The 111,802-nt window shown below is 40.6% G+C and overlaps 4 protein-coding genes across 4 annotated transcripts; 2 read left to right on the top strand and 2 right to left on the bottom strand.

Annotated features, from left to right (window-relative positions):
- Window positions 1–1,622: 1,622 nt before the first annotated feature.
- On the bottom strand, window positions 1,623–3,004 carry LOC119726464 (protein ATP6V1FNB-like). The gene has a single exon (XM_038198167.1). The coding sequence runs from the start codon at window positions 2,815–2,817 to the stop codon at window positions 2,278–2,280; it is 540 nt and encodes a 179-aa protein (XP_038054095.1). The 5' UTR covers window positions 2,818–3,004; the 3' UTR covers window positions 1,623–2,277.
- A 131-nt stretch (window positions 3,005–3,135) lies between these two features.
- Window positions 3,136–25,952, top strand: LOC119726463 (F-box/LRR-repeat protein 5-like). Its single transcript, XM_038198166.1, has 10 exons — window positions 3,136–3,314; window positions 7,918–8,064; window positions 8,939–9,133; window positions 11,279–11,417; window positions 13,568–13,774; window positions 14,941–15,224; window positions 15,936–16,018; window positions 16,688–17,281; window positions 20,559–20,801; window positions 24,400–25,952. Exons 1-9 carry the CDS (start codon window positions 3,231–3,233, stop codon window positions 20,785–20,787), a joined length of 1,962 nt encoding a protein of 653 aa, XP_038054094.1. The 5' UTR covers window positions 3,136–3,230; the 3' UTR covers window positions 20,788–20,801; window positions 24,400–25,952.
- Window positions 25,953–34,603: 8,651 nt separating this feature from the next.
- Window positions 34,604–39,925, bottom strand: LOC119726462 (dual specificity tyrosine-phosphorylation-regulated kinase 2-like). Its single transcript, XM_038198165.1, has one exon. It carries the CDS (start codon window positions 39,725–39,727, stop codon window positions 37,979–37,981), a length of 1,749 nt encoding a protein of 582 aa, XP_038054093.1. The 5' UTR covers window positions 39,728–39,925; the 3' UTR covers window positions 34,604–37,978.
- A 4,629-nt stretch (window positions 39,926–44,554) lies between these two features.
- LOC119726461 (glutamine--tRNA ligase-like) lies at window positions 44,555–68,683 on the top strand (the record flags this gene model as incomplete). Its single annotated transcript, XM_038198163.1, has 20 exons — window positions 44,555–44,719; window positions 46,477–46,627; window positions 47,517–47,626; window positions 48,896–48,971; window positions 50,195–50,319; window positions 51,279–51,414; window positions 51,937–52,022; window positions 53,338–53,424; window positions 54,829–55,007; window positions 55,951–56,059; window positions 57,361–57,491; window positions 58,354–58,446; window positions 60,448–60,585; window positions 60,904–60,991; window positions 62,136–62,273; window positions 63,712–63,816; window positions 64,674–64,894; window positions 65,728–65,794; window positions 66,146–66,271; window positions 67,397–68,683. Coding segments are annotated over 20 exons (2,382 nt in total), but the record flags the coding sequence as incomplete, so codon positions are not given.
- Between the last annotated feature and the right edge of the window lie 43,119 nt (window positions 68,684–111,802).

Here is a 111,802-nt window from a genome sequence, read left to right as displayed (position 1 = left end):
CCAAAAAAGTGGGTCAAGAAAATTACGGCGTGGGGTTCACGGTCCGCTTAAGGACCCCGAACATTTCTTGGATTCTATATGCTCTGTGGTGCGATCTGAAGCAATTTCTGCCCACTTTGACCAATTTTTTTCAGGAAAAGATGGTGGTGTATTGCAATGTCACTTTATCAAAAAATTGGGTTCTTTTTTTTGGGGGGGGGGGCATGGCCCGTTCCCCCCCCCCCTCCCCCCGGATCCGCCCTGGACCTGCTATGATATAGACTTCGTCCCAGATTGGATTTTTGTTTCCCTATAGCCTGGAATTCCCGTGACAAATGAGGTTAAGCTGCGGCGGCAGTGGTCTCTATCACCACGATGAATCATGAATCAGATGCAATACAGCGCGCGTGAGGTATGCTCATAGAGCTATAATATGGGTATGCTCGGAATTCTCTGGGTAGCGTTGCCAATATTGCCAAGACTGTACATGTACATGTATTTGATTCATATCTGATTGATAGCGATCTCGCTTGTCACGGACCGGCTGTAAATGGGGAATAAAATCCAAATCGTCTGGGGAACAAGACATACTGTTTTCATTGAAATACGTGTACAATGTACTGAAGTCCATACAAATTAACTGCAGAGCAGTGCTTACTTCTCAACCCATGAGGACACATTATGCACTCGTATATCACAATTATTTTATTGATCAAAACAGCATACTCAAAAGTTTTTAAAAGAACACCATCTGAGTACATGAACATCTTATATTGGAAAACATTTGGAGAAATTACAGTTGTTATTCAAAATGCATAAATTGGAGGTTCAACCAAAATGTTCCTCCACATACAACACTTATTCAGAGAAGACACTACATGTACTTTAACAAGGCAGAACTTCTAATGCAATCAAATTAAGTGTTTATGCATTTTCTCCTATAGTAAATGTACTACAGTATACTGTAAAAAAAAAAAATTAAATTTCAAATTCTAGTTCAAGTTCACTGAACACATGTATATACAAACAGTTGATAATGAAAAACATATACATTGTGTATCATTCGGATTTTTCCCAATAATTTATAAAGCATAAAAAGAAGGTCGAGCAAAGCACCCATTGACATCGGGCCTACATGTACACCATTAATAATGGCACTGCTATAAAAAGGCACTTCCATTAAATTCAATACATAAGTACAAAATTGCACCACTTAAGAAGAAAGAATTTCATCCATGCCAACTTGAGACTTGACCAGTTATTACATATCTGACTCTATCTGCTGGCATCACCCTTACTCAAACCCCCCCACCCACCCACCCTCCCCACCCCCAAAAAAACCCAATTATTCTACAATTTTTTGCCATGTGAAGCAACTGATATGTGCGTATCATGATCAAGATGATCATCAATCACACGCAGCCATAATTTGTTGGTACATAATAGACTTTGATCTCCCTGTTTGATCCTTTGGTGGGCAAGGTATGCATTTTAGATAGGGCACTACAGTGTTGCCATACATGCAGTGAATGTAAACTAATAACATTGGTGAACTTGTCCACAGCGTAGGCCAGTTAACATTAAAACTACAATGATTATGAAATAAAACTAGACAACCACAGAATTTAGTACATGTGGATGAATACTGTCGAGTTTGTAAGATTTACTTTTGCAGTAACCTTTGTCTGTCTATTGCTTGGTTATGTGAACTAATACTGCTCCTACAGTTTAATACAAAGCTTGTAATAAAATGAAGAACTTTTGCAAAAGTTATAATTATGAATGACCTCATCTTCTCCTTTCTGACAGGAAAACTCCGAAAAGTGCTAAACTTCATCATGTGCCTACTTTTGCATATTCAAAATACAGAAAGAACCCCAAAGTGTTTTGTAGCTTGTGCAATCATGATTATGGTTGTACACTACCTAATCTTGAAAATAAACAATATTCATGTAACACACAATCTTGACATCAATCAAATGGAAGCCACTGATTTTAGGCGGTGGTTTCATTTAAAACATTTGCTCATATCGTTGATTTTGATTAAGTCTGCAAAAAGAAATTACACTCGGAGTGTATTACATGACACATGATTATACAAATATAAATTATGTATAATTGTTCTGAATAATTATGCAAAATGGTAAAAAATCACAAATTGGCTGCACTTTTCTAAAAAGGTAAGCAGCTTTTAACGTTTAGTCTTCGGTGGGTGATGTGGCATTGCATTAGATTGTCCGAGCTGCTGTGAAGATGTGGACAAAGTCTGGTGACATCTTGAATAGGAAGGCATCAGTGTTAGAAGATTCCATTGGTACGGTAAAAGGAGTCCTTGACGATGCGGGACCGGCCAAATGCTGGTGCCCTGAATTCCTTGACCACATCGTCCAAGCGCCAGCCGTACTCCCACGAGCTGGTGATGGGAAAATCATATTTGCTCTCAGGTTTCTTCAACTTCCTGATCTGCAGGTAGGCATACCGGCCAGTGCCCTCCTTGCTGAAGCCCTTGTAAAGCTGGTCCTTGACCACCGGTGTTACAGATCTCATTTCGACCAGCAAGGCGTCAGGGTCCTCTATGGCCGCCAAGTCTTTCTTTCTGGCCTCTTTCTTGGCCGCCAGCTCGGCCAAACTCTGCGACTTCTCGGCGGGTTTGGGGGGCTTCACGGCGGCAGCGACTTTGGGGACCATGTTGGGCCGGTGCTTGCGGGCGATACCCTGGCGTGACTCCCTGGCGAACTCCTTGCTGTATTTCTCGTGCCAGGCCAAGCGCGTGTACGCTTCCTTGTGGATGGACTCGGTCCAGAAGTTCTGGCGTTGCACGTCGAAAAGTTCCCTCATGCTGCCCGATTTATTCAGCAGGGTATATGTCAGAAATGAGGAGTAAACGCCAACAGTTTTATGTCTCAGAAATGGCTTTAAAAAGTACCAGATTATGCGCAGGAGATTTCACACAGACACAGATCAGCTGGGTCGCATGTATCGTTTTGAGGATGTTTATTGTGTGGTTACTATGGACGCACAGCATGAATGTAACCGAGATCGCAAGAGGGCGCGTTTCATTATTTACTGTAGCGGTGACGTAAAGTAAAAGGTCAATAAACTTCACTAAGGATGGTCTGATCTCCGGATTCAGGAGTGACATAGCATTATGTGATGCGGCGATGACTTGACCAAGTTCGCCATGATATCGATGGACGAATGGCGCAAAAGTTGTTACTTTTCCGTGTTTTAATTTCTAGTTATCATTAAAAATGGCACCCGCTCCGCAGGAAGTGGACGTTTTTTCTGGACCACATAGTCGTATGAAAGAGTTGGTCCGTATATATTCGGACAAGGTGGGTTCTATTGACACGGAATTCGTGGTAAATGAGTCGGGGTGGTTTTGTGAACTTGTTTCATTTTTTTGTCGGTATCTGGTCATGTTTGTAAAAATGTGTACACCATGCACGAGTCCTACTTAAAGTGATTTTGGGTCAACTCGTACCCGAGTTAACTCGTACCCGAGTCAACTCGTACTCGAGTCAACTCGTACCCGAGTCAACTCGTACCCAAGTTAACTCGTACCCAGGTTAACTCGTACCCGAGTCAACTCGTACCCAGGTTAACTCGTACCCGAGTCAACTCGTACCCGGGTCAACTCGTACCCGGGTCAACTCGTACTCCCCTCCTTTTTTTAGTTTTGAAGTACGGATGGATGGTTAACAAAACTTCCGATTTTACCCTCAAAAACGGCGACTGAGAAATAGTAGTTACGCCGCCAGAATTACAAATAAAGTTTAAGGATTAGTTGAAGGCGGTGGTATCAAATGTTGATCACAATCTGGATGAAAAGGGAAAATGTACCGTTCATCAGCAAGGGCTTCATCGCGAACGATTGTGTAGTATTTTCTCTTAGAAATTATGTTTTTTCTTTCTTTTTTCAGAGACCCTGGATCACTGAGATTGCGGAGTGACTGTGCGAACTGCTACGTCTTTTTTTTGTTCGGTCGAACATGTTTTAAGGGCATAGTTTTCTTTTTACGAATTTAGTATTTAAGACCTTTTTTTTTTTTAAAGAAAGCTGCTATTAACAAATGAATTTTGTAATGTAAAAGTAATATTTTTCAACGTTCACTCACTCCATTTTTGGCATCATTTGGCATCTGAAGAGAAAATATATTGCAGGAAACTTAAAAGAGTCACACGGACATTGTTATTTAATTTATAATGATTCTTTAATATGTTGGTCATTTTTTGTACAATTAGTTTGGTAAATGTCGTAAAAAAAAATCTTGTGCAGCTTAAATAAAGTTTCTGCGATAAGTTCAACTAGAATATTATTTTGGTAACAGAAATGTAGGATTTTTAATTATTTGTTTACATTTGAGGCATCAAGGAAGTAAACACGATAAAGGAAAATGGTGGCTCGTTTCATTCAGAGATGCTCTTTCTATAAGTTTTAGGGGACCAATTTGTTAGTTGATCCTTGGGTGTAAAAGATTGTTTGACATTAGCAAATTGTAATTCTAGTGCAAGAGAAAGTTTTATTATCTTAAACAAAACTGAGCTAATCGGGTTTCGTCCTCGAAACTTGACATCCGATTCGATTCATCATGAACTGTGTGACAGACCATCCGATCGATCGGTTTGAGTAGCAGAAAATGGTTCATCGGAAAACCACAGGATCATCTGTAATATAAAAATAAAATAAATTGCTAAAAGCATGCATACTTTGGCCGATGAGTGCGCGCACAGGCCCGGCAAAAACGATGTCACCGTGCACGGTACGACCACGTTGGCCGATGAGTGCGCGCACAGGCCCGGCAAAAACGATGTCACCGTGCACGGTACGACCACGTTGGCCGATGAGTGCGCGCACCCCCCCGGCAAAAACGATGTCACCGTGCACGGTTCGACCACGTTGGCCGATGAGTGCGCGCACAGGCCCGGCAAAAACGATGTCACCGTGCACGGACGACCACGTGGACCGGCGAGTGCGCACACGGGCCCGGCAAAAACGATGTCACTGTGCACGGTACGACCACGTTGACCAGCGAGTGCGCGCACAGGCCCGGCACAAACGATATCACCGTGCATGGACAACCGGCCATATCCCTCCGATCTTCCGTTCGTTTCACTGATTTTCTTTTCGAAAATAGGCAACTATTTTGAGCTGCAGGTACGAGTTGACTCGGGTACGAGTCAACTCGGGTACGACTTGACTCGGGTACGAGTTGACTGGGGTACGACTTGACTCGGGTACGACTTAACTCGGGTACGACTTGACTTGGGTGTCAATTTTGGGGTACGAGTTGACTCGGGTACGAGTTAACTCGGGTACGAGTTGACCCATTTCCCTTAAGATTAAGTAGGCCTACTATTATTATTAACATGATTAAATGCGTCAGCGAGCGTCAACGGTCGTCAACAAGCATCAACAAATTTGGTATATGCTTTTGAACATTAAAAGTAGCTTTATAACTTAACGTGGGAATGAGGGAAAGAATGTTGGGAAAAGATTTTGCAACCTGACACCACTTTTTTCTTCATATATCATCTCAATGAAGGTCAGTCATTGCAAAAATGATGATAAGACATGAATCTGGGACTGAGAAACATTTCCAATTTTGTTAGGTAATGACTCTCCATAGTCATAGACAGTCATAGACTTTGTACACAACCGCTGAAGTGGCGTCAGGTTACTCCTAGAACTATGAGGCTCCGCGTGAGCGGACATAGATCTAGAAGCCCGCAAAATTGCCTGCAGCACAAAACACTAATAAAGTACAAAAACGTCCATCAAAATGGAGACATTTCACACAGAACCGCTGCGCAGTTTGCCCCTATACTCCGTACTTTATCTCTTGACATACTCACGTATCATGCGCAGAACTAACATAGGTGGATTCTGTCGGTTTTTAGGCCAAAATGATGAAAAATATGCCCTTTCCGCACTGAGCCAACCTGACACTTGAAACGTGCACGCATATGATCGAGCGATGATTTTCGGTTCGCTCGGAGCGCGCCGCGGGGGGTACGGTACATGCACTTGTACGCATGCACATACTATCATTTCGCCTGTACCGCACCCCCCGCGGCGCGCTCCGAGCGAACCGAAAATCATCGCTCGATCATATGCGTGCACGTTTCAAGTGTCAGGTTGGCTCAGTGCGGAAAGGGCATATTTTTCATCATTTTGGCCTAAAAACCGACAGAATCCACCTATGTTAGTTCTGCGCATGATACGTGAGTATGTCAAGAGATAAAGTACGGAGTATAGGGGCAAACTGCGCAGCGGTTCTGTGTGAAATGTCTCCATTTTGATGGACGTTTTTGTACTTTATTAGTGTTTTGTGCTGCAGGCAATTTTGCGGGCTTCTTGATACATAGTTCTAGGAGTAGCGTCAGGTTGCAATATGTTTTCCGCCATTTGTCATGGTCGTCATTTTACCCCATAGTTTCTCTGTAAATTTAAAACCCTGACCTCTTTACAAGACATTCTTGTTGCTTTTCAACATTGCAAGCTGTTTTGGTTGGTGAGTCCAATGAATACGTGATTTTCATTTTCTCATAGGATTGGAATCCTAAAATCCACTATCACCACTGTTACATGTAGTAGGCCTACTAGTGTCCCAGTTGATTTTATATTGGGCAGTGGTCCCAAAATTTGGGACTCTCAATAATGTGTATTCCCAAAACTTAAGATAGTGAAAACATGCAACACAAGAAAATAGACTGGCACATGAAACAACCAGTCCAGCACCCCTTCAGTACTGCATCAATTAAAGAACTATCTATCTAGTACACATGTACCTAGTCTCTATTTCTACAGTATACATATACATTCTCTCCATAGTCATGCAACCAGACTACTGAAGGGTCAATCCTTTCAAAAGTTGGATATGTACCAGTCTAGTCTTTAATAGGCTTCAAATTGTAATCACTTTGCATCACTCTCAGGTGCAAATTGTTGAAGAAAAGTCTCCTTTAAAAATTGAATTGAGACCTCAAACTTGGCTGTTGAAATACTGAGGACCTTGTCTTTGCCTCATGAAAATTTTGGAGAATTTTGTCAGCTAAAGAGTGAGTAAAGTTGGCCTGAATTTGTGTTGGGCCTAATAAAAAAAAACATGTTTAGCGTCTGCTTTTTTGAAAAAAAAGGAAGGAGGCCCTTTTTTTCCCCCTCCGAAGTGGCCGCGTGACCGGAGTATTTTTTCAAGATGGCCGCCTGACCGGGCTATTTTTCAAGATGGCCACCAGCTTTTTTTTTTTAAATGGCTGCCACTTGGACTCAGGAAATGACATACCAGCTTCATATGGGCTAAATGCAACAGACAAAGAGAACAAAATGATTTCGCTGTTTCAAATGTATAATTTTTTCGGTTTAAAAAAAAAAGGAGGCGGCCTCCAAAAAGGAAGCGGGCAGGGACGCTAAACAAGTTTTTTTACTTGGCCTTGCATGTTTCTGCATTCAAGGTCCCAGTCTGATTGGGGATTATTAATGTGAAAGATCATAATCAAAATGGACACCAACATTTAGGTGCAAAAAGATGAAGACCTTATTAGTACGGCAGATAGGTGATGGGATTGTGCCTTTGATGATACAAAGCATGGAATTTGGCACACAGTCGGAGTATGTCATGAGAATGATATTTGGTTATAGGGCCATCGCAGATTTGTCCTTTGAAAAAAATAAAGGTAGAATAACAAGCAATGGCGGCCATTTTGAAACTTTTGAAAATTGCTTGTTCTACCAATATCTTTTAAAGGACAAATCTGCAAGGCCCTGTAGCCAAATGGCGGTCTTAAGACATACTCTGACTGTGTTCCAAATGCCATGCTTGTATCATCAAAGAGACAATTCCCCCAAATATTTCCCCTATCTGCCCCACTGTGTGATGTAGGCCCTACAGAGCTTGCACTGTTTAAACGCAGTTGGCTTTCTTTTCTTTGATACAGTTGACTGCGACGGATTTCTCCAACTATGCCGAGCTGCGAGGATTGCTGTGGAGTCTGAGATCCACGTTCAGGGAATTCAAAACTCATGAGTGCATCGAGAATGAGTGCATCATGCTGAAACTCAGACACAGGCTTGATTATCTCAAGGTGTGTAGTTGTGTACTAAATATTTTAGTCTTGATCCGAGACTGGAATTGTTTTTTGTTCCCCTAACCCTCCTTTTGTTTGATCAGTCACAGACAGTCAAAAAATCAATCCTGTTCCCCTGCCATTCCTTTTACACAGGCTAGTCACCAACAGTCAGATTATATTTTTTTGAATGCACTGTGACGATCAAATTCCATCAATAGACAAAAGCAGGTCACTGGTAGGCACAGTCGGCTTGCCAGTCTCCTGCAGTCAAAGCGTAGCTTTGTCGGGTTCCATAACAATCACAGCCAGTCAATCCTGCTTTATTAAGGTAAGGAGCCCTCAGCTGTTGAAAATTGGTCACCTGATTTATTTTGACTGCTGGGCTGGCCTTGTTGACATTGGCAGGCAGAGAGGGAGACAGGCACTAATGGAGCCAGGCCTGATCCTTGGCAAGGAAGGTCGAGCAACTGGGCTAGTAGAGGGTGCTGTCAACCAGATGAATCAAATCCAGTTTTGAGAAACTTGTAGAAATGATAGTTTGCCACAAGTGTGTACATGTCGAGTGAAATAATATTTAAGTTTGAAGTGTCTGGAATGATTCTTGGGGAAAATTGAATTGTTACAACTGGGAATCGATTCCTCAAAAAGTGGAATCGTGATTCTGATCCCATCTTTGGAATCGATTATATTCAATTCCGACCTGGAATCGCCCAAGCCTATCATTCCACTAAACGGACTTGTGATTTACGAACTTGAGATTTACGGACTTGAGATTTGCATACTTGTGACTGTACTTGTGACTGGCTTGTGATGGACTCGCCTACAGCATAGGTTCAAAAGACCTTGATCACAAACTCTACAGTTACAGTCTTTGCAATTTTATACACAGATTGAAAACCAAGCCGTGTACAAGATCCACTCTGACAATCGTCTGAGTGAGATGCAAGGCTTGCTGGAGGAAGGATGCAACAAAACGGAGCACTGTCACTCCCCCAGCGAGATGGTGACCATCGGTAGGAATATCAGCGACGCCCTGGAAGTCTTCACTAAGGACTTCTTGCCTCACATGCAGGAAGAGGAGGAGGTATATAATTTATTTTTATTTATTTTGGGTAATGAAACCAAGGATTCTTCAAGATGCCCATGGCACTGTAGTCGCAAGCCTGAAGAAACCTGTTGAGAGAAGACAAAAAAGTAATGTTGAGTTTAGTGGTGGGAGGATAGCCCTAGAACAAATATTTTCTGGGTTAAACCCTTGGAATCAGGCAGGATTGAATACCCAATCTGAGGAGACGGAGGTTGAGGTTACATTTTCAATGTTATTATAGTCATCAATTTGTAATATTGTAATTTGTTGTAAATTGTATTACTATACCTCATACATACTCATGATCGAGAGCCGAACTCTCACTGGTCAATTCACCATCACGTGCCAGATGTTATTCTTGCTGTTTGACAAACGCGCGCGCGGGGGATTCACGCACAGGGTAAATACGCGTGCGTAGTAGACTGTCGCATGGGTTACCCGTGCGACAGTCTACTACGCATGCGCTTTACAGAGCAATCGAGGAACTGTCGCACGGGTGCAGTAGGCACGCGCGAACATCGCCCAGGAGGGAGCGCCATGCATGGTTGCATGGTTCGCGTAAATGTTAATTTCCAGAGCTCAATGATGCCGTACTGGAGAAAGTTTACAAAAGAAAGTTGTACACAAACAACTGTATTTACAACTGTAGTAACTGTATTATATTGCAAACGAACCGAACTAGTAATTGAAGTTGAGCAACCAAAATATTCTTTTTGGTGAGATGTACAAGTTTCCCCGAATTTTGTTTTAGGTGCATATATAAAAAAAAAATCGTCAACTGAATATGTATGAGGTATAGTAAAACAAATATAACATGGTTTATTTCGGGTGGACAGTCGATATTAGCTCCCTCGGTATTGGAAGTTGACAAACTAGTTCCCTCGGCTTCGCCTCGGGAACTAGTTTGTCAACTTCCAATACCTCAGGGAGCGAATATCGACTGTCCACCCTCAAACCATGTTATATTTGTATACTGCTTTCTCTTCTTACACGGTGCCAATTATTACCCTTGCCTGGATAAGCCCAGTCAGGAAATTAAAAAAAATGTAAAATATTGGACATTATTAAGGGTGTTCATTTACGGAGAGTACACAATAATAATAATAATAAAGGATTTCTATAGCGCCAATCCATCTAGATCATGGCGCTAAGAGCAACAGCAACCAATAATAAAGAGAAGTAACCATGAATTAAATTTTAGATAAAAAACACGACCTGTTAAAGAACACAACTCTAAAATGTAAGTCTCTGGCATTGCTGTATAGATTGTTTATAAAGGTCCTCACGACAATACTGCCACATCGATGGGTCAATACAGCAAGATACAAGTGTGTACATTGAGCTCAATACATGTAGCTTTATGGTGTGAATTGCATTTTCGCAAGTGTAACACACGTGAATCTGTTTTGCTTTCCATGTAGCCTGGTTTTCATTTGAAAATTCTGCACAAATGACATTCAAAACCTTTCTTTTTCAGTGTCCGAGAAGTTACGAAGTAATATATTTTAAAATTCATTATACCTAACCCCCTAGGCCCTTGTTGCTTACAACCATCCTCAATCCTCCAAAATCCTCTAAAATTTTGCAATTCCGCCTAAATTTTTCAAAATTGTCAGACAGTCCTGCCTCAAAATGCATTCATCCTCAATCCTCCAAAGTCCTCCTCATCCCAAAATTTTGCACTCGTGTTTAAATGAAGGATAACCAATGCCAAATTCTTCAAAATCATCAGACGGTCCTGCCTCAAAATGCATTCATCCTCAATCCTCCAAAATCCTCTTGTGCTTCAATCACCATTCATCCTCAATCCTCCAAAATCCTCATGTGCTTCAATCACCATTCATCCTCAATCCTCCAGAATCCTCATTTGATTCAATCACCATTCATCCTCAATCCTCTAGAATCCTCCAAAACCGCCAGGAGGATTTTTGAGGAGTGAGGTGGGTTAGGGTTAAGGGTACTCGATTCTATAATCTGGATCGGTTCCTGATATCAGAAGTGCCGGGTACCCGGTTCCGATGCACAGCCCTAGATGATACACGTCGTAGCTCCTATACGATGTGCCTATAAGTACCATATTCTCTTAAAGTCTCGCCAGTTTCTGAGGTAAACTTGCACGCTCAATTCTTCTTCAATTTTCAGTGTTTCCAGCCGTTGCTGATGAAGTACTTCACCTATGAGGAGCTGAAGCGTATTCGCTATGATGTGCTACAGAAGCACGCCCTCCACACCAAATATTGCTCCGAGAATGACAAGGAATCGGATCTGGATGAGACATTTGGTAAGCTGGTTACATAACTTCTAATTCTTGATTGGGTTGTGTTGATGTTTTTTGCTTAAATATAATTGCCTTAATTCCACAGAATTACAAAACCGCACAGTTGATCGTAAGCAGATATATTGGCTGTCCAATGGGTGCCATCACTCACTGTGTGCAAACGTTCCATGGAGGTTACAAATGTTTTAGACATGTTTGGAATTTGTTTGATTTCTTTGAATAAATACAGAAATGCTCTGTAAATTCTCATTTAGTCACAAAAGAAAATAAAAATCATAATTTGTCAACCCTAACAGTCCTGAATTCTCCAAATTTTAATATATTTTTCACACATCCAACAACTAAAAGCAAACAAAAACCTTTTTGTTTTGTTTATATTATGAAGAGATTTTTTTCAAAAACACATACCGTAATTTTCGGAATATAAGCCGCGCGGCGTATAAGCCGCAGCACGCAAAAATCTGCAAATTAAGATTTGAAGTCGGCGTATAAGCCGCACCGGCGTATAAGCCGCACCGACCGCTGCGGTTTCAATTTTGTAAGGCCTCCAAATTCTAGTCAAAATGCTCTGAACCAGTTCCATTCACACTACAGAAGCTATTAAAAGGACCACAAAAGTTATATCAAATCATTTACAATTGATACTTTTACAAACAAATATGGGAATTGATGAGAAATAAACACCGGGAACTGCTGCTGGCTGCCCCGTCATAGCCCGGCAGCCTGCGCCACGCACGCCGGTGAATGACAACATTTTCCCACAGCACGTGAGAGAGTATGAAACCCACCGTGTGTTGTCTGACTGGAGCGCTACAAATCTTGCTTTGTGGCAACAGATGCTGATTTGTTTTGTCCTAAGAATAAACAGGTCCGTTTTTACCTCAAAACTTATCAAATTGTTGCCATTAGTTGCGAGAAAAATTCAAGTTTCGATCGTAACTTTCTTTGGAAGTAGTCAAAACGAAGCCGACATTTTAATAGACGATTCCATTAATTTTGTAAGGGGTGATTTAGTCCCTCTTTTGAGTTTTACATCGTTTCTTGAATACATTTCAAGAAAACAAAATATATTGTGACGTTGAACAACTGATTATGTAATAAAAAAATGTTTCGAACGCCATAAAAATTGTAGTGGTCTTTTTTCTTTTTTTTAAACAGCGAAAATATTGGTAATTATTGTTCCCAAGAAAGAACACCCCTTTGTTACCACAAATGGTGTGGTCCGCTGTTGGGAAAGCATGCCTGCATATCGCTGCTGCACTGTACCAGTATCACGTACGGCTGGTGGCAAGTGTCGAAGACAGCTTTCATCACCGTACTTTTTTACCGCTCGGTACCTTTACGTGAGACGTGGTTTCGGTTTGTTAATGACTTTCTTAATTTATAATTCATTTCAGCAACATATCTCTTCTTATACCAGTACATTAAATACACATGTGAATTTCATTTGTATTCTTCAAGGCTCGGCGTATAAGCCGCCCTGTGTATAAGCCGCAGTAAACATTTTCATGGGCAAAATCAACGTATAAGCCGCGGCTTATATTCCGAAAATTACGGTACATGTAACTACAGCTAAATTAATGTAGCCTTTAAGTTTGTGTAATCCGATATTTTTTTATTTACTTGAATCTGAGGATGAACAAAAGGATTTGCATGTGCAGGATTTGAACCCGTAACCGCTGAAATACCATAATATTGTTTTGCCAACTGAGTTACATGTTAGCAGTGTCTTTGTTTAGTCGGTAGAGCCCTGTTACAGCATACTGGAGATCACAGGTTCCAATCTAACTCTAATCTCACTCCAGTCACTTTCTCTGTTAACTCATTAGCAACTGTGCTACATTGTATTACATAGTGTTACCCACTGGTGAAGAATCATTAAAACATAGAGTGCACGGGCGGTTTCAGGTACTACAGTAAGTAATAGGCAGGGTGGTTTCGGGCGCTACAGTGGCTAAAAAGGTTAAGTGTAATTTTAACAGAAGGTGAACCTTGTCCATTTCTCTGTTGTGTTTCTTTGATGATTGAAACCAAGTGTACTGGAGGTCGCAGGCTCTAATCCCACTTCAATCAATTTCTTTGCTCAACCTGATTCAATTGAAAGTGACCCGATTTTGTTTCACTGTTTGATTTCTTTGATTTGAACCGAGCAGAGAAAGTGGACGAAGTCAAGGCCGAAGAGGTTCAGGACGTGTCACAGGACAAGATAGCAGGCTTGCCCTCGGAGGTCCTGCTGCAAATCTTCTCCTACTTGAACCCCAAGGAGCTGTGCCGCTGTGCCCAGGTCAATTCCCAGTGGAGTCAGCTTGCCATGGATGGGGCTCTGTGGAAGAATATTCTCCCTGTCAGATGGGCACAAGGTAAAATATGGTTAGCAGTCAACCCCTAACCCCCATCAGGTTTTCTTCAGGTACCCTGTTAACCCTTTCCTTGCAGTGGATGACTTTTGTAGACAAGGAACTACCCCCTCAAAAGGCCCTGCTGCTTACCATAGGCGACTTTAGTCGACCAGGAAACCACACACAGAACACCCTCAACACAGATATATTCACTGATGTTCAGAAAGCTGGCATGTTGCTATGTTTGGCCGCCCATATACGTCAACCACATATCAGCTGAAAGAGTGTTTTGGATGGTTCTAACGGTGTAGTTTATTCATAGTGTTACCATTACAAAAATTCAAGAAAAATGTTTCAGAAGTATCCATGCACAATTTGAGGTATGGAGTCCCATTTGTTCATGTGGTGAAATGGCTTTCACTTTGATAACTGGAACCAGATCAACAAGCAGGCATAACATTCTTATTTTTGCACATATAGCCTGGATGTTTACATCACATTCACATACAAGAGTAAAGTTCAAAGAACAAACTTTACACACAACACCTTTGATTTTGATCACTCCTTGGCAGTGAAAATCTAGTTGAAAAGTTGTGGTCCAGTTTTTACGCTCTAGTGATTTCCACATGACTAAGGCAAAAAAAATATATATTTTTGCTTCCAGTTACCTGACCTACCCTTTTTTCTTTTCGTTCTAACCCTAAAGTTTTTATTGGCAACTTGACCAAAACAAAACAAAAGCCTTTCAACAACTTCTTTACCTCAAAAACGCTTGCAACTTTTCCGCTGTCGGTATTTATTTGTTTGCCTACACACATTCGCTATTTTCGAAAAGAAACCACCATTGTTTTGGGAAGTTCCCGTCGCGATTTCATGCATTGCATTGTTGCAGTGCAGTTCAGCAATGCTGTACTGGATTCCACCGTGCACTAAATTTATAAAAGGGCAAAGAAGGTATGTTGAAAAGGCAGTTTTGCCTTGAGATTTTGAGCTGATGGATCTTGCTACACTGAGCAGGCTTGTCATTTTGACAAGTTGTGCATGTTGCTGCCTTTAGCAGGGGTTCTTTACAGAATACGGTAGGGGTTGGCATCATTGTAAAGCTTTTCTTGATTTTTTTTTTTCCTGAGAGATTTAATCGATGCAAACTAACTGTATGTGAGTGAACATGTATCTTTCACTATTAGGTGACTGGAGCTCTGTTCCTACCAACTCCGAAGATGTTGAAGACATTGTTCAGGATGACGACGAAGGGACTTATGTGACCGTGGACGAAGACGCCGACTTTGACGAATCTGAGTCCTCGGGGTACAGCGACGAGAGGGACAGTTACGAAGTCAGCCGGTCGGTGCTGCGCATCCGTCGTGAAGCCAAGATGCTGGACGGGATCTCCAAGTACCTGATTCCGATGGTCGGACGCGGAGTCGAGACACTGATGCTGTCACAGAGCAAAGGGCTCAATAATGCTGTGGTAAGGAGTTCATGGTATCCGTGGCAGTGTGGTCAAGTCATGTCTATCACAAGTCTTCACAAGGCCATCACAAGTCTTCACAAGGCCACCACACGTCCTCACAGGTCCCCACAAGTCTATCACAAGTCCATCACAAGTCTCACAAGTCCCAAAAAGTGTATCACAAGTCCTCACAACGCCATCACAACAAGTTCCCACAAGTCCATCGCAACTACATCGCAAGTATTCCCAAGTCTATCACAAGTCCTCACAAGGCCATCATTAGGCCTTACAAATCCCCATAATTCCCTCACAAGTCGTCACAAGTCCTCACAATTCCATCACAAAACCTTACAAATCTTCATAAGTCCATCACAAGTCCTCACAAGTTCCCACAAGTCCATTGCAAGTCCTCACAAATCCCTAGAAATCCTTCACAAGTCCTCGCAAGTCCATCACAAAGCCTTACAAATCCCCATAAGTCCATCACAAGAAATGTTTTTCGGTCCCAGAATCGTGTTTTTTTTTTTTTAAATTTGCAATGAGTGACCTTCATTGAGATAATATATGACGGAAAAAAGTGGCATCAGGATGCAACATTCTTTACAAAAGGTATTTTCACATCAATTCAAACAAGATCATCACAGTCTCAGGTTACATGCACAGATTGCACTTGTGTTGTCTTAAACCACAATTGTGAATTAAACCTTCTTTTTTCCTCTCCCTGTCTAGGTGTACAGATTGCTGTCCAACACTCCCAACCTGAAACACCTGGACTTGTCACTCACAAAGGTCTCCGATATTGCATTCAAAGGGTAAGAATCCCAACCAAAATGTCAGTGTAATTAGTTGGTGTCATTTAAGGGGTCGGGGGTAGAAACCTTAAAACCCTGATTATCACTTAGCTTAACCCTGCCAGATGCAACACAGCGCATCAGGTGGAAAGTCTGGTGCACTTTGATGCATTCAGCTACCAGCACCAGTGCATAAACGGCCGCTTCTGAGACAATGAGAGCTAGTCCCATTGAAGTATGCCACAGTTGTATCCTACTGCAGTTGGTGACCACGGACTCTGAGGCAGTTTGGCCTTGAGACTTTGGGACTGGGTGGGCTTGTCACGTAGACAAGTGTTGCATGTCGCTGCGTTTGGCGGGGTTTCAAGCCAAAATAGCCTGGAGGGTTAGGGTTAAAGTGTACAGTTAAGGAGCTGAAGTCAGCGTTGGACTCCTTTTGCAAAGTCTTGGGACAGTTTTCAGCATACCTGTGTGTCCAGTCCACAAACAAAATCCTAAATAATCAGACCACTCTATGTAGCCTCTAAGGTTTAATTCCTACTGTACCATGTACATGTAGCTCGATTTTCAATATATTTGTTGGACTTTGAAAAGAGCTCAACTACAAAGGTTCCTAGCCAAAAAAAGGGAGTTACGGTCAATAGGTGTGATATTTATTGACTCATGTATGACTTTTTAAATTGTAAACAGGTTCGGTAAGAATGGCACTGGGAAACATCTCAAGTATCTGAATCTTACTGGATGCACCAGTATGACTGACGCAACGCTCAAACGGCTCTCTCTTGCTATCTCCGCCCCTCTGGTAAACGAAGAGCCAAATGGCGAAACCATTGAAGGACAGTCTTGCTCCAGAGGGGGCTGTGGCAGATACAGCTGTGGAGTCATCTCGATCGACGAGCTCTCAAAGGACAAAAATGGCAAACCCAAATCTCAGTGCGCCATAAGGACAGTGAGCTCCGACTCCTATGCGGTGCACTTAAACCACACGGGTCAAGGTACCAGACCGGGAGCTGGATTGTGCCGAACAGGACGACAGCGTGGCGGTGTGCATGAAAGGCATAGCGTTTGTCAAGGAAGTAGTCGGGCACCCGACACATCCTACAGGACAGAAAGTTGTTGTGGCAGTGTAAATGGGTCTGATGATGCCCATAGGACTAGTTGCTGCGACATCTTGATATCGGACAGATCATGTGAGAGCATTGATCACCAAACTGTTAATCAATCCAGTCGACTGGAATTCCTTAGTCTGGCTGGTTGTTACAAAATCACTGATGCAGGGCTAAGGTAAGGAACTGACAAACGGTGCATTTCTAAAGGCATATAGAATCTTTCATTTACATGTATCCCAAAATTATTATCAAAAAGCTTACTCGGGTTAAAGATAAGACACAGCATTTGTGATGCGATCAGGCTAAATGAGTCGTTCGTCGGGAATTTTCATTTGGAGATACAGGCCAAAATAGGGCCACTTCATCACATCACTTCATCACATCACTTCATCACATTACAGTCGACTCCCGTTATAACAAGCTCGGTCATAACGATAACCCGGATGTAACGAGCACATTCTCCCAGTCCCGATCAATTTGTGTACATTACTATGGGGAAATATTTGGTTATTACGTGCACGGACATAACGAGACTTCGGCTATTACGACGATTTTGGCTGACCCAATGCGAGGAAAAGCATTGTTCTCAACCCATTTACAACGACATCTTTTCAAAACTACAGGCATTGCAGCTTGTCAACGACAGACCTTTTGTCCCGAAACGGGTATCATGCTACCGTCTTCCAATTCAAGCAACACACTTAAGCTTCACCCATCAATGTACCTTTGTAAAGACTTCAACCCAACGTTATTTCATCTCGCCGATCTTTTCAAATAAATTCAATGGGACTGTGATAATCGGCGCAGTGGACCGCTGGTCTAGTCGCTAATCCCCCGCTGTGGTTTCCCTTTATAGCGTGACCAGGTTTGAAGTTTGCTTACGACTGCGGTACCACGTTTCTATATTATTACAAACTAACAATAGGGGGCGCTCAGGAGTTAACTGTTAACATTGTAAGGAATAGCCTTTAGTACTACCGCCCGAACATCGGGTGCGTAATTGCTCCCAATTGTTGGCTTGTGGCTATAAAAAAAAAATACGTAGTAAAGCTAGAACACAGCATCACAAAACAAACGGCTCTTTTCAGAGCCACCACAACTTCCCAAAAGAGATAATTCAGTCTGTCTTCAAAAATAAAGTTTAAAACATACCGTGGTTCCCACCCCCAAAAAAGGTTAATCCGAAGAATAAAAAAATTAAAATTTTAAACAAATTAAGAACCCCTCCGGCCCTGCCGAAAAAAACAATCCCAATAAAAACAGGTTTCCAAGATCTTCAAACGCCCCACCACATATACATTGTACAAATTTTAATCCGAAATTATTACTTTTGTTTATTATTATTAACTTAAAAGAATCCCTCCCGACAAACAATAATCACCAATTGCTGCGAAATTACACATGGAGACACTTAAACCCGGAAGTAATATTAGCGCCCTCTCTTGCCCGATTCCAGCAAATGCAAAACGAAAGCAAAATGTCACTTGGCACGAATGTGCGCTATAGTTAACCGAAATAATTACAATTTCAAAGAATCCCTTCAGAAACAATAATACCCAACTGTTCCAAAAAGTCAACAACCAAAAGGCATCTAAGGATCAGGAGTCATTAAAACCCGGAAGTAATGCATGTATTGGCGCCCTCTCTTGCCCGATTCCAGCAAATGCAAAATGAAAGCAAAATGTCACTTGGCACGATTTGTGCGAGTGACCTACTTGCCTGATTCTTATCAGCGATGATGCCTTTTCCTCCGGATTCAGGTCCTCAAATATTGAACAATGTTCCCTTAAAGGTATTTTATTTATTTCATTTATTTAACACCATCAGTTAAATATTTAATATACATTAATAACAGACGTACATACCAACAAATGACCATCTTTTCATGTCTTCGGACTTGCGTTACACGATTAAAACACGCACGCCCATGTACCGTACCTTGTGCACAACGAATGGGGAAAACTGCGCTCCGGTTTTAGCGAGGTTCCGGCTATAACGACAGTATTGTGAAAGTCCATCGGACCTCGTTATAACGGGAGCCGACTGTACTTGGTGTTCCGACTTCCATAATTTTTTAACTAAAGATGGTATCCGCATCCCGTTTTCATATCAGTAATGCTGAGGTTGTGCTATTTTGAAGTCTGTAATAAAACAAGATTTGACCAGGGTTGACAAACGACTCATGTAGCTTGATCGCACCACATTTGCTTGTGCTGTTATTTTTAGAAATGGATGGATTTAGGGGGTAAGTATTTTATAGCAAATGTTGTTACACTGGCCTGTTAGAAGTTTTGGGTTTTTGAAAAAAAAACAAGGAAAAAATGCTGTTCTTGTTGTCTGGTTCCCTGACTCTGCTTCAAACAAAAGGGAGCAATTAATAGACGTTGGGAATTGTCAGGTCAGGGAACCAGACAAGTTGGCTTGCACCCATTCATGGATTTGTAACAGAATGCAAACAAAATGTGGATTAACTAAATTCGGTTAATTGGAGGCAGTATTTGAAAAAAGTCAATTTTTTTCCCAATGATGGTCAGCCAACCATCGTTGGAAATTGATACCAAATTCTGCTTTTCATGAAAATGAAGGCACACCAGGTGCCATGATTTCACAAGAAGCTTGAGAATATTATTCACGTACAGTCAAGTAAGATATTTCATAATAATTTGGTAGTTTTGTTTTTTGATGTTTGCAAATGTTGTATATAACCTTTAGGCCAAAAAAAAAAAAAATTGGTCTCTGGTCAGACCAATGTTCCGGAATTGACGCGGCGACGCGGCTTTTTTTTTTTTTTTTGGCTTTTTTTTTTTTCTTCAAACTTGGATTGTACAGACAAGGTGGGGTACTATTTTGTTTTTTTGGTGCCTCATGTACATTGGTGTCCTCCATAATTATCCTTGGTGCTTTCGATCATTTGCCTTGGTGCAATTTCCCATTCCTTGGTGCTATTTGGTAAAATAAAAATGAGGAGGTGCGGCAATAGAGGGCGCTGTTGAGCTACCGCGGAACATTTTGGGAAAAAACAAGACTGACGCGCATGATTAAAATCGACGCGCGCGCTGACCAGAGACCGACTTATTTTTTTTTTTTTGGCCTTAAATATACTAAACACCCTGTGAAATTATTCCATCTGGCATGCTGTCATTTAGAAGAAATCAAGGAGTGTAGTAGATTTCCAACTATCAGTCAATTGACTGATTTTTCGGAAATACTGAGTGCTACTGACGAAATCATGCATGCACGTAATGTGCAATACATCCTCCTAACTCAGCTGAACTAAAATGGCGTACAGCCTCAATTTCCTCCAAAATTCTCCAAAACGGCCTGGTTGATTTTGGAGGATCGACGAGGGTTAGGGTTGATAATTCACACTGACGAAAAACATCCATCTGGCATGGTAATTTTCAAGGCCCTCCAAATCTGAACAAATTTTGCATTCTGCATTATTCCATCAGGTACCTAGCCACCAACGGTGGCCAGCGTCACCTGAAGCATCTGGACCTCTCCGGCTGCGCGAACGTGACCTCGGCCGGTCTGAACCAGTTGGCGGCGGCTTGCCCCAGCCTGGACCACGAGGAGTTCTTCTACTGCGATAACATCTCTGAAGGACCCTATGCCAACACTGCAAGTGGTTGTCAGAACTTGCAGTGTAAGCATTTGGTCTGTTGTCGCAGTGGGGAATGAGTTCAGTTCTACAGGTGAGACTAGCATTCAAACAACGAACAGTAAAGGAAGTGTTTCCAACACTATATTTCATAAATCATGGTAAGAAATTTGGTACCCTGTAAGTCCTTCTATTACATGGTATTATTAGTTATCCCAAAAGTGCAAGTGGAACACGGAATAATATGGTGCGTCTGTGTCATATAGAACACGGGACGATATACCGAGTGCAAAATGGACTGTGGTATATGGGATAATACCACACTGTTTCCATGGATTGACCAATCACGATCGAGGATTCATGTTTGCTTGAAGATACGTAGCACTTCAGCCTTGGGAAATGGGACCCTCTTCTGGTCACTCACAGTCCCTCGGGGTGCATAGACGTGCACTAGTGACCACATTGCCAGTCTATATGTGTAAATATACTAGTTCATTAGTTGGTTGGGACATTCATGGGTAAGGTCTATCAGAAGATCAATGTACATCCTAAAGTGACTAGTCACGGTGTTCCGACTAGTTGTCAGGACTAGTTGAAAAGTACATGAGTGATTTGAATGACTCTTGTACTAAAAGAAAGATCATTAATTGGGCTTTCATGTCCTAGATTTTGATAGTACTACTGCTACATGCAGAACTTCATTAAAAGAATTGGTCCTGCCATTTGGGTTTCCTTTTCTTTTGACTCACCCTGTATGTGATTTCATTTAAATAATAATTTTGAAGTCTTTCACCAGTCGTAAATGGAGTGTTTCTACCGTAGAAACACCTAGGCCAACACTGATCGGAGCCTTTTTTTGGCTTGATAGAAGGTTAAACATTAACCTGTGACATGGAAAAATCACTGCGTCACACGGTAATACAGTGTGTGGTGCGTGCATGAACATAATGCAACGGTACCACCTGACCACCCGCTAGCTAGGTCTTGTGTTTATGGCTGACCAGCTATGGGTAGCCACATGGACAATCCAATGGATTACAACCAACATGTTGTGCCATTTTAGGGGGGGGTTCTGATTTAGTTGTACAAAATGCACTGCTTTAAAAATCACAATGATTATCTTGAGGATTGCGAAGAGAGCATAAAGTGATACCTTTCACTTGCAAGGAAAAAAGACGATAATGCCGGCTTTCTCTCATGTACGTTAGTGGAGTTTGTTGAATCATGGACATGACTGAATGGTGTCATGAATGGTGCCCTTGTCTTTCGGACTTTTTCCTCGACTTTCTCACGAGTCTGCTGATGACGAAAAGAGCATATGGCTTGAAACGTTAACCCAACTGGTTCTTCTCAGAACCACACAACTCACAAAGGGATATCATTCACATGGTGTTGCCATCCACCTGCAATTCATATTTCATGCCCACCATGCAAACCCTTTAGTCTCATTTTGCAAGTAAGCAGTGAACTTCTTTGTTGATGAGTCTGTCACCCTACAGTAATTCAGGCTTTTCAATTTTATGAAAACACTGAACATTTTTCTCATTGTAAAATTTTGTTTGGAACTTTGGATCTAAAACAAAACAGGAGGTGGTGTCCGGTAAATGGCCATGAAGTGTATTGTACATACACAGATGTACATGTACATGTACATGTGTTAACTGCAGCGCGGCCCACATTTCAGACACATATTTTTTGTTTGGCCTATTTTCCATTTGTTTTCCCCCCATATACATGTATGCCAGTTTCATCTGTGATTGCTCCGTATCCCATAAGAACTGGAATAAAAACCCAGTGACAAGGCAAGTATTCGCGACTTGTTGGGTAGTCACAACTTGTTATCACATGACTATCCAACTAGTGATTTTGACAAGATGCAAAACACAAGTCTTGAGTATGAAGCTGGATCATGCTGGGTCTTGTGTCGTATCAAGTTAAGGAGGTCTTGGTGACTTGGTCCCAGCCAAGCTGTAGCTTCCACTTGATGTTCACCAATTTCAAGCACACGAGTACCTGATTGAAAAGGACAGAGCACCGATATTAAAGGATGCTGGAGTACCATTGCCATTCTGTGCCCATTCACAGAAACGTTCCTCTCACAAGTTTGTGCACATCGTATTTCATCGAATTGGATGTGTACACTCCGTGCCACAAATGCATTCCAAGCAGTGGGCATTTGCGTTCTTCACAGACTGTTGTGAGTAGCCACAACAGTCCCGCCAATGTATCCTATTCAGTGCACACTGAATATTCCGCTCCAATGCCCACCCCCGAGTATTGAAACATACCCCGTTACAAGTTTCGGCAAGAAATATCGTACAAATACTGTTGGAATGACTCTTGCGAATCAGTATTTGTGGCGTTTGGCTGTATATCAGAAGTTGGCTGGCAAGTTTTGCCTTTGCAAATATCTAAATTTTGGGGCAAAAATAATCCCGGCGCGAGGTGGTTAATAGAAAAAGTACTTAATAACAAATCAAACTTAAACTGAAAACTCGGATTTTTGATTGAACAGAGTCAACAGACTGTATACTGAGAATTTTCTGCAAACCTAAAATCAAGAATTACCGACTTGCAAATTGCTTGAAGACAAGTCTAGTCTGGTTGCATAAGAGAGTTTTTGCATTGCAAAGATAGGTGTTCAGGGTTTAAGAAATGCTAGACAGGTCAATGGTTGATGACGGTCATCGCCAACTCAGATGTTGGAGGAAGTTGTAAGTAAACGACAAAACTAGTACAGTAGAACGTCACTGTAATGAACACAGTGGGGTCCACTAAAGATTGTTCAGTCTAGTCATATGTTACGGCCCAAGCATCTGGAACTCCATCCCACAATCAGTCTGATGCTCCACCTCAATATCCATGTTTGAATCCTCACTTAAGACCTACTTGTTTGCTTAATTCATGTTAACCCTCCTATGGTAACATGCATTGTCAGCCTGGTTATTACTTGGGTCAATATTGGTCAAGATCCCCATTGGTTTGTACACAGTAGGCCATCAGGAGGTGAGGAAGAAAATTTTGACCATTGGTGACCTCTTAAGCAAAGGGAGAGTTAATGTTCATTCTTGGTGGGTTTTTTTTTCAGACTATCAGAGAAGTCTTTGGTGCGCTTTTATAACCTTTGGAAAACGAGCGTTATAAACGTTATCATTATTATTATTATTTTGGCTGCCAGCGCTCGGTGTACATGTAATTGTACATGAAACTTGGGAGCAAATGTGGATGTTTGTCATAGCAATATGTACCGTATTGCGTCGTTCAACCGTACTGAAATGTGTACAGTGAACATTGCATGCAAACCAAACCACCCCAACCCTTCACAATCCATGTTATGTTGGAATCTGTTGGAGTGAGTACTGCACTAGTAAACTGATTATGCTTTACATGGGGTCACCATAATCAGAGTTCCACAGTTTGGGTGTTGAGTTTACCATATAGTGTTAGATTTTGCAAGAGTGAGGAAGGTTCCTAGTAAATTACTCAAGAGGGTTAGGGTTAATCTAATGTTAACAAAACAGAAAGAAAGCACTCGCATGTACCGGTATGTCCATTCATATTTATAGAGCATGAGAAATCATTCGTTATCAGCAGCCAGAATACATTATCACACCATGTACATGTAGTCATTACATGCATGTTTGCTATCATCTCACCTTATTTTTTTTGTTTTGTTCCTATTTCTTTTACAGGGACATGAAGGAGATGCCAAGGTTGACTGTAAAGTAAAGATTCCAGAAAAGTGAAGACAAGGTTTTATGCAAGACTGAAGAAACTTTTGAAGACAAATTAAGCAAACACTGAGAGCTCCAGCACATTGTGCCAGTGTGACTTCTCCGTAATGCCAGTACATGTATTTTTTACTTGGCGTAGTAGTATAAGTATACTCACTTTAATTCAAGACAATAAAGCCGTGCTCCCATTAGACTATTTTTTTTGGGGGGGGGGGGGAGATTTTACCAAGACTTTGGTAAAATCCGAATGGGTAAAATCTTACCAGGGTCGGCACTTTGACTTTTGACACAGGAAAATTTTACAGAGACAGTGCAGTTGACCAAACTATATCTTCATTTATCATAACGTATGACAAATAATGAACATGATCAACGGCCACCAATCAGATGGAAAAAGTAACCAAGTGGAAAGTTTTCCAGGCTGTTTACACTGGATTTAAGACAGCAAAAGTAACCATTGGCTCGGTGGTTTTTCCTCCAAAAAAGTCCAATGTGGACATGGCTTTAGATATCACATTTATATAACAATGCGACCTGTATATGTACACCAAGTCAGTCCGTTTGGATATACAATACAACATGGTTTAAAGGGAATAAGTGTGAAGTAGCTGATCCTGAGGTGCTGGCTGATGTTACTAACTCCTGGCGTGAAGGGGAGCGAGATAGTCAGATTCGGCCGACGTCGAGGGACCAGTAATATCACACTTTCTCCCCTGAAGCAAACCATGTTGTGTTTGTTTCATTACATCTCAAAACATATTCAGTAACCCCCCCCCCCTCCTTTAGTATGACCCAAGCTGTTTGTCCCCACCCCCTCACACTCCAATATTGTAAAGAAATTTCCACTGCTGCTAGAGTACTTGCATCGCGTGTGCCCAGTATCTACTTTTGCTTCCCTGAAGCGCCGGTAACATCGACCAATGAAACAAGCGTTACTGGTTCATAAATGTACGAGATGTGATAAAAACTAAATCTGCGTCAGTTTCTAGTCAAGTAGCGCATGTACACACTACATGTATCTGTTTTTGCTGTGAAGTATGGGTGTCCGACAGTAAGCAGTCGCCATTTAGAGTTAGCAGCTAATATAAACAACCACTAGGTATTTGCATAATTAAATATATGAGAAGTGGGGAAAAATCACTCTTTTGTACAGCTTCCCCTACTTTCCCCCTCTCAAATTGTAGGTCTGTGTGATGTTTTGGGGTTTTTGTTTTGTTTTGAACTGAACTTAGTAACAGTTGCCCAAGAGATTATGGCTTTTCTTTTGTAACCTCATTTGCAGAACATGCGATTTGGTTTCTTTTGCTGTAAAATGCTTGACTTCTTACGTTATGTAATGCAGTTGGAATAGACCTTAACTAAACCATAGAGCAAGGTTGCTCTATGAATAAACTACACTTAGAAGTGAACAGTATAATGGAGGCATGCAGAAAACATAGTTGCTACAGTGATATTTACATAGAACTTGTGTCATTTTGTGAAATAAAGACAAAATTAATTAAAGAAATGAAGTAAATTGTTGCTTGTAAATAACTTTGTATGTAGGGCTGTGCATCGAGGTCTCGATCTGATGAGATTGAATGCGCCCTCATGTGACATGAAAATGCCTTGACGCGTCGCCGTCAGCAACTTCGCTGGCGTCGACACTGGGCCACACAAATTTCCGTTCTTTAAAAGAATGTTTGATCGTCCCTCGGGTTTTCTAAACCCCAACCTATTCGAAATTGGCACCTGTCTCTGCTGAGTCTCGCAACAGCAAATAAACGTGATTAAAAATCGATCATTCGGGGATTAAAGTAGTTGCAGATCGGGCGCGCAGACTGTTGCTGGCTTAATCTTGACGACAAAAGTCGGCGACCGTTCGATGTCGGTATGGAAACAAGGCGACGAAGATGAACGGAATACACCAAGTCAAGTGTTAGTGTTACGATATATCCAAACCTGATGGCCATATTGACTGCTTAAATTAACCTGCCGACTTTTTGTTGACGGTTTGTCAATAACGTTTGTGGCTGGATCGATTCTTGCGACACCAACATATCGATCAATGCTGGTAAAAAGTCAAAACAAGAAGCTCAGAACTTTAGTCCTGTCTTAAGTGGTACCTGTATGCATGGGCGTTGCGAGGGGGGAGGGGCGCTTGCCCCCCCCCCCCCGGAAAACGAGAAGAAAAGGGGAAAAGAACCAAAAAAGGAAAAAGAGGTGCGAAGCCACATTGCTGTTAATTTGATGGGGGGTAGGGCAAATGCTCCCCTGCTCACGCTCGGGAAAATGATAAATTGAGAATATAATGGAAACAGTTAAGTAATTTGGGGGGGAATTGCTTGGTCCCCCCCCCCCTGGAAAAATTCCTGCCGACGCCCATGCCTGTATGAAACCAGAAAAGAACGCCCGAGGATCATGGACGATTCTTTCATGAAAAAGGATGCATGCGGATTATGCGCTTTAAGTATACTTTAGGACCTACATATGATCTATTTTGAATGGAGGAACCAAATTTTGGTTTCCCCATTCAAAACTTTAGATCACATGTACATCAGCTGCAGCAAACGGAGCTTGTACACTTTCTGCTATCATAATGCCTCAGTTGTTTAGAGATCCCGCAATCCTTGATTGTATGCAGGTACACATAAATGGAAAGGGGCATTGTCTTATTTTATTGAAGCGGCAGGTATTGTATTGTTGAACTTTTTTTAAACTACGTCTTATTGCACGAAAATACCAGGCATAACATTTCCATCAGGCTTCATAAATTTTAGTCTTCAGGTTATTTTTTTTACTCACAAAAATGCATTTTCCGTTTTAGGCCAATATACGAAAAAAACGTATTCTATGATTACTACATGTAGGCCTATAGTGTTTGAGAATCGGTTTCAATGGTAAAAGTGGTAACCGATAACTGAAAATATTTTGCATTATACCAATGTATAGGTACCTACATGTATACACCAACATTCTCCGTCCGCTACAGTGGACTTGACAGGCGCGGGGGGGGGGGGGGGCGGTGATTTTCCGGGGCGGTCACCCCCCCCCCCCTTCCCCCACCGCTCTGACACCCCAAAAATATATAACAATATTATGGTATAACTATAGAAAGCGCAAACCTCCGCCAAGGCTTAACGATTCCCCGCCATCATACTTATTGTCAGTACATGTACCCAAAAGAAATAATCGCATAAATGGTGAAGAATCCTGGATCCAGATCTTGATCACTTCCAAAATCTAATCGATTTGTACTTTACCAAGTATCAGGACCACCCCTACAAACCCTAAATATTCCGTCAATAACTTATTGAGTTCTCGTGTTAACAGACAAACCAATCAACCAACAAACTAACTAACCAAATCCGATAAAAACAAATTCCTGGATCCGCCCCTGCTTGATGTACCATAAAAAGGGTATTTTAACAGCTGATGGCGGCCATTTGGGGCAATGGGCACATCTGAGATGGCCATTTAAGCCAAAAATCCTAAGCAGGGTTCAAAATTAGCGGTAGCCTAGCCCGCTAGCCAAATGCGTGTCAAAACAGCGGCGGGCTAGTCAAACTATTCCTTAAGTAGCCCGGCTGGCGAGTCAAAAATTATTGGGCTACGGCAAAGATGAAAGGACAGGAAGAAATAAATCATTAAATTCAGAAAGCAAACCTCATCAATTTGTGTCTAATTTTATCAACTGTTTTAAAGGGTTAAATTAGATGTTTGTTTATTTTAGAACACCGACAAAATTGCCTCAGAATTGAGCCTGAAAATACGGCATTTTGTATTTGAGCAAAAAAAAAAAAGCAATGCAAGCTAGTAAAAATGCCCCCGGGCTATAGTTAAGAGTCTGTTTCAGTAGCCCGGCTGGCTAGTGAACAAAAGAGATAAGGTCGAACCCTGCTAAGGCATGTAAAACAACATGCCAAATTTCATGCGTCTATCACAATTCTGAAATATTGTATAAAGCACTATTGACATCTCTGGCATATATTCAATTAATGATAAACTCTGCAGAGTAAGAAATTACAAGCAGTGTGTTTGGTGTGTCTTTAATTGCCATGCATCACAAATATTTCAAGAGCTATAGGCATTGACGCAATTTTGATTCGAATTCTTGTAGGTTTGAAACTCGGAGAAATAAGACTTTCTTGCTGCTTGTGGAATCAGTATTCCAGAAATATCCCGTCATTCCGACTTTACATTACCATGATAAAATCTGCTCTTACGTAATGAATAAAATTGGCCATAATTTGACTCAGCTATAAACAATTCCAGAATTGTATATAACTTGCCGTCGGTTATGATTATAGTTATTGGAAATGCCGGTTTATTAAAGTACAAATGTACATGTTTGCAGTTGACAACTTAAAAATATATATATATATATTATATAAAATATTTCACATAGGCCTACTACCGGTACATTGTTAAATTATCATTTTTCGTGGTATACACTACATGGGGATTATCCCGAAATAGGCTTTTCACAAAACAATTATTTTTAAGGCTTGGGTTTGGTGAAATGGCACACAAATTGGCGATAGTTGGGGGTTTTTTTTCCGAGCCACATGCGTATCCCGTATTCGCACCATTTCTAATGGTTCCTACATCATAATACAGTGTAGAAGCACATGCGAAACAAATAGGCCTGGGCGTCGCCCACTTACTCATGCATAGCAATCGCGTCAGTATTGACCGCGCCGGGGTCGCTAAACCCTTTTACAGTGAGGGGGTGGTTATATGGCAATATCTAAAACAAAACAAAAATAATTAGATTAAAAAAAGGATGTGCACTTATAAAGGCTATTTGGAGGCAATTTTTAAATGTAAGATTGAGAGTTGTATTGGCGATCATGGCATTGTGTTAAAATCATAAGACAAATTATTCTGTTCCTTGCTCTATGGTAAATCAGTAATAAAAATCATGTGGTTTTTACCGTATATAAAGTTTTCAATTTATACTTTCCAAGGGATCAATTGATGATGTAACAATTAATTATGAAGACATAATTATGAATAATGAGTGCGGATTCAAGATTCTTTGCCCCCTCTACGATTTTGTTCGTAATGATCTTTGTTTGGACTTGCCAACCACTACTCCCCCCCCCCCCCCCCCGCTGTTTGTCTGCACTTCGGTCATTAGCCCTGTCACTAATCAGCTGTAGCAATTACGGACCCACCCACCCATTAGCAAAATAGTAAAAGACAAAAAAACGCAGACTTTATTATATTACTGTCATAAGTTATTCGCGTAATTGGAAATATTCTCATGTCTTTTTTTTTTTCGCGCACAATTAAATCAATATGCACGCAAGCTTCTTTCTACAAATGACAACCGCGCCCAAAATACTGTGTACATGTAATAATTTACTACGTGTGGATGTTTTGTGAGTGCGTACATTATTTGCATTTTCTTGCTTGCTACGCTTCTAAGTTGGGTGTGTCGAGATGACAGCAAGCCATTCCATTGTTAATTAGTCATCCGACTTCCCTGGATTCAACTGTAGCCTTTGCTGGGAATACTGCAGATGTACGATAACATCAACTGCACGATGACATCAATTGCATGCCATCAATTTACAAATAAATCACATTTGGTGATGGTGCTTTTTAGATTTTCTGAGAAGGTGAATTGGCTTTGTGTACTGCCCTTGCTCTATATTTTCGAGGTCTACCTCAAAAACGGACGGGTCTTTTTCAATTGCTATTTTTTTATAGTATAAAAGTTATTAATTTTGAAAAAGACATTGAACAAAAAAAGATTGGCCGACATTTAGTTATTGAATTATTTCTTCACTTCATTCGAATTGGCTCATTTGGTTGCCAGACAATGATTTTGCTTTCGCAGTGGGGGGGGGGGGGGGGGGGGGTAGGGTATTTTTGCACAAAATAGAAGTCCCTTTTCAGACGGTTGCAGACGCTCCAAATCGTAATTAAGTCGTTTTTCGTTAAACTACGTGTCTGTTCAAATTGAAAAGTTCTTAGGAGAAAAAAAGGTCAGTTTTTTTTAAACCATGCGGTATTATCTTTAAGGACGCCATGGGCAGATCCGGGGGGGGGGGGGGCAAATGGGGCCGTGGAACCCCCCCCCAAGAAAACAAACCCAATATTTTTTTATGTGACGTCGCAATAATGGTTGGCAATTAGTACACCACCATCTTTTCCTCAAAAAACATTGGTTAAAGTGGTCAGAAATTGCCTCAGATCGCACCACAGAGCAACTAGAATCTAAAAAATGAGCCCCCCCCAAAAAAAAAAATGTGTTCTGGATCCTTTGAAGGACGTAGGCCTATACTGTCCGTGCTATTTTCGAGATCCACCCGCGGGCCCGACCCGACCCCCCCCCCCCCCCCCCCCCCCCCCCATTATAAACGAATGAATCATCGAATGAAAAACAAATATAGGCCCGGGTTTAGTTATGGAATGATTTCTTCACACATTTCGAATATTATTGTTTGCCGATCGACAAGTGTGGTTCGAAGGGTAGAGTAGTTCCCGCACCATACCAGAGTCGACAATAATGGGACCGGAACCAGTCTACTGCGCAAAAAAGCAACCCAAATATAAGGTACTTTTTTTCAGAGGGTTCGGACGCCAACAACAGAAAAAGTAGTTTTAATTCAAAACAAAACATGTATAAACGTGTACATGTACTTCTTTAAAAAAAAAAAAAAAAACAATGAAAGGAGTGGAAAAACTCGGACCAGACGGCAATTTGGAGTGAAAATAACTCTAATTTTAGATTGAAATACATGTACATGACATGTTCTCTGAAAAGGATCGATCCTGTGAAAACTCAGCCTCGGCCCCAGGGTGTCGAACAGTACGCGCCCATCACTACCTGCTCTATTGGAAACACGGTTGGAAATAAAGTAAGCACGGGGGACGAGGTTGGTGAAACTGACTGGATTCGATGGAGTGAAATTCACTCTAATACTAGTTTACGTCTGCAGGCTCAAATAGGTCAGTTACTTAAATAAGATGAATTTCCACCTATTTTTGGAAATGAGAGAATACGGTACATATTTGTTTAACAATTCACTCGTCATAAATTATACATTGTAGGCCTATGTGGTCTGTTTTTGTCCCTCCCCACTTCCAAAGACACGAAAATGTCTGTATATGCCTATTAGATAAATTGTATAAAAAAAAATGTACATGTACATGTATATGTGCATTCTGAAAATACATGTACACCGGCAACTTTGGGACACGGGTAGGAAAAAAATAAAAATAGCCACGGTAAAAGTGTTAACCATGACAATTAACGGAAGTACAAATGGTATATCCAATATCTTGTCCCAAAGTATACGTGCAAAATTACAGTTTACATTAGCAATGTGCATTGTTAAACGCTGTATTTAATGCCCGTAAATGTTTTTATAGTCTGAGCCAGCGAGAGGAAGTGGTTGCATTGAGATATTTCTATGGAATAATGACAGCTCATTAACATTTTCACGACTGTGAAAAAGTGTTTTTCTAAATTCATTGACATTGAGAGCGCGTGCTATTAATGTCTTTCTGCATGCATTAAGCGAAATGGATATCTCACTGCACAGGACTGCGATACAGTAACAATGGCGCATCAATGAGCGGTGGTGGGGCGCTGGGGGTTTTGAAATTTTACGTTTTAGGGGAAGATTTCGGAAATTTGTGTATGTATACATTTGTACATGTATATAAATGGGGTTTTTTTTGGGGGGGGGTTGCTTATTAAAAATGGTAAGTGCTCCTGACTATTAATAGGGGGGTCGTAAGACCTTTCTTCGGAGGTGTTGCTTTTTTTCTCACTGCAAGTTCCAGTCTAACGGAGATTTGGTTGGCAGGCATCAATTTCAGGGAGGGATAAACTTATCATATCCATGGTGGGATGAAACAATATTATATTACTGGAGACTTTGGAACTACGAAAGCACGCATCTTGGTGAAGTATGGCATAAGTGAAACTCTGTAGAAGAGGAACCATCAGGACTATTTCAAAGTGGGTGCTAAAGTTGTTTTGTCCAAAGCGGATCCTGAACGGTTTTTATTTTGAACCAACTACAATCTTGTATGATGATGTTTTAGAAAAGGAGACTCTGGATTTTTCTCCATATTAACAATCATGAACGTCGGCGCGGTCGGACGGAATGTGCTGGAATGCAGTAACTTACGAGAACCGCTCTGTGTATCTATTAATTACATGTATATCGACATTGAGAAAGTGGGACCTTATTAAGTTTTAAACACTCCCCCCCCCCCCCCCCCCCTTAAAAAACAACCCTTCTTTGTGGTCGTAAAATTGTCAACATTCTCTCTGGAACCTGCCGGCGCGCCACCAATAATGGCGTGGCCTTTCAAGAACAAAAAATGTGTTAATAACTTGTGAAATATCAGGAAAACTCTAAAAAAATATATATATATAAAAAAATCCGATAAAGGGCTTCCACCGAGCGCCTTTAGTGTGTGCGGGTTTAGTTATTCATTCAATGGCAATTAAATAACAAGGTGTCCATTCATGCGTATCATAAAAGTACAAAGACCTATTCACCGGCGAAGCTCTCTATTACTGCGAAACGGTGTGCAGTATACGAGTTAGCCAATGGCATGATCCGGGGAAGGCTGTATTATTTATGTATGGAGAAAATCCGAGCAATAAACCAAAACATCCTTGACCTGTCGAGCTGTCATATTGATTGAAAAATGCATGGATAAGAAAGCTGCCTATTGCTATAGTTACATCTATTAAAAAAAAAAATACCTTAATACATGTACATGTATATCCTTCCCACTACAATGTACATGTATACGTATCGGAACATTCTTTGAGAGACCCTGCACTTTGAACGACCCATCCGCTGCTTCATTTCATCCTTCACTCTGTTAATTGTTAGCTTGTTTTTTTTTAGATATACATTGTAATGGACAAAAAAGGAGGGCGCTATAGTTTGGTTTGGATTCTTTTGTATTAACCCTTAAACTACCAATCCAAAAAGCCCCTCCTCTTGTGTCCCGCATATCTGAATAGAGCTAATGGGCATATTCATTGGTCTCCCTCTTTTCCAGTGTAGTAAAGCGGATTTGAAGGCAAAATTGTTACACCCCCCCCCCATTTTAAGAAATGGCTGCCACGCCCATGAAGGGAAGTTTGCAATGACTCCAAATCTGAAACTTTTTTTTTTCTCGTGAATATAATCGTACTGTAAAGTTTAACGCTTTTAAGAAAAAGATCACAATTCATTGGTACGGTGTTTATAGCACATTATCCGCTGGACTATTGTTTCGTCTCTCCATTGTGCGAGCCTGTTCCTAGACTTGGTTTAGGCAAGACGGGATTGACTGGCTTGCACTTAAAGGAATGATAATCTAGAATCCTGTCTTGAACTAAGACTAGCCTGATCCCTGTTTTGGTTACACAGCCCATACCTTCCTTGTCTATAGAATATCCCCTTGCTCTATGACATGCGAGCAGATTTGACAATTAATTATGCAAAACAAGACTGCGTCTTGATCTCCAGATTCTGACCATTCCGCAGGTGCCTTCTATCAGGTCTTCCGTAACAGGTTTGTTGTATTACAAAACATGGTAGCCAAATTGACCAATCAACAGCTTAGTCCATAGTTCTGATCGAAGTGACGTCACAATTTCTAAAGTTGTCTCCGATAAGCCATTTGGGAATTAAATTGGAGTAACATCTGGTACCCAGACTTGCTCGAATCAGTCGAATGCTTGGCACATTTTAACTCTGAATTCTCCAGACCAAAGAGACTGATACTATATCACGTGATTCGGGGCAAGCCTTACCCTAGCAACCCCCAGCTCCGGCATGGTCTGGTGTCTTTGTGCCATTCTCACCCATTGTGAACAATGTAGTGGTGCTGAGCGTCTCTTACGTAACTATGCAAGAGCTTGCCCCGAATCATGTGATACAGCAACAGTGTCTTTGATCTGGAGAATTCTGTGCCAAGCATTATGAGCAAGTCAGTGTACCAGACGTTATTCAAATTTAAACTTGCAAAGGGTAAAGGTTATTCGCAAATAGCTAATGTGCTGGCGCGCTGGGTCACATAACATTTGCATGCTAGGATATCGGATGTTCGACCAAGATCTTGCATGTTTCAAACATGAATACCTACACATGAACGGAAACTTCGAAGCAGAATTCTGACAAATAAAAACAACACAATGTACGTGTCCATCATATCTTTTTGCAGTCGTGTACACTTTTTATTAAATTCCATTTACAGTTCAGATTCAGATTCATGTGTGTGTACAGGCAACCAACTGCATGAAAATAAACTAGGCTAGTCATAGTATGAGGTTCAGTACTCTTTGTACCACAACGTAGGGAATCGAAAGATTCCACAATTTTGCACCTATACAAAAAAAGAATCAATCTCGTGCAAAATTTTGTACACAACCGGCACACATGTTATCATTTACAGACCCAAAATATCTTGCATTAATTTGGACGGACAGCTGAAAAAAAGCACAGGTGTGCTCAAACTGTTTACAATTTCAAATTTATCCGCACACCACATTGTTAAACAAACCACACACATTTACCCACTAATACTTTGCAAAAAGCAAGAGAGAAAATACCAAATATACTTCAAATAAGCTCCTGTGTGGGTATACATTTTTACAGTCACAGTTTTGTTGTACCCAATAATGGAGACCCACACAACAACGAAAACCGGCATTGTTGAAATGCATGTACACATGTACTTGACCTTTGCTAAGATTTGGCACGCTTATCTGCCCATAGTTGCTACATGTAGGTACGGTTCAAATTGCTTCACAGGGCTTCAAAATTTGGGAGCAAAGTTGAAAAAAATTGTAAAGCCAGGATGTATTTTTATATACTGTATGCAAACAATGGTTAGAGTGTCATTACCATAGTTAGCATACCTCCCGACATTTCTTCGAATGAACTACAAAGTTGGCGTTTTTCGAATTTATTTCGGTAGTGAATGTCGCAACGAACATGTACACAGTACCGCCATATTTTCTTTGGTTTTAAGGCAGAAGTATGTCTACGAACAGAGCACAAATAATTTACTATAGATAGTTGCATGAAACTTGAACCAAGTGCATCACATGTACAACATGTAGAAGGACACTAAACAATATGAATAACCACTGCTAAATGTTTGCACATTCCTTTATGATGAAACAAAATTTCATTTTGATATTTTCCAATAAAAGTGTATTTAATAAATTCTTACATATTTGTTTCACTTTTTGGTGCAAAGGTACATGAATTGTGTGTGGGTTTTCATTCAAGCAGAGTTTAAGGAAGTTAATGAATACTGGAAATGAAAGGAAATAACAGCATGAAAGGGCTGTTGACATTTACATCTGAGGTCTTACTCTTCCCGACTGCCTAACCATGGGGGGAAAAAGGTGTAAACCAAACTGTCATGATGTGATTTATACAACATTTTGCCATGATAACTCACGATTGCAGCCAAATTCATGAAATACAGTACTTAATTTTATTAGTATTCTTAGGTATCTGCCGTTTTTATAGTAATCACCACATAGAATTTCATTTTACAATCAACGTGCAATGAACATGACCTTGAATTTTCTGTATGCGCCACCATGTTTGCTCTCGCAATCTGAAACAAAAAGTCCCAGGGGGAGTATTGTCACGGTAACGAGTGCCCGTTGCTAGGGTAACCGTGTGCATATCAAGTTAGCAGTGATGGAATTTTGATTTCACAGGAATAAGCTGATCTCCTGAAAGGCTACGCAGAGAACATGAATTAGCTTATCTGTTCCTTTTTCTGAGACTGAATTTGTGTGCGTTATTTCCATAAAAAAGTTAAAAAATAATCTTGAGAAAGAGTGAAAATTCAGTACAATGTCAACTGTTTGGGTGCAGGTTTAATGTTTGACACACAACACGGCATTTAAAATATTTCTAAACCTGCATCATATTTTCTTGCTTTTTTTCCCCCTTCAAAATGGTCCTTATTACATGAATTTCAACCTGGTGCAAATGATATTCGGAAATGGAACACATTCACAAATTCTCACAAAACAAGACAAATTCAAAACCAAAAAGCCCTGAACATAATAGACCTGTACTCATACTAAGCCCTTTTTCCATCCAATATCCATAATCATGGATTAAATAGCTTTAGAGCGTTCATTTACTTGTCCATTTAGTACATATTCAAAACAGTTAATCACAAAATCCCTCAGGATAAGTCATTGCATTTTGGTGATGTCTTTAAGTAGAAAAAAAGCCCTTGAACTATGTGACCCCAGTAATATTCAATACTGAATCCTTCACCCGACTTGACATTGAGGGGGGAAAAAAGGCTTATCCATAAAAAGTGGACAGAGTACATTTCAAATACAACAAAGATTTTGCAGAGCCATGTGCAACCTTGATTTCACCAAATTCATTGATAGTGGTTGTAGGTGTCATACAAAAAACATCAGACACAATATGCATATATAAGCCTAGCCCTTGAGCCAGTTACTTATGGTTAGCTGCGAGTATTGTTCACTCTGAATGGACTGGACAATAGTAAAGCCTCCAATGGTATACAATGGATTGTTGTTAGTGGGGTACACAATGCTTCGGAACTGTGAATAACAACTGCTGTGCGCAGTTACATGCATGTATACCCATGCGGTCAAAATCACTTGTGTCTAAACTCTCTATATTCTTTTACTGTAAAAGACTCTTAGTGTCCCTGAAGTACTGTGCAAATTTGAAAACAAAAACAATGACACATCAAATTGGAATTTTCTGTTCTTTAACTAGACAGGGCTATCACGATGAATATGTTCACAGGTTCAAGAACGATCTAAATCAAATGCTTGCTAATGTGAATCCATTTCAGAAAAATTCATTGATAACAAAAAATCATTTTGGTGTCTTCAAGCATGTTTCAATAAAACATTTGGTCTTAAAAATAGCTTAGGGCTTAAAACACTTTTGGGAATGTATCATCACCACTTAAAAGTATGAAAATCTTATTGGCCAAACAAAGAATGCCTAACATTTCTCTTTCAAACAAGGAATCAGGTAAAAAGTGCACATAAAAATATATTCATATCTACAAAGTTTATACAGTTTGTACACGATTTTATACAACTGCAGAGTACGTTCTATGTACGGCATTCTCTGTTTGATTTCAAGTCACGTCTTTTGAATGGCATAATCTTTCATTTTGGCTTCAATTAAAAACTGAAGTTCTTAAAAATCAGTTAAAACCTTCATAGCATCGGTGACGAAGGATTAAAAAAATAACAATAATAAAAGCGGTAGTTAAAAATCACTCAATATTTTCCATCCAGAAAAAAAAAAATCAACACCATATGAATCTAGTTCCTAAAACAGAACAAAAGAAATCTGCTGAACATTCGGCACATCAAATTATTCTCGATCTGACGAAAGTTCCCCAAAAGATTCCCCGAAAACACACACTTTTTAAATAGACAGTTGGTCTTTGGTTAATGACAAACGTCTTGCCACAAAAAGATCACACTTTGCTTGCTTAGTGCAGTGTGCTGAATTCATCGGTGTCTGTGATCATCCTAGACTTAGTCCTATTTCTATGTGACAATTTTCGGTAGGACTGTACGCGTCGACTGGTCTGCAGCTTGGCGGTTCTTCGCACTCATGTTCTGTCCAGTGGGTGGAAGCTTCGCAACAGTGGACGAGCCGTGCCTCTTGTGCTTCGCAGAAGTTGCATCGGTTGTAGGTGGTTTGGGTAGCCGTCTGCGCAGCCAAGCGTGACGCAGCGCCTGACTAGGTGTCATACGACTTTGGGGATCCCAATCCAGACATCTCTTCAGGAAATCAATGAAGAGGGGATCATCACAGCCCTTGAGAGCCTTGACTAGATCTTTACTGCCAGGTGGACCCCGAACCTTGCCTCTCCTCGATCGCCCACCATTGAGGACTGTCGTACCATCTGGGAGGGTGGTGACGGTACAATAGCGCGGATGACCCTTGGAGTTGATGAAGTTCTTGGCGCGTTTGGACTGCTCAATCAGCCTTTGTGGAGGCATTCCCATGAGCTCAATCACAGTGGCTAGCTGATCTCCCTCATCTTCTCCGGGTAGTAGAGGGTAGCCAGTGAGCAACTCCGCCAGGATACATCCGAGACTCCACATGTCGATGGGCATGCCGTACCGGGCACCAAGAATGACTTCGGGAGCTCGATAGAAGCGGCTCTGGATGTAGGTGTAGATGCGCTGATGTTCATAGCAACTCGATCCGAAGTCGATTACTTTGATGCCGCTACGCCCCTGCTGCTTCAGTAGGATGTTTTCCGGCTTCATGTCACAGTGGATGATGCGATTTCGATGAAGGGCATCTAGACACTGCAGCAACGAGTGGGCAAATTTGCGCACCAACTGCAGGCTGAATCCCTGGAATTTGTTCTTCTTGATCAATTCATAGAGATTCATGCTGAGCAACTCGAAATTGATGCATATATGGTTGCGGAAGGTGAAGCTGTCAATTATGTGAATGATGTTCATGTTATTGTCCTTGTCTTGTTTCTTGAGGTGTTCCAAAATGCGGATCTCTTCCTGTGCTTGTCGATGGAATCGTTTCTCGTTGCGTACCATCTTGATGGCAATGTGCTGGTTGGTTTTATGGTCATAGACCTTGACCACTTGACCGAAGCTTCCTTTGCCTAGAATCTTGAGAACCTCATATCTGTATGCAACATGATCGTGCTGGACATGGATATACGACCCTTGGTCATCATCATATCCACAGTTATTCGCTCCTCCGATGACTCCTTGCCGCTTCTTTGCATTTGGTCCAACAAAATAAATCTGTGGTGTGTTGAAGATCTCGTGGTGCTCGTAGGAAGTGAGTTTGTGCATGTACAATTTCATAGCCTCTTCGGGTGTCATTGGCAATGAGCGATGCTTCGCAGAGTTGCTTTTGGAGTCAGAGCTATTGTCACTTGACGGTCGACGGGCATGATTTGCCACGACACCGTTGGCAACTTGTTTCGAAGCTTGGACCTGTCTTTTGTAGTTATGGTTGTCGTCCGGTTCAAATAACTGTTGAACCTGGATGCCATTTGGAATGTTCTCACTGGGTTTCTGCACCTTCGAGCCACCGATCGTGTGGCTTTTGATCGGTGGTAGTTCCACATGTTGGGCATGGTTTACGTTACCAACAACAGTCCGGGCCGTGTTGTCCGTGATGTGCGCCGGGTACAGCGGTTCGCCAGTCGCCAGCGACCGAGTCCGTGATGCCCCCTGTAAATTCACATTCGGCTTTCTCGAAATCGAGTAGGTATCCACCATCGTTGCATCGATCATGTTCTGCTTGGACATCAAGTTCAACTTAATCAGTCCACAATGCTACCGATCTCCACCATTTCAACACACATTAGCCTGAGTTTTCGATGATCATTTCCACGTCTGCTTTACAAATTATGAATCCAAAATGGCAGCTGTGTACGACGATTATGCGGCTTGGTGTGTGTGGCGCTAATGCATGCGCTGTGTACACACTATGGAATTTGCCTGGGGTTTCTATGGATACACGCTGGCTGTTCTCTTGTTTACAACGTCATTCAACTGACGTCGCCAGCCAACAGATGTCACGTGCTTACAATAGGCCAATTAACGATAAGCAATCTATTGATATGCAAATTAAGACGGGCAGTAAACTTTTATTGTTCGATGAGACATTGCTTTACTGTGTACTGCACACTCGGCATTCATGCAGCATTACTAGGCAGAACACTCATCATTGTGTAATCCACATGAATCATATCTATATCTGCGGTCCCACCCCATTTCAATAATTTGTAAACTGCTTAAAAATTTAAATTATGCGCATAATATTAAATCGTAGAAGACGGTATTATACATGTATATCAATATGTATGGCTATTTTTAATCTTGATATTCATTTTTGGGGGGGAATAGGATTAAACCCAAAATACACGAGGTATAAAAATAGGCTAAAAATTGAAATCAAATCAAAAAAGGAAAGAATGTTGCAACCTGATGCTACTTCAGTGGTTGTGTACAAAGTCTATGGAGAGTCAAGAACATTTCCTAACAAAATTGGAAATGTTTCTCAGTCCCAGATTCATGTCTTTATATCAACATTTTTGCAAAAAAAGCAGCGTCGGGTTGCAACATTCTTTCCTTAAAAAAAAAAATATTCAGTGGCCCAAATGACCCTTACATTAAAGATGTAGGCCTACTTTCGTGCCGTCGAGTGTGACCCCAAAATGTATTTGTTTTTAAAGTACTATATTTCTAACAAAACAAAAGAAATCAACTTTTCAACTGAAACAACGGGGGGGGGGGGAACGATTTTGTTTTTCATACCGCCCGCGACAGTACATTCAGGGCGATCTTTTTGCACGTTAGAAGCGCAAAACCAAGCCCGGAATTAAAAGCCTTTTGTGGTGGTTTCATACGCCTAAAGTATAAAGAAATAGTGTTTATTTGTAGTAAAACAAAAGTTATTCACTTTTACACAAGACATCGAACGAAAATTTAAAATCCGCCGACGTTGTAATGATGGACTGAAATCACTTTACGATTTTCGATTACAAAAAATCTTATTTTGGCCAAACAATAACTCAGTTCTTTCTTCGCTAGTATAGGAACCGGGAAGTAGCAAATTCGCTGGGTCTATTGCGCAAACCAACCCAATCTTTACCTTTTTCTGAGGTTTTAATTGAAACGCCAAAAAAGACTTCTATTTGTTGGGTTTTTTTTTTCGTTTAAATAAAAGATACAAATATTTTCGGAATTTGTTGAAGAGGACCAACGGAACATCTTAATGCGTACCGTATATCATGCATGGAACCGCGGGAGGTAACGGGTTTTGAAGCCTTTTGGCAATTTTAATGATTTTGAAATATTTCGTCGGTCCATCAAAATCGGCGCCGGGTTACTATCTCGCGCAAAAGCGACTTCTGACCAGAATGCATGATCGGATTTTATAGGGGTCACATACGTCCGTCCATGCAAAGATCTTAGGCACATATTTTGTACAACTTTCAACTTAGATGTATGACAACTATTTTAACATCCTTTTTTAGTTAATTTTATTGAAAAGTGCACATCTTTAAGACATTAAAAAAATTCCATGCTTTTTCCGGACAACTTAGGGCGCTGATGATTTGATGTCATTCAAATTGTGAGTCCAATAATTTGCTCATTCAAAAACATTTGTGAGAAAAGTTTGCTCACTGGCTTACTGCCATGTACTGACGCAACAACGAATCACTAAAGGACAGAAAATCTACCGTTGTAGTATCCAAAATTCTGGCAAGTTTTGGTGCTGAAATTGCAGTAACATTGAGGGTTCTGCCTGAAATGACATCACACTTATGGCAATTGGCTTTTGCATAAAAACAAAAAGGCACAACAATACCCTTGAAAATGGCAAAATGAAAATTTAAAATAGTGTTCGGGGACAAAAATTTGCATTTTCAAGGATTGCATTAAAAAAATTACATCCCCTCCCCCCCCCCCCCCCCCCGTTAAACTTGATAATTATTTCAAATAATGAACCATACCGATTCATTTTAAAAATATATTTTTTCCCAGCAATTCACTGGGATTTTACTATACTCTTTAATTTGAAAATTTAAAGGCACTCTAGTGTAAAATTTAACCTAATTTTCAATTTTCGTTTTGTCGGCTGTGCCATTTTGTTTTTATGCTAGAAACCTCGTAGGCCTACAGCTATTTCAGCACAAAAAGTTGCAAGAAGTTTGGATATTTGACTATCATAATTTTTCTTTTCTTTGGTGATTCATTGTTGTGCCAGTACATGGCAGTAAGCAAATTGAGCAGCTAGAAAATGATGTTTTCACTTATATGAGTAAATTTTGGGTTCACAATTTGGACAGAAAACCCATAAACTGCACATTGTCTTCCTGACATCATAGCAACAGCGCCCTCGGTTATCCAAAAAAGTAAGGAAAATTGGAAATGTTTATTAAAGAAGTGCACTTTTCCATAAAATTAGCCAAAACGTGATAACAAATAGTTTTCGTTTAAGAGGAGTAGAAAGTTGCAAAAAAATTCAGAAAAATTCATCGATGGACCATTTATATTATAAGTATTATTGTTATTTATTATCAAACACTGGCGACCAGAAGGCCGAATTGCGGTTTAATGTACAATAAAATGATTTGAAAAAAGTTAAAATAACAGTTTAAATCACAGAAGTCTTTAAAAACGAGCATTAAAATATATACTACATTTGAACATAGATATCAAAATACACTAATGATAAAGACTCACCCCTGTACTATTCTATAGCAAAGCCCTACCAGATAAAATTATAAGAGAGTGAGCTTAGAAAAAGGTTTTATCACGTAAAAATTCCATATACACAATGGGACACATTGGGGGAAAAAACAGACACTGTCAAAATTAAAGTAAAGAATCAAGTTTGTGTGTTAAGTAATTTAGTAAGAGAATTATATCGGCATAGAACTTTTGCCGTACCTTTCACTCGTACTTTAGGTTCAATAAAATGCCGTTTTTGCCGAATTCCATTGCATGAGTATGATTATTTTTTTGAGAAAACCAGCTCTTAAAACGCTCAGAAACAACACAAGAATTGGCAAATTGTAAACAAAGGTCTTCCCTCCTGTGAGCCAAGGTCTTAACATTAAATTTAGACAGTGAATTATCGTAGGATGAATAACCATGGTCCAAAATTATTCTGAAGGCCCTTTTTTGTATGGCTTCGATACTCGACGTTTGGTTTGAAGTTAGACCACAGTGCCACACAGTTGCAGCATATTGATCTTCTCTGGGAACACCAAACTTTTTTAAGCGACTAGAATGTGGAATCATTTCTTGAACCTGGGTGTTCCATTTTAGGTTTTTTTGCATGTAACTATTGAAAAACTAAATTATAGACAATGTCCACCCATGGAGGAATAATGTGTTTTATTCCTCAATGGTCCACCGTCCATCAGCCGTTCGCTCGTACCCAAACAGAGCGGCCGGGTGGGTACGAGCGAACATTGGCTGTGCCTGCGGCCCTCACCCCAGAGGGCGCGCTTTGGAAATGAAGCCACCGATTGTTGCCCCGTTACGCGCACCGTTGGCAGGCTATCCGAAGTCGAGTTTTGCCCTGTAAATGATGGTGGTCTGCTTCAACATTCAAGACGAATTTAAATCTAGGGGCCCATACGTAATCATATCTGGAAGGAAATAGTGGTGTTCCCTACTGCTATTTAACCTCTGTGAACAATTTCGGTTTCTTGAAATATAATCCGGATTATATTAATTCAACAACGGTGGCGTCCGGAAATTGGGCACAAATCGGCTGAGTGTTCCCCAATGTGGCACACTTGAATAAATCTCGGAAAATTCCAATTTAACAGAATTTCTGCGAAGATGATCAATTCTGATAAACAATTAATTTTTATCTCTACTTACATACCCAACCAGAAGTTTGTCAGAAAATTATTTTCTATTTTTTTTCGGGACATTTTCAAAGGGTTCACTGTGCCCTTCGAAATAAAATCGGAAAATCACGCCGAAATACTTTTTTTCTAACTTTGTAACGGATAGATAACTTTGTGATTTATGAACGGGAGTGTTTTAGAACTTGATGAAATTTTACTCTCTGTGAAATTTTACTTAAAACTTTTGCTCCAGCTAGGCGCTACAGGCCAAAAAATCAAAGTGGGTCACATAATAACGTTAGGGGCCGCGCCACGTTAGGGTACATCAACATTAATACTTCTATTGGATAAACACTTTACTGCAATGAACAGGGCGTAAAAAAAGGGTTAAATCAGGTATTAATTTGATGTTTGTCTTGAACGCCTCAGGGATAAGAGTGTTTTTCCTCTTTTTTATTTTTGGGCGGTGGTCTGGTTTTGATAGTGGATACCGCTAGCAAGTCACATTTTTTACCAGACCGTGAAAATGCTCTAGCGCCCTCTATATTATTTAAAAGCCCAAATGATTGCGTTGGTAATCAGCTATCCCTTATAATTACAACAGAATGATAGAAGCGAACCAGTCAATCCACACGTTTGCACTGTAGCATGGTACCCTTATTCGTTCCCGAGTAAGTAAACTCAATAGGTACAGGGTGTATGACCTATCCGGCGCACTTGTGTTTTGCATGCATATTGCATCATGGATTTTTGTGTGTGATTCGAATGCATACGGAAACCAAAAATCAAGGGTGAAAGTGCAGTAATGTCGAACTCCGGCGATTTTATAAACTTGTTTACCAGTATTGGACTGAGTGAACAGAAGGCGAAGGAAACCCTGAAGAACGAGTCATTAGCGAATGACTTGAAACAAGTAATAAACGAGGTAGGCCTAATGCCCTTCATCAGCTTCATTTGCCGGCCGCGGCCGACGACGCCTGGCGCGCGCTGACCCTAGTGCCCTGGGCCCCTTAATGCCTTATGTACATGATGACTGATGTATGGCGTGTCAAACATTGCAAAATTCAAAGTTCTAATGTATAAATTATGGTAATCCTTACTTTTAGGACCCCGTTCCTATATAGGAAGGGAAAGACTTACCAAAACAGTTGACTAAATGACACTCAAAATTGACATTCTGATACTTCTTGGCACATCTGAACAATTGGCAATGACACCTTCTTGACTTCTAAAGACTGCTTTAGCCTGCAAAAGTCACTTTGGAACTGGACAGACATCTGTAAAAGTCAGTTTTGAACAGAACTCGTAAAAAATAGAGGTGTCCTAAAAGTAAGGATGACCATTTTCTAAGCATTTCCTAAAATTGGAAATGTTTCTCAGTCCGGCAAGATTCATAACCTTATCATCATTTTTGCAACCAATGCAATGAATCATATTCATAATGACCTTCATTGAGACGACAGGCCTATAACTTATAAGGCTATATGAAGAAAAAAAGTTGCGTCAGGTTACATCATTTTTTCCCCTAAATTATGTGTGTTGCTCACAATGTGTACGATGTTATTAATGTGTGTACGATGAGTATTAATGTGTGATGTTCAAATAATTAGGCCTATGTGTGAAATATTTTGCAAATACATGTAAATGCGATATTCAAATAGGCCTTAGCTATGTGTGTCATTTTTTTTACCAGAAATCTTATTATGTACGATGCTGTTAGAGTGACTGAGTGTCCCATGTTTTTACAAATATAATGTGCGATGTTCAGATATGGTTACGATGTCTTAACAATAACATGTTTAAAAATTATTTAATGTGCGATATTTAAATATGTGTGCGATGTATAACAAATATAGGTACGATGATCAAATATGTAAAACATTGCACACATATTTGAACATCGCACATATATTTGTAAAACATTGCACACTAATATTGAACGTTGTAAATATACATTGTAAAACATGCAATATTGCAACATTTGACACGCCATACACAACCGGGGGTCATTTACTGTAAAATGTATTAGGCCAAGAATGTTAATCTACTTTTTTTTACTAAATCTGGTCACTTAGTCAGTTGTTCATCCCTTTAACAATCCTTCATATTATAGCTGTGAACATGATGAATAAGAAAAAAAAGTGGAATTTATTTCATTGAAGAACTTGATTTAACTATGTAAAAGAAAGAAAATTCAATTTTTCAGGTGAAAAAAGGAAGAAATAGGTCAGTGGGGTTGTCATCTAAAAATCCTAAACTGCCTAAACTCACTATCCACGTATCAGAAATCTTTCAATTCTTTTTCTACAGCGGTTTTCTTCCTCGAAACTATAACTCTAGGCCGACACTCATCTTTAACGAGAAGATTGCAATGATTTCCAGACGATATAAATTAACGCACGCATTAATGAGATAGGATGACCCTCAAACTCATCTTAGGTTAAGACGAGTCCAGCCGCGTTGCTAAGGAAAGTTAGGACGTGTTGAGCGCATCTTAAGTTTGGTGAAATCGATCCTGGGACGAGTCGTGAGTTAAGATGAGTAACCCTTCCTAAGACGCGTCTTAGCGTTTCGTGAAATCGGCTCCTGTGATTTGACATGTGATTGAATTCGATAAACTCTGCAACAGCTCTGTGTCTGACAATTATCCACAAAGTTTCTATTTTTTATCTTTTCCTGTAGGCCAAAAGGCACAATGGAGGCGGTACGATTGACAAAGCGTGTGGTGCATTGCTGTATCACATTGCGACACGGATGAAGAATAAAAATCGTCTGGGGTTTCTCCTGGAATACGTTATCAACAAGGGACTGAGTTCCGAACCTCAACTGACAGGTGATTTTTCTTTTACAGGTATTTGCTAAAAGATTAAGTGCCTGTGGCTCTATTCAAGTGTCACCCTCAACAACAACAAAACGAAAGATTTTTTTTAATTTAATTCCTCTTGCATTCTGTGCATTCACCTCACAAAGTAGTACTTCAGATTTCTAAGAATTTTTGCCAGCCTCTGAACGAGGCTTGAATTTCGTGATAAAATTGCAAGAATGTATAGACTAATCTGGCAACAGCCATTTTCGGAGGTGGCACGAGGCTCACATGAGTTGGCTCAGGTAATACGCATGCGCTTTGGACTCATTTGACCATTATAGTTACCAAAATGGGCGCGCCTCATTTTTAAGCACGTGTGCAGCTTGCGATTTATTTTTACATAGGTGGGTTGCTCAAATGTCATGCATAATTCAGTTTACCTTTGAATCGTTGCAAGACACTTAGGTTCTCGTCCCCTTTTTTTGCCTTAGAATAAAATTATCTCAACAATAAACTCAGAGAAGAAAATGGTCAATGAAGATGAGCAGCGGCAATGTTTCGAACCAGGGATCATTGTATCCATAGCTCATCACGCTATCCACTAGGCTACTGTGTGGTAGCTCGACGACGACCGTACTTTAAAATGCTTTAAAGGTAACTGGTTGACTAAATAACAACAATACTCTTGATATCATTGTTCTGTTTCATGAATAAACATACTGGCCCAATTTAAACTATTGAATTATTCGTGACTGGGGAGCAACCCACCTACGGAAAAGAAATTCGCTTGCTGCATTCGCCTGAGCATGGCACCACCGCAGTAACAGCTTCTAATTCTGATCACCGGATTCCTCTATAGTTGCTTTGCAATTTCATTCTTTAATATATTCTTGGTTTTTCTTTTTCCATTTGACAGCTGCACTTGATTACTTCAAGTCGCATCCGACGGATCCCATTGACGTGAAGGCGTTTGAGTCGGCATGTGGCATTGGTGTTGAGATCACCCCAGAGCAGGTTGAAGAAGCCGTAAGTCAGACATTCTCTGTTTCATGTTTAAATTATTATGATTTAAATTTCTAAATGATTCTTTCTTTATATTAATTGTAAATTCCTCTCTAGTTAATTTAATTCATCAAAAATTATTTAGTTTGAGCATTGAACATCATAATTCCAGAAATGAAGACAATTTCCTCTTTAATCCTAACTCCCTTGGCATTTTAGGATGCAACCTCAATCCTGCAAAATCCTCCAACTGCCTCCATGTAAACATTGCGAACAGCCTCAATCCTGCAAAATCATCCGTCATTTCTTGAATGTGGTCCTTGGAGCAGTGCGGAGGATTTCAAGTATAATCTAGGGCGAAATTTATGCACGACTGAGCATAAACAACACAAGGTCCGGCCTAAAGCTTTGGCACAGTGCATCCTCCAAAATCAGCCACACATTTTTGCCATATTTAGCCTCGATCCTGCAAAATCATCCATTTTGCAAAGAGAATTTTGGAGGATTTGGGAAGGTTAGGGTTAATAAATGTAACTGCAACCAATAATTTTCTGTGCTTTTAACTTTTAACCTGAATTTTGTGTTTGATATTTCCCAATTTCTACTCATGTGCACAACCGGTCCCATTAACATAATTTTTGCCACATTTGTGAACAAAAAGTATTGTTTGTTCTTTTCAGTCCATTTCTGGCAGAACCCTCACCAACGTATTGATGCTTTGACAAATGTGCAAAGAATTTAGTTTGTAAACTGACAAAGACTTAACCTGCAGGCTAATTTTGATATCAGAACAATTTCAACTCAAGCATTGTAGTGAAGTCATTACAAGTCAACCACAAGTTCATCACAAGTCATGCTTTTTCTACATGCAAGTCAAGTCACAAGCTATTCAAACAAACTGTCAGAAAGGCATTCCATTGTAATTGTTCATTCCCTGCTTCTTCTGATCTCACTTATGACTTGAATTGTCATTGACTTGTGATGGATTTGATTGCAACTCTTCAACGTACATGTAGCTGTGTATGTATGTGTGCCCTCACCGGCCAGTTGAAGGAGAGTTGAAGGAGATAATCAGGAGAGACATTCGAACACATTGTACGCGCAGGAACCAGTATGCACATGTAGTGTGTCCCATCCTCGGCGCTCTCAAAAGTGGTGAAAAACCGCCCTCTCTTGTTGGCGCACGGAGCCCATAAGCAAGCCCAGTAATTGAAACTTGCGTAAAACCCAGCACTATTCCACATGTATGTTACACTGAGATATTCCATGTTTATAATTGATTGATTTTTGCAGGTGGAAGTTGTGATCAAAAAGCACAGTGCAGGATTGCTGGAGAAGAGATATCACTACAACATGGGCAGCATCATGGGTAAGCCAACTCAGGCAAAAAAGTAGTGGTTGGAGAAATCAGAGATTTCAAAATCCTGTTATCCAAATTGTTTTCAAACCGATTTACTGTTATCCGATTTCATCGGAGGTTCCCATCAGCTGACAGTCACGCCAGCAACAAAAGAAGAGTGAGGTGCCACATGCAATCGTCGTCGCGTGATGAGGAACGTGAGCATGGTTGCGATAATTTTGTGTTGAGATACAGCTTGTTCTACGAAAATCTCACGATTTCTCAGTTTTTGTGACCTGAGCATTACTGTTCTGCTCGATGCCGATGGTTCCAACGCGGCGCAAGCAAATAACAGGTCGACCTGAGGCTGCGCTAAAGTCAGAAGCTGCTTAACCCTAACTCCCTGGGCATTGCTAAGATTACTAGGCATTGCTAGGTTGCTAAGATGCAACCTCAATCCTGCAAAATCCTCCAACTGCCTCTATACAAAAATTGCATACAGCCTCAATCCTCCAAAATCATCTGGTTTTTTTCTTGAATGTGGTCCTTGGAGGGGTGACCACTGCCTCACTCCTGCAAAATCCTCCGGCAATCACTGTCAGAGCCATTGACATCCTGGAGGATTTCAAGTATAATCTAGGCCTATTTTATGCAAGGCTGAGAATAAACAACACAAGGTCCGGCCTAAGACCTTGACACAGTGCATCCGCCAAAATCAGCTCCACACTTTTGCCATACAGCCTCAATCCTTTGAAATCCATTTTCAGGCATGCAACTTTTCCTCGGATCAGCTGATTTCCTCTTTTTTTACTTCCCATGTGTGCCATTGAAAATAGAAATACACTGTACAAAGTCTGGGAAAAATTTGAATTAACTTTTTTTTGTGATTTCCCAGTTGCATGCCTTCATTTTGCAAAGAACATTTTGGAGGATTTGGGAAGGTTAGCGTTAATAAACTGTATTTTGACAAAATCACTCCTTACATGTAGTCATCAAACATCACCTGCTGCTTGCAACCTGCCTTGTGATTTGACTTGTGATTTGACTTGTGATTAGTCTGTGATTGACTTGTGATTTATTTGAAACAGGCTTAACTACAGCCCTTGTAACATAAACAGAAACAATTGCTTAGGTATGGTATCTTGCTCTTTACACACTGGAAAAGTTTTTTCTGTTTTCTGGTCATACATGTGTCTGTTTGTATCATGTAGAAAATACACGTAGTCACAATTGACTTTGTCTTTGTCTTTTAGGGGAAGTTCGTCAGAGCCTGAAGTGGGCGGATGGGAAGGCCATTAAGAGTGAAGTAGACATGCAGGTCCTGGATTTACTGGGTCCTAAGACGGACGCTGACAGGGAGAAACCAACAAAGGCAAAGGTAGTATACAAATAAACCACAAAGAGCAAATGATAAGGTTCATTTTAACACTAAAAGAGCCTTTTTTGGGGTCAAAAATGCAATGGCAGATTGTTTTGAAATTTGGGATGTAAGAAGAGGCATTTAACAATTGTTGGGATATGCTGTTTTTAAGGCACGAGAGGGGGCATAGCACGCAAGGCGAAGCCAAGGGTACTGTGCCCCCTGAGGAGGGGTAAAAACCCCGCATATTTCACATCACAGCACTCAACAATTGTTTTGTTGTATCGTGCCAATAAGTCAAAACAATAAATAGTTGAAACTATATTACGCAAGAAATAAATAAAATCAGTGCGGTGGTACGCTTGGTACCTGCATGCTTTCCGGCTGGGACATGAGACTGAGCAGTTTCGCATGCATTACATGCAGTTCTCAGTCGCGAGTGCGCGTATGCAGGTTCTACACCAAGTGTGCAGGTTATACGCGCGTGCAACGCGTATTGTATATAAGGTTAGCCATTGTATATGTGTTTTACGGACTGGACACGTGGCTGTTCTCAACCAATAAATTACAGTGTCCAAGCACACGTTATAACAATAATGTTTAATACATATTTGCAAATTTTTACTCATTCAAACAAAATGGTATTAAAATAATATTCTATATTGACATGATTTTAACTTTCAGAAGTTCTTGAGAGTTTTCTTATCACCATAAAGAAGAATCAAGAATGAACCAAAGGATGCAAACAAATTTGTACTCAGAGGGGGAACAGACCTAAGACCTAATGACGTAATGGCTTTTTTTACATATGCGCTTTTCTATGGGAGTGAAGTCAGGATGTCAGACGAAGTAGGGACCGTCTACCACACAGGCAAGCGCACATGTAAACAAAGCGTGACGTCATTAGGTCTCAGGCCTATTGAATATTTGTAACATTGTTTGAGTTCAAAAGTATGTGATGATAATTTTCTTTTTAGGAGTCGAAGGGAAAAGGCAAGACAAAGGAGGAACAGAAGAAATCGGAGCCTGAGAAGGAGTTGGAATCCCCCGCTGAGGGCGGGGCTGAAAACATCAACCAGCTCATGGGGGAGGCGGTGAAATTCCACAAACCAGGTACACATGGGCCCTCTTCATCTGAAAGGTATAAGGCCCAGTTTGTAGTCAGTCGTATGATGGTCGTGCCACTGAAAAACTGACATGCAATCATTTTACACTCGGTTTATTGTTGTGGCTGATGTACCAGGGACTGTTCAATGAAGTGTACGTGTATGTTGCTGTGAGTTTCAAATAATTGAACTGTAACATGAAGCCTGCCTTGAAACTTTTACAGGGCGCCCCCTTTGCCACAAGATCGATGTACGTATATGCGCATATTTATGTGGCACTTTGATAAAAAACAATAATTGATAATTAGAACATAACCAGTCGATAGATTTTTGTTCTCAAACTGCCAGCAGCTAATTTGTTGTGTTTTCAGCGATGCCCAGTACATTCGGTTGACAACACAAAAGCCTTTACTTCACTATGAATATACTCGTAGTGGCAAAATCTGGTAGGACTGTCACTACGAATATATTCGTAGTCAGCAGTCAGCTCGTTAATAGAGAGTGTATGTGTGCGTGTTTCATATGATAGGGGAGAACTACAAAACTGATGGTTACGTCGTCACGCCTAAAACCATGGAGATACTGAAGCAACATCTGGAGCTCACCGGTGGTCAGGTATGTGTTTAAAGTCTGTTTTAATGTTTTAATCTTCCTATGCAAACATACAAGTTGTCCTTTCGGACAAAACCAATCAAGTGAATGTTTTCAACAGTTAAGAATCCCCAGCCTACATGAAGCAGGATTGACTGACTGTGACTGTTTATGTAACTTGATACAGCTATGCTTTGACTGTAGGTGATTAACAAGCCAGGTGTGCCTACTTGTTGCCTGCTTTTGTCTGTTGACCGAATTTGACTGGTCACAGTGCTTGCTTGAAATATGATCTGACTGTTGGTGACTAGCCTGTGTAAAAGGAATGGCAGGGGAAGAGGATTGATTTTTTTGATTGTCTGTGCCTGTTCAAACAGTAAGAGGGTTAAAGAAACTTTCACAGTTTTATGTGTGACACTGACACTGACTTCCTGGCCATATTTCCTCGGAACCTTTCTTCCTTAGGGCCCGTCTCAATTCATTTCCAGGACGAGTTCTGGACAAGTTGCAGGTAGAATCATTCACTTTGTTGAGAAGAAGCTCTGCATTTGTCCCGGATGTGTTCTGAGGAAATTTTCATCAGCAACTGCTTGACTCGCCAATACTGATAACTTCATTGTGGGAAGATTGCAGGGGAAATTGTTCAGAATCCTGCAACTTATACCCGATACAATGTCAGCTACTTGTCCGGAAGTCGTCCTGGATATGAATTGGCCTCCGTCCTGATGACGTCACACTTTGGTTACGTGTGTGCTTACGTGGTGCTCAGTGGACTGTGGGCCCCCACTGGCTCCATAGGAAAGTGCACATGTAAACTTGAGATGGGCCCTTAGTCCTTCAGATTGCTCCAAAACTTGGTCAATTTCAAAGAGTAGAACAGCTTTTGAAGTTTTTTTTTAAATCAGCTTATTGTCAAATAAAAATAAAAGTATGCTTTATGTTCCATTTCTTGAAATTTTCCTGGTGTTTGTTTTTGATTGAGCATTGGATAGATATCAATTGGTGTGATTTGATTTTTTTTAAAACCCTAACAGAACTCAACCCATCAAACCCCATGGGCATGCTTTGTTGGAATCTGTGAGGATCCAACAGTACCCCTAAACTGACATTGTTTTACATGGGGTTGGCACACCTCCAGAATCAAAGTCAGAAATATGTGTGTGCAGTTTCCCATAGGGTGTTTTATGTTGGAATTTGCCCGAATAGGTATGGTTCCTAGTAAATCATGCTAGGGAGTTGGGGTTAAAGTAAGATTTGTCAGGAAAGCCAACATTCTGTGCCTCCAGTTTGTCATTGGCTGATTGTTTTTTTTCCCCATTACATTTTGTTTCTATTATAGGTACGATCACGTTTCCCTCCCGAACCCAATGGCATTCTACACATTGGTCATGCTAAGGCCATCAACTTTAACTTTGGCTATGCAAGGGTGAGTTCCTCTTTCGTGACACATTTAAGGCCTTTCTCTATCCGTGTTGAAATCAACAGGGGCCCACCCTAAGCCAAACCGGGTCCAATAAGCCATTTGCGAGTTAAATTTGAATAAAATCTGGAACGCTGACTTTATCCAATGCTTTGCACGTGTTTACTTTGCATTCTCCCGACCAAAGAGACTGTTACTATATCACGTGATTCGGGGCAAGCCTTATGCTAGCAACCCCCAGCTCTGGCATGGTCTGGTTTCTTTGTGCCATTCTCACCCATTGTGAACAATGTATTGGTACTGAGCGTCTCTTACGTAACTATGCAAGAGCTTGCCCCGAATCAGGTGATTAGCAACAGTGTCTTTAGTCTGGAGAATTCACAGTTACAATGTGCCAAGCATCCTGAGCAAGTCAGTGTACCAGACGTTTTCGAATTTTAATCCCAAAGGGTATAGGTCACTCGCAAATGGCTTATTGAACACAGTCAGGCAAGGCACATTGTTCACACTTACGCCAGTGTGTACACTGGTCACCTGTAGATTATGGATTTTCTACCCGGGTAGAGCCTCTCAATCCTGGTCCCGTGCAGAGTTAGATTTTGCTTATGCAGAACGTTGGACCCATGTGGAAGCTGTGTTGGATGCTACCGAGTGTGAAAGCGGTTCCCAAAATCTCTGGTTTTGTTATTTAAAGGGAAAATACAACATTTCCAAACATCAAAAAATAAAACTACCAAATCATTTTGAAATACCTTGCTGGACTGTTAGTGAATGACAGTGTAAAGCATCCTGTAAAATCATGGCACCTGGTATACTGTCATTTTCAAGAAAAGTGGTATTTTGTATCAATTTCCCACGCTGATCGGCCGATCAGCGTTGGAAACAACTGGCTTTTTTTCCAAACACTGGCCCCAATTGACCATCGCACTTGTTTGCAATCGATTACACACCTTTGAACGGGTACAAGCCAGCTAGACTGGTTCCCTTACCTTACAATTCCCCAATGTATGTAAAATGCTCTGTTTCTTCTTAAATGGAGTCAGGGAACCAGACTACACCAAAATGATTGTTTTTCTTGGTTTTTATAGCATTTTTAAACCCCAAACCTCAAAAAAGTCAGTGTAACTATATTTGCTATATATTTCCAACCCCCCAATTCCATCCATTTCTGAAAATTACAGCAAAAGCAAATGATGTATATGCCCTTAAATTTACTAACAATGGAAGTACTCACGTGTATCACAGAGGAACAATAACCGGCCTTCGGTTGTGTCGACAGATGCGGAAGGTCTGTCGTGTTAAACTGAGCGACATATACAAAATGAAGAGCAAAGTATACACTTTCTTCTGCATATGAAAAACGTATTCAAGACCCATTTTGTGGGATTGTGTCACATTTGCCGAGTACAGGCCCACGGCGGTATCACCTTCTTGCGCTACGATGACACCAACCCTGAGAAGGAAGAGGAGAAGTTCTTCACGGCGATCCTGGACATGGTGCGGTGGCTGGGCTACGAGCCTTACCAGGTCACCCACGCGTCTGATTACTTCCAGGAACTCTACGACTTAGCGGTGGACCTTATACGCAGGTAGGATCAACAAATGATGGTGCAATTATTTATTTTACACAGGGGCGTCAATAGCTTCCCAAAAGTGGAGGGGGGGGGGACATATACCTTGATCAGAACCGATGCGAGCGCGAAGCCCTTACGGCGTGGGGTTTGAAAAAAATTGGATTCTAGATGCTCTGTGGTGTGATCTGAGGCAAAGTATTACCACTTTCCTCCATGCTTTAACTAATATTTTCTTAGCAAAAGATAATTATTTGAAAATCGTTTTCGAGGTTGGAGTCATTGAATCAGCTACCGGTATTCTGAGCTATGGGCGTGTGGTTCGGAGCCTGCTTAAGGGCCCCGAAAAAAATTGATAAGTGGGCCCTGAAAAATTTTGGATTCTAAATGCTCTGTGGTGCAATCTGAGGCAATTTCTGACCACTTTAACCAATAATTTTCTTAGCAAAAGATAATAATTTAAACCAAATTTTTGAGCTTTTCTCAGCTAAAGGCATAGGGTTCGGGGCCTGCTTAAGGGCCCCGAAAAGTTTTGGATTCTAAATGCTCTCTGGTGCGATCTGAGGCAATTTCTGACCACTTTAACTTATATTTTCTTAGCAAAAGATACATTGTAGTACATAACAGGGCCCTGTAAATGAGACACGAGTTCAAAAATGGGGGGGGGGACATTTGATATTGTGTCCCCCACCCTTCAAAAAGTGGGGGAACATGTCCCCCTGTCTCCCCTAGGATTGACGCCCGTGAATTTTTACAGACCCCATGATCATCCCCGGCTTACCTGGCTAAAGCAGGTAGCTGATACTGTTCAGTTGTCTCAAAGCAATTGTTGTCCCTCGCGTCTGATCACGGAGGTTGGAGGTCACTTCACCCCTCTGACGGTCTTTTGCAAGAGTAGTAGTAGTTCTAGTTTACCTGAGCCTTGCCTCTTACAGACAAGATAACTCTCTCTTTTCTCCAGGGACTTGGCCTACATATGTCACATGCGACCTGAGGAGATCAAAGGTTACAACAACCCAGACTCGCCGTGGAGGGACCGACCCATCGAGGAATCTCTCAAGCTGTTTGATGTAAGCATCCAAGTGAAAGAGATACAACTAGCATTTTTGTTATTGCTCAAAGTCTGGAGCAGGTTAAAATTGAGGATGGTATCAGTGTTGAAATCAGGGATGTATTCGAGACCATCACAAGTCCATCGCAAGTCCGGTAACAAGTAAACTACAATTAGTAACAGTAGATGAACAACATCAAAGAAATGTCTTTGTCAAAGCTCGTTTGAATAGCTTGTGATTTGAATTGGGACTGGAGGACTTGTGATGGACTTGCGGGGACTTGCGGGGACTTGCAGGGACTTGCGATGGACTCAACTTCTTCCCTGGTTTTACTCAAGTCCTCTTCCAAGTACGACAAATAGAATGACATATAATGTGTTGAAGTATTTCATTCAACCTGGACTTCTAGACTGCGGGATCTTTGCACTTGGGCATTTGATTATGGGTTAGGAACCTGAGGATTTGGACAAAAATAAAATGTCCAATTATTCTTAAAACACACAGAACCCGAGTTTTTGGGGAAGAAAAAGGCAATTTGATCATCCACCCGAATAGCATTTTTTCCAGTTCTAATATTAAAAAAAAAATGTGAACGGTCTCGAGGAGATGATGAAAAGTGTCCACGATGTTATTTTAACCCTGCGAGGCGCCATCGTTTTATTTTAGATGTGATCCACCACAGTACTGAACATTTCAGTATGAAGTATGAACACAATTCCTTCAGTAGGTGTTTTGGTGAAAACATCCCCTTCTCAAGGTGTGTAGATTGATCAGTACAGGCCCTCTGTACCCTAGACACAAAATATGTTACCCAAATCCACATTTTTGGCACTGCTCAAAGTCCCTGAAAAAGTCTAAAAAGGAGCCGGTATATGTATTTGTCTGATTGTTCGACACCCCCCCCCCCACCCCCCACTACAACAGCCTGAGGTTACATAGCTAAAACAGATGAGGACCACCTGTTTTCGGGCTTCCCCTGTTTTTAGGCCTAATGACGGGATGATTGGTGGCATTGTGATAACAGCAGGGAGTTGGCCTGGGTCTGGTTTTTGCCTCCAAAATTCTGGGTCAAAAGTTCAACCAGCACTCAAGATGCTTTTTAACTACCGGTATGTCTCAATAGGGAACTGCAGGAGAATGAAACTTTTTGTCAGGAAAATGATGGAGTAATTATAAAATTGTTAAAAATGTACTGACAAGGTCAGTACTGCCACAATTTCGTAGACAACCACTTACAAAAGTGGTTATGTAAAATTTTGAAGGGTTGTGAAGTGCAGAAGACTAGAGGGTTAATTGCCTCTTTTTTTCCCCCTGTGTAGGACATGAGACGGGGTAAGATAGCCGAAGGCGATGCCGTCCTTCGCATGAAACACACCCTGGCAGAGGGGAAGAAAGACCCGGTGGCTTATCGGATCAAGTTTACCCCTCATCACAGGTCCAAGGATAAATGGTAGGTTAACTGTCAGTCTGAACACAGGGAATCTTGATAGTTATCACAGGACCCTGGTTAAATGGTTAGTCTCTGTCAATCTGAACACAGATTCTCTGGATCTTTATCACAGAACCCAGGGTAAATTTTTAGTTGTGCCAGTCTGGACACTAGTTGACCCAGGATAAATCATTAGTTGCTGTCAGTATGAGCATTAAGTATCTTGACTGTCATCACAGCAGCCAGGGTGAGTCGTTTCTGTCAGTCTGAACACAGAATCTCTGGATTGTTATCACAGGACCCATGGTTAATCTTTAGCTGGTGTCGGTGTGAACACTGAGTATCTTGACCCTTACCACAGGTCCTACGGTAAAAAAATGGTATAACTTATCTGTTAGTCTAAACACAGGTAATCTTGATCTCAGTTTATCACAGTACTTGGGGTTAAATTGTTTGTTTCTGTAAATCGTTTGTTTTTTTAAATTGTTTGTTGATCCTCATGACATAACAAATTTCTTCACTTGCTTCACTTTCAGTCCAGTGGTGGATTGGGGTGGACCTTGCAACTTCCCCCCCCCCCCCCCCCCCCCGCACAGTTTTAGCCGCCAACTAATGGTGTGATACATGTAAATGGAGCAAAACAATAATAAATAAAATTCTTGAAACAAGGCGCCATCCTTGAAACATCTCTCCCCCCCCCTCCAAGTTCCTGAAAGCTAGATCCGCCCTGCAGTATAAACACATAATCTCTTGATCTTATCACCGGACCAGGGTTACATGGTAGTGTCTTGTGATCCTCATCACTCAACCAAGGAAGAACCTTGTAGGTAGCCGTCTTTTGTAAATTAATTTATACCTTTCTGTTTGCCTTATGTTTATCCAGGTGTATCTATCCAACCTATGACTACACTCACTGCCTGTGTGACTCACTGGAACATATCACACACTCCCTGTGCACTAAGGAATTCCAATCCAGGTAAGTGATGTCACATACAAACAATGTCAAAACTTTCCTTCTGATCACAGACATGAGCAATATTCTAATGAATTTGACTCCGAATGTGTATACCTGCTGGTTTATATTTACTCTTAAATCAGGCACTAGTGGATGACTGGCTGTGGAATGCATTATATTTTTACTGCCCTCGGAAGTATGAGTATATTAATGGATTATTTCACCCTTACTAGCTGTGTAATGCAGTAGTTCTCTTTTGACCTGTGCAGTAGGCTTACATTAATTGGTTTATATATTCCCCTTGAACCAGGTGCCACTCAAATCGTCGCCATTTTCTTGAAGGGATGGGCATGTCAAAAGTGACATATATTTTTCAGTTTCAATTTTTTTCGCACTCGACCATTCGGACTGGCTTTAAGAAGAAGCAACATTTGCGTACCGGTAGTTTGTTAATAATAATATAAGCGGCTGACATCTCCATAATTGGATTTTGCGTTTTCAAGAAGAGATGCTACCATGCATTGCACAAAATGCATTGAACACAAAGGCATAATTTATGTAGAATAAGTGATATTTCCGTTTTCACTAAGGGACGGACATCTCTATTATCCTGTAAAGTAGGAGTGTATTTTAATGCTCTATATTTCCCTCTTGAGCCAGGCGCCAGTCATATTACTATCTGTTCAATGCACTCAGTATCTATTGCCCTGTGCAGTAGGAGTATATTAACCAGTTTATATTTTCCTCCTTGAACCAGGCGCCAGTCATATTACTAGCTGTGCAATGCACTTGATTTCTATTGCCCTGTGCAGTAGGAGTATATTAACCGGTTTATATTTTCCTCCTTAACCGAGGTGCCAGTCATATTACTGGCTGTGCAATGCACTTGATCTCTATTGCCCTGTGCAGTAGGAGTATATTAACCGGTTTATATTTTCCTCCTTGAACCAGGCGCCAGTCATATTACTAGCTGTGCAATGCACTGGATCTCTATTGCCCTGTGCAGTAGGAGTATATTAACTGGTTTATATTTTCCTCCTTAACCGAGGTGCCAGTCATATTACTGGCTGTGCAATGCACTTGATCTCTATTGCCCTGTGCAGTAGGAGTATATTAACCGGTTTATATTTTCCTCCTTGAACCAGGCGCCAGTCATATTACTAGCTGTGCAATGCACTGGATCTCTATTGCCCTGTGCAGTAGGAGTATATTAACCGGTTTATATTTTCCTCCTTGAACCAGGCGCCAGTCATATTACTAGCTGTGCAATGCACTGGATCAATATTGCCCTGTGCAGTAGGAGTATATTAACCAGTTTATATTTTCCTCCTTGAACCAGGCGCCAGTCATATTACTAGCTGTGCAATGCACTGGATCTCTATTGCCCTGTGCAGTAGGAGTATATTAACCGGTTTATATTTTCCTCCTTAACCGAGGTGCCAGTCATATTACTGGCTGTGCAATGCACTTGATCTCTATTGCCCTGTGCAGAAGGAGTATATTAACCGGTTTATATTTTCCTCCTTGAACCAGGCGCCAGTCATATTACTAGCTGTGCAATTCACTGGATCTCTATTGCCCTGTGCAGTAGGAGTATATTAACCGGTTTATATTTTCCTCCTTGAACCAGGCGCCAGTCATATTTCTAGCTGTGCAATGCACTGGATCAATATTGCCCTGTGCAGTAGGAGTATATTAACCGGTTTATATTTTCCTCCTTGAACCAGGCACCAGTCATATTACTGGCTGTGCAATGCACTGGATCTCTATTGCCCTGTGCAGTAGGAGTATATTAACCGGTTTATATTTTCCTCCTTGAACCAGGCACCAGTCATATTACTAGCTGTGCAATGATCTGGATATCTATTGCCCTGTGCAGTAGGAGTATATTATTAAACCTGTTAATATGTTCCTCCTTGAACCAGGCGCCAGTCATATTACTGGCTGTGCAATGCACTGGATCAATATTGCCCTGTGCAGTAGGAGTATATTAACCAGTTGATATTTTCCTCCTTGAACCAGGCGCCAGTCATATTACTGGCTGTGCAATGCACTGGATCAATATTGCCCTGTGCAGTGGGAGTATGGACGACTTAACATGAACTACACTGTGGTATCGAAGCGGAAGATCGGGAAACTCATTGAACACGGTATCGTCAGGTGAGAATATCTACCACATAGATCATGCCACTGAGGGCTTAATTTTCTACATTGGCCATAAAATTAGTTCTGAGGTTTACTTATTTTTTTTTTATTATTTTTTTTTTTAATATGCAGCGTGTAGTTGTTTTACGTAATTTTTGAGTTTGTAAACTTTGAGTTGTTCAAAATATGTCATTAAAGTTGAATTAACAAAAAATTGATGATTTTCAGTGTAAGACAATTGAAGAAATTAATGCTCTAATAAACAAAGAATAAGGTCTTCTAATTAAACCATGAAAGTAAACAAATATGTAAATCTTGACCTTGTTTCCATAGAGACTGGGATGACCCCAGACTGTACACCCTGACTGCGCTGCGACGGAGAGGTTTCCCAGCTGAAGCTATCAATAACTTCTGCGCCAAGGTATCCATGGAATTTATTTTGAACCAGGCGATCGTAATGAACCAGGCTTCGCCTCGCCTGCCTTACATGCGTTTAATTCCTGAACGCACGCATACACTCACACACATGTTTGTTTTACATACGCTGTGTGGACATTCCTTTGTTTTCGTGTAGTTATTAACTCGGTACAAAAAAATAAGTTTACTTAAACTATGAAAACTCTTTCAACCCAATTTTTTTTCTATGATCCCCTTTAGTGTTTCTCTTCATTTTGCCACACATAAACCTGACCCAAAAAATGCCTCTGAACCTGTTTTCCAGAGAGGGCAAAACATTATGTGGACATGGCTTAGTCCACATAACGTCAACACAACCTGCATTATGTGGACATCTTTTGTTCACAAGTCCACATAGTGACTGTAAGACAAACCCACACACACACACGCGTGTAATCGTGGACGCCCCATTGTCTCTAATCCTCATTCCTTTGTTTGTACTTTGTTTGAGATCGTGGCATTCGGTCAATCGTGGACCCTTTGTTTGTGCCCTAACCCTTTTGTCCCTAGTCCACGATTGCCGGTGTTTACACACGCACACACACACGCAAACATGTGTTCACCGTCGATTGTGGACGTCCTATTGTCCCTCTTTTGTTTGTACTCTAAATTTTTAGGAAGACTCCCATAGGTTTTGTACACGACCCCAATCGTGGACGTATGCTGGGAATCGTGGACGATATTGTTCTCTTTTGTTCTCTGGTATTTTTCGTCCACGGTTTGAAAAGATGAACACGTACACACCTTTTCCACGTTATACTATAATGGTGATAGCGATGATACAGATTTTAAAGCTCTGACAGGAGTTTCTACATGTCACTTGGTGGTCGGTCTGTCGGTATGTCTGTCTGTTTTCTGTCCCCTGAAAATGGACCAAAAATAATTGACTACTTGACCAAATGCCATGCCGTGGTCATAAAATGACCATGCAGGCAAGTGATAGACACAGCTGGCTTTATCAATCACCCACAGTCGAAGCAAAGCTGTATCAAACCCGCCTGGCATTGCGGTCGAGTGAATATTAAACCCACGCCTTGTTTCCGTTCTTGTCAAAATGAACCCGGCATGAACTGGTTAATGAAGAAACCACACAATTTTTGTTTTATTAGATTGGAGTGACGATGTCACGGGTGACCTTTGACCCTTCTCTGCTGGACTCCTGCGTCAGGGATTACCTCAACAACACGGCCCCCAGGGCGATGGCTGTGCTGGAACCCCTCAAGGTCACTATCCTGCCCGAACGAAAGGTATGGTTACTCCCAAGATAACCCTGGAGTTGATTCACAAAACTCATTGTAAATTTACTTAGGATCCGTACAGTGTCATGGCCTAGCGGTTAAGAGCCTCCTGTTATTACTCCCCTGCTCTGGTGTTTCAGAGGCAACAGTGGCGTGGGTTCGAGCCCGCCGGGTGGACACTTGTGCCCTTGAGCAAGGCACTTGACCATTATTGCTTCGTCCTTCGGATGGGATGTAAAGCCGTAGGTCCTGTGTGTTAAATGCAATGCACGTAAAAGAACCCAGTAACACTTATCACTAAGAGAAGGGGTTTGCCCCGGTGTCTCTGGCCTCCTGTTATTACTCCCCTGCGGAGTCGTTAGGAGTAGAACCAACCAATAACCAAGATACTTTGCAGGGCTGCAATCAATTCTAGCTATGAGTGTATTCTGCACAGGATTTTGGTAAAGTCATGGGTGACTGTTTTATGTATATATCCTCTGCAGACATGTCAAGGTGTCATTGATATTCAGCAAACAGTCATTGAATTTTCTCAGATGATTATCATGACTTTAATTGTTAAAACATGTAAGCTCAGAGCACTCGGTTATTTATTTGAAATGATAACCCTATCTATCTACTGCATAGGTATATGTTGATAAAACACCAACTGGCTGGTCTTAAACACTTTCTCAGTGCCATGAAATTTGGACTCTTATGAAATCTGGTCCCTTTTACCCTTTTATTGGTTGAACGTTCACAATCTTTACTTGGCATGCGCAAATACTGCCAATGAGTCTGTATTTCATAGAGTCCTAAATGCACACTTCACGGGCACTGCTGTGTTCTGCGCCACATCGCATAGTGTGTGCCGCTTGCACGCCAATCTCCATGTAAGGAGATTTTTTAGTGCTACCCACAAGAGGCACATACCATAAACATAACTAGAGGGGTGCTTAAAAAAACATCAAGTAAACTTGTTGAACAAAATCATTGGAAATATATAATTTTTGACTTGTTTTGACTTTTTGACCAAGAGGTACTTTTGAATGGGAATAACAAGGTGCTTGGCCGGTATTATACAAGTACGTTTAAAACCAGATTGGGGCCTTGTCGCTGATAATGTGCCTCGCCTTCAGCTCCAGCCATTATTTGCATCCAGGCGCCAAGCCGGTTTGAAATCATACTTGTTTAAAACCGGACAAGAACATATTTATTCCCTTATTCATCACTCAATCGTATCATATCAAGATGTAATGCAAGTAATATTGTTAATTGCGCCTATTGATTTCCATTTTGCAAGAACTGTAAAATGGCCAATCACTCAAAGCCCTGATGACTTCCAACTCAATTTGTTGGGTTGTGCAACAATGGAATATAGGCTCCCACCAGCTTAGCTTATGCCTACATGCACGAATCCAAAATCTGTGTAATTTTGTGATGTAGTTTTTGTTCTTGTCTGTGACAGCTTGAGGAGCTGAGCGTTCCTGTGATTCCTCATGACAGCAGCAAGGGAACACGCAAGATGCCCTTCACGTCCGTCATCTACATTGAGCAGAGTGACTTCAGTGAGGTAAATTGTGTCAAATATTAAGGGAATACTAGTGAGAGGGAGCAGTTTTAAAAGTCTGGTTTAAGACAGGGTAGGGGCCTGGTCGCCGGTAATTTTGCTTTATCAAACATTTAACTGTTTTTTCGAACTTCCAAACCTACAAAGTTTTAAGATTCTATTTAGAAAGCAGAAATTTATTGTCCTGGTTCAGGGGCCATGTTTGTTGCTTGCAAGTTTTAAAGAATTCCTGCCGGCGTTCTATCAGCGGTTTAATACCACCCACGTGATGGGCTCTCAACCAATAGCAATGAGTATTCATGAATAAATGATAAAGACATTGCTTAAATTTAAAAGCCATTTTTGTATCTGTTTGTTATTACTGAACAGTCCTGCTATTTAAACAGTCACAGGCAGTCAAAATTTCCATCCAGTTCCTGTGCTGCCCTTTTAACCAAGGGTAGTCACTATATACAGTCAGATCATACCGGTATGTTAAGCAAGCACTGTGACTAGTCAAATTCAGTCAACAGACCATGAACAGATAAAGCAGGCAAGTGGTAGACACAGCTGGCTTATCAATCACCCACAGTCAAAGCAAAGCTGTATCAAGTTACATAAACAGTCACAGCCAGTCAATCCTGCTTTATGTAGGCTGGGAATTCTTAACTGTTGAAAACAGTCACCTGATTTATTTTGACTGCAAGGACAACCTGGCGCAGAATCTATGTTTGCATGTTTGCATGGGAGGGTTAATAATCACAAACGTTTTCCTGGAAAAAATCCTTAACAACTCTGTGTCATCTCAATTGATTTTTAAAGTTTTAAAGTTTGATTCTTTGTCAACTCAAATAATATCTTTGTAATTTTTTTGTAATCAGAATCCTGAGAAGGGATATCGGCGGTTAACCCCATCCCAGCCGGTAGGCCTGAAGTACGCGGCTCAAGTCCTGACAGTGCAGTCCATAGTCAAAGACGAATCCGGTCAGGTGAAGGAGCTGAAGGTGACAGCCCAGTCCGTGGATACTACCTCCAAACCCAAGGGTTTTATTCACTGGGTGTCGGAACCTGTGGAATGCGAAGTCAGAATCTATGGCAGACTGTAAGTTCAAGAGGTTTTTTTTATTTTAATATATTTGGGCTCTATCTGAAAAACTGTCAGTGGCTTAACAGAAAGTGGTGGGCAGCGGTGTTAGTCACAAAAATATCAAATAAAAGTCAGGTAGCACTTAAATGAAACTAGAATAAAATGTGCACGAGCTTTTGTGGCTACAACTACTTCATCAGATGCAATGAAGAGGGGCATCATCAAGCAAGTTAACCCGTCACATTGGTGGTATTAAGCCCGTCACGTGGGTGGTGTAACAAAGGGGGAATAAGGGCACACCCCTAATGTCCTCATTTTAGGCCTCCCCCCCCCCCCCCCCCCAACCAATTTAGGGGAAGGCAAAAATGAGCTGACGATTGTTAAAAACCCATTGAGTGTTCCCCACGGAAATGAAATCTCCCAATTCTGCTTCCCTTAGTTCGGCCACTGAGTTGTCATGTGAGTCGTTTCATTTCATTGTCCCTAACCCTCCAGGGTACTCTGGCTAGAAACCATGCCAAAATGCAGCAACATGCAACGTTTGTCTAAATGACAAGCCTGCTCAGTGTAACCAGATCCATCAGGTCCAAAATCTTAAGGCTAAACTGCCTCAGAGTCTGTGGTCACCAACTGCAGCAGGATACAGCTCTGGCGTTGTTTAATGAGACTAGCTCTCATTGTTTCAGAATTGGCCGTTTATGCACTGGTGTTGATGGCTCCATGCAGCAAGGTCCCACAGACGTTTACACTTGATGCACTGTGTTGAGTTATCATTAGCAGAACTAAGTTTTGAACAAACTTTATGAGCAGAATTCTGTGATATTTTCTAATCAATCCATCTGTCAAAGGTTCAAACACAAAAACCCAGAGGACCCATCTGAAGTGCCTGGAGGTTTTGTGACCGATTGTAATCAGGTGAGGAACAAGGCTTGTGTAGATGTAGAAAACAAGTACCTGATTTCACGAAACTCATCGTACCTTTGATATTTTATTTATTGAATTATTTCTTCACAAAATTCAAATTGTTAGCTGCCGGACAATAAATGAAAGCCCTTTTTCAGAGAGTTGCAGACCCCCCAAATCTATAATGAAGTATATTTTTTTCGTTAAAACAAAGCATACAAATTTAAAATTTATCAGGAGAAAAACAAATCCATTTTTAGAAGAGCGCAGTGTTACAATTTGAAGATCACTGATCTATTCAGCCAACAGTTTCATACTATGTTGTTGGAATAAATTTGCTTATAACTGTTTTTTATTTGTAAGGATTCTCTGAGAGTGATACCCAACGCCCTCGTGGATCAATCGGTCAAGGGAGCCAAAGTCTACGACAAGTTTCAGTTTGAGAGAAACGGTTACTTCTCAATTGATCCTGACTCAACACCAGAAAAGGTACATATATGTCATTAAAACACAGGGCCAGAATAACTGTTCCAAAGGCCCTTGGCACCAGAGTGTTCCGTAGGCCCTACTCGCGCCCAAGGCACCAACACCAATTTTACAGCTCTTGTAAGTGCTGGAGCCTCGCATTTCATGTTGATGCTACATGTGAGCTGTACTAAGCAAGCCTAGCCAAGCTCTAAAAGCCTGTACAATGTATTACATGTATTGGGTTCGCTACCCGTTATTACAATGTATTACATGTATTGAGTTCACTGCTAGTTATTACAATGTATTACACGTATTGAGGTTAATGGCCAGCTATGTATTAGCCAGTTTGAAGCTTTCCCAAAATCTAAAAACTCAGAGAGAGATGCTGCAACTGTTATTGTATCTTCTTGGATGTGTGTGTGGGTGTGTGTATTTAATGGCACACTGGTATTTTCGTAGGCCCCATAAATTTTCGTAGGCCCTAGGCACAGTGCCTACTGTGCCTATTGGATAATCCGGCCCTGTTAAAACAATCATGTTGGGATAGGAATAGACAGATATCATGAGTTGCATCAGACTATAATGTAACTTTAATTTCTTTTCTTTTTGGGGGGGGGGGGTTGAGCAAAGTCTTTAACAACTCCACGCCAGGATTATTTTTGCTGAAAATTTCGATTTTTGCAGAAGGCAGAATATTCCAGCCAATTTTTGATACACAGCCAAATGCCACAAATACTGATTCGCAACAGTGATTTCAACAGTATTTGTACAATATTTCTTACCGAAACCTCATTATGTTTCAATACTCCAAGGTGTACACTGGAGCGTAAATTGTACAAAAATAGGCCGTGCACAACGGCCAATTCAAGATCAACACACGGTCCACCTCCACAGACTTCACGGACTTTGTGTGTGTGTGTGTACAAAAGACACGAGGGATTAGCGTGTTGAGATGTCACCCGGAGGCGAGTCGAGGCAATCTTGGCGTTTAAACCCGTCAGCCGTGCCTGTGTATAAAAACGGCCAGTGCGTGTTATCACGTCCTCCGACGCGAACTGGTTAATAGTCAGCTTTGCTTTTAAAACCCTTTAAAAATTGTTTAATCATTTCAACTGTATTCTTTGATTTTGTTTTTTTTCCGAACAGATTGTTTTCAACCGAACTGTTGCCCTCAAGGAAGATGTGGGCAAGAACTGAAGATCATCTCCAGTAAACTAGACGATGTTCTCACTACTTGTCCAATATAGAACCAAGAATTCTTTTAAGTGACATTTTGTCACAATATATATTATATACCTTTGAACCACTTGTCTTATTTGACATAAGTTTTTGGCACAACATAACAAATTTATCAGCCAATATGCCGTCTGATACATTGCTTGGAGAAAAAAGGTCTCAACAAATATTTGCTTTGCAAATAAAATTGCCTCAAAAGAAAAGCAATGTTTCAGTGCTAGACATAAAATTAGAGTCACAAACAAAGGGTGTCATTGACCTAAACCATGAATTGTGACTAATTAGAAATTAGAAGGGAAAAATGCGTTTAAATTAATAGACAATTTTAATAGATGTAGCAGTTAGGAAAGGTTGCATTTAGTGGTGAATGAAATGGAACTATGCAATTGTATTTCTCAGAGAGAAACATCTCCAATCATGCGCCTGAAAATCTTTATTTCTTTTGGGGAAACAAAATCCAAATTTCTTTTGAAAAAAAAACTTTCTTGCCTTTGATTTTGTCTATAAATTGTAATTGTGCACTATTTCTTTGGTAAAATTTGTTTTACCATTAAAGTGGCTTGCACCCAAATTACAATTTTTTTGGGGGGGGTGCCATTTAAAGTTTCAGCTTACTGCAGTAATGGGTATGAAATGTGGAGTGCCGTGGCCTCGTGGTCGGAAGAATTGAATTTGTGGTCTGCAGGTAATTCTGCAGGTTGTGGGTTTGAGTTCAGCCTGGGGTTGTGGTGCGTGTGCCCTTGGGCAAAACACTTTGTCACTCATTGCTTCTCCCCACCCAGGAGTAAATGGGTACCTGTGAGTGCAGAGATGGTTAAAAATTGTGGTTGGTTTTAACTGCTTTGCGCCGAAATGGCAGCATTGAGGTGTATACTCCCCAGGGAGCTGAGATGGTATTTGGAATGTTTCATTGTCCCACTGAGTAGGGTAATGACTATGTAGCGCCTTGAGCACCAATACTGGTGGATATGTGCGCTTTATAAATACACATTATTATTTCCTTCATGTGTTGCTTTGGTCATATTCGAACTCCTACAATTTCGTTTTTTTTTCCGTTTCGATCTTATCTTTTTCTCTGTGTCACTTAACATTTTTTTTGTCATCTTTATTTCTGTCAAAAAATACAAAGTAATTTTTTTTGGACATGTATTATTCACTCACTATTACAATAAAGCTTTTGCTGGCATTTGTACTATCTGTGTTTGTCACTTGGTTTGTTGCACATTTTCTTTTACGTATCATCACTTAGTTCAAGGTATGCTTTCTTGACTATGGATCTGTTATGCCCCATTATGGATCGGGGCGGAGTGACGTCATCCAGTGAAAACAAATATCCATTTGCAACGAAGTTTTCATCAGCTGCTACGTGTTACCATGCAGCACCCCAGACTCAAGAACCATTGAGTTTCAAGAACATAGGTCTTAGAGCTAGATAAGCCAATGTAAAAACTTCCCGGATGTTAAAGTTTGGACTATTGCATGCAACTAACATGTTATAGTTGGGCTGGCCCAACTATAGTTGTCCTGGATTCGGCCAAATGTATTAAAAACAATTGTCAATTTGGCGTTTCATCCATGCTGCAAATACCAAATAAGTAATTAAATACAAGTTGGTTTCTCTGGCACTTTGCAGCATCTGTGACCGAGGTGTACGTTTGGCATGGTTCATGAATGTGCACCCATTTAATGTGCCATGAATGAGCACGGAGAAGAAGCATCGCATCCCAATTAACAGAAGATGCTGGCATGCAACTTTTCCTCGGATCCGCTGGTTTCCTCGTTTTTTACTTCTTATATGAATGCATTACAAATTGAAAGTCTTGTGTGGTTTGTAATTTTCTCTTTTTTTTCTTCTAAATTCCCAGTTGTATGCCTGAAGATGGGACCATATGGTATAGTTGGAGCGTAACCGGGTAAATTACCAAATAATTGCCTAAAAACAGCCTCCCTACTCATACTTTAGGCCAGCCCCCCCCCCCCCCCCCATCCCCCCCAACCCCATCCCTCCCAGCCCCCGGCCATGTTATTTCGCATCGCTCCTATTCGAACTGGGAACAAGTCTAGTTGAAATCGGTAGTAGCATGCAGAGCTTTTTGACCTCTGATGACCCGATGTTTTTCAAACTGTGGCTTCGTCTCTTTTTAGGCTTCGTCAGTGATCGTCACTGGCCCATGACTAATTTTTGAAGCTTTAATGCCTACAAGAAATGGAAAGACTCTAAAGCCAATAAGAGTCAATAGTCTTGATGCAGAAAGCGGACCTATAGAGTTGAGCTGCTATCCCCAATCCGGGGGGGGGGGGGAGGCCTTAAATCCCCTAAAGCCGAACCGGAGGTGAAGCCGAGATTTGGAAACCTCCAGGGTCGACAAAATAAAAAAACGTGACGTAAACAAACAATATTTAGTCGGGTGCTCTGTTTATTAGGCACCGCGCGTGTAATCGTAAGGGAATGAAGTCTGGAATCCGAAAGTGCACGTGCCAAAATAACGCAAGGTGTGATGATGGCAAATTTGAGGTCCAGTTGCGACTGAAGTTCACGAAGAAGTTCCACAAGTAAACTCTCGTCGATCATGTCGTCCATGCTGTTGAGCGGTCGGAGCGTCACCAAGGACATGGAGGAAGGAAAACCACACGAATGTTCGTGATGGTGATACCATGGATGGACTGGAGGAATCATCATGGCCATGACATCTTGCGAATGCGATTCCTACTTCTTCAAGAAGTAGTTCTTGAACATGTTGAACTAGGCCTAGGCGCATTGCAAAAGGTAATGAAAGAAAGGAAAGAATGTTGCAACCTGACGCCGCTTCTTTGGTTGTGTACAAAGTCTATGGAGTACGGTGGCCCACAACTGTCACGGCAAAAGCAAAAGCGCCACGGCAAGCGCAAAAGCGCCGCGGCAAGCGCAAAAGCGCCGCGGCAAGCGCAACAGCGCCGCGGCAAGCGCAACAGCGCCGCGGCAAGCGCAAAAGCGCCACGGCAAAACAAAAAGCGCCGCGGCAAAAGAAAAAGCGCCACGGCAAAACAAAAAGCGCCACGGCAAAAGAAAAAGCGCCACGGCAAAACAAAAAGCGCCGCGGCAAGCGCAAAAGCGCCGTGGCGCTTTTGCTTTCGCCGTGGCGCTTTTGCGCTTACCGTGGCGCTTTTGCGCTTGCCTTGGCGCTTTTGCGCTTGCCGCGGCGCTTTTTCTTTTGCCGTGGCGCTTTTTCTTTTGCCGTGGCGCTTTTTCTTTTGCCGTGGCGCTTTTTCTTTTGCCGCGGCGCTTTTTCTTTTGCCGTGGCGCTTTTTCTTTTGCCGTGGCGCTTTTGCGCTTGCCGTGGCGCTGTTGCGCTTGCCGCGGCGCTGTTGCGCTTGCCGCGGCGCTTTTGCGCTTGCCGTGGCGCTTTTGCTTTTGCAAAAGTTATGAAATTCTGACTTTATTTCCCTTTTTAAAAAAATCCTCCAATTAAAGCCTCAGGTTAGAAAAGGAAAAAAATCGAGTGCAAAACTGAGATTCGAACCCGCAACCTCGCGGTGCAAAATCCTACCCTCTATCGACTGAGCTGTCGCACTGCTCGCTAAAATGTGTGGAAACAAATAATTATATACCTGCCTGCGTATCAAAAAAGTATCGTAGAGGGCGCTTAACAACGACTGCCGTAACGATAGCCACTTCGAATTAAAAAAGTGGCATCAGGATGCAACATTCTCTCCGTTTACTTGTTTTGATTGTCACTCGCACCACTTCTCCATTTTTGTAGGGTGTGTGGAATATTTATGCGCCTATCAATTGTCCCCCCCCCGTCCCCCCCCCCCCCCCCTGTCCCCCCCCCCCCCCCCCCCCCAGGGGGGGGGGGGGGGGGGAACATTTGATAGGCGCATAACATTTTACAAAATCTTATGTGTAAAAAAAGTATTGTAATTCAACACATAACATAAAATGTAAAGCTAGAATATGCTATGAACGCCATGCACCGAGTATTGACACACTTGACCAGAGAAAGCCTATTCCAGAATCATCAACGGCCAATTTTCATGTGCATCCCAACTTTATGGAATGACCCATGACCACGTGGAACATTATAATATTGCATTGCTTGTTGCTCTTTTACTTTTAGGTAGGGTATAATATCATTTGTCTTTTGTGCCTTTTTTTTTTCGTTTGAAGCAACAAAAATGCCAAAACAAAACAAAAAGCTGAAATCAGCTTAAAAGCTGAGATTTCACACCTCTGAGTGAAGAATTCCCAGCCTACAAGCAGGATTGATTGGCTGGGACTGTTTATTAACTTGATACAGCTATGCTCTGACTCCGGATGAGTGATAAAACAGCAAATTGCCTGCTTTGTCTGTTGACCCAGTTTGATTAGTCACAGTGCTTGCTTGACATCTGACTGCTGGTGACTAGCCTAAAGTTGTTAATTAAGTAAAGCAGGGGAAGTGAAAGTGAATTTTTACTCTCTGTGACTGTATACATGTACACAAATAGCAGGAGGGTTAAAACCCCACATCTTTCTAATGCCTGTCCTAGTCTAGCTCTGACTTGAACGAATTTAAGTTCTTGGCGTTTAAGACATTAGGTGGGAGACTGTTCCATGCATTAACCACTCTCTGCCGAGAAGAAATCCTGTCTACATCTTAGTGCTTTGCATAGCCTTGGTTTGAACAACTTAAGACTGTGTCCTCTTGTGTCTGTGGATGCCAGCTTGAAAAATCTGTCTTGGTCTGTTCTCTCTTGCCTATTCAAGATTTTGAAGGTTTCAATAAGATCCGTCTCTTGTTCTACGCTTTTCTAAACTATACAGGTTCAACTTCTCTAGCCTCTCTGGATACATGTACATGTACCTGTAAGTGAGGTGCTCTCTAAACTTTTTCAAGCGTTGCTATGTCTTTCTTTAGTCCTGGGTTCCAGGCTTGGACACAATATTCTAGGTGTGGTCTTACGTATGTCCTGTAGAGTAGAGCAAAACTGTCTTGGTTGGTGTACTTGAAAGAACGCTTGGTAGTTCTTAAGCTGTTCATTGCCTCTTGTGCTGCTTTTGTGCATTGTGTGCTTGATTTGCAGTCATTGGTGAGGTACCGGTATAAGTACTCCCAAATCCTTCTCTTGATCAATGAGCCCTAATTTGGTTCCATCCATGTAGTAGTCCACTGTAGGGTTGTTGCTACCAAAATGCATTGTTTTGCATTTGCCTGCGTTGAACTTCAGTAGCCAGATTTTTGACCAGTTTTGCAACTCTTCAATATCCTTCTGAATTTTAGTAGTGTGAGTCAACTGCAGTAAATATTTTGGTATCATCCGGGAACATCTGTATGTTTGACTTGACATGGGTTGGTAGGTCGTTTATGTAGAGGATGAACAGTTACGGTCCGAGCACTGAGCCCTGTGGGACACCACTTAGTACATCTGCTTGAGACGAGGCGGCATTTCAAACTGTTAGTACTGTTTGCATTCTCCCCATAAGGAAGTCCTGTATCCAATCTAGTACTCTGCCTAAAGTTACACCCTTGTGTGGAACCGAATCAAATGCCTTGGCATAGTCAAGAAATATTATATGCACTCCAGTTCCCTGGTCTAAAGTTGCCGTCACTTCTAAGGTCTCCAGTAGGTTTGTCAAACATGATTTGCCTACCGTATGTTGTTGTCTGTCAGAAAGTGCACTGTAATCTTGGATGTGTTCCGGTAGCCTGTTCTTGATGATTGCTTCAAGTATCTTGCATGGGATGCACATAAGGCTCACAGGTCTGTAATTACCAGCCTTCGTTTTTACCCCTTTTTACTGTCACTCGCGCCGACTTCCACTCTTTCGGCAGTTTCCCCGCATCCAGTGACTTCCGGAATATAGCGGTAGAGAAAGTTCTTGGCTACACTCCTTTAGCACTTCAGGGTGCATTCCATCTGGTCCTGGACGCGTAATTTTTGTTCCTAGGAGGGTTAGGGGCAATGTCATGAATAATTCAGTTTTTCCTTTGAATCATTGCAAGACTTAGGTTCTCGATCTATTTTCCCCTTAATTTAAAATTATCTCAGTGATAAATTTGGAGAAGAAAAATAGCTGATGAAAATGAGCAGTGACGACGTGGATTCGAACCAGGGATCTTTGTATCCATAGCTCATCTCACTATCCACTAGGCTACTGTGTGGTAGCTCGACGACAACCGTTCTTTAAAATGCTTTAATGTATTGTAACTAGTTGAGTAACTAACAACAATGCTGTTGATGTCATTGTCCGTTCTCATGGATAAACATGAATTATTCATGACATTGCCCCTAACCCTCCTAGGAATAAAAATTACGCGTCCTGGACACTTATCAGGACTCAACTTTTTTCAGCTCCTTCCTGACATCTTCCTGTGTGAAGTCAGCATCGTCCTATTCATTTTCAATCACAGAGTCTAATTCTGGGGCATCCCCTACTGGTTCCTTTGTGAACACGGACTGGAAACAATGTACTCAGTTCTTCAGCTATCTCAGCATCTGTTTCTGTTAGGCATCCATCTTCTTGCTCAAGTTGTGAAACTCCAACTTTCACCCTCTGTTTCTGCCTAACATAGTTACAGAAAGCTTTTGGTTTTTTCTTATAGGGAATAAACAACATTTGCAAACATCAAAAAACGTAATGATCAAATTATCACGAAATATCTTACTGGAGTGTTAGTGAATGACAGTGTAAATCATCCTGTAAAATCGTGGCTCCTAGTGTGCTGACATTTTCAAGAAAATTTGTATTTTTCCAACGCTGTGGAGAAAACTGGATTTTTTTCAAAAACTGATCCTAATTTTTCATACTTAGTTATTCCGTGTTTTCTTCGCAATTGATTACACACCTGTGAAGGAGTACAAGCCTGCTAGACTGATTTTCTGACCTTACAATTCCCCAAAGTCTATAAATTGCTCTGTTTCATCTTAAGTGGGTCAGGGAACCAGACTACAATCACATGATTGGTTTTCTTGGTGTTTCCAGCATCTACAAGCCCAAAAATTGAAACAAGTCAGTTTAACAATACTATAACATACTAATCCTCCAAATCCATTTATTTCTGAAAATTGCAGCAAAAGCAAATGTTGTACATTCCCTTTAAATTCCGTCATAAGTCTTTCTTTGTAATTGGCTTGCGCTTGTCTGACAATTTTCCTTATCTTGTTCTGCTTCTTGTATTCTTCATAGTCTTTGTACTGTCCTGATTTTCTGTATCTCTTGTACAGATTGTATTTTGTTTTATTGACTTCTTTACTTTGGAACATATCCATGGTGGCTTGAATCTCTTCTTTGCTTTCTTGCGTGGTGCATGTCTCCATCAAAACAAATCTACATGTTGGTCCCTTTTGTGACAGCAAAAAAAGATGGAACTCGTCCCAAAGCTTGTGAGCAGATTGGCATATATATTGAGAGTACTGTTTTTCTGTCATAGCGCCCTCTAGTGAGGAATTGCAGCTGAGCATGGGAGAGGTTTTTCTAGTTTGCGGGGTCACAATTTGGTAATGTCGCCCTCTGTTGGTGAAAAACTCTTAAACTCAAGTTGACTCGCTTGGAATGTGTGGTTTTGTGGGTGGGAGGTAGGGGGTGGGTTGCATTCAACACTCATCCACGTGGCATTTAACTTACTTGGAAAGTTATTCGTGAAGATTATTGACCTGATAAAAATGTGGTAAAATGTTAAGAATAAGTAGGCCCCCATAGTGTAAATTTGTTTGACTTTTTGTAAATTGTACACAATAAAACCGGAAACGGAAATGCCTTAAGTAAACAGAACAGATGTTCCTGAATACATGTGTGTGTTTGCATTGTGTGATATTTATGGAAAATCTATTTATCAAAACCTAATAACGTCAGAGATATGGCAAAAAATATCCTGTCCACGTGTGCCGTTCAGAAATTAGCCTAACATTTAATTCAGTAACTTCACAATATAAAGCCAAATTAAATTTAATAGCACATCTATGCATTGATCATACCAGACGGTATCATTACTGCTGTTACGTATGAGTGCAAACACATAATTTTACAATTTAATTTCCCATTTTGCCTGTTCATAACAAAATCTGAATCTATCAATCATGCATGGATTCTTTGCATTTTTTTTGCTTGGGAACCCTTTGCATGCAAAACTCCAGAATCCTACAATACAAAATAACAAATTCATTCGAGAAAATTGTGTTCGTCAACCTCAAGAGGAGTCAGGTTGGCGTGGCTCGATACTTTCCTCGCCTTCCAACACTGTGACCCGGGTTCGAATCCCGCCTGAGTCAATATGTGGATTGGGTTTTCAGTCCCAACCTGATTCCGTGGGTTTTCCCCAGAATATTCTCCTGGGATTTTCCTCCCACCTCTAAAACTTTAATTTCTTCTCATTGTCTTCTCTCCACAGGTTTCTTCAGGCTTGCGAGCTGCAGTGCCTAGGGCGCTTTTGAGGAATCCTTGGTTTCATTTCCAAAGATGATTAATGATAATAATAATAATAAAGGGGTAGGCCTATACCAAGCGTAGTGGCAGAGCACTGCCTTCATCAACCTGCAAAATCTTCCCAAACCTTTGGGAAGATTTTGCAGGATCTACCGGTACGGGTTAAAGATTAATGACACATTCATGCAACATACCGTTGGAACCAATGTCTGCATATTTGCTGTCTTTAATGTGTTTGCCTTTATTTTGATGAAATTATTTTGATGGCACTCCATTTATGCTACCTGTATCATTGTTTCTCCTCCCCCACAGATGTTTATAAATACACCCATATTCATGCCTGAATGAATTCTAAACATTGTCTAAATGTAGTTTAGAGAGAGAGAGAGGAAGTCATAATATGACGGTAACCTTACCTTGTCGTTCACTACCAGTAACTAAAGTTGTTCTTTTTTTACTTTCAAAGTGTAGTCTTGAACACAAACTAAAATTGAAGCAGACTGGTTTTAACAAAATGAATTGCCTGTTTAGCTACATAAAGAAATGTAGGGAAAACAACTAAATTGTCAATAATTGGAGAAAATATATTTTTATGAGTAGCAAAAGGCCTAACAAGATATTGCCTTGGAGTAATCATACACGTACACGTCTCCATGTATTCAAACCAACTCAAGTTCTATGAAATTTTCACCTTTCCTTTGGAACATTGCATCTTTGTGTTGGACTTGAGATTTTATTTAGTTAGTTAGGCCTAACTCTTCTTTTTTTTAAAAATACTTAAACAATTATACTGCTTCACTAAATTTATTTATATTGTAAAATTGAACCCAAAAATTGACTAGAGTGGAGTTTGAGCCTGCGGCCACTGTACTGCTGCTCCACCAGCTGAACTACATGTATCCAACCCTATTGCCCAGACAGTCATGAAGGCCTTCCACACTATCCAAAATCATCATGTTGGACCCATGTCCAACACGGCGATTTCATGAACCCTGTTCACACTAGCAACACGGTTCCTACACGGGTCCGGCACTCTAAATGGGTCAAAATCCCACCCTGTTTGGGACCAAGATGGAGAGGCTCTACCAGGGTAGAGAATCCAAAACCTCTACTGCCCACCCGTGTACAGAGCGGGGAAAGTGTTAACGGTGTGCCTTGCCTACCCGCGTTCGTTGGGACCCGGTTCCGCTGACACTTTTGGACCCGCGTTGATCTCAACATGGGTAGGTGAGACGATAGTGTGAAACGGCCATGAAGAGTGTCCATTGTGTCTTGTTGTTCCATCGAGCAAGCGTGGTGGCCGATTTGAACTTAAGTTCCATATGTCAACAACGTCGTGGCAATGTACGCCAAGGCTAAAAACAACTGTCGTGACGTCCATACAAAAGATGGCTTCCTTCTGACGTCTATTGCTACCCTTGAACATCTTCCCTTTGTGTAACGGTCAAAATTTCACATGAAGTACGGTACTCATGGTACTCCAGTTCAGTGGTCATGCCGGTAGTCCAGTCCATCACAAGTCCATCACAAGTCCATCACAAGTCCATCACAAGTCCATCACAAGTCCATCACAAGTTCATCACAATTCCATCACAAGTTAATCACAAATCAATGTATTTGTGAAACGCTGTGGTCCAAAGGTTACCCAGTTCGACTCGCATGCCGTGGTACCTGAGTTGGAACCCTGACTCGAACCCTGGTACAATGTATGTATGGGTTCGAACCCTAACGGGGTACATGGTGCTTGTGTTCTTTTGCAAGACACTTTACTACAATTGCCTCTCTCCACCCAGGAGTATAAATGGGTACCGGTACCTGTGTTGTTAGAGACCAGAACACATTCAGGGAGTATATTTCATTAGCTTTTCAACGACGAAAAAATCTTTCCAATCGGGTAAACGTTTATTGAGATATGACCGATTGAGCCAATTGAGTACAAGTATTGCTTTTTTGTTTTGTCTATGGCCACTGATATTTTGACTGCCGCAATAAGAACATGGTCCGAAACTTGCATCAAAGGGCTATAACAAGTGTGTAAGGGGCAGAGACAGAGCAGCACAGTAAACATCTAAGAAAAATAACCAAACAGTCCTTTTTCAGGACTACAATTACTTCCAAAAGGATTAAAGACTATTTTTTCAAAAACTTCAAAAGAACCAAACCAAGAAAGAAAGATTGAAACGTTAAAGAAAGCAAAAACACCCTCACCCCAAATCCATTACATTCCTAACAAAATGACAATTGAGACCATGGACAGATTAAAAAATCGGCCCTCACTTGAATTGGCCATAACTCAATAAATATGTACCCGATTGGAAAGATTTTTCAGCGTTGAAAAGCTAATGAATTATCTACATGTTTATTGATATTTGCGATGTAGTTTTTAAAAAGCTGTAAAAAAGGGGGGGGGGGGGGCTTTGAGGGTTTGGGTTTGTTTCTAGGGATCTTACTTGATAGTTACTTTTTTCCAAAACGATTTCAGGGTTGGTACAGTACATTCACACAATTATTTTTTGTGTGTTTTTGATTTTCCCTGCAAACTCTGACCTCACATCTGTTCACTAAAAAATAGTCTTTTGTTTTCTAAAATCAAAACAAATGCATAGATTTTCTCCACTGAATACGTGCACGATATCTGAACATATGTGTGACATGCGATTGAACTGTTCGGCGCGTTCTAAGTTTAGCCTGATTATCGATTTATGGTTTCCGGCCAGTCATCGCAGGCTTTGCGTTATTAGCATAATCCTATTTGTAACCAAGCTTTTAATGTGTAGTGTTTGAATATAATTCAGATTATAACCCAAGCGCAGTGCAGTAAATGCTTTCTCTGTGATTAGTAGAGTCAGCATACCAGATGTGCATTGATTTTGAGTTTCTCTGGAAGATAGTTAAATTAGATTGACGATGTACATGTAGTTTAAGCTTCTACCAACCTGAAAATTAGTGGGCAAGCTTTCATCCACTCCTGTGGACTTTCTCAAGCCAAGTGATTGTGTACTCAGTTTCTTGCTGTCTGTTGTCCCGAGATCACTGGAGCGTAGATAGGTGATAATGAGTAACCAGAGTCCCTATTCAGTGGGGGATTAATCCTTTTGATCCAGATGGATTCTTTCACCTTTCTTGGCCAGAAATTTATGTGTTTCAAAGTCGATAATGTGGGCATTGTCCCATCTAATGTTGTGTCCAGTATTAAGGGCGTGTTCTGCAACTGCTGAAAGAGATGGATTGACAATGCTTTTTTAATGAGTCCATACTAAGTAGATATATGCCTTCAGGCAAAGACTAATGATTTACACATTAATTGCCGATAAAAATGTATTTCAACTCTAGTGGCTCATTACACCAATTGAAATTCAATTTTTGGGGCCAACATTTGTAAACATTTTGAAAATTGTGTATACGGTACATATACCGGTACCATACATGTACTTTGTACAAGTTTTTGATGAATGTTTTATTTCGGTAACTGGTTTGCAGACATTCAAAGCACAAATTATTTACAGAGCATTTTGCTCTTAGATTTGAAGAAAACCACTATTAACAGTTAACAATTGCACGGTGCAGCTTAACAGTAAGCAGAAAAGTTGTGCTTAGCATAGCAGAACAATTTGCTAAAAAAACCTTAAGTACTATTTCACGGCGTGGATGTGCATGCATGGAGATTTCTATTGTTACGTCATAAAGTTAAGCAAATTTGTCCCCTGGAGTATAAGGTGTGCCTTTTGCTGTGCTTTAAATGCTTACGGTTTCTATGAAATAGACGGAGGCTCTGTAAAGTTTTTAGCAGAAAATCGTGTGCTTAGCAGGGCCGTGAAATTGAGCCCAGGTCAGGGGAAACACCACATGAGCTTTAACAATCTGGCCAAATGGGACAGGTACCGTAGCCTCAATATTCATGAGCTAGGCTCTGCTGACCATACGGGTCCCAAGTGAGTCATGTGCGTAGCGTCACTCTATATTAGCCCTGCTAAATATAGGTCTATCTAAGGGTCATCCAATGCACGTCATAGGCTCTTAATGTCCCGGTACAGACTGGAGTCCCGATTGTTGCCAGTATTGACATACCCTCAAATGTGTCAACCCTAAAGATCAACAGTATCCTTGTCGCGTAGAAACTACAGGTACTATGTACATTGTACTTTATAAATAACATTCCAGGAATTTTAAATCCAAAAGTGACTTGCAAAAAGACGACTTGTCACGCTGACAATTTATAAAAAATTCTGCAGATAATTCCTGGTTAACTGCCAACGTTTGTTAAGCACATTTTTTCATGGAATTAATACCGCAGACCTGCCTAAAAGTAAAATTGAAACAAGCTTATCAAGTGCCTGCATTTCTTAGTTCTAGGTATGAAAGTACACATTGTAGTTTCTCGTTTTATTTGATTTCTTGAAATGAAATACTGAACTGAAAGCACAAGATTGAAGAATTGTCACACACTCAGGGATCATTCCGTGCCATTTCAACGGGCTATGGCACCATAATGTCACTGATTTTATTCAGACTTGGTGGAAAGGTCCTCCTGGTGCTGCTATACATTTATTGTAGCATAAATGGAACTCTTTTTTTGGCTTATCTCTGTATGTCCCTCTACCGGTGCCTAATGTTGGTCCAAAAACTATAATGTACAAATGGCATGTTGGAATGGCATGGAGTGACACTCAAATTGAAACCAACAAGCCTGCGCATTCCATGAATTACACAGTTTACTTCTAGTTTCATTCCAATCCTTTCATTTCTGTTCACGAATCAGTTTTCTTTTGTAATTCTGGTGAACTTCATTTGCTTAAAAAAAAAAAATTGAATCACTGTAAATCAGAGAAAGTCCAGGGGCCGATTTCAGGAAATGCCAACACGCATCTTACAGGCATGCAACTTTTCCTTGGATCAGCTGATTTCCTTGTTTTCACTTCACACTTATACCATTGAAAATTGAAAAAAACACTGTACAAAGTCTTGTAAAGATTGGAGTTTCCTCGTTTTTTGTTTCTTCCAAGTTGCATGCCTGATCTTAGGAAGGGTACCGGTAACTCATCTTAACTCGCAACTCGTCCTAGGAACGATTTCACCAAATCGACTTAAGATGCCTTCAACACGTCCTTGGCAACTTCCTTAGCAACATGGCTGAACTCGTCTTAACTTAGAAACAAACATGAAACAGCCATCAAATTACTAGTTTTAATGTGTCTTGCTTTCAGATGGGCTTAGTGAAATTGGTCTTAGGACAGTCTTACTCTTAGCTCAAGATCGATCTTAGATCTTAAGTCCTAAGATGAGTCGCAAGATAAATTGAGTTTCGTGAATTTGGCCTGTGGTCAAGTTCTAGTCAATTTTTAAGAAGCCTTATAGTTAGTTCTTTTTTCTGACTACATCGATCCATCCAGTTACATGTAATTATCAGTCCAGCATTATCAGTGCATGCAGTGAGTGTATGATGTTAATGGGGAATAGCCTGTCTATAATAAGGGAACAAGCAGTGCTTGGCTGGTATTAAACAAGAACATTTAAAACCGGCTGGGGCCCTTGATGCTGATCCATGGCCAGGCCCTATAAACTGTCTTTAGTAAACTGTCTTTAATTTATGAACATTGCATGTATCACTATAATACATGTAGTTCACAAGTTTTTAATTAATTGTGATGAACACAATGAAAACAAAGCAATACGGATTTGTATACACACTTGCAATTCAGCTTGTTCTCATAATCTTATTCCGTCTGTTATGAACTTATGAACTGCTTATCAAGAGTGCTGTCGAGCCACTTTCATTATAACAAAATATTCATTTATGAAGGTTACTATAAAATACTGTAATTGGAACAACAATTTAATGAGCCTGATGAAGCAGGCTATTTAAAAAACTAACCTTTCAAATTTTCAGCTGGGTAGATGTCATACTTTTTGAGAAAATTGTGAAAAGTTTTCCATTGAAACTTGAAAGAACGATGGTTTGGTCCTAACCTTTGCAAGGAAATGATAGTAATTCGTCTTGAAAAATGACAGCACACGAGGCGAAACGATTTCACAGGGTGCTTGACCCTAATTTTTCCTTACAATCAAGTCGGATATTTCATGGTATTTTGACAGTTTCGTTTTTTTAATGTTTGCAAATAGTGTGCGTTATATACAACATTTGCAAACATCGAAAAATAAAACTACCAAGTTTTTACGAAATACCTTACTAGGATGTTGGTAAATGATAGTCTCAAGCATTTTGTAAAATTATGGCACCTGGTGTGAAGTCATTTTCAAGAAAATGGTATTTTTGTATACATTTCCAACGGTGGTCGGCCGACCAGCGTTGGAAAAACCTAACTATTTTTCCACTACTGCTCCAAATTAACCATTTTTTCAGTCCAAATTTTGTTTGCTATTGGTTACATGTTTCATGAACGGGTGCAGGCCAGCTAGACTGGTTCCCGTGCCTTACAATTTTTCCATCATCTATAAATTGATCCATTTTATCTTTTGTGGAGTCAGGGAACCAGGCTACTTAAACATTTTTGTTTTTATTAGTTTTTCCAACCTTTTCGAACACAAAACTTCAAAAATGTCAGTGTACATGTAACAATATTTGATCTATACCGGTACTAACCCCTCAAATAGTTCATTTCTGAAAATTACATCAAAAACCAATGATGTACATTCCCTTTAAAGCAGGTTAAATAAACATCTTTGACACCCTCAACAAACCACCAAACCCCTGTCACAAGACACCCTCCCCCCAGAGCCCCACCCCCATGCCTGTAGCCCACAGGCCGCTATCCTCATGCCCCCACCCCAGGCCCCCACTTTAAAGCACTCAATGGCATGTTTTCCCCCTAAAAAAAACACTGTCTTCTTGTAATAATCAAAGTAGGCAGTCATTGACTCTATTCCTTTCAATTCAAGATTTACATGTAGCATCTATGCCTATCCACCCACAGTGAAAAAAATCAATTTGTTCGTTTTTTCATATTCAAGTTACTGATTGTCCATTTTTCCAGCCCACATTCCAAGAAGATGTTAATTTGATATAATTTCCTTATTTGGCCAGATCTATTGGTGTTCGGTTAAGATGTTCCACGAAGTGTGCGACTCCCTTTCGATGCCCTGATGGTTAAGCTTTCAACCACATCCTCTGAGGGATTGAACGTCTGAGGGGGCGGCATCGGTCGTTAAACCACCTTACGGTAAGACGAGCGCAAGTGTCTCGAAACCTAGACTTGCACAGTTCATTGACCAGTGTGCTCTTTTTTTTTGCTTGTGCTTTAACTTATATTTACCCGTAGATTCCGCTTTGCAGATTTTGGTGTATGTTTCAGGGCGGTTTTTTTTCAGGGGGTTGATTTGAGAGTTGGACAGTAAAATTAAAAGCTATCTCTGCAGTATTTTGTGTGTAATTTAATGAGTCTGCTTTTGCTTTAATTTCTTTGTAAAAATGTGTGGGTTTTATGTACATGTAATTCCAAGAAAATTCAAGCAGAAATTAGGAACGCTACTAGTTCATTAATTTCACAGTGCTTAACCCTCACTATAGAAACATGCATTGTCAGCCTTGTTATTACTTGGGTCAATATTGGTCAAGACCCCCATTGGTTTGTTAACTGTATGCCAGGAGGTGAGGAAGAAAATTTTGACCGTTTGTGAGGCTGCATCCGAATCAGTTGTCTAGAGCTAGGTCTAGGTCTGCGCCCATTGCAAATACGCGGGGACGCGCTGACAATAGACGTAGCCGTAGCTCTGGAAGCCCGTTTCGGACACGGCCTAACCTCTTAAATAGTAGGAGGGTCAATAAGTATAATTGTCCGGCTTTAAATTCTTTTCTATGTTTTCATTTTGTTACCATTTTATTTTATCTACATTTTTTTTAAAAATAATTTAAACAAGAGAAAAAAAATATCTATATTTTTTTTGGATGAGGTCAGTGGAAATTGCCCACTTCATTACTCTTAAGTAAAAAGGATCATTTATCCTTGCGATCGTCCATTCAGCAAGTCGTCCCGTGATATCGCACGGCTCGTCCATTGCAACTGTCGAGTGTACAGCCCACGCACCGCAGCATCTCCACTAAAGTGGACAACTTGTGCCACGCGTACAAGCCGGGTCTCTTACCAGGCCCACGTGGGCGTGTTGATAAACAGTGGTCTCCCATCCATACATGTATGAGATCAAAATGAATGGCCCACAGATTAATAGTTTAAGGCAATCGGTGATATTTTGCTTGTCATATCTGCGTTAATACTTCAACCCATTCACGAGGGAGCTCACATCAACAAGTGAAAAGCCAACACAAGCCTTGAGATGTTTATCATAACGGTCGCGTAGGCGTTTTGTTTTTACTGCAGGTACAGAAAAAAATACAGCTGTGAGCGCAGAGGCAGTGAATGCCATATGGTTGTTTTCTCTCGTTTTTGTGTAAATACAATGTCACTAATAAATTTGCGTAGGTTGTACATCTGTCTGACACGTCTGTGTTTGTACAGAGCAAAAATCTAATTAATTTCTTTTGCTGGAAATGTCATGCCTCAAGACAGAGGCTTGTGTTTTCATGGTCATATCAACACAACTGACAAGTAATCATCAGTCCTTGTTGTGGTCAGAAGAACCTTGCTTACAGAAATATTCAACTTTTGTCGCAGTTTCATACTTTTTGTTGAGGACTAAATAATGAGAAAATTGCGAACTAAATAGTGAGATCTGCTTATAATGCTCAGTTTGTGATTGGTTTATTTTGTCTGTGACTTGTGCATTCCGTGTTCAGACTGATTTGCAGTTGTGTACTCTGATCTGCTTATGCTCAGTTTGTGATCGGTATATTTTGTCTGTGACTTGCATTCTGTGTTCAGACTATGATCTGTCTATTATATTCAGTCTGTATTCAGCATTTATACTCAGTCTGTGACCTGCATTTGTTCATCAATCTGTGATAATCTGCATTTTTTTTGTTCAGAATGCACTCTGCTTGTTCACATTATGATCTGCAGTTAGTACTTAGACTATCTGCAAAAATGTTGAATGCAAACTTGCTACATATCTGCGTGTATGGTCAGATGAGGTTGTGACCTTCATTGATACTCAGACAATATGTTGAGACATGCATACAAATGTAGAAACATATCAACCTCAATTAGCAATTCTTCAATTCCTTTTCTATGAGACATGCCATATGCTGTGATGCGCCTTGAGTCCCTGATCACCTAATGAAACATCAAGTTATGAAACATCAAAGCTGCAGATGTCATTGATGACAGATGAGGAATCCTAGAAGGTGAATGACCTGAGCATCCAGACATCACATGCTCCCAACCTAAAATGACCCGACAATTATTTAACACAGCTTTGGTAATCCCAGGCATTTCAATCCCTCAGCCTTGGTACGCACATCTACTGGTAGAGAAGATTACACACAATCAGCCTTGTGACAAGCTGGTACAACCTGGTCCAAACTGGTCCTACTGGCTGTTAGATCACATGCTTCCTGATGTTGTAAGACCCATGCCTTCCTTGCGTGATCAGCTTTTTTTTTTACCGTTGTAGCCGGGGCATGTTTACTGATCTCCACAATAGTTCACAGGACTGGGTTTTTTATTTGCCCAATAAAAGCCGATCAGCTGATCAGACTTTACAATGTATGCACCAGGCATACACAGAGGCCTTGGTTGTGGCCAAGTCATTCCCGGATTGTCACGGTTATTATTCATTGTTCTCCCAAAATACTTTTTCATCCTGTACATATTTGCTAAAAGGTATTTATACTTAAACAGAGCAAAATTAGACAACTGCTTGTAACGAAAATAACTTGTACAATCATTTCTAGCTGCCACATGATTCTTACAGCTCCACCCGTGCCCTTCAAAATATTCCCCTTTTTTTTTTCTTCCAACGAATGTTTCATTTGTATTATTAAAACGGAAAAAGGAAATTTTTCTTTTCTAATTTGGCTGTTTTCAAACCTCCGGAATCCGCTCGTTTTGGGTTGCGCCTGTAATGCACACAAAGACACGCCTAAATTGTCGTTTTGCCACCCAAAAAAATTGAAAATTGTGAAGTTGGCCTAAATAGTCCATTATTAAACGTGGGTGACTTTGTTTTTGGTTCAGTGTCTCATTTCTTTAAAAGTGAATACCTTTTGCAAGAAAAATAACAATTTGAAATTAACAAAATCTGTTTTTCGGGGTTGAACTCGACAAAAGTACAGGGAGCAGCTTTTAAGTTCAGTACAAAATTTGTTCAATGTGGTAAATGGTGAGTAACTGTCCATTGTCAGTTCGTGATTTCACCCTAAATTGCACTTTCAAAAATAAAACCACAAGCATGCTTGGAAAAGAATAATGAAAATTGTTGTAGTTGAGAACGTAGACTTTAATTTGTGGTCTTTTTGGTATGCGTTGGTTTTGTAACAAGCAGTCAGCTGTGGTGACTTTGCAAAACAGTAACTTGTTTTCTTGTTTGGGGGGTTTAGCTGTGCAGTAACCCTGTGATTCAATGTACACTCTGTCTAGTCAACCATTCAGGTGTTAAATACAGGTGTGTTAAACGAGGACGAAAACTTTTTGAGGAGAAACCTTTCAGTTACAATGGTCTTTTGTGTGCGTGGTATGCAGGGGTTTATCACACAACAATGACTTTAATACAGGTATGGAAACTCGAGATGGGCGTGTAGCATGCTAGATGTGTGTAAAGGTTCAGATGGAACCAGACTCTATACAGTCACACCACATCCACTACCTGTTCACATATCCGTAACTTGTGTAATAAGGTGGGGCATCAATTCGATGAAAGAAAACAAACAAGAAAACAAAACCAAAATTGAAGTGACCTGAGTACACGTTGGTACTGATGTACCAGGTACAAACATGAGGTTGATGAAAGGGGAGGGGACATGGGGTGCAATTGGGGGGGGGGGTATTAACAGGGGTGTGAAATCTCAGCTTTAAAGCTGATTTCAGCTTTTTTGTGTGTGTTGAATTTCAGCTTTTCAGTTTCAGCTTTTTCCCTCACTTGTTGTGTACAAAAGTATAGGAGATTTCCAAAGTTCAGCTTTTTTACACCTTTTCCAGCTGTTTTTAGCTATTTTGTTCAGTGGTCTCTAACAGTAACACACCTGATTAAGTGTTGGTGACATTTGACCTCATATGCACTCTGTGATTGGCCGCTTCACAATTCTAAGAAGAGTACAGTTAGAACTTAGTTACACGTATAACCCCAAAAAATGGGGTCAACAAATTGTTTTCTGTACGGTGGAGTTTCTTTATAGTGATTTTCGACCACCTAAAAATTTGGTTATAGCCACATGTACGCAGCACTTTCATACTTTGATGTTTGTTATCAAGGCATTCTACGGTACATGTGTACCTGTACTGAACACCCCCCCCCCCCCCCCCCCCCCCCGGCAGCGACCACAGCGACCACAATTTTGTCAAATAGGACCATTTTTCACTTGAGAGAGCCCCCTTCCACCACCACACCACTGCCTCCTTGGGGACCACTCCCTCCTCCTCCCCCCCCCCCCCCCCGGCACAACCCCCCCCCCCCCAGTAGCCCCCTCCCCCCCCTCCCCCCTCAGTGCCCCCCCCCCCCAGTAACCTCTCTGGATCCGCCCATGAGGATCAAAAAGTTGTCTGGTAATATGAGTGAAGCATTTCCTTCAGCTGTCCAGGTCCTTTGGAAACTCCCAACGATGTTTCTGTAAATCAAAACTGAAACTGCAAAGACGTGTACGGTAAACACTGTAGGCCCTACTTCAGACAGTTGCGTGGAAAGCTTCAGTCCCAACAGTTTCGGAATAAACCATAATACTATTTCTGCCAGGCAGGAATTTTTTGGTTCTTAAAATAGTTCGCGAACTGAAACCAGTGAACTTTGGAACTCGTGTGGGAATTTCCCTTTGCGCCTGTGCATATTGTGTACCGGTCGGTACTTTTGTTATCGCCTTGTTGAGTCATGTCATTTTTATTCGGCGACACCATTTCCTTCTGGGAATTGTTTGTTAGAAAAATAACTGGTTTGCAATTCTACCTTTGTTGATTGGCAATTCAGGAAGTTTTGTGTGTTCCTCATGGCACACATGTTTTGTGGTATTTATCACGGCTTGTTGTGACTGTTATCATGGCGAAACTCAGCCAGGGTTGAGTTGCTTTGAATGGTGAAGTTATACAATGTATCGAGATAAAACATGTATGCTTTAAATGAGTCACTTTTAATTCCATACCATATATGGTCATGTATAACTGAGCCTCCAACTACCTCTGTATTTATATCTAGCTCATTGACTTCTTTTGACATTAACTTCTGACCGTCCTCCCAAAGCAGCCACGATCAGAAATCTGTTGGGTTTTCTTGATAGATTTTGATGGTTTTTAGGAATGGAGAGCCCAGGTACTTTTGCTTCACATGGAGTTTGATGCCCAAATTTCAGTCAAACCAAGAATGCAGAATTTGGTTTACTGCACGCTGTTGAGTTTATTGTCGGACTTAGGAAAGTTTCGTGGACAAAAAAAAGCCCCCGGGAGTAATTAAGTTTAAAGATGTGATATGTCCATGCTTTAGTGCTGTCCGTTTGCGAATAATTTAGAATTCAATTATTCGAAAATACAGTTGATCGAATAGTGGAAACTCGTCGATCAAGTGTTACACACACCAGCTGCAGTTGCCTTCCTCGCTGGTCAAAAGTTGCATAAAGCGCGCCAGTTAAAATTTGCATGCGGCAATGGATATTTGGGCCGCTGGAGCGTTTTTGCAGTAAGTACTGTATAACTGTCAAGGGACTTTAACCTGCATGTAGCTTGAAGAATAGTACATAGGCATCAACAAAAAGTTACCCACGACAAATAAAGTGGCATCTGAAAGTAACTGGCGAAATTATCTTTGAAAAGCTTATTTGGTTTAAAGATAGTAATGGCACTAAACTCCCTGTCAAATTATTCTTTCTGGCATGCTGTCATTTTGAAGAAAACAATAAAAGAAGGCCATTTCCAACGATGCATCAAGTGATGCATTTTTGGAAATTTCTGTTAGAATTTCATTCTTAATCCATGAATGGGTGCACGCAAGCGTTTGACATGAGCACACGCGCGAGGGGTGCTATAATTCGGCGGTTCAGTTCGTGACATCGCGTAGCTGCAATCAGCTGAATGAGAGCGTTTCCCAAACGCTGATTTCAGGCGCAAAACATGACTCAGCAACTTTTGAATTGAAGTTGAGATCCTAGAATATTGTTTTCTCGGAATATACAGCCATTCACTGAACTAATCCTTCATCAGGTTAGTTGTTCAGCACCCTTCTTTAGATTTGGGCACTTTTGTTGCTTCAAACGAAAAAAAAATGTATGAACAAATGACAAATGATCTACTCTACCTTTAATTTAGTAACAATGAAAGCACAAAAGGTTTACCCATGCCTATCCATGTGATACAAAACCATTGCCCTCTACTCCCCCTTAAAGGGAAAATACAACATTTGCATACATCAAAAAATAAAACTACCAAATCATTTTGAAATACCTTGCTGGACTGTTAGTGAATGACAGTGTAGAGCATCCTGTAAAATCATGGCACCTGGTATACTGTCATTTTCAAGAAAAGTGGTATTTTTGTACCAATTTCCAACGCTGGTCGGCCGACCAGCATTGGAAAAAACTGGCTTTTTTCAAATACTGGCCCCAATTGACCATCGCACTTGTTTGCAATTGATTACACACCTATGAACGGGTACAAGTCAGCTAGACTGGTTCCCTGACCTTACAATTCTCCAATGTATGTAAACTGCTCTGTTTCTTCTTATATGGAATCGGGGAACCAGACTACAGGAAAATGATTGTTTTTCTTGGTTTTTATAGCATTTTCGAACCCAAAACCTCAAAAAAGTCAGTGTAACTATATTTGCTACATTTGTGTATATATTTCCAACCCCCCAATTCCATCCATTTCTGAAAATTACAGCAAAAGCAAATGATGTATATTCCCTTTAACGCATTAAAGTCTATTGTCTCACAGCAATATCTTGTCAAACATACAACATGTACCCTCATTTATTGTTGAGTGCAAAATCCACAGTTAAAACCCAGTTCCAAATTCCACTTTGAATTAATCTTCAACCAAATCAACAAAGAGAAGCGCACTCCGAGAGTGATACGGGAATTTCCCATGATTTCCCTAGTTTTTATTCATTTGCCTGTTTCGTGGATTTTTAAGCCAGTCACTTCTGTTTGCATTGTGTATGTTGCATTGTGTTTGTTTGTTTGTGTGGTTTCATTTTACGTGGTGGTTTGGTAGGGGGGTATTTTTATAATATGCCACACATTGTGCATGGCATGCCTGTCCAGTGAGTGTTTGTCTTTCATTTCGTTTGTGATTGTTGTCCTGAAACCTGCTTTGTTATCATCCACTTTCCTATTACCGGCATTTATTTCCATATTAAGGGTTCGAGATTCTCCTCTCTGGGAATCTGGGAATTAAAAAAATATATTCTTGTGAAAAAGTCCTGTTTCAATTCCATTTTCAGTTTTGCAGGCGTGTTTATTAAAAATCAGTTCACAATTCTGCCAGTCCCCAAACAGTTCCCCCCCCTTCCATCGCGTTGCCCCTCCCCTTTCTATTTATTTGGTATAATTAGATTCTTGTCTCTTTGTTGGAAATTTTTATATATTCTTGGTAGAATGAAAATTCCTGTTTCAGAACCATTCTGAGTTTTGTAGGTGTGTTTTAATGATAAAAAGAAACAAATTCTGCCAGTCCCCAATTTGCTTGCCCCCCATGTCATTGCCCCTCCCCTCCCTATCACAGTCTATAACCCTCCTGCTATTTAAACAGTCACAGACAGTCAAAATTCACTTCCACCTCCCCTGCTGTACTTTTAACAAAGGCTAGTAACCAGCAGTCAGATCATCAAGCAAACACTGTGAGTACATGTAGTCAAATTGGGTCAACAGACAAAGCAGGCAAGTTGTGGTTAAAGCTGTTTTATCACTCACCGGGAGTCAAAGCATAGATGTGTCAAGTTACTTGAATAGTCCCAGCCAGTCATGCAGTCCTGTTTTGTGTAGGTTGGGAAAATTAACCATTCTTAAAGGGAAAATACAACATATGCAAACATCAAAAAATGAAATGATCAAATTATCACGAAATACCTTACTGAATTGTTAGGGACTGACAGTCTAAAGCATCCTTTAAAATCGTGGCTCCTGGTGGGCTGACATTTTCAAGAAAAACTGTATTTTTCCAACGCTGGTCGGCCGACCAGCGTTGGAGAAAACTGGCTTTTTTTCAAAAACTGTTCATATTTTTCATATTTATTTATTCTTACTTTTCTTTGCAATTGATCACACACCTGTGAAGGGGTACAAGCCTGCTAGACCGATTCTCTGACCTTACAATTCCCTAAAGTGTATTAATTGCTTCGTTTCATCTTAAGTGGGGTCAGGGAACCAGACTACAAGAACATGGTAGATTTTCTTGGTTTTTCCGTCATCTACAAGCCCAAAACATGAAACAAGTCAGTTTAACAATATTTTATATAACATACTAATCCTCCAAATCCATTTATTTCTGAAAATTGCAGCAAAAGCAAATGTTGTACATTCCCTTTAACTGTTGAAAACAGTCTCTTGTTTGATTTAAACTGAATAGTGAAAGGACTTCTTGGCGCAGACTGTATGTTTGCATTAGGAGGGTTAAGGGTTGTAAATCTTGTCTTTTAAATTGTGGGAATTTGAAATAATTTTTTCGTAGAAAAATCCTGTTTCAGTTCCATTTTCAGGTTTGCAGCTGTGTTTAATTTTAAAATCAGGTCACAATTCTGCCAGTCCCCAGATTGGTGTCCCCACCCCCCTTTCCACCTCGTAGCCCCTCCCTCTCTAAATTTCCCCAAATTTTCCAAAAGCAAACTCAGACATCAGACAAGGTATGTATTTTTTCCCTGCATGAGTGTACTTTGGCTCAAGGCTAGCCGAGTGTTTTAGAATCAGATAGAAAACCAGCAGCATCCTCCAAATAATTGCAGGCTGGGAAGGCCAGAGAGGTAATTCAGGGACAGTCGAGGTTAGCCAGCTTCAAATTGATCAGTTCCAGGTGACTGGGCTGGTCACGTTCCCCAAATCATCAAGCGTCCTCAAACTGGAGACACTCGGTGGTTTTGAAACCCTGGCTTTGTGTCCAGGTTTGGCTTCATCTCATCCTTTTTGGAAGTGGAAATGTCCTAAATATTAGAAGTGGAAATGTCCTAAATATTGGGGGAGGTAGGAGAAATATTTGGGGGAACTGTGCCTCTGATGATACAAGCATGGCATGTGGCACACAGTCAGAGTATGTCTTTAGAAACATATTTGGCTGTAGGGACATCGCAGATTTGTCCTTTGAAAAAGTATAGGTAGACTAACAAGCAATTTTCAAAATTTTCTAAATGGCTGCCATTGCTTGTTATTCTACCTATATTTTTTCAAAGGACAAATCTGCGATGACCCTATTTCCAAATATCTTTCTCATCTGTCTGTGTGCCAAATGTCATGCTTGCACGGGGTATCTTCAAAGGCACAATTCCATCACCTATTTGCCATACTAAATTCGGGAAAAACACCAAAAATCAAGAAAAACTGCAAAATCAGAGAAAAGTCAGGGAATTGTGCATGATCATCTTGTGCCATGTGTCCAAGTTGTGTCCATTGAGTGACTGGTTGGCTATTTTAGTGTTTATGCAGTGTGAATATTACACACCTCTCCGGGCAATAACAATCGTTCGTGCTACGCCACCTCTCGACTTCCCAGCAGCCTAAAAGTGACAATATTTCTCATGGAATTTTGGCAATTTCTCGGGGAAATATCAGAGAAACCTCAGGGATGTTTGTTCTTTTTTTTTTCATAAAGTGCTGGGAACTCTAGGCTCCTGAAGTCTCCTAAAGCCGAAGCTGGGTCGAGGCCCATATTTATAAAAATTTCATACTGTGTGTAACCTTTCTTCTTCTAATGGAGGGATATTAGTGGGTTAAGGGTTAGTGACAACAAATCTGAGCCAAGTCAAGGCCTGATAACTTTGTTATTGTTTTTATTTTTGGGGAAGGAAGTGAATTATTATTCAACAAGGTGTACACGATCAACATGTTGTGAATCATAGTCATGGGTACAGCGTAAGGCATTATTGAATCTTTTAATGAAATGGGGGGTGTGAACTGATGCAAAGCATGCACGTACGGTAGGTGGGTAAATTTGGCTTGAATTGTCCCTGGGGAAGGAAGGATTACACTGCAGGATTTCTGGAATTAGGTTGGAATGATTACAATTTGGTCATTTGACAACAGGTCTGTTACTCATTAACTGGTATGTTAAATGCATACATGTGCCTGTTGTTGTCCATAACTCCCTTAAGACTTTTTTACTCTTTAACAAATTCAATTTTTTTTGTTTTATTAATAAATTTTCAACGTCTGCTTTCCCTTTTTTGGACGTCTACAACCCTCTGAAAAATTCTTTTGGGCACAAACTGATCCACTTTTCGAGCAAGGGCGGATCCAGAACCAAACTTTGGGGGGGGGGGGGGTGCTTGAATTTGTTTGTTTTTTTGAAAAAAGGGAAGGGATTATGTATATAGCATCATTCGATATTCCCAAATTGTAATATGAAAACCAAAAGGTATGTGTATACTGGTACCGGTAGTTGATGGCTTGCGAGGGAGATACGAAAAGTTTCAATTTATTTCCTGAAAGTTTCAGACAAAAAGGTTTCTTCCAGGCTCCTAGTGTCTTCACTAATCCAATTTTGAAAAAAAAATATGTTGGGGGGGGGGGGGGGGAGGTGGCACCGTTGCCTCTCTTTTTTCATCTGAACTCTTGGATGCTTCTAAATTATATCCAGTTGCTTTTGTGGGATACACTTATGGAGGGGGCGGGGCTTAATAAGATAGAAGGAGGGGTAGGATCCTTGGCTTTTATTGTGAAAATTTCAGTTCTCTTTGGGTCCGAGTATCATAACTAGAGATCACAGATAAGCCTTAGGGATGCCTACAGACACGCATTGCCAGTAAATTCCTGGTCAGAATGGTAATCATAATAATATTTTATTCATTTTATTCATTTTATTCATTTTATTCATTTTATTCATTTTATTCATTTTATTCATTTTATTCATTTTATTCATTTTATTCATTTTATTCATTTTATTCATTTTATATTTATTTGTTTAAAGCATTTATTTCTCAATTTTAAATAGATTTACAAACATTAATAATAATAAGTACATGTAAATAGAACACTATTAAACTCTTGCTGCATACAAACAGACACCTGTTAAATTAATTACGGTACACAGAAAGAAAAAAAGAGTGGCACATAATCAGGAGAATAAAACATGAATTCTTCCGTTTCCCCGTCTGTGGCAAGTTCATATTGTTTACAGGTGCCCAGGGAGAACATTTCATTGACAACTGACAGACAGTCTGCTACCCTGGATGAAAGCGATGATCAGTATGTTACAACGACCGACCAAGGAGCTCTCCAGATGGTTGGGAGTATTAAAGCTACAGTCCATCATTTGCAGCTATCCAAAAAGTAACTGACGTAATTAGTGTTGAAAAACATACTTGGTTGAAAGATAGTAAGGGGACTAAACAGAACTCCCTGTGAAATTATTCTTTCTGGCTGCTGTCATTTTGAAGAAATCAACAAAAGCAGGCCTTTTAAGACGCACCGTTGGAAATTTCCGTTAGTTGTTGGTTTGTTTTTTTATGCGGCGTAGCGCGCGCAAGCGTTGTCATGACGCACACGCGCACTGTTGCTTTAATTCTTCGGATCAGTGGGCGTCATCGCCACTGAGTGAGAACGTGTCTCGGACGCTGAATTCAGGCCCGATTCAAAACATGATTTAGCAACTTTTGCTTTGAAATCGAGATCCTAGAATGTTGTTTTTTCTCGAAATATACAGCTGAAGCTGAGCTGAAACTTCATCAGGTTTGTTGTTCAGCACCCTTCTTTAGATTTTGCTTCAAACGAACAAAATGCACAAATTACAAATGATGGACTATACCTTTAATGATGTACTGTCTGTGCTCTTCCACACATTTATTTCTCTCTCCTAATAAATTTTTAACTACTTTTTGTTTTGCTACATTACTGTTTAGGGCATCTGAAACACTCTGGAAAAGGGCTTGTATTGAGGGTTGCTTTTGTGGACAAACGGATCCGCCCTGGAAATAGACTGGTTCCCGTTCCTACATTATTGAGTCTGGTAGGGGGCAGGAATAAGTCTGCGTGTACCTGCTGAGAACTGAATTATTGTTCAGCCTCAAAGAATCTCAGAAAAATAACGTTGTCATTATTTAATTATCAGTGTGGGCTGATTTATTGTTTGGTTCAATGTCTCATTTAAAAAGTGAACTACTTTTGTTATGAAAAACAGTAATTTGAAAGAAAAAAAAGATTAGAACTTAATAAAATATTGTAAGAACTCAAGAAGGCTGAACGTGAAAATATTGGTGATTTCAGTGATGAAGTTTGAAAAAAAAAAAATCAGGGACAGATTGCAAGCCCTCCCTCTTCTAGGGATAATTTATCCTTTCGCTTTGGCCTTTATCTTACTAGCTCAGGGTCTTTGGTCTGGAGGTCTCTCCAGGGTCCAGTTACATGGAGCTGTGTGAAGCACTGAAATCTGCAGAAGCAGGTTACACATGTACATGTACCAACCAAAATGTCAATGCATTGTATATTGCTTTTGACTGGTTCTCTGCCAAATTCTGCTAAGCGCATAAATTTGTTAATCAACAATTCTGCAAAGCGGGGCCCAATTTCATGGCTCTGTTTACCGTTAGCGAAAAATCCCTGCTTACTAGAAAATCCTGTTCCGCGGTAAGCATATTTTACGGATTAGCGAGGAGTTTTGGCTTGTGCCCATACTTACATCCTGTAATTTCTGTGCTTACGGGGTTAGCACAGAATTTTTGTGCTAGCGTGGTTAGCACAAAATGGTGATCGTAAGCGCAGAATTCTGTGGTTAGCAGAGCCGTGAAATTTGGCCTAGCCCCTGGATTATGAGGGGGGGGGGGGGATCTGATGGACCTTGGTTGAAGTACTTCTGTCTTAAGTGGACCCCAGGTGTCCATAGATCAGACCTCAGCCAACCAATCAGCTTCCTCGTTCTCCTCTCCCTGCATGCCTACCTGTACTTATCATTGCTGCAAGGTCTTTTCCCATACTGAGATTCACACAGCCATTACTCCGGACCAAGGGCATGCGGGCTTTTTTTTTCCTCACCATTATTGTATATCATAATTTTATGAATGAAGGGGAGGATATTTTTTTTTTTTTGTGGCTGTGTGAACGTGACAAGACAATTGCGTTGATTGGCCAGCCGAGGACACGCTGGTTCACACCAGGGCGAGTTGAAGGTCGTTTCATAGCAGCTGGAGCCAAATATAGCAATGCCCGCTGAAATTTCTTTTTCACTCAATAGGCAAATTCTTTTATCTAATATTCCTTCACCGCATGTTTTGCGCGGTATCATGCTTTGACTGGAAGGTGAATAATAGGCATTTCTATGAAATGAAATTATGCTTACAATTATGATAAAATATGACACAATATGGCACCTTTTTTTTTTTAATGGTGCATTCTCAAAAATTCAATGTAAGTTTGAATAATGCACTTTTCATTACTCGGAACATGGTTTTGTACTAGTGCACAGTACATCTGCTATATATTCTTTGTGTTCAATAAATAAAACATATATTACAAATTCAGATCCTGTTGGGTTTTTTTCCTCATGCTTTCTGACTTCAGGCAGTTTGTCAGAACGTAAATATTTTCACCGTATTCCATGAACTATAAAAAAAAAAGAGACAAATTGAAAATATATGCACGCAAAATATGTTACCGGGGTACTCTTTACACTTGCTACGATTCTACAAATGTGAATTCAATTAATTCCTTTAATCCAAAAATATTATGCCGCCCCTTTAACTTGAGGCAGCTCCTCGGAACTAATTAATTTTACTTGTTCACCATGTTCCACGAACTATTAAAAAGCTGGTAACAAAATAACACAAGATAACACGTTATGCGTACTCTTGACATGTTAATGACACTACGATTGACCGGGTTATGAAATCAATTAATTAAATCCCCCAAAAATGGTCACTCTTTCTGACTTCTGGCGATTCCTCAGAACTAATTAACTTAAAGGTATAGTCCATCATTTGCAATTTTTGCATTTTGTTTGTTTGAAGTGCACAAAATAGCTCAAGATCTAAAGAAGGGTGCTGAACAACTAACCTGATGAAGTTTCAGCTCAGCTTCAGCTGTATGTTTCGAGAAAAACAACATTCTAGGATCTCGATTTCAAATCAAAAATTACTGAATCATGTTTTGAATTGGGCCTGAATTCAGCATCCGAGACACGTTCTCACTGAGCCGATTGCACCTACGCGATGTCGCGCACTGATCCGACAAATTATAGCAACCGCGCGCGCATGTGCGTCGTGCCAATGCTTTCGCGCACTTCACCGAATAACAAACAGAACTACTGATTTGAATTTCCTACAGTGCTTCTTAAGAAGCACCGTTGGAAAGGCCTTCTTTTGTTGATTTCTTCAAAATGACAGCTTGCCAGAAAGAATAATTTGAAATTCACAGGGAGTTTAGTCCCCTTACTATCTTTCAACCAAGTATGTTTTCAACAATAATTACGCCAGTTACTTTTTGGATAGCTGCAAATGATGGACTCTGCTTTTAACATACATGTCATGTTCACCAGGTTCCGTGTACTATAAAAATTGCAAAAATGAACACAAAATGAACACATGCTACTCTTGACATGACATATGACACCACGAAGTATGAAAACAATTCATTTGATCCAAAAATGTCACGCCGTTTGACTAAACACGATTCCTCAGAACTAATTGACTTAACATGTTTTACATGTTCACCTTGTTCCATGAACCATGAAGACTGAAGGAAAAGAATGAATGCAAAGTAACACATGTATGCTACATGTGCTCTTGACATGTTTTATGACACAATGATGTATGAAATCAATTAAGTTGATGTTGTTCCAAAAATGTCACGCTTTCTGACTTACGTGGAAGGCGATTCCTCATTAAATTATCGTGTTCCACGAACGACACAAACTAACACATAAACACAAAATAACATGCGTGTCGCGACACTCTGTATGACATCCTGATGTACCAATTCAATTAATTTCATCTGGACCAAAATGTCACCTGCGTCATTTCTAGGAACTCGGAGGTTTTGTCACGTTGTTGATGTTTAGAACACTTGTTTGATTCATGTTTGCGTATTAATTGCGTCTGCTGCGTCGCATTCCTTGGGGCTTCAACCCGAAGTGCAAGTTGTTTACCGGTGTTACCGGGGTGACGAGGTATCGCTGTTTATGTTTACCAACTGGGTTTCCAAGACGATATAAAAATTGGCGTGAAGGCTTCAATGGGAAGACCTAAAAATATCCTGATGCGGCGGAGCGGTCGTTTCAAAGATTCATCATCAACCTTGGGTAGTTTCCATGGCAACTAAAGTGATGATGGAACTGGTAACTTACCGTACTGTGGCGGAATACAATTTTCGGGTATGTGATGCAATATTACAATAAGATCGTAAACATTTTGTGGTACACAATACAGATAAAAATGAACTGGAGTTTTTGAAAGGAAATAAACATAAACGTGTTTTGAGGTACATGTATATAATGAACTTCATCAATTTTTTTTTTTTTTAATTTCCTGATTCCTTCAATATCTAGCCAATTGCACTGAAATTTTATTCCACATACCAGCAGCGTACATTATTTGTTTTTATGAAAACCCTGTATATTTGCTCAGCAATAATATTGGGAGACATAATGGGCAGACATTTAAATTTGCAGACCGTTTTCCGTACTTGAACAAACTTTGTTCTGTTAAGTCCATTCTAAGTGCATGTGCTAGGTTTTTAGGAAATGTTTTTATCCAAGCAGTGTTTGAATAAATCAAAAGATTGGGAAACCAGTTTGTAGTATTGGCTGAGTTTGGGTTTGTGTGGATCTGTCTGAATTTTGGCAATGCAGATTTTGTCTTTGCAAATCCCAGAATGAATTTCATATTTTGATGTGAGTGGGAGCGTCAAAATATGTTCGTTACGATGCTGCCAGCTGACCGATCACACCCTGCCCTGAGCTAACGCGGCATGCAAACAACAACCCCCCCCCCCCCCAAACGGTGTCACCCGCCAACCTCCCCCGTCAATGCAGCCCGAGTATAATTACGGGACGTTGGTCCACAAATAGTCCCGGGCCAATCACAGACTAAGTAAATAGACCGCTGCCTAATATTCCACTGAGCTGTTAACAGATCTGAACCTACGTGTAGTAGCAGCAAAGCCCACAGCCCACGACCACTGGCGTCGCAATATGCTAATTTTATCCCAGCCCTTCTATAAATAGCCAGGTCAGGATTGGTCTGCGAACGGACTTTTTTTTTTCTTTTTTTTTTTACCCCATATATAGATCCAGCTGACATGCACACTTGATGCCCCACAGACTGTCTCTTGTTTACTTCATGAATATTGATGAAGTACGTGCATACGTAGGCCGCGCCGAGTGACGCACTTGTACGAGGAATAATTGATGTGTACTGGGCATAAATTCACGTGGGTGCAGCTTTTTTTCCGGACCGCTTTTTCGGACAACTGTTTACCTCGTCCGCAAATGACGTAAAAATTTGTTATGCAAAATTGAGATAAATTTGATGAGTTTTCTATGAAAGAGTCTAATTTCTGACCATTTTTTTTATCCGGAAAGCATCAGTTCTGGCAGGCGCGCACACCTGCACCCATCGATCGTATCTCATTTACGGTTCAGACGTACATTTCTTGGAGGATGATTTGTATCAATATTTTGTAACAGCTGTGTATCAAAAGCATGGCCAATTTATAGGTGTTCAACTGTCCATACAGAAATGCAATTTTTTCTAAGAAACCTAATAATATATTTTTTAAGTTCTGTTAAAATACTTGATATTTTATTTTTACATTGTACACATGTAAAAGAAACCAGCCTACAATTTGCTTCTTTAGAAATGACGCAGACAGAAATCTTAAATTTTGAATAGAGAAAATACATAAATCTCTCCGGCATCAGTTAATATTCACCTACTAAAAGAATAAAAATATCTTTTGGTTTTGAATGTACAGTGTATATCTTACTTGAAAAGCAAATTTATATATATGTTTGTAAACGTCTGTGCACTGAATGCTCTCAATTCCAAGGATAAAATTCTAGGTTATAAAAAGTGAGAAACCTTTTTTTGTTAACAAATATGGAGAATATACTGGTATGGGCAAAATATGTGTGGTCAGCTCTGCATAATGCACCTAAAATATGCGCGTAGATGTGTAGGGTTGGGTTCTAGCGCTAGGCCCGCACACTAGGCATACACGCTCTACTACGGTATGCTGAATATGCGCCAGGGATAAGGTCGTGTGGAGGTCAGCTGGGTATACGGGCGTAAGACCGCCGCCCCATGTAGCATGCATAGCGCAAGGCCATCCCAGCCAGCCAGCTAGTTTAGCCTGCCAGGTGAATTGGTTGGCCCTGGCAGGATCCATAGTGCATGCATGCATGGTCCCAACTGAAGGGCAAGGATTATGGCCCCGTAAATTAAATTATTTGTTTAGCATCCCCGTTGGAATCAGTTTTTAATGGCTGTATGGAACAAAATTGTATTTCTCCAAAATTTAAGTTAAGTACAACTTGAAAATATGTCTAACCAAAAAAACCAAAATACACAGAATTTGTTGATTTTGCTCAGTACTTGAACACTGCATACTGTCAACTGACAGCATATTGTGCCATTAAATGAAACGGTGTGCTATCCATAATTCGGTAAAAAAAAAAATTAAAAATCAAGCTGTCCATATTTATTTCTTGTGAGGGTGATAAACGAATAATGTATTCTATGGGGCCAGAAAGAGGGCGATTTCAAAAATTTGGGTAACCTATGTGAGTTTGTTTCTGCATTCAATATGGGACATTGAACAAGAGAGGACAATAAGGTCCCCAATTCCCAAGAGGTCCCCAATTTGGATTCGTGTACAAAACATATGGGAGGTCTTCCTAAAAAGTTGAAGTAACAAAAGAGGGACAATAGGGGGTCCCCGACTGCAGGCAAATACACACTTGTGTGTACATTGCTGATGCAACAGGGTCCCTATATCACATGCACATGGGGGTGCAGGTTCTGTCCCATATGGGTGTACAAGGTGTACTTTACCAGGTACCTGGATTGGATCACCCCATGCTACATGTCATATAGAGAGAAGAAGAATTCAACGGTTTCTTTACATTTGTAATGTAGATGTCCACTGTAACTGGGAATATTGTGGCAAATCTTTGAGGAATAAGATAATATTCACGCCAGTGGAACAATTTCTTGAAAAATAAAAGAAACTCCATCTGATTCAGATCTTTATATTAATTCCATGAAAACAATTTTTTCTTTTAGCTTTTTGAATATGAGAACAAGCTGGAATACATTTTGTGTATTTCATTACTGTTCAACCGAATTCTGGATATATATCACTTATATAAATACAAATGTTTGCAACTTATATTCTTTTTTGAATTTGGTGAAATCAAATTACATTTAACCCAAATTTGCAAATATCTGCATTTTCGTATGTAATTATTACAGTTCATCTTAAAATTATCATTAAAAAGTATTAAAGTTAATTACTTTTTTTCACAAACTCAATCAGTTTCAGTACATTCAGACCGGTACAATGTAGTTCAGGGCAATTACCCGGTACATGTATAAGCTGCATCTCTTGCCTTAGTTTGTCTGCCGTGGATTAAAGTGAGTTAGCATAATTGTCATCAACGAAGGAGGTCGGGGCATTTGAAAGAAAAAACAGCAAATAGTGCAGCAGCCTACATGTGTATGTAGAGCTGTCCTTTTTCGAATAATTTGGTATTGGATTATTCGAAACTAAACTTGACCGAATATTCGAATATTTGAAGCTTGCAAATCAAGTTTTACACACGCCACCTGCAGCTGCCCTTACTGGTCAAAAGTTGCATACAAAGCTCGCACTGGTTAAAATTTGCATGCGGCGATGGATATTATATTGCCCCCCCCCCCCAATATTTTGTAAAAAGTGCCCATTTTTTACGCAGTTCCCTTTTTCTTAACAAGTGCCCTTTTTATAAAGAAGTTGTACCCTTTTGAGTGACATCGGCCGTTCCGGGTGCCTTTTTATAAATTTCACGCATATATCTCGCTCTGAAAAGTACCATTTCCCGTGAGTGTGTATAATGATTGGATTTAAACTGCGCCCCCATCGACAAATGGTACCCCCCCCCTTTTTGCTTTTACTCAGTACTTGAACACTGCATACTGTCAACTGACAGCATATTGTGCCATTAAATGAAACGGTGTGCTATCCATAATTCGGTTAAAAAAAAATTTTAAAAATCAAGCTGTCCATATTTATTTCTTGTGAGGGTGATAAACGAATAATTTATTCCATGGGGCCAGAAGAGGGCGATTTCAAAAATTTGGGTAACCTATGTGAGTTTGTTTCTGCATTCAATATGGGACATTGAACAATAGAGGACAATAGGGTCCCCAATTCCCGAGAGGTCCCCAATTTGGATTCGTGTACAAAACATATGGGAGGTCTTCCTAAAAAGTTTAAGTAACAAAAGAGGGACAATAGGGGGTCCCCGACTGCAGGCAAATACACACTTGTGTGTACATTGCTGATCCAATAGGGTCCCTATATCACATGCACATGGGGGTGAAGGTTCTGTCCCATATGGGTGTACTAGGTGTACTTTACCAGGTACCTGGATTGGATCACCCCATGCTACATGTCATATAGAGAGAAGAATAATTCAAAGGTTTCTTTACATTTGTAGATGTCCACTGTAACTGGGAATATTGTGGCAAATCTTTGAGGAATAAGATAACATTCACGCCAGTGGAACAATTTTTTAAAAAATAAAAGAAACTCCATTTGATTCAGATCTTTATATTAATTCCATGAAAACAATTTTTTCTTTTATCTTTTAATATGAGAACAAGCTGGAATACATTTTGTGTATTTCATTACTGTTCAACCGAATTCTGGATATAAATATATATATCACTTATATAAATACAAATGTTTGCAACTTATATATTCTTTTTTGAATTTGTTGAAATCAAATTACATTTAACCCAAATTTGCAAATATCTGCATTTTCGTATGGAATTATTATAGTTCATCTTAAAATTATCATTAAAAAGTATTAAAGTTAATTACTTTTTTTCACAAACTCAATCAGTTTCAGTACATTCAGACCGGTACAATGTAGTTCAGGGCAATTACCCGGTACATGTATAAGCTGCATCTCTTGCCTTAGTTTGTCTGCCGTGGATTAAAGTGAGTTAGCATACATTTGTAATTGTCATCAACAAAGGAGGTCGGGGCATTTGAAAGAAAAAGCAGCAAAAAGTACAGCAGCCTACATGTGTATGTAGAGCTGTCCTTTTCGAATAATTTGGTATTGGATTATTCGAAACTGCACTTGACCGAATATTCGAAACTTGCAAATCAAGTTTTACACACGCCACCTGCAGCTGCCCTTAAATACTGGTCAAAACTTGCATACAAAGCTTGCACGGGTAAAAATTGGCATGCGGCGATGGTTATTATATTGGCCCCCCCCCCCCCAAAAAATATTTTGTAAAAAGTGCCCTTTTTTTTACGAAGTTCCCTTTTTTTCTTAACAAGTGCCCTTTTTAAAAAGAAGTTGTGCCCTTTTGAGTGACATCGGCCGTTCCAGGTACCTTTTTATAAATTTCACACATATTGCCCGTGAGTGTGTATAATAGTTGGTTTTTAAACAGTACCTCCCCCCCCCCCCTTTTGCTTTTACATTTCTCCACGGATGTGCAAGTGCCCTTTTCAAAAAAATTCCCCACCCCCAATCAAAACAACCGTGCTATGTCCCTGATATACCTTTAATTTATTATATTTTTAATAAATGCTTTTAAATGGTTCTGTAACAAATTTTAAAAGCCAAAGTCCGAGTCAAACCCTGTCAGTTTCAGTAACCCCACAAGTTAAGTGCAACTCCGTTTACCTTGAAGTAAGGAATTCACATTTATTGTACTGTAGAGTTCGTGTCAAGTTCATCAGATTACAGATTGAATTTCACGTACTATAAACTGACACTGCCCGAATGTAAAATACCACAGACACGCACAGCTGTTATTGTTAAAGGTCGGTAATATGCAGCATTTGCAAACATCGAAAAAACAAAACTACCAAATTATTATGAAATACCTTACTTGACTGTACATGTAAGTGAATAATAGTCTCAAGCAGTGTTCTAGCCAGGGTGAAATTATAGCGTAGGGGTAATTTTGGTTCGGCGACTAATGCGAGCGCGGAGCGCGAAGCCCTTACGGCGTGGGGTCCGGGGCCCGCTTAAGGGCCCCGGAAAATTTTGGACTCTAGATGCTCTGTGGTGCAATCTGAGGCGATTCCCTGCCACTTTCCACTGATTTTTTTTAGCAGAAGTGTTTAAAATTATAAGAAATTTTGTTTTATTTGTTTCAATGATTAATACTCTTGCTCCTGTAAAGTTTCTTCTGTTTTCAAATTTTAGATTACGTTTACAATGTATACGTTGTTCCAAGATCGATGCTTTCTGATGTTTAACCATTTTTAGTAGTTCCTCAATGTTTTATAAAAAATTGGGATTTACTTTGTCAATATTAAGTGTGAGAACAAATCGCATGAACATTTAATATTTCAAGAAGCTTTGTGTTGTGTAGCGCTGCCGTAGTAGCAGTAGTTCCGATTTTAAATTTGTAAATAAAACCATCCGATCGGCAGGGAGAGAAATTGTAAAACCATGGAGGTCTCAGACATAAAAGGTCGTCGGCGATTGCAATTTCAATATGCTACAACACAATGTGAAGGAGAAATCTCATTTTTGTTATGTTAAAAAATATAATTGTAGATAATGACGATGAGAAATAATCACCGGGAATTGCTTCCTATCCCGGCCGCGGCCGGCCCCGGCCGGCCCGGCGTGCGGGCGCGGCGCGGGCCAGCCCACACCGGCTACGCCGGCGAACTATGCGACCAAATTTCCCTCACTGGCCTCAGCATTTGAGAAAGCTACGCATTCGTGGAGCGCTAAAAAACTTGTTTTGTTCCAATATTTGCTGATTGGTTTTGTCCTAAGAACAAACAGATCCGTTTTTACTACCAAACTTATTGAACTGTTATTATCAGCAACGAGTAGTGTAGTCAAAAATCCAAATTTTCGACAGCGACATTCTTCGAGAAGAATTCTTCACGTGCGGCCATCTTTGGGGACGGATCCATTGATATCGTAGGGGTGCTTAACCTTTCTTTGGACATCGTTTCTCGAGTAAATCCTTTACGAAAATTATGTTCCGACGTTGAAGGACTTATTTTCAAACAGTTATATGTTTCGGACTTGATAAAAAGTATTATTTATAATTTTAAAACAGTTGACATGCTTGTAAATATTGACCTTAGGAAAGCACACCCGATAGCGCAAAATGGTGTGGTCCACGTACGTCCGTACGGAGCGCTGTACCTACGCAGCACAAAACAGCACGTGCTTATTGCTATCATAGCGTATGCGTGTGGCGCAGCATCACGGTAGGCGTATCGTACGGGGTACGTGCGGTGGGATCGTTGTTTATTTTTCGCTGTGTCGTACGGCCAGTGCGCAATTCTCAAAGTCGCTGCGCTTGTATACGAACAAACGGCAGATATTTTTTTTTCGCAACCAAAATTTATAGCGTAGCGGTAGCGTAGCGGCGCGATTTAAGCGTAGCGCTTATTTCCGAAAGCGTAGCGGGTGCTAGCGCTATTTGATGCCTGGCTAGAACACTGGTCTCAAGTATCCTGTCAAATCATGGCACCTGGTGTCCTGTCATTTTCAAGAAAAGTGGGACAGTGTATCACTATCAATTTCCAGCGATGGTCAGCCGCCTGACTTTTTTTCAAATACTGCCCCCGATTTTTACCAAATTTAGTTAGTCCATATATTGTTTGCAGTCGGTTACACATCCGTGAACGGGTGCAAGCCAGCTAGTCTGGTTCCCTGACCTGACAAATCCCAGACCGTTTCGTCTGAAGTAGGGTCAGGGAACCAGACTACAAGAACTGCATTTTTTTCCCCTGGCTTTTCCAGCTTCTATGAACACAAAACCTTTCAGGTCTGTGAAACAATATTTGCTGTATAATACTAACCCCAAATCCATTCATTTTTGAAAATTAAAAAGCGATGTACAATGTACATGTACATAACCTTTTAAGGATGAAAAATATTAAATTTGTCAAATTACTCTGGGTCAAAGTGCTTGATTTTTAACCATGGATGGATAATATGGAGGGAGGTCAGGGACAGGGGCCCTAGGACTGAAAAGAACCCTTTATAAGTAACTTTTTTTTTTTTTTAAATGTATTTAAATGTAGCCCCAGTAAACACAGTGGGAGTGTGACCTACATGTAGTGGTTAGGGTTTGTGACTCATGATCAGAGGGTCAGGGGTTCGAATCCATCTGCTGGCCATATGTTGTGTCCTTGGGCAAGCCACCTCATCCCAACTTGCCATGCATGAACTCCCCACCCAGGAGTATAAATGGGTACCGGAATTATCTGGGGAGTAACCTGCAATGGACTGGCATCCCATCCAGGGGGAATAGAAATATGTTCAGTCGCATGAAACGCCGGCCTGATGGGCCACATTGGCTCGTGACAGACTTTACTTTTCAGTAAACACGCAGGGGCCTTGTCAGATGAATTTCACAACATACCGGTTTTCATTTGGTCATCGGTAAAAATAAAAGCTGATGATGTTGTTTGGGAAAAAGTTGATAAAGTTTTAATTCAAAGGTTGTTACATGTATGACTTCATACACCTCAGTAGGATATAGACCATGACTGCATTGTATCCTGTTAGACTAAAACCTGTCCCAGGTTTTGCAACTGCACTATCTGTACTTCCACCAGTCCATATTTGGCTTGTTGGTATTGTTCACAGTAACATCCTGTATGTAGGGCAGTGGTAATCACTCTGTGTATTGTGACGTCCTCTCTGAATACAGGATACTTATCTCTGTGATAAGTTTTCCTGATCTGAACACGTAACTTCCTTCCATCTCCATGCCAGGCAGTGCCAGTCCTTCCAGCCATGTGTTTGTTTCATTTTCTTGAATGAACTGGGCCCTGACTGGAATTCCTGTTTTGTTTTGAATGATTTCCCTTGCTGGTATGGGATACATGTCATCCGTGAATGACAGATATTACCATATAGGAGCTGAAAGGAATCATGCTCCAATAGGATCGTAAAAATTAAGGATTGTATAACAACCAAGAGATCACATTGGTTGTGATGGGAAAATTGGAATATAAAGTATTAAAAACTATGGTTTGTTTGAATTTGTTGAATGTATACAAACCAGTCCAATGGTACAAAACTAGAAGAAAGTGATATTAAAGTTGGCATCAATGTTGGGACTTGACCAGAAATGAAAAGTTGGGACTTGATCAGAATGAAAATAAACCAGAAATTATTAATAAAAAAATGAAATTAGAAAAAAAGTGTTAAACGTCTCTGAAAATCAGGGAAACCCTTGAAATTGAATTTCCATTTCTCCAGTCAGGGAAAACCCAGTGAATTTGGGGGAAACACCAAAAATCAGGGAAAACTCAGGGAACTGACAGTGATCCACGTCAACTTCCAGTTTAGTCCCTGGTGAACCGCTTGGGAGGTTGATCTACAGGGTACAAGGATCCAGGAGGAAAAAGTTTTTGCCAGTTTGGTGTATGTGCGTCTTGTGCTGTGTGTCCAATATGTGTATATATTGATTGACTAATTATGATGGCGTTTTAGTGTTTATTGTGAATATTAAACATTTCTCCAGACAATAACAATTGGCTGTGCTACACCACCTCTTGACTTCCAGGCAACCGTAACTCCCTTCTGTCTTTTACTAAGAACTGGACCAAGTCCACCAAAATCCATCAATCACACTGCTACCAGTGCACATGCTTTGCTTTAGGCCTCCAGGCCCAAGTCCATCATACTCCATCAATATTTATTCATAAGATGAAATTTGCATCGGGGTGATGCCCAGTACTTAGTAAAAAAAAAACAGTACGGAGTTAGGGAGTTTTTCCATCAATATTTAGTCAAACCAGGCCTGCAGGGCCAAGTCGCCCAAAAACAAACCGAAATGGGCGGATGGATTTTGATGGGAGGTTGGGGTTATAAGGTGAAAATGGTTTTCATGGAATTTAGAAAATTTCTCTCAGAGAAATATCAGGGAAAACTCAGGGTATTTTGTTTTCATTAAGTGCTGGGAACCCTTTAGAGGTTTAAATGCTCAACATGAAATACAAAACAAAAAATAGCATTGATGCCAAATTATAGGATTCGTCAGTGTTTAAAATCCTGCTGACATCAGATCTCAATATTATAAAGCCGATCCCGTTTTTCTATGGCTCTGTGCCAGTCAATCGAAGTCTCCATTACGCAGATTAAATGTCTGGCGCATGCCTTGGACTTCTCTGCGTCTTTTTTGTGCGTAACAGAGTGCCTGTTTTTGATCTACCCTGGGCATTTGAGTGCACTGACAACCGGGTACATTGACAACCCGCCGTGAAGATTAAAAGAGCAGACGTCATCACAGATTCCTTACGGGACTTGCCATTCGTTGGCATGGAGAAGGTCTCCACGCCATCAGTGTCAATGATGCGAGTTGAATGACTCTGTCTGCACTACTCGGAGGTGGAGACACAGATATGAGAGCTACATGTAACACACTGCATGTGTAGAGCTCACTGGCTTTTGATGAAGTCTTGTGAATCCCCCCCCCCTTAAAAAACGTGTGATGAGATCAGAAAAGTAGGACACCCAATGTTTTAATCACGGGATATGTGACGTGCCTTGAAACAATTGCAATACGTACAATTCAGCTGATACATGTACACTGATGCATGCTACATCTAGAGCTTCCTGGCTGCAGATGAAAGTTTGTGAAATCCCCTTCCCTCCCCCTTCCCTTCCCCATTTTTAGCCCCAGCCCACCCCCACCCCCCCCCCCCCACCCCCCTCCCCCTCCCCCCTCACACCCCAGTCCCTAAAGTGTTACAGGATCAGTGGGACATGTACCAGTACCACATGTCTTTATAAAATTGCAACATGTACATGTACCGGTACAATCCAGCTGATGTACCGGTACATGGATGTATACTGCATGCACAGAGCTGCCTGGCTTTTTCGATGAAATCTTGTGACACCCCAACCCCGACCCTCCCAGAAAAGTGTTACGGGGTCAGAAAAGTAGGACTCCCAGCGCCCTAGTCATGGGACATGTGACGCATCTTGATAAAAATTGTTACATATGTGCAAATTCATGAGAAGAAATGCAGTAAGGTTGATAAGAAAGCCAAGGCTATGCATAACGTACATACATGTGTGTATATTACCGGCACGTCTCTCTCCACTGACTTTCCGTTTCAAGATTCTGATGCATGCATGCAGTGAACTTTGATAATTGACGGTGTGACTTTGACTCAGGCGCTAGTCATAGTAAGCGTGGTGATTCAGGACAGCACGAGGTGGATTTCTGCATTTTTATTTTTAGGTCATAGCGTGCGGTGGATCAGAGGAGAGCCTTATTTAGCTTTTTCGGAGCCCGAAATGATTGATCCCGCCTATAGGGGATTATGAATCAGCATAAAGTCGTGGCTGCCCGTCTCCCCCAGTACCACTTTCCTATATCCCCTGTCATCTGTATCGCCACTTCCAGGGGTTTTATCCTCTCCAAGTTTTCACATCCTTTGAGAAATTTATTTATATTTTTCTGGAGGCTTTGACTAAAGTTTGACCCACCATTGTGCATCTAGCCATGCACAAATTGCTAGTTTTCAGTAGATTTCTATATCGTTACTAAAGTGGTCATTGGTTATTCATAACTTCCATTGTCAGAAGTTTGAGTTCTATCCTGTAAAAGTACTGTTAAGTTGTTTTTTTTAGCTCAGGTCTCATGGGCTCCAGTCTTCTTTGTCCCTGGCTGACTCATGATTGACTCACTCCCCAACTCACTGATTTACTCACTGATTTACTCACTGACTTACTCCCCGATTTACCTACCGGAACACACTTACTCCCCACTGATTTACTCACTGACTTACTCACTGATTTACCTACACACTTACTACTCACTGACTTACTCACTGACTTACTCCCCGACTTACTCCCCGACTTACTCCCCGACTTACTCATTGACTTACTCCCCAACTATCCCACTGACTAACTGACTTACTCCCCTACTCACGATCTCACTGTTACTTGTGAATGATCCTGGTTGTTGGCTTGTGAAGAGAGCTGGGCAGTGCTATCATATATGATTACCCTGTGATGAGCTCAAACAAGTGCATTGTGTACACTCGTAAAAGATCTGAAAGATTTCCCGTGAAAACTGGAGGATTATAGGCTTGCGGTGTCTTGTTTCAGAACAAAAGGCTGCATGCCTCGATTGCACACTACCTCAAAGCCAATTTTTTTTTAAGAGTTTTTATCTCGAAGACAAGCAGATCAGAACGATAGCACTACTGATCGCAGTCGAAGAAATTACAGTGCTTGTCTGTGATATCTGAAAGTATACCCAGTAGCGTTGTGAACCCAAAAATAAACAGTATCTTGCATTGTAATCTTTCAAAGAAGCTTACGGTAATTGTGACTTTTTGTGTGGATTAACGGCGGTCTTGTCGTTTCATATAAACGCTCCTGCAGCTCTACTGCTGGGTACGAAGACCCTCTGATTAGATCAGTTTGATGCTTGTCTTTCTTGAAAAGGGTAGTTGGGCTTTTGGAAATTCTGTTCTGTAGTACAACCAATTTTGAAAGTGGAAAGTTCAACATATCTTGACACTTCAAGTGATTTTTCTTGGGCATCAATTATTGTGGTAGGAATGATTTTGATTGCAGGAAAGTTTTCTTGGGAGAAAACTTCAAAAAGAAAAGCCAGTTTGAGACCGAACTCTTCCAACATGGTCCAAACTTCAAAACATTTATAAAATAAATGTACGGTACATGTAAATGAAAAAATTGTAACAATCTGTGAAAATGTAAAATTGAAAGGTTTGAAAAGTCATGGTAACACAAGGAATGATTGTTTTGGAGCACAGGCTGCTTGCAAAAAAAAAGGTTGAGGAATTCCCCCCAAAAAATCATTTCCTCAACAATTGAACTACATGCAGATCAGGGAAAGATCAAAGTTAACAACAGTACCATTATATCCAGGACTAGAAAAATTATTATCTTTAATCCTTCTTTGTTTGAAAGTGCATGTACTACTGCGACCTCATACTGAACTCCAGAAATCAACCATACTGTATATTAATCAGGAGTGGACTAATTCATATATGATAAGGACTCATATCCTCCAGTTCACATACGGAACTCAAACAATGAAGGTTTATAACTGGGAATTTCCCTTCCATTTTTTGCATCCTAGTGTTTCTGATCACTGTTGTTGATTGTCCGGCTTGGTTCCTCTTTGGCATCCATTCATTGTTTGTACCCCTAGTCATAAAAAAAATATCCAGTTACTAGTCAGTGTCATCAGCGACTGTAAGAACATACACAGTATGTGTTTGATACTTCAACATGCACTTTTCTTATTGTCTTTGTGTCACTTATTGTGCCAATTTCCCATTTTACTATACGATGACTTCCTTTTCCTGCATTCATTCTTTGTCATGGTTTAGCCTCACAATTGTTCAAGCAGCTTTGAAGAATTATGTAGGACTTAGACTTTGCCAGTTGATCCCTGCACAAACCGCCCTGCCTTTTACACCCTGTACCGGTATAGCCTGTGAAACCACCGGAGCACTCTATGGTGTTTAAGATTCGTCAGTGAATAATAAT

Source organism: Patiria miniata, unplaced genomic scaffold (assembly GCF_015706575.1).
Source record: "Patiria miniata isolate m_02_andy unplaced genomic scaffold, ASM1570657v1 HiC_scaffold_2, whole genome shotgun sequence".
Classification (NCBI taxonomy): domain Eukaryota; kingdom Metazoa; phylum Echinodermata; class Asteroidea; order Valvatida; family Asterinidae; genus Patiria; species Patiria miniata.
Note: the sequence above shows the minus strand (reverse complement) of the source record. Positions and strands in the feature narration are given on the sequence as shown.

Coding starts and splice junctions, on each gene's coding strand:
- LOC119726464 (XM_038198167.1), bottom strand. CDS start 2,817: ATGAGGGAACTTTTCGACGTGCAACGCCAGAACTTCTGGACCGAGTCC.
- LOC119726463 (XM_038198166.1), top strand. CDS start 3,231: ATGGCACCCGCTCCGCAGGAAGTGGACGTTTTTTCTGGACCACATAGT. Junction 13,775..14,940: donor CCCTGTCAGATGGGCACAAG/GTAAAATATGGT, acceptor TTTCACTATTAG/GTGACTGGAGCTCTGTTCCT. Junction 16,019..16,687: donor TCCGATATTGCATTCAAAGG/GTAAGAATCCCA, acceptor AATTGTAAACAG/GTTCGGTAAGAATGGCACTG.
- LOC119726462 (XM_038198165.1), bottom strand. CDS start 39,727: ATGTCCAAGCAGAACATGATCGATGCAACGATGGTGGATACCTACTCG.